The sequence below is a fragment of the Lepisosteus platostomus genome, chromosome 3, assembly GCF_059453375.1.
Source record: "Lepisosteus platostomus isolate fLepPlt1 chromosome 3, fLepPlt1.hap1, whole genome shotgun sequence".
Taxonomy (NCBI): Eukaryota; Metazoa; Chordata; class Actinopteri; order Semionotiformes; family Lepisosteidae; genus Lepisosteus; species Lepisosteus platostomus.
The window spans coordinates 185,552-325,234 of record NC_142613.1 but is presented as its reverse complement, the minus strand read 5'-3'; the positions used below and the strand labels follow the sequence as shown (position 1 = coordinate 325,234).

The 139,683-nt window shown below is 43.9% G+C and overlaps 9 protein-coding genes, 1 long non-coding RNA gene and 1 other non-coding gene across 32 annotated transcripts in view; 9 read left to right on the top strand and 2 right to left on the bottom strand.

Annotated features, from left to right (window-relative positions):
- usp21 (ubiquitin specific peptidase 21) overlaps window positions 1-3,182 on the bottom strand; it is a 9,079-nt gene extending 5,897 nt beyond the window's left edge. Inside the window, exons 1-5 of one of the 8 annotated variants that reach the window (XM_088623559.1) lie at window positions 2,696-3,182; window positions 2,078-2,595; window positions 1,018-1,077; window positions 652-769; window positions 28-139 (exon numbers count right to left, since the gene is read on the bottom strand). In XM_088623559.1, the coding sequence (XP_088479685.1) occupies window positions 28-139; window positions 652-769; window positions 1,018-1,077; window positions 2,078-2,209 (422 nt within the window). In that variant the 5' untranslated portion in view covers window positions 2,210-2,595; window positions 2,696-3,182. Of the gene's footprint in view, window positions 1-27; window positions 140-651; window positions 807-1,017; window positions 1,078-2,077 lie in introns of all 8 variants that reach the window. The other 7 variants (XM_088623558.1, XM_088623552.1, XM_088623555.1 and 4 more) reach the window with 7 other exon arrangements.
- Window positions 3,183-3,229: 47 nt separating this feature from the next.
- lrrc23 (leucine rich repeat containing 23) lies at window positions 3,230-9,258 on the top strand. Of its 2 annotated transcripts, none has more exons than XM_088623561.1 (8): window positions 3,230-3,322; window positions 4,901-5,095; window positions 5,942-6,051; window positions 6,356-6,618; window positions 7,296-7,426; window positions 7,736-7,872; window positions 8,180-8,384; window positions 8,856-9,258. In XM_088623561.1, exons 2-8 carry the CDS (start codon window positions 4,940-4,942, stop codon window positions 8,895-8,897), a joined length of 1,044 nt encoding a protein of 347 aa, XP_088479687.1. In that variant the 5' UTR covers window positions 3,230-3,322; window positions 4,901-4,939; the 3' UTR covers window positions 8,898-9,258. The 2 variants fall into 2 exon arrangements, with proteins under 2 accessions (XP_088479687.1, XP_088479688.1); XM_088623562.1 differs by having other exon boundaries at window positions 3,322-3,451.
- A 1,653-nt stretch (window positions 9,259-10,911) lies between these two features.
- Window positions 10,912-21,315, top strand: LOC148673891 (uncharacterized). Of its 2 annotated transcripts, none has more exons than XM_088623564.1 (5): window positions 10,912-11,059; window positions 17,059-17,097; window positions 18,401-18,694; window positions 19,448-19,573; window positions 20,094-21,315. In XM_088623564.1, exons 1-5 carry the CDS (start codon window positions 11,032-11,034, stop codon window positions 20,354-20,356), a joined length of 750 nt encoding a protein of 249 aa, XP_088479690.1. In that variant the 5' UTR covers window positions 10,912-11,031; the 3' UTR covers window positions 20,357-21,315. The 2 variants fall into 2 exon arrangements, with proteins under 2 accessions (XP_088479690.1, XP_088479689.1); XM_088623563.1 differs by lacking the exon at window positions 10,912-11,059 and adding an exon at window positions 12,178-13,824.
- Window positions 21,316-25,910: 4,595 nt separating this feature from the next.
- Window positions 25,911-28,397, top strand: LOC148673890 (uncharacterized). Its single transcript, XR_015932658.1, has 3 exons — window positions 25,911-26,124; window positions 27,617-27,655; window positions 28,330-28,397. It is a non-coding gene; the product is annotated as an uncharacterized LOC148673890 (long non-coding RNA).
- Window positions 28,398-34,795: 6,398 nt separating this feature from the next.
- Window positions 34,796-56,169, top strand: LOC148673889 (uncharacterized). 6 transcript variants are annotated; one of them, XM_088623549.1, is made up of 10 exons: window positions 34,805-35,051; window positions 36,539-36,589; window positions 45,387-45,422; window positions 47,094-47,408; window positions 48,708-49,016; window positions 52,526-52,831; window positions 54,040-54,330; window positions 54,555-54,866; window positions 55,087-55,215; window positions 55,311-56,169. In XM_088623549.1, exons 2-10 carry the CDS (start codon window positions 36,559-36,561, stop codon window positions 55,547-55,549), a joined length of 1,968 nt encoding a protein of 655 aa, XP_088479675.1. In that variant the 5' UTR covers window positions 34,805-35,051; window positions 36,539-36,558; the 3' UTR covers window positions 55,550-56,169. The 6 variants fall into 6 exon arrangements, with proteins under 6 accessions (XP_088479677.1, XP_088479675.1, XP_088479674.1 ...); XM_088623548.1 differs by having other exon boundaries at window positions 36,523-36,589; XM_088623545.1 differs by having other exon boundaries at window positions 34,806-35,051; window positions 36,433-36,589.
- A 4,470-nt stretch (window positions 56,170-60,639) lies between these two features.
- On the top strand, window positions 60,640-60,711 carry trnae-uuc (transfer RNA glutamic acid (anticodon UUC)). The gene has a single exon. It is a non-coding gene; the product is annotated as a tRNA-Glu (tRNA).
- A 999-nt stretch (window positions 60,712-61,710) lies between these two features.
- On the top strand, window positions 61,711-72,272 carry LOC148673887 (ceramide kinase). 2 transcript variants are annotated; one of them, XM_088623544.1, is made up of 13 exons: window positions 61,711-62,121; window positions 64,292-64,396; window positions 64,890-65,015; window positions 67,282-67,410; window positions 67,653-67,716; window positions 68,158-68,303; window positions 68,384-68,458; window positions 68,854-69,006; window positions 69,210-69,315; window positions 69,581-69,672; window positions 69,987-70,204; window positions 71,124-71,235; window positions 71,507-72,272. In XM_088623544.1, coding segments are annotated over exons 1-13 (1,440 nt in total). In that variant the 5' UTR covers window positions 61,711-62,009; the 3' UTR covers window positions 71,509-72,272. The 2 variants fall into 2 exon arrangements, with proteins under 2 accessions (XP_088479670.1, XP_088479669.1); XM_088623543.1 differs by having other exon boundaries at window positions 61,712-62,121; window positions 71,124-71,395.
- Window positions 72,273-73,239: 967 nt separating this feature from the next.
- Window positions 73,240-96,640, bottom strand: g6pd (glucose-6-phosphate dehydrogenase). 3 transcript variants are annotated; one of them, XM_088623538.1, is made up of 13 exons: window positions 96,506-96,640; window positions 95,153-95,283; window positions 90,258-90,295; window positions 89,885-89,993; window positions 85,176-85,393; window positions 84,316-84,474; window positions 84,065-84,190; window positions 83,864-83,957; window positions 83,567-83,753; window positions 83,173-83,408; window positions 82,851-82,927; window positions 79,510-79,602; window positions 73,240-76,573 (listed from the first exon to the last, which is right to left on the bottom strand). In XM_088623538.1, the coding sequence occupies exons 1-13, from the start codon at window positions 96,525-96,527 to the stop codon at window positions 76,483-76,485; spliced, it is 1,581 nt and encodes a 526-aa protein (XP_088479664.1). In that variant the 5' UTR covers window positions 96,528-96,640; the 3' UTR covers window positions 73,240-76,482. The 3 variants fall into 3 exon arrangements, with proteins under 3 accessions (XP_088479664.1, XP_088479665.1, XP_088479666.1); XM_088623539.1 differs by lacking the exon at window positions 96,506-96,640 and adding an exon at window positions 96,358-96,495; XM_088623540.1 differs by lacking the exon at window positions 96,506-96,640 and adding an exon at window positions 96,171-96,339.
- A 787-nt stretch (window positions 96,641-97,427) lies between these two features.
- ikbkg (inhibitor of nuclear factor kappa B kinase regulatory subunit gamma) lies at window positions 97,428-109,775 on the top strand. Of its 5 annotated transcripts, none has more exons than XM_088623535.1 (16): window positions 97,428-97,682; window positions 98,820-99,000; window positions 99,754-99,995; window positions 100,341-100,433; window positions 101,941-102,063; window positions 104,419-104,583; window positions 104,708-104,784; window positions 104,994-105,068; window positions 105,211-105,346; window positions 105,739-105,854; window positions 106,385-106,537; window positions 106,943-107,033; window positions 107,736-107,879; window positions 107,967-108,103; window positions 108,724-108,809; window positions 109,084-109,775. In XM_088623535.1, the coding sequence occupies exons 2-16, from the start codon at window positions 98,838-98,840 to the stop codon at window positions 109,242-109,244; spliced, it is 1,962 nt and encodes a 653-aa protein (XP_088479661.1). In that variant the 5' UTR covers window positions 97,428-97,682; window positions 98,820-98,837; the 3' UTR covers window positions 109,245-109,775. The 5 variants fall into 5 exon arrangements, with proteins under 5 accessions (XP_088479661.1, XP_088479658.1, XP_088479663.1 ...); XM_088623532.1 differs by having other exon boundaries at window positions 99,754-100,010; XM_088623534.1 differs by lacking the exon at window positions 97,428-97,682 and adding an exon at window positions 97,927-98,446 and having other exon boundaries at window positions 99,754-100,010.
- A 2,826-nt stretch (window positions 109,776-112,601) lies between these two features.
- ssr4 (signal sequence receptor, delta) lies at window positions 112,602-116,269 on the top strand. The gene is made up of 6 exons (XM_088623542.1): window positions 112,602-112,761; window positions 113,273-113,391; window positions 113,475-113,549; window positions 113,639-113,728; window positions 115,824-115,889; window positions 116,016-116,269. The coding sequence occupies exons 1-6, from the start codon at window positions 112,707-112,709 to the stop codon at window positions 116,118-116,120; spliced, it is 510 nt and encodes a 169-aa protein (XP_088479668.1). The 5' UTR covers window positions 112,602-112,706; the 3' UTR covers window positions 116,121-116,269.
- Window positions 116,270-118,729: 2,460 nt separating this feature from the next.
- sephs3 (selenophosphate synthetase 3) lies at window positions 118,730-127,403 on the top strand. The gene is made up of 8 exons (XM_088623541.1): window positions 118,730-119,177; window positions 121,828-121,931; window positions 122,026-122,133; window positions 122,966-123,120; window positions 123,292-123,382; window positions 123,744-123,843; window positions 124,060-124,272; window positions 124,604-127,403. Exons 1-8 carry the CDS (start codon window positions 118,892-118,894, stop codon window positions 124,837-124,839), a joined length of 1,293 nt encoding a protein of 430 aa, XP_088479667.1. The 5' UTR covers window positions 118,730-118,891; the 3' UTR covers window positions 124,840-127,403.
- Window positions 127,404-139,683: the final 12,280 nt, after the last annotated feature.

The following is a 139,683-nucleotide window of genomic DNA, read 5'->3' as shown; positions in this document are numbered from 1 at the left end:
GTGTGTGACATGTTCCTCACTGCTCACCTGTAGGTATTAAAATTAGGCACGGACTCCCTGAACAAGGTGTAGAATCTCCCAGGATGCACTGCAGTTGACCCTTCTGGTTTCCAGAGGTCAGAGAGCACTTGTGAGAAAGCTGCAGCAGACAGGGAGAGCAGATCAGCAGGATAACAGCAATGGTGACTCTGCTATCCACGCCAGCGTGTGACATCAGACCAGTGGTGATATCCCAAAGTGCATTGCTACAGGCTTTATCGTACATTTCTGTTCCACAGATGCAGCTGCTACTGGTGGCACATTCAAAAGAATTGTTTCTCCAAACATTCAAAAATGAAGTCTGTCATTCTTGAAAGACTAACTCTAGCACTTCATGATATTAAATAGTGATTCAGTATAAAAATACTATGAATTTATGCATAGAACTACATTTTGCAGTGAAATGTTAATATATTATAACCATAATCTGAAAGAGATCCATTTACCTATCTGTTTTCTAACAACTTCACCCATTTCAGACTCACAGGGGGGCAGAAAACGTAAACAATAATCTCTCATGATAATGTAAAAAGCCCTCGTCTAGTGTAGCATCTTGTGAATTTCGCCTGGCTCGAATACTGCTGGTCACAGCAGGGCCAGATGTCAAAGTACCGTTCATGAGCTCTGGGGGCTTGCGGGTGCCCATGTCCTGCAGGTACCGCTGTCTCAGGCAGTGATCCCTGAGGGGCAGCGTGTGGGACAGGCACTGCAGCACGGCGTTCAGGAAGCACTGCAGACACACAGAGAGCTGTGGTGAAGGCCTGACACTTGCGCAAGAGAGACAGAGGGACAGGTGGAATGAAGAACAGAAGGAATGAGGTAAATAAAAGAACAAAGATGGAATCACGCACCTGTGCCTCATAGAGTAACACAAAGTAGCTCTAATTAGACAACCAGGGCCTAAAACAACATTTGGTCTGTTGAGACCTGGTCCCAGGTCAGAAAACCCCAGAAAAACCACCAAGGAGATCTACCTACTGTATTCCCAACATTGTGGATTCCAACACGACCGCTGCCCAGCGTCAGACTGGCTTCCTGCTGCAGGAAGACAGACAGGAAGATGAATCACAGTTACCACCTCCACACCCACTGCCCCTCATCACACCTCCCACTGCCACACCCACTGCCCCTCATCACAGTGTAATAGATGAGTATCTGAGCTGGTTGTGGGTTTGGGTCCCCACTGCAGACACTGCTGTTATGCCATGAGAGAGGTACATTACCCCAGTTTCTCCAGTCTGCCAGGCTGTATGGGTTTGTCCTGCAGTGGGCCAGTGTCCTGTTCTGGCCAGGATTCATGTGTTTCCTGGTCTGTGTTTAACACCACGGGAAGCGGGATGAGCCGATGCAGCTCGGATACAGAAACGACCTCAGTCATTCTGAGCTTAACTGGATCAAAACCCAGTGGCCCCTGTGAGAGCCTGAAAGCTGGGATGCAGATTCCTGCTGCAGGCTGATGTGGAGGTACAGATCAGAGACTCTTCCTTAGCCACAGTCTTTTTTTTTTAGAGCCCTGATCTCATTACCTCGCAATAGATCTCAAACTAGAGGTCATGGAGACTCATCCCATTAGCACCTCAAGGGGAGGGATGTGCATGTGTGTGTCAGAGCGTGCTCGGGCACGTGCACCAGGAAGGACGCTCCAGGGACAGTGTGTCAGGTGCCAGCTCCCAGGGATGAGTAGTACCGCTGTTTCCACTGGGCTCTGACTGACTGCTGGTGAAGCGCTTGAGAGCAACCACCACCGATTCAACAGGGAGCCCAGATCAGAGCATGACTGACTATACTAGTTGACCACTAGAGCTGGCCAGAACACTGACTGAGCACCGGAGCTGACCACACTGATTGACTTCTGGAGATAACATCATAACACATCATTTTATTAGCCCTATACAATTTCTTGCATTAGGAATTCGTCTTTTCACATATCCCAGCTTGCTCTCCATGAGACATATAGACACACAGGCAGGGAGAGAAGCCTGGGAGATGACCACTTGACTGAACACCGGATCTGACAGTTACAAGGGCTGCTTCTTACCTCGTTATCAGCCACCAGGAGCAGCCCCATGAGAGAGCTGTAGAGAACGGACTGGGAGATGTCCGGCCCCTCCTGCTGCACGGCGCTCTGAGTGGCCAGCGAGCGGCACAGCGCCTGGCACGAGTCCTCCATGACAGCCGCGGCTCTTCGGGCGACTCGGGCGCAGGGGGCCCGTCCGACTGAGGTCCACGACCGGTTTCCACAGACCGAGTCGCTCCGGTCGAGCTCACTTCCAGGCGAATCGCTCTGTCCGGGACTGAACCTCCCGCAGCCGCTCAGGAGAGGAGATCCGGCGCGTCACTCTCACCGCCGCGGCGGTCTCCTGGACAGTCTGCAGACCCGGCCGGGGCGCCGGTCACTCCGTCGCAAAAGCTTTGCGTTTCTTCTGTTTGTTATGTTATAGGCTGTTTTAAAAACGCTTTTCAAAATAGCTGGCTTGATTTATGTGAGACGTAGGAGTGTTTGCTTCTTATTGCATTTAATGATTTAGTAAAAGAATAACTATAGAGTCGTTTTGACTGAAATAACAAATGAAATATTAAAGACTGTAGTAAGAAATAAAGTACCAGTATTTTTTTTAAATTGAAATATTGCGACAAAGAATTAGGCTCTACTAACCTTATCCGGAGATAGCAGAGATACGAAAATCTGAAGACGAATCCCGTTGGCAAGAGCTCTCTTGGTGTAAATTGGGAATGTCACTACATCTGCAGTTGGTTCTACACGGGATAACACTTGTGCTGTCATCTCTTGTCTTTCACTTGTGTGAATTTAGACGATTAATGTTAATCCCCTTTAATCTCTTCCAGCTCTCTCTCTCCTTTCTCTATATTTAGACACTCTCGCCCACAGTTAGCCCTTGCCGAATAGAGTAGGCATCCTGTATATATTACTGTAATATATATTTTATTACATCACTGGTTAGTTACTTTTCAAAATGCAGAGGGTTTAAAGCTTTTTAGCCGGGGTTTTAACGATTTACCGAAAAACACATCATATACTGTATATCTCTCCCGCCACCCAGAATAAAATCAGTGTAACTAAACTGCGTGGTTTGTTGAGTGAAGAGCGAGCGCTCAGGTAATCGCGCTCAGGTGAGTCCCGGCTGGCTCACTCTCACTCATAAGCCCCACCCCTCCGCGTCTCCTCCCATATCATTGGGCAGCAGGCACGCCAAGCCACGCCTCCTCGCCGGTGCGGTCTCCTTGACAACAGCTGTCAACTGTGTTACCCAGCAGCAGGACGGTAGGGAAATCTTTCCTTTTCCTTACAATGTGTCAATACGACAGTAAATAAGTGAGAAAATAATCTCAGCGGTTTCCCTTGAGCTCGGATGAATTCAGAGGTGGTGTCCGGGCAGAGCGTGTTGCAAACGTAAAAACTCGCACTGATTATTTCTCCAAGTAGTTGCGTTTCGTTTCGACAGTAACGCGTTAGTTGCTGCCGGAGTGGATGCGAGCCGGGTCGACTCTGGGCACTGGGCCGGGCTGAGCCGCCAGTACCCGCTCCCCTAGTGTTCTGTCTTGGGCTGAGGAGGACCGGTCTCCCTCAGGACCTGCGAGAGCCAGGGACAAGAGCCGAGTGGGATCAGGAAAAACACATTGTGATTATTTCATGAGGAATCTTCATGACACCCAGGAATCAGTCTGGTTTGCGGATGTTTATGGAGTAATTGTGGATTGAACCCGCTTGGCTGTGGGCTATCCCGCAGGCAGAGAGAGGAGTGCCCCAGCGCAGCACTGTGGAGGAGAGTGTGTGTGTGCGTGTGATATGTACTGTTTATACAGTATTTGAGTGCCGGTGGGAATGATTATGATTTAGAAAAGCTGGGACGAACGAGGCTTGGTTGTGCTCTTCTCTTCTGAGCTTCACTTTATTTTCTTTCCTGGGAATCTCACTGTGCCTACAGTATGTGAGCTGTACAGCAGCACTGCTGAGCGCGCAACAAGCTCGCACAACAACAATGTAAGACGCCTGATTCTCAGTGTGCAATCGACTAAGACACAAGTGCTTCGTGGGTTAAAGGCTTTGTGGGGAGCGAGGAAGTGGCGTCTTCGACCTGAAGGGTTTCCAGTGAGGAGCAGTGTCGACCGGAGCTGCAGACGAACAAGACGAAGTTCATTTGACTCTGAAAAGCAGAAAGAAAAAAACACTAATTTCAGTTGTCGAATCGTCTTTGGTTTCTCTATCTGTAGTCTGTGAAGCCGGCTTCTTACAATGTTACTGTGTGTCCATACAGCAGATCTGTCTTTATGTTTTGAAAGAAGAAAATAAAAAAACAACACACAAGTAGCTTTATATAAGGAGCTGAGACACAAATAAAGAAAATGAATGAAGTAAGACTAAAAAAGCTGTTACCTGAAACCCTCTAACAGGCCCTTGTTGAGGAATGCTGAGCCCACACCATTCAGTCTGCCCGATGACCACTCAAATACAACTGGGCTTAATCAGTGAACAAAGCAAGGTGGCCGTAGGGCTAAATCTAGAGTTTAATTATATTTTTTGTGGCTTTTAAACTAATCAATAACAGTTTATTGTATTGCCTCACACCTGAAGAAGGCTCCAAGGCCGAAACGTTGTGTTTTCTTTCTTCTCTTTTCAGAATGGAATAAACCTGTTACTTGTTCCTCTGAAAATCTTTATTATGATGGTAAATTTACCTGTGATTGAAATACGAATTTAATGTCCATCAACAAATGCAGAAATGCAAACAGATTAGCTGTCTGATAAGCTAGTGTACAGTGTATAGCTGCACTGTCCTGGTTTCTTGTTAGAAAGAAAGAGCTGGTCACATGTGTTCCATGAACGCTATCTGTTTTTAAGGTCCTTGTGCAGCTGAGGTGGACACAGAGACAGGAAGTGATGTCGGACCGAGAGGAAGAAGGGGTGGAGGACAAAGTGGAGGTGGCGGAGCCTGGGAACACAGCTTCCATCTTGGACTCGGAGGGAGAGGAGGGTGGCAGAGAGGAAGGGGAAGGACAAGGAGAGGAAGAGGCATTGCTTGAGAAGGAAGAAAAGGTGAAGCTATTGATTTGTCTGAATCTGAATGCTGCATTCCTGCACAGCTAGCCACTGTCATCAATCCCTTGTGTTCCAGACAACAGCCCAGGCCTACAGCCTACCTTTGAGCCAGTGTTGGCTCTGCTGTTTATAGTCACCAGTGAGACCAGCAGACAGCACGTCTGCTGCTGTTTCCCAGCAGGAGCTGAGTTAACTGGTGGATGTTAATCTGCCGGCCTGTGTTTCTGCTGTATTTCCTCTCTTGCAACTGATACCAGATTCTTTGTCCAGAGAGTCAGCAAACTGAGCTGGAGCCATTTTATGTCTTCTAAACTTCTAAATCGTAGCTGTTGTCACAAGGCAAATGTTGGGTAGAAGTTTTGATAGCAACAGCTGAGGCATAGCTGAGTGGAAATAACATACTGGTGCAGTGTTGGAGCAGTTTGAATTTACTGAATCAATTAGAAACAGGGACAGGAACCTCAGGCTACAAGGAATCAACCTCAACATTTACACCCAGATTCAAGAGTACAAGAGCAAAGAGCAAGTACAAGGGTAAAAAATACATGAATCTGTCTGCTGTGATACAAATGGCTGATCAGTTCAAGAAATGTCTGAATGCGATCCTTGGATCAATAAGTTACTAACTACAGAACTGGCCAGATGAGCCGAATAGCCTCCTCTTATTTGTGACCTTTCTTATGTTCTGACTTCATCATAACATTGTTTCTGAACACATAATTCTAAGCATAGTAATCATCGGCTTGCTGTGACACTGGTATAGCATGCGTGCAGCTGTCTTTTATCTGCAGAGCCTCTCCACACCTGCCTGAGCTGTAACAGAGCTGGTTCTCTCTCCCTCAGCTGGAAAGCTGCGCTCTGACATCAGAAATGATCTCCGAAGGCCTGTCCCTGCTGTGTCGCACTGGCAACGGACTGGCACACGCCTTCGTCCGGCTGGAACTCAAGGAACGGTGAGCATTCAGCAGCCTTTGACCACTCAAGCTTCTGGATCCCTTTGTACCACAGGCCCCAAAACTCATTTTTTGTGGCTGATTGCGCACATGTGCAACAAACACGTCACCGTTTCTTCAAAACAACTCTCCAAGACCCAATACATGTGGAAAAGTCATATCAGGAACCCAACTATATATCCTCAGAGACAGATCTCAGCACCCTGAGTGATGGGAAATGTAGTGTGTGAAGTGAAAGTGGACAGCAACAGTTATAACCATTAAGGATTTGGTGTTGACCTCTGTATTTCTCTCATCTGTCCAGGGGCTTAACAGACCTCAACATATTGTCCAGCTTTGTCCACCTGCGTTTCCTGGACATCTCCTCCAATTACCTGTCTGACCTCTCCCCTCTGGCCTCCCTCTCTCATCTGCTGTGGCTCAAAGCAGATGGAAACCTGCTGGATGGGTTCAAAGGTCAGCCCCTGGGCCAGCTGGAGTACTTGCAGTGGCTGAACTTAGCGTCCAATCGGATCAAAAACACGGAGGGGCTGGGAGGGCCCTCCTTGGAGACCCTCAACCTGACTGGTCAGTCTGACTGCTGTTTGCCACTGCACTTCTGAAACAGTGATTGCTGCTGACTCACAGTTTCATAGGCAGACGGAGCACCTTCACAAAGGGTCATCTCACACAAGAACTACAGCAAAAAAAACTACACACTATTGACAACAACCTCTGTTCTAGACATACTGACATTTTTATGAACTCTAGGATCATGACCTGAAAAACATTGCATTTTCTTATCATTGAACTTTGGACATTATTGCGCTTTCCCAAAGTATGTATAGATAAAATATACTAAACAAAACAAATATATATATATTAAACCAACTCCCACGCATGGCTCTTTGCAACAGGCTGAGGGATCTTTGACAGGTGCAGCAGGCTGTGTCATTCTTCACTGCCTGTCTTCAGAGCACAGGAAGAGTGGTGGAAGTTATGAGCCTTAGATTTTAGTGTGCAGGTCTGCTTCTCCAGAATGCTAATTGGTGCATCTGTATCACTTCCATTGTGTTTCTGGAGTCTCTTATTGGTGTCATTGTCTACAATACGCATTTTGTGTAATTCTCAAATGTTGTTTTTGATCATATACTTATATTGGTATATAACAATAATATTCCAGAAAAAAAAGGGAAAACAAAGAATGAGTGCCTACTTGCCTAGTGCAATGGCTGACTGTCTCCATTCATTTATTCCATTCCCAGGCAATGGGATTCAGTCAATATCTGGCCTGGACTATGGGCGCCTGGCGAACCTGGTAACCCTGGAGCTCAGAGGGAATCGCCTGGAAACCACAGACGGGATCTACCTGCCCAACCTGCGCAGACTGTACCTGGTGTGACTGCGGGTTGTTCTGCTGAGAATGTGAAGTGAAGTGCAGCTGTGTCTCATCGCAGCAGAGCACAGACACCACCTAGTGACAGGCCATAGGTGGCAGCTCTAGCAACATGCTTTCACATTTCCTGATTACATGCAAGACATCATAATTCACACGCAATACATCACTTTATTATCACAACGTTATTCCATAACACTCAATAAAATGCCTTCAGAATCTTCATCATGTAGCTCAGTGCTAAAATGCACTATGAAGAAGAGCAGCAGTGACAGCACAGTCTGTATTGACTTCTGCTTCCCTTCCCAGGCCCAGAACCTGATCAAGCGTCTTGAAGGGCTGGAGAGGCTGGAGAAACTCACCACTCTGCACCTGAGAGATAATCGCATTGAGTCCCTGGAGGGCTGCAGCGAGGGAATGAAGTCCCTGCAGTATCTCAATATGAGGTGGGGCCTTATCTCCAGCTCACTGGACCTCAGTGATGAGTATACCTGAACGCTGCTCGGGATCTCCTTGGAGTGCTTGCAAGACAGATTGTTTGATGGAAAAAAAAACAACCTTTATATCAAAAGTTTGGAACTCAAAGTCAAATTAATCATATTCCTGTTTTATTAGTCCCACAAAATACTTTTAAATAAATCAATTCCAACTGCTAGAGCTGAAAGCATATATATATTCATGTTCATCAATGCTGGTGTGGAAGGCGGCGGACTGCATTGAAGTGTCTCGGCGTCCCTCTTGTGTCTGTCCCAGGGGAAACCTGGTCTTCTCTCCGCGAGCCCTGCTGTCTCTGGCTCCAGTGGCGGGCAGCCTGCGGGCGCTGGTGCTCTCCGAGAACCCCCTGTCCGAGAGCGAGGACTACCGCATGAGCGTCCTGCTGCGGCTCCCCCTGCTGGAGAGGCTGGACAAGGACGCGGTGACTGCCGAGGAGAGGAGCGAGGTGGCCGAGAGACAGAGGGTAGGTCAGGCGTGGTGCTGTCACGCTCACGTCCCCCTGGGGCGCCGCTCTTCCTGTTTTCATTCAGACTCGCTTTCAGTCGGCTTAAAGAATGCGATAACCGCCCCACTGAAGCACTGCCCTCTCTGAGTCATGTAAAGGATCTGCATTTGATTCGCACCAACACTATGAAACCTTTGGTGTTGCAAAGTCAAGCCAGAGAACTTGGGATGAACAGTGCAACACAGAAGTGTTGGACAAGCTGCACAGCTGCGTTCTGTACGCTGTTACCCTGGGTTCTATATATGTTTCTAGCTTTATCTATCAAGTGTTGGGCTGGGAGGCGTAAGAGCTTCTGTGCCGGCAGCACATCTCTGGCAGGGGAATGGCGACCACAGCTGGGCAAGGAGTTTCCAGAGTTGCTCCACAGCGAGGGTAGCCCTCGAGCACACGTTTCCATTAGCGTGAGTGTCTGTTATTTGACTCTTTCAGGAATTTGGAGATGAAGAAGTCACGGAGCAAGAAGAGTATTAACTGCCGCGATCAGCCCACATGTTATAGTGTGGGCTAGGAGCAGCCAAGCAGACCAAGCAGACAGAGTGTAAGAAGAGGGAGCACCTCCTCTGACACAGCAACAATCTCTGCAGCTTTCACAAGCACTCGTTATCACCCAGCCTCTCTCTGAACATATCCTCTAATGTTTCATGTGGTTTCACAGACCATCTAACATTCAGTGTGATTTCACATCTAATGCATTGTTTTGCAAGTATTACAAAGAAGCAGCAGGCTACAGTCAGTAATGTGCATCACTCTGCTAAGTTCCACATCACATTTATCTTTTTATTGCTTTTGTTACTTTTCAAGAAAATGAATAAAGAAAAATATACATAAAAGAGGATGTAATCTGATATTGATTCTTGCTTTTATATTGCTTCTTGCTGTACTAAAAATTTTTTAAAAAATAAAAAATTGAAGGAAAGTGTCATGTGATGGAAGCAATCCTGCCAATATCTTCAGTCTAGTTTTTACTTTTGGCAGACTGGAGAACAGCGTACAGTACCTTATACCCAGGGTCCGTCAGACCTTGCGGCTTTAATGGAGCTGTGCTCCTCTGTTCCGGTGCTGGATTGACAGAGACTGGAAGGCATTGCAGACATTCGGATTGTGAAGGGATTGAAAACATTGACACCAAGGATTCAGGTGAAGGTGGGAGGAACCCTGGGTTAGCGTTAGTCATGAGCACTGAACCAGATACATGCAGGGCATACAGTTTATGATGTGCTTAGATTTTTTGAAGGCTTTTAATAAAGTCATTAGCAATTCTCGATCTGCAGGCACTAGGTATTTAGGGAAATACACGTGTTTGGACTCAGAACCAATTATTAAATAGAGAACAACATATATTAATAAGGGGTGAAAACTCAGATTGGGGTGACAGAATTAGTGGAGTATCACAAGGATCTGTATTATGACCACTGCTCTTCCCACTTAAGATCAGTGATCTAGATTCTGGTACAGGTATTTAACTCGTGAAGTTTGCAGATGATACCAAATTAGGAAGATTAGCGAACACTACAGAAGCAGATTTAGAATTCAAATTCAAAACAATTAAAATTCAAGAGTGGCCAAACACATCTCAGATGATGATTATTGTAGGCGATGGCAGGCTTTTTCATGGAGATAGTTAAAACATAAATTATGAGCTTACAAACAAGAGGAGAACATTTGGCCCTCTACAGCAGCTACAGTAAGTGATCCAAGGATGTCATCCAGCCACTTCCTGAAAGGCGCCAGTGTACTGGCCTCAGCAACATGGTTGGGCAGATTCCCTCTGCTCTCTTTCAGGGGTTCTTGTGGCAAAAGACTGTGATCTCCTCTGTTCCTCTTGTGTTTCCACATCTAGCCACACTGCTATTTGTAACAGCAGAGTCATTCAAAGAGAAGACATAACAGGATGTGCATGTCAACGCACAGAGGACAGCCAGCACTAGAGAGCTCCAGTCTGCAGTCTTTAGTCTGCAGCCACTGTCCCCAGCCCTCCTGCACAGCTCCCTCATGCACTGGCTAGATTGGTCTCTTCAAGCAATTCGAGTTTCAGCTTGATTCACTGTACATTGCGCTAAAGTGTGCACTTGTCTCTGAAGGCAAATATATTACTGCAATATTCCACGCATTTCAAATATATACATGCTACAAATTGGTTTGTGTCAAGGTGGTATAGTGTGCCACATTTGTTTTTTTTTTTCATTCTTTATTTTTCCAATAAAAAAAATCTTTTCCTAACAGAAACTCCTCTCTGTGGTTGGTTGGAGTTACAAAACATAGAAATATTTCTCTTTTCTTCAACAGAAGATATAATTTCCTTCCTGGTGTTTAGCCATTTTACAGCTGAAACTTCCCTTTTGTGTTTTATCTAATGTCTGATATTCTTCTCAGTATTCTGCCTCCTAAAGCCCTTATTTCTCAAGGAGAAAAAACGGGGGGGGAGGGGGTTATATTTGCTCGTGACTGAAACATTCTGAGCTTAAAAAAGAGGAACTTGACTTACTGACTCCTGTTGTCATCTGTCATTTCTGATCACCACATCAGTGCTGCAGCGGCAGAGGCTAGTCGAGTTGTGAAGCTATCTGGCAGAACAAGACTCTTTCCTGTCCCTGGAAGTATAGCCATGCTGTTTGCTGTCCTGCTCCTGATCGGTGAGGCTGGCTGTGCGTCTCTTCGATGTCGGCTGGTTCTTTCTTTTTGTTCTCTTCCTTTTAATATATTTTACTCCTGTTTCTCCCTGTCTTATTTTATTTTTCCCATTTTCTGCATCTCTTTATTCTTTATTTTTTCACAAGTCTATAAAGAAGAGCCTCTTGTCCTCTGTTTTAAATGCACTTCCATGAAGCCTCAACCTGTGCCATCTGGTTCATATTTCACCGATGGTTTTGTAGATGTTCATAGGATTGATGTTTGTCAATGTCTTTGAGGATTGTAAATACTAAAATCCCATCCCCTTACAGTCTTCTCTGTTCATAAAGACAAAAGGTTTGAGCATTTTTTGCCATGTTCATGATGTTTAACATGCCTGATTTTGAATTCTGTTTTAACTATATATTTTAATATGTCTGCCTTGATTATTGTCTAAGAGTAAATCTTTCTCATAGGTAGCCTCTTCTAGTTCAGAGGTTCAGATATTACATTTCTAGTTTATGTTTCAGATATCTGCATGTAGCCTTTTCTTTAAGTCATCTGCCAAGATATGCCAGTCCTGGATTTTGTATTAATATCTTTGAAGCTTCTATGGTTGCTAATCCAATTCATTTGACTCATTTACTTACTTCACCAGGATGTAGATCACAGGTCTTAAGTAGGAAGGGCAGTGGTCCTGGTGCAAAAGCCTGAGCAGCTCTGATGACATCACTCCCATGGGTCACTCTGTAGGAGTGCAAGCAGTCTCATAAGAGATCACTGCAGTTTTAGAAAGACCCCTGGAGAACTGAGCACAGAGGCATCACTGTTCTCCCTAACATGGCCAGTCTCCTGTGACAGGACAAAGGACATTTTTGGAAAGAATGTACAGTATGTTTTAGCACAGAAAGAATATTTCTGATGGTAGAAATGCAGACCTTGCCTGTCTAGTTGTCAAACATCTCCCATGACAGGTGTGTTGGCCTAAAGGAACCGTGTGCACCTGAATTCCTCAGCTCCCATGGATCTCTCAGAAGAGTTCATTTGGATCTGAGCTACTCGGAAGTAGAGTTGAGAGGAATGGGAGGTCCTACCTCACACTTCTGAACTTTTGCCAGTAATGTCACTGTTTTCCTGTCCTCATATTTCTGCCTTTATTGTGCTTTATCATGGTTTCCTGTGGTTCGTGTCATGCTCTGCTATAACTGCAATACTTTTCTGTGCCCCTGCTGATAGTCTTCAGCGACGGCAGTGTTTGAATTGATCTCAGCACAATGCCAAGTACAGGTCTGCAAGCTGAGACCCGCAATGGAGAATAACACATCGGAGTCTGTGCTTGGGCAGAAATAAATCCATTGGAATAGGATAGCAAGATGAAGTAGTTAGCTGTGACATTAATGATCTTGCTAGCGTTCTCACACTTCCATGAGAAACTACTTTTTCAGATATAAAGCCACAACCTCTTGATTAGTGGTTAAACAAGTCTTTGCCTGTTCTGCTTTTTGGAGAGAGAATTCTTTATTGGCTTTCAATGAAAGAATACAAAGATAAGAAATTTCTCATTTAGAGAGTTGGAATTGATTACAAAACTATAAAAGCCTGTTCTTGTAGCATGGAGCTTCTGAAGGGAAATCGTATGCGAGCTCTTGAAAGATCTATTTCTGTTTCTACAGTGCGATTGGAAACTGTTATCTGGCTGGGATTTTTTACATTGAGAGAACACCGTAAAAATGCAAACATCTTCTCTAGAAACAAGTAACAGGTTTATTCCATGCTGAAGAGAGAAGAAAGGAAACAATGTTTCGACTGTGGAGTCTTCTTCGGTGTGAAGGCTCAATGAAAGAAACACCGAAAAAGACTCCACAGCCGAAACGTTGTGTTTTCTTTCTTCTCTTTTCAGCATGGAATAAACCTTTTACTTGTTCCTTTGCAGCCTACACATACTGACGCAGCTCCCTACTTGAGCTAAATCTTTTCTAGGATCTTTCTGTTTGGATTTGGTAAGTAGGACTAAACTAAAGGATCATCTGTAAGATCCTGTGGATGGAGAAAGTTAGGTCTTGTTCTTTGACTAAAGCAACAGTTGTAATGGTCACAGTTAAGTTTCGGTTTAGATTTTCCTAAGATAAAAATGAGATATTTAAATCAGAGGATGTTGTGCCAAAACTGTACTTTGCACTAGTAAAATATAATTTAATTCAGGTAGTCACAATGATACAAAAAAATATATTGCGTCTCTGGAATCAATCAAAAGCCCCCAGACACACCCTTGGACTTAAAGAAATGTACTTCTCTGGCGGATTTAAAAAAACGGAATCTTTTAAGTCTTGCACAGAAAGGTTACAAGATATCCGATTCAAATTTTAGAAATCCTCAAAGACACCGACATCGTCAACAATAAAATGGACAGTGAATCGTGATCTGGCTGCATGTAAGTACACATTCCTCCAGCCCTGGGGTCCCTGCACTGGCTCTTGTCAGGTTTCGTGTCGACTTCAAAATCCTCCTGCTCACCTATAAGGCTCTGCATGGCTTGGCACCTCAGTCCCTGTCTGAGTTGCTATCGTCATACTCTCCACCTCTCAACCTTCGTGTAACGAACAGTTCTTTCCGGACCCTATGCGGACGACACAATCCGACGGAGTGGGGAAACACTGGGGAAACGTCATGCAGGAAAACGGGGCTGAAGACAAGGGGGCGTGTCCAAGGTGCGCTGGTGTACGGGGGAGGTGTGGCCGAGGCGAACAATCCGAGAGAGTAGTCCTTTGGGAATATCCAAAACACAAGGGTAAGTCCAAAACCAGAAGATCCATCAGAAGAAGGAATTAAAAACCACGAAGGCCGGGTCGGAACCGGCGGACGGGGAACAGGAACGGGAACAGAGGTTAAAACCTTAACGGGACCAGGCGCTTCCAGATCCCGAACTCGCACGATATGGAAATCAGATGCAGAGCCCGGATGAGCGTCAGCGCCTGGCTTTTAAGGGGGAACGGGAATAGGGATCAGGTGCAAACAATGGGAGGGAACGAGGAAGAGCTGGAGCTCCCTTAAGAGGAGGGGTTAGCGATCGTGACACTTCGCTCATCTGACTCTCTGTTCCCTGTTCCCCAAACCCATCTACACACTGTGGGTGACAGGGCCTCCTCCTGCTGCGCCCCTAAACTCTGGATATCAGAGAGTCACCTTCCCCCAGCTCCTTCAAATCCAGACTCAAAACCTTATTCTTCAGAAAGGCTTTTGTTAATAGGAAACTCTTATTTTTAATTGTAGTAACACTATCTCTTCTACTCATAATTTTTATTTATTTTCTTACCGTGAAACACTTTCAGAAGCTATTGGTATTTTATTATTATTGCTATAGCTATTGCTAAATGATTATTATTATCACTCAGAGGGGACAGGGCAGTGGGAGACTAGAACAAGCTACCTGTCCTTATTGTCTGTCACGTTCCACATCCCTCCTCTAGAGGGCGCTCCTACCCTTTTCTGTTATTAGGTTCTATTATTTCCCGGTGTGTCTTGTTTGTATTTCGGGTTTAAAAGCCCAGCGTCTCCGCAGTTCGTGGCTCAGCTTTGGAAGATGGACATCTGAAGGCCCGCCTGCCACCAGGCTTGGAGGAAGCCCAAGGGCACAGGCCTTCATCCCAGACGTCCTGACCTCTGAGCCCGGGGCTCGGAGCACCTGGTCCTGTCATGCATTTATCTCTCAGTGTTCCTGGTCTTGGTTGCCCTTCCCGGGGATTGTAATCGTCCTCGTCTCGGATGGATCTCCCGGCTCCTGGATAACGGAGTGTGCCCTGACTACCTCTATGGGACTTCCCTGGATTTGGTTGCCTTGGCGTTTCCCCCCCTAGCACCAGATCACTGCGTTCACTGCCCCCTGTCTGTCAGCCCGTCCTGACCCTGCTGTGTCTTGCCCTGATGTCCTTCTCCAGACTCTCCCATACGGTCTTATTACACACTTTGTGGGAGTCTGACCCGGCTCCCATGACATCATCGAAGTGCCCTGGCTTCTCTGAAACAGCTGGACGAGATCACTGAGCGTTTTTCTATTTACAATCACATGAGCTAAATGGGCTGAACGGTCTCCTCACATTTTCAAACTTTCTTACTTCTTATGAAACTGGATTTTTGTTATCTAGAAAACTCTCCTTTAGTATTGGAATGGATTGTCAGGGTACATTACGGAGGCAGAAATATATCTTTGCACTATAATAGAATTGCTAAGTGTACAGGTAGACAGTGTGTAACAACAGACTGAACATCCTGCCAATCCCGGGCCATATTTCTAAAGTGAAAAAAAGATATTTTCCAAATTTTTCACGCATTTTTCGAGACTCAAAAAGATAGGATTTCTGACTATGGCTGACATATGAATAGGGAAGCTGTGAAGATTCCTGTGCAGCTCCTGAGCTTTTTCAGCTGACATTTTCTATCCACCAGTAAAAGTTCTGTTCTGTCACAATGTACGGTAGCTTCAGGGAATTTGATGTCAGCCAGAGTTTGATGTCACGCAAACAAGAGATAAGTGATGGAGGGGGGAGACCAGTGAGGGGAGAAGTTTTAACATAAATCTATGCAGAGTATCATCTACAGTACATACAAGTGAAGCTGAAGACCATGCTTGCTTGCTAAGAGAAACCATATAAAAATACAAAGCAAAGGGCCCAAGACTGAACCCTGAAGCACACCGTGATTAACTGGGCCATGGGGGATTTATGAGGACCAAGGGAGACAAAATGTTGCCTGTCAATCAGATAAGAGCAGAAGCAGTTAAAGACAATACCGACAATAGACAAGAATGTTTGCAAGCATTTGAGAAAAATTGAACAATTTACTGTATAGAAGCCTTGCTAAGATCAGGGACCAAAAGAATACTTATATGCACAGAGTAAAGTGTAAAAACTAAATAATTCACAACCCTGACAAGAGTAGTCTCAGTGCTACAATTAGAGTAAAACTGAACTGGAATGGTTCAAACAGATCATTAACTATCATCTGAGACTGTAGTTGATGTGCAGTCACACTTTCTAAGATATTAGATAGATATGGTCAATAGAAAATGGTCTATAGTTCATAATTATTTCAGAATCCAAACCAAGTTTCTTTAATATAGGAGTGATTGATACAGTCCTGCTGTTGATGATGTTGACAGTTTAAGGGCAGATGTCAGGGAGGCACTCTTTCAGTAAAGAGGTAGGGATGGGATTTAAGCAACAAATGTTTTTTTTGCAGCTGTTAGTAGGTTTTGCAAGTTGACCTCAATTAACTAAACTAAATTCAGAAAATTCTGGTACAGAGGGAAATTCAATGGAATAGCCAGGGCTCAAACAGTTGTCCAAATTCTGTACAAAGTTGAGGCTTGATTCAGGTAATTATAGATCTATAGCATCAATCTTTGACTGAAAGAATTGCAAAAACTTTAGAGGTCAGAAGTAGAAGAAAGCAGAGTTGTAGTGAGCTTTTTAACAACAGAGAAGAGCACTGTATGATTTCCTAGTCCAGAGCTGATTGTATCTGATATACAGGAGGATCTGGCAGAAGTCAGAGCAGCTGTGTAGACCTGCAGGTGTTCATTAGAAGCCTGAGTGTGAACCACTGGGCCAGATGTTTTGCTTAAGTGCTCCAGATGCCATGCGGTTAGTTTCAAAGAGAAGTTCAGGTGTGAACCATGGAGAGGAAACTGAGCGAGTTTTAAGGGGTAGGAAGTTTATCCAAAGTAGGTTCAGAATTAGAGAAATCAGAGTGGTTTTAAAACAGATTGTGCAATGCACAATGGTACAAAGCTTCACAGCATGCATGCAGTAGACAATACATCATATGAAGAGGGTTGGCATAGTGTTGCAGACAGTGTAGAAGAATTTAGGTTGAGACAGACTGAAGCAGGCCCACTTTGCCATGTGTCCTGAAAACACAGATTGTACTGAGTGCTAACTGAACTGGTAAGAGCTGTATTCACTGTGTGTTTGTTTCCCAGACGCTTTAAAATGAATAAATTACATTTTGTTTCATTTTCACACAGGTGATCTCTGTGACATTTGGAAAGTACCTACAGTCCAGGGTAGAGTAATTTCTTAATTCTTACCTACTCTTTTTTTAAAATAAAAATGTGTTATCTACATGGCTATTTTGAAGTGATTTTAGGCAGAATTACTGGAAATAAAGATATATATTTCCTTGTCAGGTTAAAACACAGCCTTCACTCAGAAGCTAAAATGCAGAATGCTGAGTTTTTCCAATAGTGACTGAGGAGCAATGAATTGGCCACCTGTGGAACTACATGGTTAAGAAGAGTAATGAGACAAGCTTTGACATTGTGTGATACTGTAGTACACTACAGTCATTGATCACATCTTGTATGACACTGTGTGATACTGTAGGACACTGCAGTCATTGATCACGTCCTGTGTGACACTGTGTGATACTGTAGGGCACTGCAGTCATTGATCACGTCTTGTATGACACTGTGTGATACTGTAGGACACTGCAGTCATCGATCACGTCCTGTATGACACTGTGTGATACTGTAGGACACTGCAGTCATTGATCACGTCCTGTATGACACTGTGTGATACTGTAGGACACTGCAGTCATTGATCACGTCCTGTGTGACACTGTGTGATACTGTAGGACAATGCAGTCATTGATCACGTCCTGTGTGACACTGTGTGATACTGTAGGACACTGCAGTCATCGATCACGTCTTGTATGACACTGTGTGATACTGTAGGACACTGCAGTCATCGATCACGTCCTGTATGACACTGTGTGATACTGTAGGACACTGCAGTCATTAATCACGTCCTGTATGACACTGTGTGATACTGTAGGACACTGCAGTCATTGATCACGTCTTGTATGACACTGTGTGATACTGTATGGAACTGCAGTCATTGATCACGTCCTGTGTGACACTGTGTGATACTGTAGGACACTGCAGTCATTGATCACGTCCTGTGTGACACTGTGTGATACTGTAGGACAATGCAGTCATTGATCACGTCCTGTATGACACTGTGTGATACTGTAGGACACTGCAGTCATTGATCACGTCCTGTATGACACTGTGTGATACTGTAGGACACTGCAGTCATTGATCACGTCCTGTATGACACTGTGTGATACTGTAGGACACTGCAGTCATTGATCACGTCTTGTATGACACTGTGTGATACTGTATGGAACTGCAGTCATTGATCACATCCTGTGTGACACTGTGTGATACTGTAGGACACTGCAGTTATTGATCATGTCCTGTGTGATACTGTAGGACACTGCAATCATTGATCATGTGTCTGGCCTGCCGAGAGGTTTTCCAGGGGCTTGTGGACATACCGCATGTGGATTTGTGCTCTCTCTCCCAGCGGAGCTACAGAGGCCCAACATCTCCATCAGCGGTCCTGTGGGAAGGGTGACCTGGGGGCAGAACTTTTCCATCAGCTGCTCCGCGGTGCCCCAGCTCACAAACGGCACCTTCCGCCTCGTTCTGCCCGACGGAACCAGGACCACATCTCAGCCAGCTGTCAACCACACGGCCATCTTCCCCCGTCTTGCTACGCGTCTCTCAGACCAGGGGAGCTACAGCTGCCTCTACGAGGTTGTTAGCATTAATCGCACCTTTAACGAATCAAGCAGCCCGTTCAGTGTGATGATAAAAGGTAAGGAAACGATCTGAGGGGATCACAGGTTCCCCGGGGGGTCCTGTGGCAGTCGCTGCACTGCTGTGTAGCGTCTTGAGGAAGGTCTTCACAAGCACTGCCTGATGTTCCTGAAACAACTGCTGTCATTGTAATAATGTCTATACTTAAAAACTCTACTTCAGGATATGTTAATGTAATGACAATATGTGCAATTGAAAGTATTTATTGTAACTTGACATAGGAAGGACAATTATGTCAAATCTAGATTATCGCATGAAATATCTGTGAAGCAGATCCAGAACTAAGGAATACAGAGACCTTTTGGTCTCTCCTCTGAACAGCTGTTTCTGTTTCCTCTTATTCTAAATCTGTAACTAGTCTCCCACTGATGTTGATAATGTGATCATTTTGCTTCACAAGTGTGTGTTTATTTTGTGTTCTTTTGGCTAGAGATTACTTAATGGAGAAACTGGCAACATCTGCTCAGTTCAGGCCAGATCACACCAGACTATAAACACTAAAAACTGTTATACGTCAACAGTTTGCAGTGTTCTGATGTGTTCAGTGGACTGTGATATAATTACAGGGCAGTGTTCTGCTGTGTTCAGTGGATTGTGACACAATTACAGGACAGTGTTCTGCCGTGTTCAGTGAACTGTGATATAATGACAGAGCAGTGCTCAGGAACAGTATAGACACTCTAGAAGGAATTATTTTAGGTGGGTGAGGATCAACAAAACAGTGATGGGTTTCTGTGTGGTTTGATTGCAGAGTCAGTTCCTCTCATCACTGTTGTGTCAACAGCAGGGGGTGCTGTGTTACTCATCATCCTGTGCATCATCATCTTCATATCCTGTAAAAGGAAGAAGACCAGGGAGAGCCGCAGGAGCGAGCCAGGTGGGAAGCAGGCTGTACAGGGGGGGCCCGAAGGTGGGGCGTGAGCACCTGTAGAGCCGCACTGTGACAGTGATCATGAAAAGGGCTCTTACAGGGCCCCATCTGAGCCCACATTTAGAAGACATATCAGATGCTACTGCATCATTACTACTGTAGTTCATTACAGTACATCCTCTACAATTTAATGGAAGTCTGTCTGTTCTATACCCCTGGTAATCATTCAGAACAGCTGATTACTTATCTGGGTTAGGTTAGGGGATTGAGCTTGAGATGCAGTTGTTCTCTCCTCACTTCTGCTTTCTCTGTTGTAACTGATTGGCTTGTCCCGGTAGCATGAGGATGAAGCAGAGCTGCAGTAAATTAGAATTTGATCAGTATTTTATTGGATATGATCCCAGTGCGTGATCCCCCATGTGGGATCAACATAAACGGGTCAGAATTCCACAGGTTTCATTCTGCATCACGTTGCCCCCTGCCCTCTCTCTCTGCGGCCTTCATCACTGTGCCTGTCCTTCCACAGCCAAGATGACAGCGAGTGCCAGCCAGAGGCAAGACGACCCGGACTCCTGCGGGACTGGGCCAGACTACGAGAACCAGACGGCCGAGTACGACAGCGCCAGCTACGTCAACATGGAGTGTGCTGTTGAGAACGACAGCGACGCTGATTACATCAACACTGAGACCTTCGACCCGTCCCGGCCTGGGGCAGGAGACAGTGACAGCCAGCCCGATTACGAGAACTTCTCTCAGGCTGGTGCTGGGCAGGGCACAAGTAGAATGTGAGCAAATCCAGGACCTTCTTCTGTAAAGGGGAGGCTATTTTCACAGTGAGACATCCGAGTTCATCATCTTGTCCCATTGGCTGGTAGTGAAAGTGGGTTTATAGACAGGGGCCTCAGCATTTAGTTCTTGTTTGATCGCTATGGACAATAGCAGATGTCTGCGGCAGAAAGAAATATTTTTAAAAAACTGTAACAAGCCGTTGTTCTACTCCTTTAAAAACAACTAAGCACGACAGACTATGCACAGAACAAGCTAACTCTCTAATATCTCACTGAGCCAAGGGCGGAGAATTTCTGATCTCTCTGGATCCTTGTATAAGCTGTTACCTCCACACTGCTCAGTCAGGTTCACTGCAATCATAAACAAGGCTCTTAACGTTGTCTAAGCAAAACAGATATAGGTGACCTCAGTTAACGTGGCACTTTATGGCACACGAAGGCAAGGTATTCTGCTGTTACAATAACATACTGCTTTCATCACAGTTGTTTGTGAAGAAGGACATGATGCTCAAGCCAGATGCCCAGAATGTGGTAAAACAGGATGTACAGACAGTATGAAGTTTAGATCAGCAGTGCCTGGAATGGAATTTAATTTGGGTAACAACTAGAATAACCTTGATAACAGACCTGTATTAAAGTTGCTAACTAATGAAGGCATGTCGCTACCTAAAAAATAATACTGTTTCCAACTTTTGTGAAAGAGTATTGCACATACAGTACATGCTCGATTAGTGGCACTACTAAGGATGGACCCTCAAAGATCTCCACAACCTTTGAGATGAAAACCAGCTTCCTCATCACAGGCATTAGGAAGATCACGGAAGAAATGTACAGTATTTGCTCTCATGAGCACTATACAGTAATAATATGGTTATGTGGAAATCAGAATCACATTTTTCTCTTAGATTTTGAATTTCTGCCGTTTCTGAAAAAAGAATTATTAAAAAGGTTTGATTTAAAGATACTATTCCTGTGTTGTATCTGCAGCACAATGTGGTTGGTGCGTTTGGCTCTTAGCTGAAGGCATCCCAGAGGTCTATGTCCTGACCAACCAGAAAGCCCCAGACTGCTGCCAAGTATTCAGACCCTCTGTAACACCAACACAGACCAACAAGAGAGAGAAACCTTCCTTCTAAACTAAACAGAACATGACCTGCAGTTAATCTACTTCTCTGTAAACCCAGATGAATTGCAACCTATCTCCCTGTTCTAATAATGCATAAATAACTAACCAGGAGAAGCTGTTTTCATACAGGGATTCTTTAAACAGGAAATCAGAGCAGCAAACTCTCTTAACGAGGTTCAGACACGTAACTGGAGCCTGGTCTTCCTGGGTGATCTGGACGAGGACCTCTAGCCTTCTGCCTTCCTCCACTTTCCTCTCTCTTGTTTCTCCCATTTTCTGCTGTTTTATGCTGTGTCCCTGGACTGTTGATTGACACTTAATCACTTACCCAGAACTTCATGAACCAAGGCAAACCAGACGATTGCTTTGATCAGTGCACCTCACACCCTTCCCAGCACAACACACACTGTACCTGTACATCATACTTCCTTCCCTGCTTTGAAGCTCTGAGATCTTCCGAATGTTTACCCCAGCCAGGTGTTAACCACTGTATGTAGATACTTAAAGACACTTCAGTGGTCACTTACGATAGCTGTAACAGTATTGAAATGTAAAAAGGTTAAAAATAATCACTAAAGGTATCACTGCAATCTGAGTTTTCACCCCTTATCTATACCCCCAGCAGTTAGAAAATGGATGAAAGAGTGGATGGGGATGGGATGAGTGCCGTCAAGGTGTTGACTCATGGTGACCCTGTGGACAGTTTCCCACTCCCTATCAATAGTGTTTTCACAGAAAGGCACGAAGAAGATCGCCAGGCCTTTCTTCCACGCAGGTAGTGCTGGTGTTGTTGCTGTTGTCACAGAAAAGATAAGATTTTATCGTCCCCTGAGGGAAATTTTTTATGGACACCCAGCACTCCTGTACATTTAAATAGAATGTAACCAAAAAAAAGAAGAAAAGAAAAACATTGCACATCACTCTATTGCTCATGTACAGTATAACACATAACAACATGTAACATTTATAACACATCACAAAACATATCGCACTCAAGAGGGTTGAAAGAGTCAAAATTGTGTTTATCCTTGACATTTGCTTTGACAGCTTTAATGGATAGTGGAACACAGGAATGTCTGTATCTGTTTGACACACATTTAGGAACCCCGAAACATTTGCCAGAAGGAAGAAGTTGATATTCAGAGTTGAGGATGTGGGAATCATGTGATATCATTTTTCCTGCCTATTTGATCAGGGATTTTTCACAGGTTGTCTGCAGGGAGGGGTACTGTTTCACTCCCATGACCTTCAAATCCGTCTGGAAGAGGCGGTAATTTGCAATTTTAAATGAACTGATAGATGACCAAACAGCACTGTAATACCATATCTGATAATGCTCTCGATTACAGCACGGTAAAATAGTAGCATTATTTCCCGTCGAACCCCAAACACTCTTAGTCTTCGCAGGAAATATAAGCCCTGCTGAACTTTGGAGCAAACACTCTCAACACGAGTAGTCCAGCACAGTAGTCCAGCACAGGTTACTGTCTATTAGTACTTACACCTAAGTACTAATATGAATCAACGTGGGTGATAAATTCATTGTGGATTACTACATGCATGTGATCACCAACTGCTCTGGGATCAAAAACTATTTCTTTTGTTTTTTTAACATTCAGAATGTTGTTGTCACACACAAAAAGTGATCCTCTGCCACCAACACCACCCCATACTGCATGCTGCCCAGTATAGAAGAGAACCCACTACTGTGAGATTACGAGTCTCATGCTCTATGGAGAGAAACTCAATAATTGGGTTAGATAACACCTACCTTTTCTAAATTCATATTGACTATATCCTAGGACATTATTTCCATTTAAGGGATCCGCTAGTTAGTTCTAACAATTGTTCCTATTATCTTATATGTAAAAGAGGTGAATCATTTTGCTCTACAGTACAGTATGTATTCAATTTCATATTGTGTTTCAAATATGCTTCAAATGTAATACATTCTTCATAAGAAATGAAGAAACTAGGAGGATATTGTAATGATTCTGGAGTACGGTGTGTCTGTCGCTTCTTGGTGTGCAGTGAGCGAGGGAACAAATGATCGAGGCTCGCCGTGTACACAGGATACCACAGTGCTTTTGACCTCAACTCCTTGCTTGACAGATGGAGAGTAAGATGTGCTACTGTTACCCCAAACAAAACCATGGCAACGCTCGGCTGCCATGGCAACATCCTTTTGATTCCTATTATGTGCTTCATTTTCTGGAGCGGCTAAACACACTGATGCTACTTGGTGCTGCACGTGATGTGATGCCTGTCATGTCTGTCAGAGGTGTCTCGTGAAGGTTCCTCAGGCTCTGCTGTGAACCGCAATCACAACCACATCAGAGAGGTTTCAAACAAGAACCCATAAGACCCCTCCAGTTCTTTTGGCTGCTACTAGCTAATTGATCCATGAATCTCATCCAGCCATTTATTGAAAGAAGACAAGAGGTCTTAAACAGCATGGCCTGGTGCCTGGTTCCAGACTGTCACAAACCTTAATGTAAGAAAATATCTCCTTTTCCTGGTTTTTAAATACACTTCCATGCAGTTTTCAGTGGTGTCCTCTGCTTTGTGTTTAATTCAAAGTCAATGGTTCAGCACCTTTGATGATTTTGGATACTTCAAACAGGTCTTCATTTAGTCTTCTCTATTTTATGACCTACTGGTTTATTATTACCAGTTTCAGTTGTGTCACCCTTTCCACGGATGGGGAATCTCTGCCAGTTTTCCAATTATTTCGTATTGTCAGGGTGAGACGGCTGGAAGACTTTTGATAAAGGCTTAGGAATAACATCTGCTGTTCTCCCAAGCACAGCTGGTGCTGCACCACTCCAGCAGGAATAAGAGTGAGACAGCAGACCCGGGCTGTACTTCTCCACTCTCTCCTCAACCCGTTTAATTGCACTCTTGCTCCCTACAACCATGACTGTTGCTGGTCTCCTTGAGACTGTAACTAAAGCAAGTCACGAAGAAGAGGCTTTTAGCATCAAAACCCCTTCAGCTTTGGAGCTTTCGCAGTGTAATAAAAAGGCTTGGAAGGTCTTTCCCGATGTGAGTGCAGAAGTGTTACACTGAAAGTGCGCAGCAGGTCAGGGCAGAGCCTGCAGGGACACTCCAGAACCTCGCAGAGCCGGAGAAGAGCTCGCAGAGGGAAGACTCTGAGGGTAAGACTCAGGTGTTGTAAATATGAGTGTCCTGCTGAGTCTGTATGTCTGTCCTGGGACAGAAGACCATCTCTTGAGTAATCTCTTACTACACCACGCAGGCTGCAGGGATGGTACACACTGAAAAGGCATGGTGTCGCCCATGACAAACCAATGAAAGAAACTGTCTTTCAAGGAAGGTAGTGTCATGAGTGGTATAAAGACCTTTGCAGGTCGGGTAGCGAACATATCCAATAGAGAAAGATGAGTCGGCAGGCAGTGTCGAAATCCAGGAGGCTGAAGAGAGGGTTCGCAAAAGGTTTAGAGGGTGATGAGCTCAGGAAAACAGCAGACTGTTCAATACCAAGTAGTGAAGTGATGGTTGAGGAGGTTTAAATCGAAGGTATGGTGAGGAGCGAGAGACATGATAGGGTGATTCGATCGTGCGCTGTCGTTTTCGGGAATTGGCTCGGGCTGGTGTCTGACTGGCTAAGGTCGTAGGAATACGTCGGCGTTTGTCAGAATTAGGTGACTGATTATGTGTGAGTGTGACAGGTAGGATGAGATTCTGGGATCAGCTAGCTCTTGGGTGCAAATGGAGAAAACTGGACAAAAATGGCACCTCTCATTTGCTGCCTTATGGATGTTGTGTTCTTACCACAGCATGTTTTACACAGCAACAGGCCAAAACAGAAAAACAAACTGATACAATGAGATACTGGCAACTGCCACATCAATGCAGAGGAAGGGAGTGTGGTCAGACAGTGACAAGCACTTCACTAATTCAGGAGCAGTGCTTTCAATCTGAGCACAAATCTCAGTAACTGCCCAACTACTGTATATACTTGTTCAGAAATGGGTAATAATAACAAAAGTTCTGTAGTATTAAGAAAAAAACAATAAAATGCAATGAATGGAGAGTATTGCCTTTCCTATTTATATGATTTACTATGCTCTCAGACAAAAGAAATATCAAAAGTTTCATATGTGTGAAAAGGAAGTGGTGCTTCACCTGCAGTGCATGTCAGTGGCGTTGCCGTGCTGTGTGTGTGTCAGTGGTGTCGATGTGCTGTGTGTGTCAGTGGCGTTGCCGTGCTGTGTGTGTGTCAGTGGTGTCGATGTGCTGTGTGTGTCAGTGGTGTCAACGTGCTGTGTGTGTGTCAGTGGTGTTGCCATGCTGTGTGTGTGTCAGTGGTGTCGATGTGCTGTGTGTGTCAGTGGTGTCAACGTGCTGTGTGTGTGTGTCAGTGGTGTTGCCATGCTGTGTGTGTCAGTGGTGTCAACTTGCTGTGTGTGTGTCAGTGGTGTTGCCATGCTGTGTGTGTCAGTGGTGTTGCACTGCTCTGTGTGTCAGTGGAACAGCTCTGCTGTGTGTGTCAGTGGTATCGCCCTGCTCTGTGTATCAGTGCAGTGGTGCAGTTCTCTTGCCTGTGTCAGAGGTGAGGCAGTCTTTTGAAATTCCAGTCTGCACCAGGATGCTGAGGACTGTCTTTATTTTGTTGCTCTGTAAGTTCTGTTTTTTCAGCTAAAGCTCATTTGAATTCAGTTTTTCTTCAAGCTAATGAAATAGGAAGCTTACAAATCTGGACCAAAACCCAGTTATAAAGAAAAAAACAATACTGAATTCCAGAAAACTTGTCAGCATATTTAAAAAATGTTTGAAAAACAGGTGTTTTCAAATTTACTCCAAATCTGCTTTCCCGGATGAGAATTAGATTAGCATTATGAAATGTCTTCATAGCAAGTGCAGCTGTGTAAAACCATCTGAAGCTCTGTTGGGCTATTTAAAAGTTAAATGATGAACAAAACTAGGAAGTTAAGAGCACCTTACAATTGAAAAGAAAAAAAGAAAGAGCAGTTAATGTCGGATGTGTGTAGGACTTGCAGAATGATTAAGAATTTGTTGTCTGTGGCTCCTCTGACTGTGCTTTTATGGTCCTCTCAGTAGGAATGTTAAACAAGAAACAATTATATTCAGTTTTTAAGTACCCTGGCAGGCTGTGTGCTGTGTGGTGCTCACCTCTGTCAAGTGTGAAGTGTAGAATATGATTTGTACATGAGCTATATATCTATGCACTATATCTCATCAGCACCTAAGTGCATTTTTTATTCAAAGGTCCGTGCAGTCATTTTAAATTTCAGTTAATTTACGGCCAAAGTTTTTCTTCATCTAGACTGATTTTAAAGTCTTTTGTCTGATGACCCAGAGGACATGTGAATATGTGTTTTGGCAGTATAAGACTGAAATCAAATTCCAAGATGTTAAAGAATGTTGTCTGAAGGCTAAATGCAAATAAGACTGGACTGACAGTAGAGTCCTGAGGGACGTTAACAGTGTGAGAAAGAGATTTAACTAAAGAGAGAAAATGACATCAATCAGTGTTTTAAACCAAGACAAAACTGCAGCAGAAAGACCAACTCGCTGATAAGAATGAAAAAAAATACCTGAACTTGTCTGAAGGGTAGAGCTGGAATTTCCCTGAGTTTTATTAGATAATTTCCAACATCTGACCTGATGCTTCTCAAACTGGCTGAATTGTTTAACCTACAGAACTGCAATGACAGGTTTGTGACCAATGAGTGTCATGTAAAAATGAAATGACTTTTATAAATCAAGGAATCTGACTGCCTTGCTTGTTGTTTGCATTTAGATTAATTGTAAATTTAAAACCCTGCTGTTAATATGATATTTACACATTACAGACACCTCTGATATTTCTGTCTTTTTAAGTGTCTTACGTAAAGTGTGATTTGCCCACTTCTGAAGAAGGTCTTTGGGCTGGGATGTCAGACTTTTTTAAAAATGTGGAACAATATATTGAAATCTTTTAACCTCATTCTAGGACATTTTTTGCTCACTTTGTATCTTTGCTGCTGACTTTGCACAAGTTGGGTTTTCCAGTTGTTTATGCTGACTTCTCCATATCTGACATTGCTTCAATTAACAAATTAATTCATTGAGCAAATTGATTTTCTTTTTCTCCTTCTCTGCTTGCAGGCAAGTGTTTGGGAATTCTGAATGTGATCACGGTAGCAGGTAGGTACTTTTATTACACAACACAGAATCCTGCAGTGTGTGGGTCACCAAGTCTGAAGTGTCACAGGTCTCCTCTCTTGCTCTCTAAAAGCTGCAGGATTCAAATGCTGCTGTTATCAGATTTCAGTAGGTCTGAGGACGACTGCAGCTGCTCTTCACAGCCATGCTCAGACCTGTGTGGACACTGGTGCCCCATCAAGGGCTTTTCAAGGGGCACAGGGTGGAACAGCTCTGTTTGATAAGGAAAAGCATCATCACCTCCACCCTCCTGATCTCAGGGAAGGGGCTGTATGAGAGGGATGTCTCTGGGTCCCCAGTCCTCCAGCCAGTCTCAGAAATACAAGGGAGGAGTCCGTGTGGAGTCCAGCCTGAGTGCCTCAAGCGCCTTTCACACTGGCAGCTGCCCAGCCCACTGCTGCCCTCTACACTTTTAATATCATGTTACTTTCATCTTTTCTTTTTAATCAAAATTAGACAAAATATTATTTCCCAGTTATTTTTTCTGGCTCTTCCGGGAGCCGTCTACGGGCAGGGCAGCGGTCCTGTCCTGCTGGGTGGGGTCGGGTGCTCCGGGGACGAGGCTGTGCTCTCAGACTGTCCGTCTGCAGGCTGGGGGAGGCAGAGCTGCAGCCAGGGGCTGGACTCCTTTTCTGTGTTTTTTCTTATTTTAACAGGAGTTATTCAGAAGCCCAGCCTGTCCCTGCTGTCCCCTCACCCTGCCTTCAGTCCTGGAGAAGACGTCTCTTTCAGCTGCTTTCCAGGCTCCACACCAGCATTGGCTTTGACTTGTACAGGAGCAGTGCAGGGAGCCCCACTGTGACCCGGACACAGACCACAGTGGAGCTGAGGGTGTCTGACCTGGACTCCTCACACCAGGGCAGCTACAGCTGTCAGTACAGAGTCCAGGGAAGAGGGCAGACCTTCAGCTCTCCTCGCAGCGACTCCATAGACATCATAGTGGGTGAGTTGAGCAGGAGACTCTCTTTTGTGCTGACGTGTAGTTTTAAAACTGGAAACTTTCGTGGACCAGTCCCTTCTCTTCTCATGAGGATGACCTCATTCTAGGGTGTTGTGCTGCTTTTGCCAAAAATATGTATTGCAACATATAATGACCTTTCAGTTTAAAGATTAGAGGAAGCATGTTTTATAGTTTTAGTCATCATGGTATAATACTTTGTCAACATGCTTCAGAGTGTACTGCACAATCACAAGTCATTCTGAAACAAGTCCAGATAATGACAATATATACACTTGTGAGCTCATGTATAAAACTATTTCTTTTATATTGTTCTTAAATTCTGTTCTTTATCATAAATGTTGGAAAAAAGCAACTTTATAGGACATATTCAGCAGGGAATTATACCTAAAAAAGATAATACTTCCACCCACACTTCAATCCGTGGATGTTCTCCTCTGCAGATCCTCTTTGAATTCTGCTGAAAGCTTTCTCTACATTTCTGACTGATTTAAGTCATTCAAATTTAACTTGCACTCATCTTGCCAGAAGAGCATGTTGCATATTTTCCTCCAGCTGCCCAGACTGACAAAGGGCTTCTTTCTAAATGTATAACTCCTGAATCTCTTCTGCGCTGTTCTGCGGCAGTGGCTCCCAACCCTGGTCCTGGAGGAACACAATGTCTCTATAGCTATTGTGCGAACTGATAACTTTATTTAACTTGTTTCTTTGATCAGCCCTGTGTGTCAGAAATACCCAGGAACTGAGGGTACTGTCTCCCACACCTTCAGCACACAGGACTGTACACAGCCTCTCCTTAACTAGCTTGTCCATATTTCTGATTAAGGTGCTCTTACTACTTGATCGATTTGTGATGCTCAGAAACAGATGGCATGACAACACTATATCACATAACACCATAAGTAGTGTTTCTCTTTTTGCAGAGGTCCACTCTATTACATTTCATGTAACACATAACATAAATGAGAGCATTTCTGAAACTCAGAAGTAAGTACAGGTTTGATTTACATTACAAATCCCATTTGAACGCAAATTTACATACAGTACATGCCCCATAATGAACTCCTACAACCATCAAGAATACAGCGGGTGCAAAAACTGAAAGGCACACTGTTCCTCCAGGATAGAACCACTGTTCTATAGCATTGTGTTGTGACTCTTCTGGAAAGAGATGGATTTAAGTTTTAAAGTGTAAAATCTGAAGTTAAAAGCGTGTAGAAGAGTTTTCCCTTGATCACCCCAGGTGTAAAGATCTAGCTGCAACATTCACTCTCCCTTCAGCCTTGAGCTGCCCTCTTCATCTTCCACCCACAGGCACTCCTCCTGCATCCCTTGACCTTTGCCCTCTATTATAGTAACATCCAGCCTCTTATTCTGCTTATGAACTTCAGCCCAGAATCACCATCAGCGAACCCGATGGAGAGGTGACCCTAGGCAACAGCTTCACCATCACTTGCTCTGTTAAGGTGGTGCCTTTCACCTGCAGATCAATGGAATGGCTGTTCAGTCAGAGAGCACCTACAGTGGCTCCGTCACCTTCTCGGTTCCTGCTGCACAGTATTCCCACATGGGGAATTACACCTGCAGCTATGAGGCTGAAGTGTTCAATCGGACGTTTGTCTCACCTTCAAGTGCTTTGATGCCCCTAACTGTAAGAGAGGTAAGGAATCAGAATGGCTGAAAATGCTTTGTTGTGTTGTGCATGAAAAGAAAATTGTTCTGAGAATTTAAAGCATTTTCACTTTCCTTTTTAATTTCCAGTGATAGAGGAGGCTGCATTGGACTGTATTTTTACATTCATTGGGATCTTCACAAACTGCTCATGACATGAAATTATAATACTTTGCAATATGTAAGCAAACATTTTTGCAAATGAACAACAATTTTAGTAAGCCCTTATAATATTGAAGTGTTCCCTACTGAGAATGACATTCCATTTCTAATTCATGAGCGCATATGTTTTCTATCAAGCCCTCCAATCCTTTATTCATAGATAAACCTCCTAACACTGTTGATATGAATGTCAGTGCTTCAGAGCGATATCACCACCCACTGCTCTTAGCTTTCCACGGATTCTGTGGAGAAGAGCCTGAGGTTCAGAACGAGTTCCTGGGATCCACCATTAGGATTTCTCTTTCACTCTAGAGTCCCTGCTGAAGCCTATAGTCCTGGGGGTGATGTTAGTGGTGCTGTTGCTGTTGATCCTTTTCATCCTCTTCCTGCTGTGTAACAAAAAGAAGAGAAAGCAAGAGAAGGGAGCCACTGCAGCTTGTGAGTACCAGTCCTCCAGAATCTACGTGCTCCAGCATTGACCTGCTCTGAGTGACATCATCCCCTCCCCTTGGGATGAATCGGGATGAATCGAAACAGCCTCCCCTAGTTTGTAAGCTTTCTAATGTGCAGTGCAGTGACCTCAGATTGCTCCTGAGAGTCAGTGAGTCTCTCAGGGCCTGTGTGCTGCTATCCAGGAGTTCTTCTTCAGCATGTCCAACCTAAACTGCTACATTCATGTTTGTGCTTTCATGTTCAGTTTCTTGTTGTTTCTGCATGAGTCGCATCAATGTTCACTCTATGATGCTTTAGAGGTGCTCCAGACACCCATTATAAATGTATCCATTGCTCCATTTAGGAATTTAAGCAAGTTATTCTGCACACTGCCTGGCAGAACATTAAAACTATGGCCACAGTCAATATCAATGAGGGTCTCAAATTTATCCTAGTAGATGGAATAAGTGGACAGGCTCTACCTGATTAGTTAAATTTAAGTTTTTAATTCATTTTCGAAAAGTATAGTTTCTCCACTCAACTCAATTATTTCTGACAGTTATTTACAGCAGGAAAAACACTGCAAATATCAGCTCGTACAGTTGCAAACCATTTTAAAAAGATTCAGGTCAACAAGGCAGCAGGTCTAGATGGAATATGTGGCAGAACACTAAAGTATTGTGTGGAAGAACTGAGTGGAGTTTTAAAATTTAAATTGGTGCCTCTATGTAGTCTGTCAATGTAATAAAGTTTTTGTAAACTTTGCATACATCTTTTTAATATTTTGAATGTGCAAATGCAATAATAAAAAAAGGCAAAATGTATTATTATTTTTCTTAGTAATGTTATTAAAAGTTATTGTCACGATTGTAGTCCCTCCTCTTTAAGGGCGCTCTGGCTCTTTTCACTTTGGATAAAATTCTGTGCACCTGTCCCTTGTTCCAGCCTCCTTCCCATCTCCCTTAAAAGCCAGATACTCAGTCAGTTCCAGGCTCTGCATCTGATTCCCATATCATGCGAACCCGGGTCCTGATGCATCTGGCTCCGTCATGTTTTTAAGTCTCTGTTCCTGTTCCCCTTGCCGGTTCCGACCCGGTTCCTGTTTTTAATCCTTCGTCGTGGATGGATCACCTGGCCATGGACTTTTGCCCGTTTCTTGGATTCGCCTACGGATGTATTCTTTGGGTTGTTGGATCGGCCACACCTTCCCCATACACCTGCACACCATGGACACGCCCCCTGTCTCCAGTCCAGTCTCCTGCATGACTCTTTCCCCAGTGTTTCCTCACTACTTCGGATTGTATCGTCCACATAGGGTCTGGAAAGAACTCTTCCGTTACAGTTATTTTAAGCTATTCTGCAAACCCCATAATGTCTGGGTGTTTTTTATATCAGTCTTCTTCAGCACTTTCGTAGCCGGCTCCTCTGACTTGATTCTGTAAAGCACCTTTCAGGACAGTGAACCGTGACTGGTTGGATAGGAGATCTTAGATGTTTGTGTTTGACATGAGGGATTGTGTTAGTGTGTCTTGAAGTAAAGCTGGTCTCTGCTTTACAAACAGCACCTGTGGGCATTGGGAATAAGATGTTTCTCAGCCACACAAAGCCATGAAGCCGTGGCTCTGAGCATAGACCACAATCACACGGACCCACTGGTGCCATGCAGTGGGACAACAGCACCTCCTCCAGTCTCTGTCAGGTGTACAGAGAAAAATGACCAATGACCAATAAGGAATATGACCAATGAATTATAGTGTTGTCAAAGCAGATACAATTAACACATTTACATTACATACTGTACATATTGATAGACAGGCTCACTGTCTCTTCCTCAGGCTGGGACAGGAGATCAGATCAGAGCAGATCACTTTATTACCCATATACAATTTCTTGTATTAGGAATTTGTCTTTTCGCATACCACAACTTGCTTCCCATAAGACAGAAAGACAGGGAGAGAAGCTTGGTGTCAGAGTGCAGGGTCAGCCATTTATACAGTGGCCCTTGAGCAGTTGAGGTTAAGGGTCTTGCTCAGGGGCCCAATGGAGTAGGATTCCTCTGCCAGCCACGGGAGACGAACCGGCAACCTTCCACCCATAGGCACAGATCCACACACACTGTATTATTATTATTGAGAGACAGGCTCACTGTCTGTTCCTCAGGCTGGGACAGGAGATCACACACTGTATTATTATTATTGAGAGACAGGCTCACTGTCTGTTCCTCAGGCTGGGACAGGAGATCACACACTGTATTATTATTATTGAGAGACAGGCTCACTGTCTGTTCCTCAGGCTGGGACAGGAGATCACACACTGTATTATTATTATTGAGAGACAGGCTCACTGTCTGTTCCTCAGGCTGGGACAGGAGATCACACACTGTATTATTATTATTGAGAGACAGGCTCACTGTCTGTTCCTCAGGCTGGGACAGGAGATCACACACTGTATTATTATTATTGAGAGACAGGCTCACTGTCTGTTCCTCAGGCTGGGACAGGTGATCACACACTGTATTATTATTACTAAGAAACAGGCTCACTGTTCCTCGGGCTGGGACAGGAGATCACCCACTGGGTTGGGCTCCAGCTCTATTGAGTTTCTTTCCCCCATAGGATTGGAAGCTGTTCTGATTCTGGCAGATTTCTCACAGTGCACCAGAAGGCCTGGGACGCGAGGCGATGTGATGGGCTAGACAGGACACCAGGACATTGCAGGGCACACACGTGTGTAATCACTCACACACAAGGGCAGGCATTTAGAGATCCCAGTTTACCTGGTCAGCGTGTCTTTGAACATGAGAGGAAACAGGATTATCTAGACAAAACCTGCAGGGAGAACAACAGGAGGCACAGTCGAAGTGTGAGGCCACAGCACTCAATGGCACAAGGAAACATGTGAAAAACTCAATAAGTGGGCACAAGTGTAGATCCCAGTCTGCCTGATCTCCGTGGTCCTCCAGGAGCAGCCCCACACAGCTGGCGATCCTGCCTGTCTGTGGTGCCGAGTCTCTCTTCGGTTAAGGCCTGTAGGCAATGAGGAATCAGTGCTGCTGCTCCTTATTCCTCCCAGGATGCACCCTACTCCTGCCATACCCCTGCACGTTCATCCTGGCTGAGCCAGTGTCTACAGCAACTGCTTCTGCTTTTCACAGAGCACTGTGGCTCAGGATCCGACCCTGATGACCCAGCAGGGCATTGGGCCACAGCTGGTGCTGAGGAAGCAGCTCTGGGTATATGTAAATATTTTATGATATGTCTTTGTTGTAAATGTCTGTAACATGTCTGTAGATTTTATTTTATTTTGTTTTTGTTTTGTTTCATGTTAATTTAATTTTTATTTTCTTTGGCCACACTGATTGTACTCATCAGTCATGCCAATAAAGCACCTTATAAAGCAATTTAATTGAGTAGGCACAGGTAGATGTACAGAAAAAAAAGTGTATCCCAGCTACACATATACAGTACGTAAACATACATATAGGGAGACAGACTGTTCCGCAGGCTGGGACAGGAGATCACATAATGATCTGCCAGTTGAACTCAGTTCCCTCCTCCCTCTCCCAGTAGGATAGGGACCCGTTGTGATTCTGGAAGATTGGGGAATTCTGGGATTCGATTTCTGAATTTAGGGAAGAATGTTTCTCTAATCCCAGAAAATCTGTCACAGTACAGTAGGAAGTGCACCTCTGTCTCTATCTCTCCCCGCTGGCAGTGGGAGTACAGTTTGTCCTCTTTCACCCGACGCGATTCGAACGTCAGGCGCCAGACGACAGAGGGAAAGGTCGTCTTCCCGCCTCCATAACTAAAAAGCCAAATAGGAAAGGCTTTAAAGACATACACGGTCGTGTAACTGACAGTTTGAGGAAGCCTATAGTTTAAATTTCGCTTTGTTGCCGATAGGTTAAGCATTCGAAACTCAAACCCAAAATCATGTGACTGACTTTTCGCCCTGTTCCGTTGGTCAAACGCAAGGATCACATGTTAACTGGGATGTTTAGTTTTTAGTTCATGTCTGAATATTTGGCCAGGGCTTTGAAGAGAGGGCGCGCCAAAAAGTTTCGTTGCCGTCGTCTCCGCTTTAAAGGTGCCCTCCTCGTGGGCGAATTTCACCTCGAACGCTTGCCCAGCCTGTAATGAGGTTTTCTGGCTGCAGGTTAGAGAATCTGCTTCTGTTGTGTCTTTAATTGCTCGAATCCATGGCTGTATGATCATACGGCCCTGCAGGCTGTGTGGAGAACGGTGACACACTGTCGAACTACAGACCCATCAAGACGAGTGCCGTCCAGCCTTTTCCTGGAGGATTACGGTTTTTCTGGTTTTCTTTCCTCCTGAACTCTTAACTATCTACAGTGATTTTTTAATTAATTTGATAAGTTTAACCTTCATCCTCGGTCCTAAACTCTTGATGTTTTAAAGTAGCTTTCTAGTTCTCGTTTCTCCTTGTGTTCAATGAGACGGACTGAGCTGTCTATAACTAATAGAAACAGAAAACCTTTTATTATAATTTTTTAATTGCTTACATTTAAAAAATAAACAGAAATGTCTTATTTTGTTATTGTAGTAGTACACTGAAGTCGTAAGGATCAGTAAATACACACTGGGGTTACAGGATAGCAGTGCGAACACCCTGCAGCTACTGTTTGTATAGTGTTAATAGTGACGGAGATAAAGTCTCTGTACTACTAGCTAACAGCACTGCACCAAGAACTTTGTTTCAGTTTTCATTCTGGCTCATTAAAATTCGAGTTAGCCATTGCAAAGCCCTTTTGACATCTTTAAGACTGCATTTATTTCAGAAAGCCAGATCAGACCTTAGAATTTAAGCACAGGTGTTGTACAGTAAACGCACAAGGATTAAGTAGCAAATTGAATTCCTCTTCGCGCTTGGATTTGAGCAGGGAAGGAGGCAGAGCAGCTCTTCTGATTGAATTTTGTGTTGAACGAGGAAGCTCAGCGTCAGAATCCACCTGCTGTGATTCAGGGTCAGAGCTGCAGGTGCTGGTAGCAGCTTCAGCACCAGACTTGAAAGTGAAATATTTATCCTCTTCTGACTAATGAGGTTTTGTAAAAGTGAAACAAACAAAACAACCACTAAGCCTCTGACACTCTGTGAGTGTGAAGTGTTTTACTTTCATTCTAAAATGTGTCTCCGCTAATTAAACCATATCTTATGATACAATAAAAAAAATGAGCTTGAGGGAGATGAAAGCCCACATCCTGTGTGCTCAAAAGCAAGATCTAGAGGAAAACACTCACACACCTCCTGTGTGTCTGTTCGGAAATGTTTTGACAGATGTTTGATTTGACACGTGCTAAAAGTGGCTTCTCAGAGGAGATGAGATGCAAACTAACAGCAGAGATTAAAATAAAATTGAGTGTTTTTGGCTCTTCAATGAATGCTGTAGATTTTAAAATCGGGTTAATTCTACTTTCAGCTGTTGGATTTAGCTGAAGCAAAAAGTTTTTGCTTAAAACAGGAACATACAGATGTTTCAAAAATATGTGAAGGGGAAATCTTTTTTTTTTTCACACAGCTACAAATAGCCTGCACTATGGTGGTTAGAGAAGGAAACCGCGCTATCTTAAGTCTTCATCTTGGCTGTATTGTCTGAATGTGTCAGCAGGAGTTCTGTTCTGTAGGAGAACCCGACTGAAAGAAGATGCCAAGGACTCTCCTCACTCTGCTGCTCTGTAAGTTCTGTCTTTATTGATAATAAAATGTTTGTGTGCTCAGATTATTATAAGAAAATGTGGACAGACGGGCTCAATTAGAGATTTCTGCAACTCCGATAATGGTATTGATACATTTCACAGGGGGGTGGGACAGTGGTCAGCATGGCTGCCTCGCAGTGCTGGGACCCTGGGTTCAGTTTTGGACTTGGGGTGCTGTCCGTGTGGAGTTTGCATGTTCTTCCTGTGTTTGTGTGGGTTTCCTTCGGGTGCTCCTGATTCCTCCCACAGTCCAAAGACATTTCTGTAGGTTAATGGGTTTCTTTGAAAATTGGCCCAGTGTGAGTGTGCAAATGTCTACTGTATGTGTGCACAGCGGTGGACTTGCGTCCTGTCTAGGGTGTGCTCTGCCCAGCACCAGTTGCATGCCAGGATAGGACCCAGCTCCCCCCTGAACTGGAGTCACGGAAAGTTCAGTCTGTTAAAAGACACTTTTGAAAGGCAGATTAGGAAATCCAGCTGGAATTACAATAAATATATTTTATACAGTAATTATACATGTACAGTGCTCTTTGTGTCCCATTCCCTAAAACAGCATTTTCAACCCTACTGTGGCAGTACGAATGTCCCTGATTGCTCTTAATTAGTTGGATTGGAATAGTAATGAAATTTGTTTTTTAACTGACTTATCTGATTAAACAAAAATATACACTATTATTAATCTTTTGATTAACTGTTCCTCTTTAACTGGTTTCCATTTCTCAAACAGATGTTTCAAGAGACCTATAAAATTTCATAATTAACTTAATTCCCATTCACAGGCTGAATTGGAGCTGAAGAACTGTGAAAACCACAGACAGGTCAAACTAAGCAAAATGTTACAGCCATATAGAAATAAAAGTCAAACAACAGATTTTTCTGAATATCTGAATCAATCAAAGTGTTTATCAAAATTTTTATTAAAAAGTAAGTTGCTAGGTCAGAATGCATAGGCTGCAAAGGTCCAAATTAATAAATAAAATAAATGTATACATGCAAAAAATAATTTCATACTTTTCAAAAACAATTGGGCTTTAATATCTTGTACCCAGTGTTCTTGTCCTTTACAGCTTGCGGTCTCTTATCTTATTGTCACGCCCATTCTTGTTATATTTGTACTTCTTTTAATGCTCACAGCTCTGAGCTCTGCAAGAAAGCCCATTCCATTTCCTCACCTCTGCCAATTAAACCCTGAGCTTGAGGCACTTCTGTTCAAATCTGCCCCTTCTCTGTCTTCTAAAGTATCATTGTTTTCTTGATGAAAACAAATATTTTTACATTTGCAAGGCCATACATTTTCTACATGAAAAGTTGTATGTGAAATGTATTTATGTCCAAGGCAGAAGGCTGAAAAATCAACAGTGTGGTTTGGCACATCAGCAGGGCAGGAAGCACAGTTGACTTATCAAGATGCTCTGTGGGTGTGGGAGTTATTGTCACCAGTGTACCATGTAAGAGTTTAACATCAGTAACAGGCCTGTTGGCCAGGCACAGCTGCTGATGGGGACTGAATGGACTTAAGAAAGGTTACAAACAAGAGGAGGACATTCAAACCACCTAATATGTAGCTGATTGATCCCAGGATCTTTTTTTGAAAGAAGCCAAGATATTGGCTTCAACAACATGGCTAGGCAGCGTGGCCCAAACTCCTACGCCCCTTTGTGTAAATAAATGTCTCCTGTTTTTATTTCTACTGTATATGCTCTTCCTTGTAATTTCCACTTGCGTCCTTTCATTTATATTTCTTTTCACGTACCTGTCAGTTTAGGGCTGTGTCCCAGTAGGCAAACTTGTGATCTCGTGCCCTTCGTATGTGTGTTCCTGCTCGGGTCTGCATGGGCTCAGGGTGTCCCATGTCTGAATCGGTGTTTCCCAGGGGGCGCATGAGCCCTTCTCTGAAGTCCACATCAGAGTGGACTTCGCTAAAACGGATCACCCACGATCCTTTGCAGAATGGTGACGTGTCGTGTTCTAACCTATCAAAGCTGAGAGAAGTTGCCATTAAGAATAAAATATTCATGTTAGTAAAATTGAATTATTTTACAATTTTAAAACTCATTATTTTATGTACAAATAAAATTTCATTAGACTACTTTAGCTTGATATTGTATATATGCTAGGTAAGAAGTGTTGACATTAATCTTTTATTTCGTCATCCTATTTCAACGGATGAATATTCATTTACTTCCAGTGTATTTTGTACAAGGAAAGACAAATTATTTAATACTACAAAGCTTTGAGGTATTGCCTTTTTTATCTTATTTATTTTACTTTTCCCGTTTTGAATCAATCCTGTTTAACGTGAATGAACACTTTATGTTCCTCGTACTGGGACAATCCAGATGAAATGTATTTAATAGTACAAAACTTTGAATAAACAGAGTATGGTATTAACAAGTTTTTCTTAGTTTACTTGCACATTTTGAGTTGATACTTCTGCACATGAATGAACACTTAACCTCACTACTTTTGTGCTAAGACATTCAATTTAATCAAACTGTGAGCGAAGAATGACATTTTTTTGAAAAAAATTCTCTCCCAGTGTTCGCTTGGCCACTGGAAAAGAAGCTATGCAAAAACTGCACCAACAGAACGCGTTTCGACTGAGTCGTGTGACCAGCGAGTTACATCATGAGAGGATGTCATATTACCCCGTTGGTAACAGTGCTCCTCAAATTCCTGTGCACCTGAAGTCCACAATTGCACTGTGTCACAGAAGTGTGGACTTGGAGGAAAGGCTTAGGCACAGTATGACCCCCAGGATGTTCTTCTGCAGAGATTTGAGAGCAGGAAAATCTTTTCTGCCAGTCAGGTCTCCTCAGGTAGGACAACAATCAGGCGATAGTCTCCAGAGTCAAGACAGTTGGGACTATACTTCACAGGGTTTTTAACAAAGGTTCAGGAAGGAGGAGTAATCAGGAAATCAAGGTGTTGCTTATCCCAGCTCTTCTAACCTCTAATTCTCCATGAACCTATAAACACTGCAGTGAGCCTCTCTCTCTTAATCTGATCCGCCCCTCACCTGTGCAGCTGCCCCTGGGTCACTCCTCTCTCTGCAGGAGGTCCAGCCCCCTCCTCAGCTGCAGTCAGGGGTCTGGCCCTCAGACAGACACTTTCTTACACCCAACTCATCAGTAAGCACTCCTGAACACAGGGTAATGTTCTTCCTCGTGAATAATGTTTTTTTTAATTGTAGCTCCTTAAATGAAATCTTTCTATTTAAAAAAATTAATAAACTTTTTAAAGTGCTGATTAATTTTCATTACTTCTGCTAAGGCTAGGGAAATCTTCAGTCTTTTAAAAGACATGCATCTTAACCACAACACCCAGGATTGCGAAATGTGCTTATTTTCAACACAGACTTTCGGAAATTTAAAAACCTTTCCTGTTCCAGTATTTCAGGGTGATTATATATATATATTCTTATATCATCCTAATCATTAACAGTAAAGATAGATAGATACTTTATTGATCCCGTGAGGGAAATTGCAGTGCAACAGCAGCTTAACACAGACAACACAGCCACAGTGTAACAAAGTATATAATAATAGTACAATACATACAATACAATACAAGAGTTACTCACAGTCCGGACACACAAAGAGCAGACTAGAACAGAACAGTACACAGAAAATCGTATCACACGTATGAATATAAATATAGATGTAACCATAGATATAAATATAAATATAAATGTATTGCACAGGTCCCTGGCATATATTGCACAAAAGTGGCTGTAAACGGGAAAAAGAAAAAGAAAAAGAAAGAGAACAGATGTAGCAGTAGATGTGTAGATGCGTTCAGTCCAGAAACAGGTCACTGTCAATGTTGCCTCTGCCCAGACGCAAGGTGGATGCGTTGTACAGTCTTATGGCAGAAGGCAAGAATGACCTCCTGTAGCGCTCTCTATCGCACCGTGGATGAATCAAAGATGTATATGTCACGCCCGACATCCCTCCCTAGAGGACGCTCCACTGCTCCCATTATTGTTCGTGTGATTAAGCTCTCCAGGTGAACCCTTTTAGTGTTATTATTTAAAGACCAGCTCCTCCAGTCCTCGGGGCTCATCATTAGGGTAAGATGTTGCGAGGCCCGCCTAGCACAAGGAAACCCTACGTCCATCTCCTGAGGGCATAGGCCTCATCCCCGACACCTCCCGCTTCCTGAGCCCGGGGTCTGGAGGATCTCGCCCCGTCACCCTTGGACCTCCATGTTTCGTTTGTCCGTGTGCTCCCCCCTCCCGGGGATTTTATTTTTGTTGCGTCCCAGGATGGATTTCTAGTTGATGGACTCTCGGACTGTGCTTTGACCAGCGGGTCCAAATCCTTGGACCCGTTTGGATTTGGATGCCGTTTTGTCTTCCCCGTACACTGTCTCACGGACTGTCACTATTATTTTGTGCACTATTAAACCCCTGTGTGTTCCTTCTTACCACGCCTCCTGTTTTCTCCAGCTCTTACCGCATCGCATAGGGTCTACTACAAGATCTGACATGGATTTCAGTCCTTGTTCGTGACAGTATATTGTCCTAATTTTCTTCCACGGAGCACTAAAATCTATCCACAGAAATATTTTTCACGATGAACTTTAAAGCTGTAAAAAAACTTTAAATGAGGAAATATACTTCCTTTATCTTATTCTGGATGTAACAAGAAAGAGGAACATTCAGAGGTGCTACTGTACTTGTGAGTTGCAATTTCACATATTTGTACAGAAGGTTAACAAAGTATAATCTAATTTGTGAAACCCATTTTGTCAGTTAGTGATCTGAGCTGCGAGAACACCACGTTGCACAGCAGAGTGTCTGATGAGGAAATGCATGATTAAGGAAACAGGGAGATTATGTTTTCATTAATTCCTTACATTTATATAGCACTTTTCATCCCAAAGTGTTTTCACAAGGAAGGAGATCCACTTCGTCCTCCTCTGTAGTGTAGCTCTGCCTGGGACACACAGCAGCAATCCTGAACAAGCAGCACCACTGCCGACCAGGGGGAGGAGAGAGAAATTGATTCACTAGTTGAATTAAGACGAATCTTTAGGAAGTCTGGAGATTACTTTAGCTGGGACACTGAAGTTAACTCCCCTCCTCTTTTGAAAAGTGCCTTTAAAGACCAAGGAGTCTTTTAATGTCTCGTCCAGAGAGCAATATCTACAGCAGCATCTTCCATAAAGATGCAGTGACGTCTGCCCAGCGTTTCAAGAGGACCTTTGAGTACTAACAGACATTTGGCCAGACAACATAATTTTTGTTTAGAATCATTTTCACATTGATTTGGTGAACTTTCTTAATCACATTATTGTTTTAACAACAGAAGTTGTAAAAGTTAGTTGTGTGTACAATTAAATCACCACATGTGGACTACTAATTACCATATAGTTCTTTATTTGTCAATTCAGAACTACCTGTGTTTTTTTTATTTAACCCTATCCTCACACCCGATGAAGCTTACACAGCTGAAACGTTGTGTTTTCTTTCTTCTCTTTTCAGCATGGAATAAACCTATTACTTACTACTCATATAGCCTGTATATTTTTCGTGAATAGGCTACAGGCAGTTTTTATATTCGTCAAAATTTAAGTCGTACAACATTTGCCAATGTAATCATTCAATCATGAAGCAAGACTCTTCTGTTATTGAGGCTTACACAGAATGTAGCCGAAGGAACTGGCTTTTTTGATGACCATTTTCCTGTTCATCTGCTGCTAGTTGTGACCCAGTTGTGAAGCGGTGTGCTCCCTTCAGCTGCCTCCCTAAATTCTTTCTCTTTTTCTTGTTCTTCTTCTGCTCTCCTGTTTCTGTGACTTAACCATGTATACACAACAAAAGAATATGTATGTCAGCTGTTTATATCAAATACAAAAAGACTGGCTTGTCTACTCAGTTAACAAAATTTCTTAAGGAAATCTCAAATCTAGCTAAGTAGCCATGCAGACAATAACATGGCAAGTTCGTCGGTTTGCAAACTTAGAACAGGTGAATGAAAACAGTCTTTCTTAAACACAAAGAGCTCAATACGACACCCTTGTTGTGTTACTTTTGGACAGTCGTTCTGAAAAATCTGTGTTTCTTCTCACCGTTCAAAAATGTTAACACGACCTCCACATGTGGAGTAGCCTACTGTACGTTGCTTATCGCTGCTTTTTTCTCTGCTTTTTACAATGAACAGGAGGTGGGCACTTGTGCTCTGATGAGATCAACTAGGTCCAACATTTTCTTTCCTAACGGGAGATCCGTACTAAATACAGAAGCAAAAAAAAGAAATTGGTTGGACTTTATTTCTACAAGCAGAAATGGGCACTTGGGCCAATGAGGGCTTGAGCCACTGGAGCCAGCCCGCTCTGCACAATTGAGCTATAGTCACTATAAATGATTCAGTAGTTCTAATTAAGAGAAGAAGTGCGATCCAGTTTACTGGGTAGCACACCTGGCTGAACAAAACAACAGCCCATCTGTAAGACCTGGGCTGGAAGAAGCCCTAAAGAATTGCGAGAGACCTGGAACGCTGATGTGAACAAGGATACAATAAATCGTACATTTGCGGATGGTGTAGAATTATCTACAGTTAAACAAGATTAAGACCAGGATGATTTTAATTGGCTCTCTCCATCAAGTCTCAGATTCTAAAAGTCACCTTTGGTGATACAGAAATTTTACCCTCAAATTCTGTTAGACCTCGGGGTGATTTTTTACTCTTTCCTTTCTTTCAAATGACAGTACATGTCTGCAAAGTCTGCAGCACATCCCTCTTTGCAAAATATCCCATTTAAGACCAGTTCTTTCTCTTACTGATGCCAAGTGTGGCATTATGGGAGAAGTGTTCAGTGTGGAGAATGAACCCTCTCTTCAAATCTAGATAGTACCTCACCTAATCCAAAAATGTTTGTACCTGATTTTTATTTCAAGGCTTAGGACAGTTCTTAATTGCTGCTGCATTAGCCATAAGGGGGCGAACCCCCTCCTACTTTGTACCCCCAATATCTGATATGCACAAAAGCCATGCGACTTTTCATGGGATTAATTTTTAACTCAGCGTCCCCAAAACTGTCCATGACAGTCTGAGTCTGTCAATGTTTTAAATACAAGTCCCAGTCATCACTGGCGATGAGCACCTCGTCCAGGTAAGCAGAGGGCTCTGGAATTTCCCCGCAGCACCATACAGGCCAAATGGTGAAACTGTACAGTGGTACAGTTCTGTGGGATGAATAAAGGTGGTTTTCTCTTTAGACGTCTCTGCCTGACATCTAAAGATGTTTCTTTAGACTGGTATTTTCCAGTAACCTTTTCTCAGATCTGGGTTTTACTTTTCCCAGACTTTTTTCGAGCAGTTTGTCAACTCAGAGCTTTGAATACTCGTCGATTTTTAAGATTTCATTTAGTTTCCTAACATTATTACAAATTGCCACCTTGCACCCAGTTTAGATATTAGAACTATGGGGCTAGAACAAGGACTGGAACTCTCTTCTATAACTCCCAAATCTTTCATTTTCTGTACTTCCTGAATTATTTCAGTTTTCTTGCCACTCTATATGGCACCAGTTATTATTGTACGCCGAGTTCTGCCGAGTAGGAAACTAAACCTATTTGCATTTCTTTTAAGGAAAACACTTTATGTCTTGGTATTGCCAAGGACAAAATCTGTCTTCCATACTTTTAGGAGGTTAACATGGTAGATTTGATTTTTTCTTGTTTGTTGTTTATATTTTATAATTTATTGATCCCACTCGTTCACCACCTCATGTGACCCCTACCATTTGTGTTATAGTTTGCTCTCACTAGAAGGAAGCAAAACTAACACTTTATCCCCTCTGTTGAATTCTCCCTCCCTAGCTCTTGGATCATAAGAAGTCTTTTGAGTATACTGTGCTTTTTTTAGATGTTTGTGTACTGTAGGTTAAATCTTATTGATATGATCCAGCATATGTGTTACATATTCCAGGATATTTTTTTGTTTATCCAGAGTCTCCCAGACTCCCTGCTTGATGCCAAGGATTTCTACCAAAAAGTAATTCAAAAAAAGTTAAGCTTGTGGACGCCTGGGGCACTTTTCTGATTGCAAACATTAGAAATGGTAGGACAGGGTCCCAGTCTATCATCTCCTGACTAATTAACCAGTGGTCTGCTGGTGAAATACCGAGGTTTGTAAAAGATTGAAATGCAGAAAGGAAGCAATGTCCTGCATTAATTTAGACACAAGTGGTACATAAATGGGAAAAGAGTCATACTCATTCCTTGGAAATGGTTTTGCTGGCAGTATTTTTAAGGGAAACACCTCCGGATAGCGAGTAGTATAATCGACCATGACTGAAGTATGCCCATCTCCTCTGGCGGTCCTGTCCAGACCTACCAAATCCATGACAATTGTGTTCAAAAGGCAAGACAGGACTGGGAAATACCAAGTCAGTGTCCACCAGGCTAAAATCATGACTTCAATCTGAGGTGAATTTAGCTACCACAGTTGTGGAACTACTTGTATTATTACATTGTATTATTAGTACAATTACAATCACACTTCTTCTTCACTTGAATAACTATAATTTATAGCTATTCCCATTTCAGAGGCACTACAGCTTTTAACATTTACAGACTTCACCATGTTGCTATGGGTGCCATGTGCCAGTCGTGATCAGTTCAGGTTCCAGGACTTTCACAAGGCAAGCAAACAGAAGAAAAAAACCCAGGTTAGAAAGTATGAAGAAACAAGACCAGTTATACCTGTTGTCCAGTTCCTAGACCTGCAGACTTTGCTGATTTGCCTCTTCTGTTTCTTTCCTGCAGGTCAATGCCTCCTAATTCTCAACAAAAGCTTTACAAGTAGGTACCTTCACATTTTATCTTGTCTGTGTGATTTTATAAGTCATGTTTCTAGTTTAAAAATGTCTACTAACATAATTCTAGATCTTTGAACAGTTTTCTCTGTGTGCAAACTAGGCACTGTGAACTGGTTCATTCAGCAAGGAGTGGACACCACTTACCCAAAACCTGTGTTACACATTATGAGTTCATTTTATCCCTTTTGCAAACGTTATTATTTGTTTTATTGATAAAAACAAACTGCAATCTACCACCCCACACAGGGAGAGGGGCTGTATAACCTTTATAAAAGTAAGTTTTGAAATAAGATATACAATACGAGGACTGACTGACCTGCAAAGTTCAATGTGAGCTGGCCACAACAACACACAAAGCAGATTCTACCAGGGTCTCCCAGTGTTTAGCGCCTCTTTCTGGGAACAAATGGAACTGCAGAGTCCAAAGAGTGCAAAGACATGTAGGGTCACAGTGCCTTGGAAAAATATCCTTCCTATATTGCCTATAGTGCCCAGAACTATAGGTATAGTGTCCCATTTAGTGAAATTGCAAATATACTATTTGAAACCTGAATGTTCAAACTGAAAACGTCTTAAGGTAAGACTTATTACAGTTAATGTCGGCAAAAACTGAAGAGAAAATGAAATATAAGGACTGCATAAAAATTCTATTCTATTCTACACTAGCAAAGGCCACTCATAAAAAATATCTTGTTAAGATAATTTTGTGCACCTAATGGAGTTTATAGCAAAATCTAATGACACAGATTTTGACTACTTCTGTTCTCCTATGTGTCGCTTCAGAGCACATGCCACATGCTCTAACAACCAGCTAGAGAATTTCCTGCATCATTTCACCAACTTCCACCCATTCCTCAAGTATACAGTTAACATATTTTCCACTGCTCTTCTGTTTCTGGACATAAACCAATCCATTAACCATCCGTGACTCTCTGCCTCTCTATTACAAACCCATAGATTCACACAGCTATCTCCTATACAGATATTCCACCCAACACATACTAAAAATTATTTCCCTTTTTCACAGTTCCTCAGTGGGAACTTGGGCTTCCATATCCATGCCCTCAATATGCACTTTGTTTTCTTCAACAGAGGATACCCCGCCCAAAAACAGCCTCTGATCATCAGCCCAATTAGGAACTCCTGGCCTCACAACAGCATTCCACTGGTGCTTCCCTACCACCTTAACACCCTTTCTATCCCCAGGACCGTTAACGAAAACTTCCCCATCTTACAGGATGATCCATCCGATGGTACCCTCTTTTCTGACTGTCCCATCATCTCATATCGTGTTCCACATAGTCTGCATAACCTTCTTGTTCACAGCTCCCTTGACCACTCTCAGCAACAGACAACAACAGACACTTTTCCCTCTCACACAGCGCAATTTAATGTTTTAATTAAATTGTACAGAATACACAATAAAATTGTAATTTCTGTATTTTTACATTTCCTTTCATGTTTCACTGATGGGCCTGTACAACAATACGCAGCACCGGATTTTTTTATCTTTTCCATTATTTTCGGTTGCATGTGTTCTGTCACTACAGTTAGTTTCTTCCCATTGAATTACAGATTGTTTTTTATTCATTTTGTATACAGACTTTTGCATTGTGTCCTGTCAGAATGTTTTTTTGTAATTCTTGCCCGAAAGGTGCAGCCCAGGTCAGGCTGGTCAACGGTGTCGGCCGCTGCTCAGGGAGAGTGGAGGTCTATCACAGCGGCCAGTGGGGGACAGTGTGTGATGACAGCTGGGACACGAATGACGCTCAGGTGGTGTGCAGAGCGCTGGACTGTGGAACTGCTGTGTCTGCTCTTGGGAGCGCACACTTCGGCCAGGGGAGTGGAAAGATCTGGCTGGATGATGTGTCGTGCTCAGGCAATGAGTCCTCTCTGACACAGTGCACACACAGAGGATTTGGAACTCATAACTGTGGTCATGGTGAAGATGCTGGTGTTGTCTGCTCAGGTAGGAGAGTCACTTTCATCTTACATCTTTCAGAGAAAACATTCTTGACACAGGAGGGTTAAGGTGGTGGCATTTCCGAGTGCCTTCAGAAGCGCCTGCAGTTCCCTCTGTCAGCCTCACCACTGATATGAACTAATTCTTCAGGCTCAGTAATATAATTAATGCCAAATTAATGTAATTGCATTTTCAGAGAACATGAATGCAATAGGCTATGTGACTAATTATCAGTACTTGAGGGTCTTATTTTGAGCCCTTAACCTCTGTAATCATACTCGTCTCATTAATTCATTAGCCCATGTGATGTGATAAATCCTGTGTATTCAAAACCAAAATAATAGATAATAGAGGATATAATAGATCTGTATTTAAATATGTTCTATTTTCACTGATGTATAGTTTTTGCCAACTGTCCCGCGATGGACTGGCATCTCAGGATCTGCTCCCACCTTGTTCCCTGGGTTCCCTCTGGCCTCCTGAGGAACAAGCTGCTTTCTGATAACAGATGAAGGGATATTTAAACATTGAACTCAACTCTATTTGCAAGGTTTTACCTTTACAAGGCGCATACACCCATCTCACACCTGAAGAAGGCTCCACAGCCGAAACATTGTGTTTTCTATATTCTCTTTTCAGCATGGAATAACCCTATTACTTGTACACTTGGTATAAGTCTTACTATCAAGTCATTGTGAATGTATTCTGTGCAATGTTAAAGAGTTGGCAAAAATCCATGTACAGTACATGTTTCTGCAGTTTCACATCAAGAAGAACATACGCTTGGAAAGCTGTGTCATTTCTAGTGGCAACAAAAATGTTTAACCCAGGAATGCTCACTGACACTCTGCTCTACATCATGTATACAAAAGATAGAACATAGATTCTGCTCCTGTAGATGATTTTTTTCTAAAAATAGGAGTGTGACGATATTCTACTGTTGTTAAAGTCAATGCTACTTTGCAAGGGACAATATTAATGCATATATCATGTAATACATTAATATAGTAGGCAACATTGTTCACAGATTAACTGTTGCTTTTAAATGCAATAATTGCAATCATTTTCTCATGTAAATGCAATAAAATCTAATCTAAATTTGATTTATTTAAGATAATAAGCTTCTGCAGATAACACCATAAACTAATGAATTAAAGGTTGGTAGAGTATTTTTTGGAATAAAAAAAACTGACATCTGCTTCAGAAACATTTTCTACATTTCTGCCATATTTCACATTGACAAGGTTCATTTCCTAGTTGTACTCTTGAGAGTTTTAATTTAGTGTGTTTCTTTGGAATTTGAAGGAGCCCAGGTCAGGCTGGTCAACGGTGCCAGCTGCTCGGGGAGAGTTGAGGTCTATCACAGCGGTCAGTGGGGGACAGTGTGTGATGACAACTGGGACACGAATGACGCTCAGGTGGTTTGCAGAGCGCTGGGCTGCGGAATCGCTGTGTCTGCTCCTGGGAGCGCACACTTTGGCCAGGGGAGTGGAAAGATCTGGCTGGACGATGTGTCGTGCTCAGGCAATGAGTCCTCTCTGACACAGTGCACACACCCGGAATTTGGAACTCATAACTGTGGTCATGGTGAAGATGCTGGTGTTGTCTGCTCAGGTAAGGATGTCCCATTTTTCCTTACTGTTGCTGATATTGTGCATAAAATTAACAGGATCCTAGATAAGGCAGGAGACAACTCAGTTGTGAATAAAATCATAACCTAAAAAAAGAGTATCCCAAAACTGTTTGACAAATTAATTTGGAAACTATTATGAAAAGAACATTTCAAATGATTAAAAACGGGAAACTGTTAAAGAGAAGGAGGACAGCAAATTTCAAAAAAGGATACTAGAATGTTACTCTATGACTGCTGCCCAGTCCAGGGTGTATCCAGTCTTGCACCTGTTGCTTGCCAGGATGGATTCTGGCTCCCCTGTGACACTGGATTGGATAAAGCCAATAGAAAATGGATGCATTGATATTAGAATGGCCAAAACAATTATTGCAATTCAGGCTAAAATAACTAAGGATTTCACATGAATACAACAGCCAAAATAACTGTCCGGGATTCAGTAAAATACATCTGTGACACTGCAATGGACTGGTGTCCCATCCAGAGTGTATCCTGCCTTACGCCAATTGCATGCCTGGATAGACTCCTACTCCCCCACGACCCTCTATTGGTTAAAGCACTTAGAAGATGGATGGATACCTGGGACAGTGATGGGAAACTTTTAGACCCGTGGTTCTCAATCTAGGGAACGCAAAATGACCCTGGAAATGTTTTGTTTGCACTGGTTTTCATGTTTTCTATTTTAATAAAATCAGTTTATGCGTCAAATACGCAGAATACGTACAAACTACGATACAGCGCGCACTAAGACATTCTATAGGAATGCGTGCTACGAACGTAAGCGGTCAATTGTATTTAAAAAAGTTATTTCAAGCAAATAGGAAGGTAGGAGAATGTGCGTGATTTTGGAACACTGGCAATCTTGTGAGCACAGCAAAGCGTGATATATCACCGAAAAATAGTTCGGAACTGTTCTAGGTAAATTTGAGAAAAATACACCGAGCGTCTCTGCGTCACCGAGCGCATGAAATAAAAACTTCTTTTAACTTCTGAGACGGACTCCTGAAACGGAAACGGGGGAAAATGCAAGCTTGCGGATTGCTAAAGCAGGTAAACCCCACACGATTTGTGAAGATTTGTGTTTACCGTTGGCAAAAGAGCTGACACGTATTATGTGTGGAGAAAAAGCTGCTAAACAGCTCGACCCGTTGCCCCCCTCCGAAAGACACAGTCACTCAGAGAATTAGTGATATGTTGGATGATGTCAAAAGTACGCTGATTGAGCGCGTTAAAATAAGCAGATTATTTTCACTGCAATTAGATGAGTCTGTAGATGTCGTCGATTTGCCCAATTTGCTTGTTTACATTAGATATGAGTTTGAGGGCCCGTCCCATGAGGACTTTCTGCTCTGTAAGCCGCTACCAACAGGAACTACAGGAGAGCACATATTTCAGCTTCTGAATGAATTTATCGAAGAGAATGGCATCGACTGGAAAAAATGCGTCGGAGTTTGTGCAGACGGTGCTAGAGCGATGACAAGCTGACACAGTGGTGTAGCTGCACGAATTAGTGAGGTTGCTCTTTACCACTTCCTGAAGAAGACTCCACGCCTGAAACGTTGTGTTTTCTTTCTTCTCTTTTCAGCATGGAATAAACCTATTATTCCCGTATTTATATTGTTTTTTTATCCCTTATTCCAAAGGTGTACAGGCAAGTTTATTGGTTTCTAGAAAAATTGGTGCAAGTGTGTGTGTGTGTAAGTTAACAATGTAAGTTAAGTTTAAAGAGTATAACACACAGGCAAGGCCTCATTTAGAAGAGTGGGTACAAATTTGGACACCACGTTATAGAACAGATATTGCTGCTCTGGAATCAGTCCAGAGAAGAGCAACATGCTATAGTAATGTTCCACACTGACAGTCGGGAGGAACTTTTTCAAGACCCAGTCTTGAACAGACTAAAAAGGACCTGATATAAGTATTCAAAATTCTCAAAGGCATTGACACAGTCTACCCAGCAGACTTCAGAATGAACAGCGAAACACAAACCAGAGGACACAATTGAAAACTCTGGAAATGTATTTAAAATCATGATTAGGAACCACTTTATTATGGAAATAGTTCTAGGATATATATACTATATAGATTTCCCACAGATATATAGTAAGTAATGTGAATTTTAAATCAAGGGAGGTTATGTGAAAATTATAAACAGCAATGTACTGTACTAGTAACCCTGTCACGGATGTCGGAAGGGACGAACTGTGGAATGGCAGGAGAGTGAAAAGACCCCATGCGTAGCGGCGAGACGGGGGTTAGCCCGGGCTCAGCTGTTCAGGGAATGCCGTATAAAAACCTATGCCCTCAGTCCATGGACATCTGAACCTCAATGGTGAGCAAGAAGCAGAGCAAAAACAGGAAGTAAATAGGCTACACAACAAGACACACCAGAAAGACATGAATAATCACAGGGAACTAGGAACAGGACAGAAGCAGAGCGCCCTCTAGGTGTACTAGGCGTGACAAATTCCTTATTTAGAATATTGTGTAAAATTTTGATAAAATTCATGGCTGCTCTGTTGGTAGTTTAGGGCAGAGGAATCAGATATTTCCTCCATTGAGTGTTTTATACAAGGATGCAAGCAGCAGAGCCTTCTTACTCTTGAACAGAGAAATATATGATGGAACCTGATTCGAGATCTCCAAATGGTTACAGAACAAAAGTTTGAATGAAGGTCAAATTTTAATATTGCTTTTCATTTGTCACTTTATCAAAGCTTCCCTGCCGCACATGCTACTGTGTGCTTATTTTTTAGCACTCAGCGTTTCACTTCATCCGAAACAGACGTGCCTCACACTTGTTGCTTCATTGTGCTCATCCAGGATCAGAGTCGCTTTCTCACCTCTCCAGCCTAATCCCTCCACTGAAATGCGGCTCTGAACACTTGCCTCGCCTTTCCATTCCTTTTCTCTTTCTAATCTTACCTGCTCTGTTCTTCCTTGGTCCTGAGGTGTTTTGGGGATTCTTTTGGGGGATGAACTCTGACCCCAGCTGTCATTCCTCAGCAGGGCGAATTAAAGCCAGATCATTAAAGCACATATTCCTTTTTTTCTTGGCTCATTTCAGTATTTTAAAAATTTGACCTAAGACCTGAAATAGCCAAAGGCATGAACCAGAGAACAGAACTGGAAGCTTCACGTATTAAATCCACAGTGTATTTAAACTGAGAGCAGGGAGCTCTTCTTTACACAAAGGGTTGAGGGAACGTTGACTGAGATGTCAGGCATTGTCAAAGTCAGTGCCATGGCTTCTTTCAATTTATTTGTGTTTCTTTCACATGAAGATGGCAAACTTCTCCATAGAAACCTGTGATTTGTGCCAGATATGATATTTTCTAGATGTTATTACATTTTCTTTAATTTGAATACTTCAGCTTTGTCCGGCCTGTGTTGTTGTACATTACTGAGCTCCTTTTCCCAGGTTGTTTTTCCCACTTTGCATATGAAACAATTTTGCAAGAGTGGATGATTGTCTTTTTCTTCTTTTTCACAGGTCCTATTGACAAGCCCAGCCTGTCCCTGCTGTCCCCTCACCCTGCCTTCAGTCCTGGAGAAGACGTCTCTTTCAGCTGCTCTGCCCCCTCCAGGCTCCACACCAGCATTGGCTTTGACTTGTACAGGAGCAGTGCAGGGAGCCCCACTGTGACCCAGACAGCTGGGTCCCCACAGACCACAGTGGAGCTGAGGGTGTCTGACCTGGACTCCTCACACCAGGGCAGCTACAGCTGTCAGTACAGAGTCCAGGGAGGAGGGCAGACCTTCAGCTCTCCTCGCAGCGACTCCATAGACATCATAGTGGGTGAGTTGAGCAGGAGACTCTCTTTTGCGCTGACGTGTAGTTTTAAAACTGGAAACTTTCGTGGACCAGTCCCTTCTCTTCTCATGAGGATGACCTCATTCTAGGGTGTTGTGCTGCTTTTGCCAAAAGATGTATTGAAACACATAATGACCTTTCAGTTTAAAGATTAGAAGAAGCATGTTATGAGTGTTATGAGTAATGAGTGAGTGGGTTCCAATGTTTTTTTTTTGTTTAATTTTCTCTAAATACGATTACATGTCCAGCTTTACTAAAATATGTAATTCCAAATTTATTTATAAAAATATTGTTAAAATTATTTTTTACATTACAAAACCATAAGACATCACCAAATGGAACCCATGTCATGTCATTAGTTGACTAGGATGAGTATTCTTTGAGTGGTGGCAACCAATTGGCAAAACATCACTGAGGATTAGTGAACATTAGACTTTCTATAAAACAGCAGCTCCTGTACTGGTCTTCATTGTAGTGATGTCTGTCCTCCAGTCACTGTTATCTCACTGCAGATCTGCATCTGTAGTCATACAGTAAGTGTCAAACAGCTGGTATTTAATAGATTGCTGAGTTTATAATAAAACATGATAAAAATGTCTAGAAATTGTACAAAAGGGAAACAATATTTCTCTCATTATCTACTTTAATCATTAAAAAACTAGACATAAATAGCAGATTAAGCTAAATATGATTGTCAAAATCACAAGTATTTGACAATTGGTATTTGTCCAACTTTTGTAACAACATGTCATATAATTTACAGATTAACCATGGTTTGTGAGTTGGACTGCATTAATCTTGTAGTCTAGCCAGCAGCCATATCACTTTGCAGCTCACAACTGGCAGCCCACTGGAGCCTAGCAGGTGTGAGCCTGGTCAGTACCTGGATGGGAGACTCCTGGGAAAAACTAAGGTTGTTGCTGGAAGAGGTGTTAGTGGGGCCTGTAGGGGGCGCTCACCTTGTGGTCTGTGTGCGTCCTAATGCCTCATTACAGTGATGGGGGACACTATACTGTAAAAAGACACCGTCCTTTGGATGGGACGTAAAACTGAGTTCTTGACTTTCTGTGATCATTAAAAATCCCAGGGCGGAATAAACCTATTACTTGTTCCTTTGCAGACTACGCATGCTGACACAGCTACCCACCTGATCTACTTAATAATAAATATACCTATTGTACTTATTGTCCTAGTTGTCCTGCAGAAGCCACTCATCTCTCTCACTCCCCACACTGGAGAGGTTCCCTGGGGGAACAGTGTTCACATCACCTGCTCCATCCTCACGCCGCCTGCAGGTGGCACATTTCACCTGTGGCACTCCGGGGGGTCACCAAGCCAGCCTCAGAGAGCCAACCCTGCCACATTCACCTTTCCCGCAGTGGACTTTATTAACGAGGGGTCCTATAGTTGTCAGTATCGGACACAAGTGTCCAGTCGCAATTTCAACTCTCCAAACAGCGATCATGTACATTTATCTGTGATAGGTAAGGATAGTTAAGCTATCCTCATCAGCACTCACATCAGAGTCTTATTTGTATGCTATTGGTTATGTACAGTGCATGTGCTCTGTGTTTGAAAGATTTCCAGGTTCCGTCAGAATGTGAGTTAACTCTGAGTGGCCTTTTTTCCTCCAATGTAGCAGAAAGTTGATGATATACACTGTCATATATACGACCTACATATATATACAACCTCTGTTCTTTTCCAGTGACTCTGCAGCAGCCAAACATCTCCCTCAGTGCCCCTGCAGGGAAGGTGACCAGGGGACAAAACCTCACCATCACCTGCTCCACTGTGCCGCAGTACCCAGGTGGAATATTCCAGCTCAGGTTTATTGGGTCCAATGGATCAGTGATCCAGATGTCTTCACCAGCTGTCAATCACTCCGCTTCCTACTCCTTTCCTGCAGTGGAGTTTTCTCACCAAGGGAATTACAGCTGCCTGTATGAGACTCAGGTCTCCAGTCGCACATTCGCCTCCCCTGAGAGTGAACTTCTGCCCCTCACAGTGACAAGCAAAGGTAAGATAGCAGGATAGCAAGCAGTTTTGAAGGGGCTCAGAATGGCTCAGTCATTACAGTGCTCCACCCAGATGGCTGAGCTCTACGATTAAAAGTCTAATTCATTTTCTGGCCCCCAAATTGGACACACAACATTTTAAGTTTCCTACTAGTTGCAGTTTCAGCAACTGGACTGGTGCACATGAAATAGTGAGAGACGTTGTGCTGTTCTGTGTTCCAGAGTCCCTGATCCTCCCAGTAATCTCTGGGGTGACTGCAGCAGTGCTGCTCCTGGTGTTCCTGTTCATGGTCTTCCTGGTGTGTAAGAAAAAGAAGAGGAGCCAGGTCCAGAAGAGAGCCAGCAGGACAGGTGAGTTTCCACTTCTGTCTAGTGTCTCACAAATCTGGTTGCTGGTCTAGTCCTTCCATTTAGTATTGGGATCTTTCTTTGCTCCCATGTTGCAGCTGTGATGAACGCATACGTGTCGAGCACAGGCAAGACCACTGAAGATGAGGATTCGGAAAATGATTATGTGAACGCAGAGGTCTGTTTGGAGAAGCTTGATCATGAAGAGGCAGAGGAGGACAACAGGTCTGATTATGAGGAAGTGGAAGAGAAGGAGGAGAGCGAGCCCGATTATGAAAACGCCAGTCTCCCCAACAGAGAGACAGAGGAAGAAAACGAGTATGAGAACTTTGGCTGATAGTACTGCCCAGACTCTGGAATTCTGACCTTACAAATTGTTTGGAACTCGTCTGGATCTGTATTAAATCTAATGTCGCCCATCAATTGCAATTCACAGGCCTGTTACCTGAGGGTAGATTTCCATTGGTGAGAGGCAAGAGGCCATTGGCAAACAAGGTTACCATCAGTAACGGCTCTGGGGTTTGGGATGGACATGAGTGTCAGTGTGTTGATTCAATCCTGGCTGCAGAAGTGCTTCCCTTTCCCAGAGCAGCACCTCTCCTGCCTTCCATCCCAGCTCCCAGCTGCCTCACAACAGCCCTGAAATCCGAATCGCAGTGTGAGCCACAGCCTGGCAGATCTCACAGTCTCTAAGCTTTGTATGTTCAAAAGTGATTTATCAATATTTGTTTAATTCATGTCTTTGAAATAATTATAATTCTCAGGTACACATTTTAATTATTTAAATGAGAGTATGCTGAACTACAAAGAATTTTATATTTATGCATTAAATTTAAGGCAAAAAAAACATTTTTTAAAAACTTACCTAACTCAGGTATTTCAATCTTAAACCTGTTTTTTTAATTACATACTGTTGTTTAACTCCTTTATTATTTAATAAAGTATTTTGTATCACAATTTGATTCGTGACAGCCTTGCATGTATTATTTAATTTCGGCAGCTGGCCAGGTGCTGAGAGAGGCGTGAGGGAGAGGAGAGGAGCAGAGCGTGTCGGGGCAGCTCACCTGGCTCAGGGAGGCCTGACCACTCTGTGCTGCGAGGAATGAGCTGGGGAGCTGCTGCAGGGGTGTGGGTGGGGAGGCAGCTGGGGTTCGAGAGAGAGGCACCATGGGAAGACTCGAGTGTGGGACTTATAGGCCTGTGGAAGTGTGCGGGATTAGGAACTAGCCTTCCTGCTGAATTTCTGCTATAAACTCTAAATTGTTTTGTTAGAATACATGTGCCTTATGAGAGCTGAGTCTCCATGTCAAGAGCAGCCACGTGCAGAAATTTGATGGTGCTTTAAAATCTACTCTGTGTTGGAATTATTTTATTTTCTTTCTCTGCACATTCATGTTTCATACCACATGCTGTATATCCAGTTTTTCCCAGTTGCGAATGCACTGTGACCAAATGCAAACAGAGAGCGAACAAACACAATCAGTCAAATATTTTCACTCAGTTCTCCAATATAAAAAGGTGGCAGAAGTGCAGAAGTGGTCAGTACAGAAAACAATGGAGCAACAAAGAGCATGTAGAGCAAGAGGTAGGGGAAGAAATAGAGGAAGAGGAAGACAACACATTTCAAATTGAATAAGAGTCATTCTAATTGATCATGTGACCAACCATGGAATGAGTACGCGTGAAGCAGGACGAGAGTGAAGCCCAATCTGAGCCGGTTCACTGTAGCTGGAATCATCCGAACCCTTAGGACTGAGAACAGGTGAGTGGGTAAAAAGCAGGATATTTGGCTTTCATAGCAGCAAGAGGACAGCATGATTGAGTATTACTTAGTGTAGTTTGTATGCAGGATTCAGAGAAGCCCAGCGGCTGGTGGGCAAGACTGACTGCCCAACCCAGAACAAGAGACTGAAATGGTGAACATGGTGTTTGCAAATAATGCCCTAAGACACAAAGCAAACCAACGCCATATACTACAGGACAATGGAATGTTTCACAACATAGACCGTATATCCATATCCACCATTGATCATGTGCTGAAAAGGCACAGGATGTCTATGAAGCAAGTATATCGTGTGAAAGAGATGCGCTACTTATACGCGCAGTTAAGCTATGAATCGCCATACAGTAGTACAGTAGTGTGCACTTATCTTGCACAGAGGTGTAGGGGAGTAGTGTGACAGTATACAGTACTGTAAGAGAAATGCACAATATCCTCATCACTGTACCTATATGATTATGTCTTTATTCAGAGAATCTTGGAACTTTAAGCAAATGCTGCCTCAAATGAGTTTGTCTATGTTGATGAGGCAGGATTCAATCTGTCTACAACGTGACAACGGGGAAGAAACATCACAGGACAGAGAGCAATGGTGGAGGTCCCAGGCCAAAGGGGTGGAAACGTCACCCCAGTCACCAAGGGGTTGTCCATCGGCCTGCGACTCTTGGGCCTCACAACTCTACACATCTGCTGGCATTCCCTGATAAGCTGCATGACTGATTGTTCCACCTTAGGGCCCCAGACAACACTTACATGTATTTTGTCATTTGGGACAATGTAAGCTTCCACCACAGTGGTTGTCAGGGAATGGTTCACCAACCACCCTGAAATCCAGGTGGTGTTCCTTCCACCATATTCTCCATTCCTCAATCCAATTGAGGATTTTTTTCTGCATGGTGATGGAAGGTTTATGACCGTAAGTCTTATGAGCAAGTCAGTCTACTCAAGGGACTGGAAGAGACCTGTGATGTTCGTGCAGTTGCTTGCCAAGCATGGATTCTTCATGCTAGAAGATTTTTTCCAGCTGCTTGGCCAGAGAAAACATCAGCTGTGATGTAGATGAAAACCTGTGGCCAAATCCACAAGACAGACAGGACAGTTTCTGAAGGCAGCATTTTTTTTGCTTTCATACAGTAGTTGTGTTTGGCAGTTAACTGTGTTTTTCTTCATTTACAGAAAACATGTTGTGTATTTTACTGTAGTTTGTGTAAAAATGAAACATCTGAGCATTCATTACAGTGAGTTTTTTTCCAAATGGTTTTGTTCCATTTATTGCGTTCCTACAGGCATTTCCCCTTTTGATTAGAGAATTTACTTTGTTGACAAACTGTGTTTTATTGTTGCTTTGTGAGAGTTACACATATGACACAAGTGTGTGGCATTCAGACCTGATAGTGTGGTTTTGAGGGCTGTGTACAGGATGTTGTTTTTCAGCCATTATGTGTTTTTTTCCCTGCGTGTGTTAGTTTTTGCACCTGTGGTATTGTGTATTGGTGACAGTGTCAATGATTTTGTGATGTTGGTGAATAGTTCTGAGAATGATGTGTAAGCAGTTGAGAAAAACTGTAATAACAAACCATTACAAACTTGATTAAATGTGTTTTTTAAGACATTGTACTGTAATTTAAAAAATATTTTTAACATTAATTTTAATTTTTAAGATACAAGCACTTGAAGTGTCATAAACACAATAATAAAATAATGTACACTTGCAGAATGTAATCATACTTTTCTTTAGTCATCAACAATGAAGATCACTCTTCCCAGTGTCCATGTAAACATGATTATTACCTAAACCTACAATTCACATTCAGAATTCCCCTTGCTTTCTGTGTGGAATTTGTACAGTATGTTCTCCCTGTGAGTGTGTTTTTTCTGTGTATTTAGATTTAGTCCCACCTCCCAGAAAGATCATTATAAATTAGAAACTCTTCTTATTTGACATCTGTTTAAATAAAAGATTGGACAACTGTCCATCAAACTTTTAATACTACTACCTAGGCTACGACTTTTATTGTTTTCTACTGATGTAAAATCAACCACTCTTTGTTACAGCACAGACTGACTAAAACATACAATTTCCCTTCTTTGCATGTCATGAAATGATATGCATGATTTGTAAATCTATATTTAGTCATATCTGTGTTTATGTGTGGGATCAGTAAGGTATAAATCTAACTGCAGCTCAAAATAGCGAATGTCTCAACATGAAAATTGTACATATAAAGAATTGTAACATAAAAATGATTCTTGATCAAAAAAAGGTCAAAATTTAACCTTCAACTTAAAATGATTCCTCAGATTGATTTTAAACAAGTGGTATAAATTGTCTTGCTCTTCTGTTATTGCTGTTTGAAACTGAAACACTGATGAGAACCCATGTTGTTCTTTAATTGCCACAGCATGGACATCAAGTGCTGCTGTTCCAGGTTCTCTAGCCTGTTGCCTCCTTGAACACCTCTATCTGGTTTGTTTTCCAGTTCAATTCTGGCCATGGAGGCTGGGAGCTGTGCTTCCCCTGCTGAAATAATGACATTCGTCCTTTTCTTAAAAAACAATTCCATCTCTAAATCATATTTTATGTATATTAGCATGCAATTTATACCATGATATACTATAATAATTTGTATATTTTCTATACTTCTAAGACCCTCAATACATGCTGATATTTTCTGAACCTAAATTCTGCAAATTAGTATCTCAATGAAGTCACTGGTTTTGAAACTGTCACAAAAATATAAATACATAAATATATATATATACGTTGTTTATACAATGTATGCTAATACTGGATATGATGTGTCTTTTTACATTACAGCTCATTCAGAGACATGAACTTGTCTTCTTGCTCAGATCCTCTGATGACACAAAACCGATAGCGTCAAGAAATCTCTTTTCCCAAACCCTTTTAAGTCATCTGTGATATTTTTTATAATTCATTATTGATTCTTTATCCTTCTTCCCCTTGAATGGCTTGAACTTGTCTGAACCTGATTCCTACAATACTGTTGTCTGTTAAATCTTTGGGCACCCATCGCAGAAAGTAGCCTTGAGGGCTGTTCCCTGGTGGGGTGATACAGTACAATAACAGCCTGACCCAGCTTGTAAACAGTCCACCTGCTGGGAACACCTGAGAGTAGGGAGCTGCTGACTCGGAGGCTGGTGCTGCAGGCGTTTGCGTTAAATGGGAAAAGCTGTTGTTGAAAGGGATGTGATGTGAATGTTTGACTCTCTGCCTGTGTCTGAGAGGGACACGGGTGTGTGGACAGCACTATTAATAATAAACCGTTAAAGCTGTGGTGAGACGCAAAATAATATTCACCCAGCAAGTAAAAAGAGACGGTAGTTCTAGAATCAAATCCTTAAATTTTAAAATTAAAGTAAGAATGTGGCTCACACGGAAAACTGGAGCAAATTTCCATTTAAGAACTCGGCTGGAATAGGCACCCTTGCATTTTCACGGGAAAGCGATTGTAACTTGTCTTGGATAAACGCGTCTGCCAAATAAATAAATTAAAAATGGAATAAGACTTGAGAGAATCGAGCTGTCAATTCTGACAGTGACCACAAGGTGGAACATTCAACGCAGAGCCAAGTGACGTCATATTGCTCCGAGTATGGCACATCAGAACAAGAGCCACACGCCTTCCCATATGGTCTAGCGGTTAGGATTCCTGGTTTTCACCCAGGCGGCCCGGGTTCGACTCCCGGTATGGGAAAAAGTATCCTTTTACTTAAATAATCGGTTTTCTAAATATTAAGTATAAGTAGGGTTTACAGCAGTTTTTGTCACATGATAAAGTCATTACATAAGGAAATATAGACCGTTGTGCTTCTTCAGTTGCAAAGGATGCAATTCTCTTCCTTGGTTATTTTAAAGTTTTTAATGATTGAACTCAAATTCTTCTAACAGTTCTAAAAATTTTGAGCATATTATTTTACACATAAAAAATCTTATAGAGTTTTTATAATGGAACTTATGTAGGAGTGAAAAAAAAACTGAAACGAAAATATGTTATCAACAAAGTCATCTGCTCGATAAAGACCCTGGAGGAGTAGCTGAGTTGAGACCAGGACACACTGGCATAAACAGACAGGACACACTGGGGTCAGCAGGAACAAGGCTGGGCAGCGCTGCTCTGGAGGTTGAGCGACTGTATGGCCACACTGGATCATTCGCTTAACCAGGAGGAGTTAACAAGTTTACAATTCTAAACCCACTGGGTTTAACAAACATACCTCAAAAATGAACAAGTAAAGATTATTTCTACGGTGAAGAGCAGAAAGGTGAAACACGAGGTGTGAATCGCTAAAACCTATACATGATTGGAGAAGATTTGAATAGAAATTAGTATGTTGTTGAGAGAAGACGGAAGCCCTGATCCTAATTTAAAGATAATTTTGTTTCCGATTGTTCAGGAGATCCCCGTTAAACGAAGCAAACAGAAAAGTCAGTGAAATCGTTCACACAAGGGGCGAAAGGCGGAACTATTTTAATATAAAAATATTAGAGTACAAACAGCCACCGTGCAGAACAGCAGTCTGATCGTCAAGAAAAACAGAAGCTGGTTCGTGTCTCTGACCTACTTCTGACTCCAGGGCGGATAGTGTTTCGCTCTCCTGGGGCGGATGACGTCACCCACGGGGCAGCGCACCTCAGGAAACAGCAGGAAATTTAACTCGTGAGGGGGCGTCTTCTTAGGGCCGAGCCAATCAGAGAGCGGCATTCAAAACACAGGTGAGAGGCCGGCACGCAGGACAGAGGGGGACAGGTAGAGGGGACAGTCCACGGAAACAAATTGCAGGGTTCGTTTCAGACCAGAAATCTTGTTAATAACAAGTGGTCTGCCTGTCAGTTCAGCGCAGTACCGGCCACTCTGAGACTGGACAGCACTGGTCAAAGAGAAGAGGGAGACAATAAACATCCCAGCTTAGTGACCGGAGAGCAGCGCGCCTCCCCACGCCGCGTTGTCAGCTTTTTGATCCGATCAGACCCAGGCTGGGTGGTACCGAGGAAATGGATTGGGTGCAGTCGAGTCTGCGGGTGGGCAGGAAGAAGTACTCGGCCCTGCTGAGCTGGTCCTACTTCAGATGGACCGCGCTGGACCCCAGGAATCGCGAGGATCCGGGTAAGGGTTCGACCCGGCCGCGCGCTACGCCAGGCTGGTCTCTTCCTTTCCGGAGTCGCCGAGTGCAGCAGCACACGGTTTCCACGCAGATGTACGGCTAGATCTTGTATTATCATGGGATTGTTGTTTACTATTCAGCTTATCCAAATATACATGAATTGTCCACCGGTATGGATATTACTATAGCTTTATTGAAACTGACACAGATCTGATTACTTACGGCATCATTTGAACGAAAGAGAAGTGCCAGTTACCTGGTTAAAATTTCGTGATGGAATTGATGACATGAGAAGTCTTTAAGACAGCACGTTTTGTCATTGTTATGGTTTCCATTCTCTTGTTTAAATCGAAAGAAGTCTGGCACCAGTGACTGTCTTAAGTGTGCTAGAATACACTGAGCACTGTCCATGTAACCTAGAGAAACAGGCGACAGCAGGAGTCCTGCCACACGGGACTGTGTTGTAGTCCTTATTACTGTTTGAATTTATTTGGGGCTATATTAGCTGAAACTCACTAACGCTTGCACCCAGTCATAGAGCTGTGTTTCCTGGAGCTGTCTGAGTGCAGTTCTTTGCTCAAGGGAACAACAACAGTGCCCCACCCAGGATCTGAACCTGCTGCCCGAGAGCCTGCAGCTGGTCGGCTGGTTCCGGTCTGTGGCTTGTGAATGGGCTCTGCTTAGCCCACAGCACACCTCTGAGTTCAGAGCTGGGGCTGGGACAGCCTGGGCACAGCATGGCAGCTGGAACTGGCAGCAGAAACTGCATTTCTGTCGGCTCTGCACTGAGTAAAACAGACAAAGGCAAATACATGATGTGACCAAAAACAGAGAAAGAATTGTGTATATATGTTCAGGTGTGTAGCTGCGTCAGCATGTGTAGGCTGCAAAGGAACAAGTAATAGGTTTATTCCATGCTGAAAAAAAAAGAAGAAAGAAAACACAAAGTTTCGGCCGTGGAGCCTTCTTCAGGTGTGAGCTTAAAATACAAACCTATTGTACAAATAAATACAAACATATTGTGTATATATATGTTCACAATGGGAATTCTCATGCATGGATATGAAGGTAGCTGGAAAGAATAAACATCTTGATTTGCTTTGGACAAAACATTCTTTGATCAACCATTTCCTTCCATCTCTATGTGAAGTTATTGTCCAACAAAGGCAATGTTTCTGTTTCTCGTAGAGCTGTGTGTACAGTGTTGCTGAGGATGAAACATTTATAAGCTGAAGGGATGTGGACTTTGGGCTGTCCTGGTGTCTGTCTCTGTCCTCGCACAGGGCAGAGGTGGCTGCTGGTTGAAAAGCCGCAGATCTGCAGCCTTACCAGGCAGCTCTGCTGGAATGACAGGGATGTTGCTAGACAGAATGCACAAGGAGTTATCCTCCCCTCACCCGGGATCTTAGTCTGTCTGGTTCTGTCAGTTTCAGTGTCTCAGAATAGCAAGTGGAAATATTTGAAAAATGCCTCTCACGAACACAAGGCAGAAGCTGTGGGAGCTGGACTGCAGCACCCTGCTACCCGCACATTTCTGCTGACTCCTTCACCCTTGAGCTTTATCACGGGAGCCAAACCCTCACCTGACACAGGGGCTCCGGACTCCAGCGTGGCGCCTGTCACCTCAAGTTCTAAACAGCTCCTCACATGGGAGACATGTTGAACTGATCCACCTGGTGTTTAGCAGCACCATGATGTCCCTTCTTCAACTCCCTGAAAGAGCTGACAATTCAGAGAGACTCAGGAGACTGCTCTAGAGGAGATTGTCCTCTGTCTAGTCCAGTGCAGGTCTTTGGTAAAACAGTGGCTTAAGTGCAACTAAGTAATTCCAATAATCACCAACTAATTAAACATCTGCTCTGGTTGAACCCTGTTTCTGTAATGGTAGGCTCTGTGTTTAATCTGCTTTCACCTTAATGCTTAAAGGCCTGTCTGCAGCAGTTCCAGCAGCACTAGTGACTGCCCCTCTCCACTGAACACAGTCACACAGCAGTGTAATAATCCCTTTTTAGGTTTTTGTAATATTGTACTGATGTATAGACATATATGTTTTTGATATTTTCCTGCACAAAATTACTTTAAATTGGAAGGTAGGTTTACCACGAGCTGGTGGTGCTTCTAAAGATGGCTGAGGCACTGCTGGACACTGAGCTTCTCTGTGTATTGCTGCAGAAAAGGTGAAGGTTGTGCCAGTGATGGAGCTGATTGCAGTGGAAGAGGGGAAGACGCAGATTCTGCCCAACCGCAACAAAGAGGACTCTGTGAGAGACTTCACTGGTGAGTCCTCTTTGGCTCGAGGCCTTATATACTCTGTGGAGCAGCCCACTGTGGCCTGGAGCTGCAGCACCCCTGATTCTGGCGTTGAGCTCAGCGCCATCCAGTCTGTGACACAGGCAAGTCAGAAGTACTCAGACCCACACTGTGGTGGCACATTTGGTAAAATTACAAAATGATGTCTAATGTTTTACTTCAACCAAATATTTTATTCAAAATCTGAATGTTTAAATTGAAGACTTCTAGAAGAAAGATAAGTTACAGTAATTGAAATGTCAGTTGCACAAGTATTCAGACCAGTGAGCTCAATATTTGGTGGAAGTCATTTTGGCAGCAATTACAGCCATCATAGAGGAATGATCAAAGCAGTGGGGTCTTACCATGTCTTGTCCCGTGTCTGCGTGCGTGTGTCCACCCCTGGCCTGTGTCTGGGTGTGTGTCTGGCCCGTGTCTGCGTGCATGTGTCCACCCCTGGCCCGTGTCTGCGTGTGTCCAGTGTTTTACGTGCAGCGGAGCAGCAGGAGTCCTCGCTGGTCTGTGGGGCGGACTGTCTTCACGGCTCCCAGCCAGGACCTGCGGGACCAGTGGGTGAACGGGCTGAGGAGCAGAGTTCAGCAGCACAGTAAGTCATTGGAATATAAGCTCCAATATGAAAGAGATGAGACATTGAGCTCATCTAGCTTGTTTGGTAGTTAATGGCTAATTGATCCAGTTGATCCAAGTTCATCCAGCTGTTTCCTCAAGGAGGCTTCAAGTCACTGGTGCATGTCATGTTGCACTGTAATACTGTCTGATGTTTTCCACTGTTGTCTGTCTGTTAGTGTCATCAGTTCTGTGTGTTGGGAGACATTTCTCTGCAGTGGTCGTGTCAGCAAGGAGATATCTTTACTCTGCCTTGGCCATTTAATCAATCTAGCCCTTTTGGTTACTAGTTGCTAATTGTTCCAGGAATCTTGCCCAGCATTTTATTGAAAAAAGTAGGATATTAGCTTCAGCAACATTGCTGGGCAGCTTGTTCCAGACTCCTACAGACCTTTTTCTTAAAGGAGTTCCTCCTGTTCTTGATTTTAAATAATAATAATATAATAATAAACTTTTTTATATAGCGCCTTAAAAGGTGGCTTCTCACAGCGTAATGCAAATGTATTTTGCCATAGTTTCTACTTTTGACCTTGGACACATGTGGCTCCCTGAAATATTAAGAATTCAATACAAAATTCTCTTACTTGCCTTTAAAGCTTTGAATGGTCTCATGCCCCCTTACCACAATGAACTGCTCTCATGCTACAGTATGCTCCACTCCACCTTGTGTTCGCACTGTCACTGATTAAGTGAGGCAGTCTTTGGGTGAATGGATTTTATTCTGCTGTGTAGCAAGGCTGTGGAGCTACTGTCCTAAATGCAGTAGGAATTGTGACACCATCATTACTATTTTTAGACATTGTATTTTAGTATGGTCTGATGATGTATTCTTTTTATGGTATGATGTGAATACCATGCAATTGTATGTTGTACAATAATCGAGATGCTGATGCAGAAAGCATGTAGCAAAGATGCGGCGCTGTGCTGTGTACTGTGATGTGCAGCACTGCGCACTCGATTGCTCTGCCCTCTTATACGCACCAGTACAAAGGGGTCACTGCGCACACTCGATCGCTCTGCCCTCTGATACGCACCAGTACAAACGGGTCACTGCGCACACTCGATCGCTCTGCCCTCTGATACGCACCAGTACAAACGGGTCACTGCACACACTCGATCGCTCTGCCCTCTGATACGCACCAGTACAAACGGGTCACTGTGCACTCGATCGCTCTGCCCTCTGATACGCACCAGTACAAACGGGTCACTGCTGACACGTGAGAGACGACACTCCCCTAGCTGTTCCTGTGGTAGCAGGGCGAATGTCTTTGGGTGGTGCTGCTATTAAATGTTTTATTGACCTGAGGGCAATGAGAAGTTTAATAACAATGTTGACTCACACGATAGAGAGAGACAAAAGAAGGAGGGATACAGTGTGAACATCTGCCAGGATCCAAGAGCAGGATTGCTCAGCATGAGCAGTGCCAATGTACTCCTGACCCACAGGCTGACTTTGAACTCGATCTTATCTTAAACCTCGCGCTAACGCCAACCCACAAGGACCAGGCTGGCTGGAGTGAGAATACTGGATCTAGTTTTTACAAACTAAAATGGGTGTTCAGATATTAACTGGAAGAACCAAATTTGAGGAGATGCTCTGACAAAGACAGTAACTCCTAAGAAACAGACATCAACGAGGAGGTCCTCATGAGGCAATTTATTTTTACTTTCACCATATGTGAAATTAATTTCTGTATATAGAACAGTAAATAAGTATAGAAGACCCAGTGTTGTGTGTTTTTCAGAAACTGTCAGCCAATAGCTTGTTTTCTAATGCTGTTGGGAACCTACTCTATTTGCATTCTTCCCTTTCGAGAAATATTCAACTGTTTCCTTCTTGCTCTCTGCCAGTGCCTCCTGCCCCTCTCCTCCCAACTGCCTCTTGGAGAAGAGTCTACTCTGTCTGATGAATTAATCCCCCTCTCTCTCAGTGCAGTGTTCATGTACTGGAGTGTCCAGTCAGTGTGTCTGTATGAACCCCTCTCTCTCTCAGTGCAGTGTTCATGTACTGGAGTGTCCAGTCTGTGTGTCTGCATGAACCCCTCTCTCAGGGCAGTGTTAATGTACTGAAGTGTCCAGTCAGTGTGTCTGTATGAACCCCCCTCTCTCTCAGTGCAGTGTTCATGTACTGGAGTGTCCAGTCAGTGTGTCTGTATGAACCCCTCTCTCTCTCAGTGCAGTGTTAATGTACTGGAGTGTCCAGTCAGTGTGTCTGTATGAAACCCTCTTTCCTTCTCTTCTCTCAGGTGACACTCGTCCTCGCCGGCTGCTGGTGTTTATTAACCCCTTCGGGGGGCGGAGGTGTGGTCGGAAGATCTACCAGTCGCAGATCGTGCCCCTGTTTGAGCTGGCAGGCATCAGCACGCATGTGGTTGGTGAGAGAGGGAGGGACGGACTCTTGGACTTTCTTTATGGTCTGGATTGGAGGGACGGGAGGCTGGTGTGGGGAAGACAGGGGAGGCGGCAGAAAGAGGCTGGGAGAGAAGGGGCAGATGGAGAAGACAACGGAAATATTGAAAAAAACCAGAGCGATAGTTTACAAGACTCCTGCAAATTTCCCAGTTTCAGACTCTCTGTTCCAGAGGCTGGACACCTCTTACTTTCCTGTCTCTGCTAGAAACGGAGAGAGCAAACCAGGCCAGGGACCACATCCTGAAGAAGGACCTGGGTGGGTTTGACGGGTGAGTGAGGGAAGGACGGGGGTCTTCTCACAGGTTGACATTTTCTGTATTCTTTGCATTAACAGTCCATCCTTGTGTATTTCACTTTTCAAACCTAAATGAAAAAACAGTTATTCATTTCAATAATTCTTATTTTGTATTAATTAAGTACAGCCAAAAGGCTATGATGCAATTTAAACAGAAATAAAAAAATCCCACAGGACCACGTAATACAGTTCTGAAATGAGCCTTCTAACCCTAGGGTTAGAGCATTCCCTGCTTATTATTGGTCGATGTGATTTGTCAGAATTAATTAAGTCATCTCTTTTGATTCCATAGCTGACAGATTATCGTATGATATGACAACTGTGAACACACTTGCACTGTGCAACTTCATGTAAAAGCCTTTACATCCACACAGAAGTGTGTATCAGTGAATGACGCTTCGGTGTCTGTGTGCAGGCTGGTGTGTGTGGGCGGGGATGGAATGTTCAGTGAGCTGATGCATGGCCTGATTGGACGGACACAGCTGGAGGCGGGGATATCAGAGCATGACCCCGCAGTGACCCTGCAGCCCTGCAGTCTGAGGATAGGCATCATCCCTGCAGGTAGGCCTGGTCCCTGGGGCTCCAGCCTGTGCTGTTGCAGGCACCTGCATAACCCTGCTGTGTGTGTTTGCATCCCTCAGGGTCCACAGACTGCGTGTGCTTTGCCACAGTGGGAGTGAATGACCCCATCACCTCTGCCCTTCACATCATCATAGGTAACCCAGCAGGCCGCTCAGTCACACAGCTACTCTCAATAAAGTTTACTGTGGGATGTCATGCAATAATTGCTTACACTTATGTAGCGCGTTTCTGGACACTCCACACAAAGACTTTATAGCGCTTTACAGGTAATGGGGATTCCCTCCACCACCACCATCCAGCATCCACCTGCATAAGTTTATTAAAATATCGCACAGTTAAATAAGTCATGGCAAAAGAATGGTACATCCTTGGGAACACAAAGTTAATACATCGAATCAACAAGGTAAAACCCACCATACCCTTTCTGCCTCAAGGTATAATAAATCAGACTGTGTGCAGTGTGAAATCACATCACATTACAGCTTGCTCAATCACTGGCCAGTGACACCGACTGCTCCGTCTCTCCTAGGTGACGACCAGCCCCTGGATGTGTGCTCAGTGCATCATCGGAACCAGCTGGTCCGCTACTCTGTCTCGCTGGTGGGGTATGGTTTCTATGGTGATGTGCTGGAGGATAGTGACAGGCACCGCTGGATGGGACCAGTCAGATATGACTACTCGGGTCAGGGAACACTCTCTCTCTCTCTCTCCCTCTCCCAGGCTCTTTTCTTCTGTCCTGTCTTTTTCCTCCTCTGTCTCTCTTTTCTGGGCTGCCTCTGTCAGAGTCTGCTGATCTGTGTCTGTCATTGGCTTCCTCACCTGTGTCAGAGCAGTTTCTCTGCACATCGGAGAGTAGTGTGTTAACAAGCTCTTTCCTTCTTTCAGGTCTGATGATGTTCCTGAGTAATCGTTCCTATCGGGGAACTGTAGAGTACCTGTTAGCAGACAATCAGACTTCCAGCCCCCGAGACAAAACGCGCTGTCGCTCAGGGTAAAAACTGTTCTGTTCTTGTTAAAAACCCTTCTGCACTACATAAATGTCATGATGTACACAGAGTAAAAATTATTTGCACAAGGTAAATATACCTTTACACCAGCTAGGCATTAGGAAAAAAATACTTCTGTACAAGCTAATTAGTGCCTAGCCAGGGGGGTAACTTTCTTCTTGCCCCGAGCCCCTGTGCTGTGTCAGAACTCTCTCTTCAGTGAAGAATGCTTGTCTGTCCTGGAGTTGAGCAGTCTGTCTGTGCTTGCAGGTGTCTGGTGTGCTCCGAGAGTACAGAGCGGCTTTGCAGCCAGACAGATTCTTCTCTGGACACTCTCTCCCAGGACAGCTTCCAGTCTCCAGGTAAGAGCTACTGCTTCAGAGCCCTGAGCACTTCACAGCTGTGCAAAAGCCCTGCCTTGTTTCACCTGCTGCTTCAGTACCGACCGGTCTCTGTGTCTGTTCAGTGGTGGTGTCCAGCAGTGTAGAGGCACTTGTTTCCCCCTTTCTGTCCCCTCCTGTCTGCCACAGCCACAGGATTCAAAACAGGTGTATTGAAATGACAGGGAATCACGGTGCATATAGAGAAGTGCAATACACAATGTAGAGCTCAAGTCCGTATTTCCCTCTTGGTGCAGTGTTAGTGTACACTGCTCATTAATGGCCTCTCTCTGAAGCGAGTTCCAGTGATGGAGAGGGGCAGTGGCACACTGTGGAGGGCCGTTTCCGAGCAATCAACCTGACCTGCATGTCCAGCGCCTGTCCCAAGAGCCCTGACGGCCTGTCTCCTTCTGCCCACCTGGCCGATGGCACCGCTGACCTCATCCTGGTCAGGCAGTGTTCTCGCTGGTCCTTCCTGACACACCTGAGCCGGCACACCAACAACAAGGACCAGGTGAGAGAGGGAGCGGGAGCTAAAGGGTACAGACAGACACACGCACCTCTGGCCAGCTCACTTGGACAGACGCACAGTGTTCAGTGGTGAGGGGAATATGTGTATTAACCCCCCTCTCTCTGTGCAGTGTCAGTGTACAGTAGTGTGCAGGAGGAGTGTGTATTAACCCCTCTCTCTCAGTGCAGTGTCAGTGTACAGTAGTGTGCAGGAGGAGTGTGTATTAACCCCTCTCTCTCTCTCAGTGCAGTGTCAGTGTACAGTAGTGTGCAGGAGGAGTGTGTATTAACCCCCCTCTCTCTCTCAGTGCAGTGTCAGTGTACAGTAGTGTGCAGGAGGAGTGTGTGTATTAACCCCTCTCTCTCTCAGTGCAGTGTCAGTGTACAGTAGTGTGCAGGAGGAGTGTGTATTAACCCCTCTCTCTCTCTCAGTGCAGTGTCAGTGTACAGTAGTGTGCAGGAGGAGTGTGTATTAACCCCTCTCTCTCTCTCTCTCTCTCTCAGTGCAGTGTCAGTGTACAGTAGTGTGCAGGAGGAGTGTGTGTATTAACCCCTCTCTCTCTCAGTGCAGTGTCAGTGTACAGTAGTGTGCAGGAGTGTGTATTAACCCCTCTCTCTCTCGGTGCAGTGTCAGTGTACAGTAGTGTGCAGGAGGAGTGTGTGAATTAACCCCTTTCTCTCTCAGTGCAGTGTCAGTGTGCAGGAGGAGTGTGTGTATTAACCCCTCTCTCTCTCAGTGCAGTGTCAGTGTACAGTAGTGTGCAGGAGGAGTGTGTATTAACCCCTCTCTCTCTCTCGGTGCAGTGTCAGTGTACAGTAGTGTGCAGGAGGAGTGTGTTTATTAAACCCTCTCTCTCTGTAAGCAGCAGGACAGTGTCGGTGTGTAGTTGGTGTGTATTGACCCTTCTCTCTCTGTCTGGCAGTTTGATCTCCCCTTTGTCGATGTCTACCGAGTCAAGGCACTGAGGTTTTCTCCTCCCCATGAAGAGGAGGATGATGAAGATGATGAAGAACAGAGTCCCACAGCTGACGTGTGTAAGTACCAGCCAGTGGCAGAGAGAGACAGCGGCTCGGCGAAGAAGAGGCTGGAGAGAAGGAAGAAGCAGGTTCTGTGTGGGGTTTGTGGAGACGTTCGCTCTCGCTCCTGCTGGAACTGCGATGGAGAGGTGCTGCCACACACTGCTATACTGGCCAGGTGAGCTGTCTGTGGCAGGGCCCTCATCTGTGCGGGCTGGCCAGAGGTGTGTGTGCGCGTGTGCGCATGTGCGAGCGTGAGCTGACCAGAGCCGTGTGTCTGTGCTTCCAGAGTGCACTGCCAGCTAATCCGACTGTTTGCTCGTGGGATTGAGGGGCCGTTCAAGAAGGATGTGCGGCTGCTCTGTAGGTGACCTGCCCACCTGCTGCAGAGCTGCGAGAAAACGTTGCTTCTGGGGGACTGCTGCTGCCACAGGGGCTGTGCTGACACAGGGCTGCACCAGGAAAGGGCTGTTAGTGGGTTTGGGTCACCTGACACGCACTGAGAGCCTTGCCAGACTACGGCCAGACTGGAGGGGTTCACCTGTGCCGGAAGTTCACAGCTGTTGACACAGCTCAGTGCAGTGACACGAAAATGTGAAGGACTGTCTCCTGAGCCATTTCTCTCTCGTCAGTGGTTCAGTGGACTGTTATTTTTATGGCGCTCGGCAGAAGACCCTTTCTTTGTCTTTGTTTTACTTCCATTGCTATTCCTTCTTAAGAGAGGAAGATGATCAGGGGTTCATCAGAGTTTCAACGAGGGCAGGCCCAGACTGCAGACACTATGTAAACCTGCAGACGGGCTCTTTTCCTGAAGGAGATCAGCTCTGGCAGATCTGTGCCCCTCCGGGGGCCGGGGGGCCGGTCACATTCGGGCTGAGCTTCCATGTGCTTGTGATCCCCGTAAGACATTCCTCTCCGGGACTTTTTTTATATTGTTTTATAGATGTAGGTGTTGTCCATTTGTTTAATCAAATGTGTATGTGGCTTTGTAAAAATGTGTATTATAATTTGAAATCGCAATAAAATAGGAATTAAATTGTGCCTTTTGAAACAAATACATTCTATTCGTCTAGCCTTTTCTCTTCACGCTACGCTGTCACACACACGTGCTGGCCACTAGTGTAACTCTGCTGCAGACCGACTAGACAGGACATCCTGCATTCTGTAGGATATTCAAATACATGAAGCCAAATCTCACCCCGAGTTTTTTCTAACATGACCGTTTTAAATTCTCTGCAAAAAAAAAAATGAGTCATGAGCTAACAACTCCTTGAACACAATTAACATGAAGTAGATTAAACCTTCTTATTGTATTTTGTAAATTGGATACTAATGTTGACTTGCAACAGTCTGGACTGTGGCTCTCCAGGGGCACCCCTGGTGTATATGTCTGTTATTCCTACTATTTTAGGCATATATCTCTGTACTAGAAAGAATTAAATACACCACAGCTGCTATTGGTTCTAATAGTCACTTGAGACCATAAAATGGGTTAGGGTACAAGACCGTAACATCACTGTAAGAATGACTATAAGGTGGGCTCAAAGCAGAGGCTAAACAAGAGACTTCTTGTCAGACAGCAGCGTGAATCTATTTTCAGGAGCAGATGGTGACAAAAAAAGCTGGTGATTTGTCTGAAAGCGTTTAGGATACTTGGGTTACATCATGAGACCATGACCTAGCAGGAGGGGTGGGAGAGTGTGTTAATGGCTTCAAGGAACCCCAACTGTGAATTCACTTTGCCTGTGATGGACTGGGGTGTCAGATCAGGAGTGGCCTCTATCATCACGGTAGCCCAGGCAGGACCAGCCTCCTCCTCCTCAGTACGCTTCTTCCTGAGTGCTTGCTCATATAGATGCCATCATTTAATTCCTGGAGTGCTCACCTCACGGTCCTGCTTCTGCATATGGCTGAAGGGGGAAAACTCTTGCTGTGGTGCAGTTTTGAGTTTACGATTCACTAAATCCTGAGCAACCAGTCCATGGCTTCCTGGCTGAAGAAACACCACACACACAAAGCTGCTCCAGAGCTGAAGCTATTTATTAAGACTTTTTTTCAGAAAATCTATTCCTTTTCTAAAAAAAAAATACAAAATGCAAAAACAATTCTGTTACAAAACTGCAGGCTCCAGGCAGTGTGAGGTTTGTGGTGTGAATCAACACCAGCATAATTAAAATCACTGCTGGTTAACACCATTAATTAGCTCACAACGTAATTAAGAGCTCAGCAAACATGAAACCTAGAAACCTCCTGCAACCCTGGTGGCTCAGTCTTGCCACTGTATTTCAAGGTGTCCCCGGCTGTTAGAGGAAGAGGGAAGGAGACTTAAGAGCTGGCTCACTGAGCGATACAGCCTTTCAGTTGCACAAGATCAAGGCAATTCATTCACATGAGGGTAATGTATCAAATCCAGCAACGACAGGGCCATACCAGGATTGCAATCATCCCAAAACTTTAACTTGCTTCCACACAGCTTTCTTCCAGACACCCGTCCCTTAGGACAGGGTCTGGAAGTTCCAGTCAGCGTTTGGGCGACGTTGACGTTGTTTAGAAAAGCCGGCTACTTGGAGATGAGTTGGTTGTTTATCTTTCAGTTCAGTGAACTGAAACGCTGACTTCCAGCAGGGACACCTTCTTGCCACTACCCACAGAGCCCCAGCACTGCCTGGGCCATCAAACACCCCCAGAACAAGCAAATAAAGAAAAACAAATCTAAAAGTAGCAAAAATGTAGACCACCACCTGTGCGGTTCTTATTACATTATTTCATTGAAGCTTTAATAAAGAATTCTAATACACAAAAAAACTCTCAAAAACAGTAGGTAGCTTTGTATTGTTATGAAAATGCTAATATACTGCCAGAAACACAGCAGCAGCGAGAATGGAGAGGCTGCACAGAGTCTTACCCTATGAGCTACGAATATCCCTTCTCCTGATCATCAAGCAAGCCTTGCTCTTTAGCACATTGTCCATTGATTTCTTAAAGATTCGAACGTTTTATGGTACTTTATTCGAAATCCACTGTAGAGAATCATGGTGTAATAAGGAATATATCAGAGACGTTTGCTCTGTGCCTGAGGAAGTGGTTGAGTCACTGAGATTCCTCAAGAGCGCTTTATCAGCTGCTGGAAACCAGACAGACCAGTCAGACCAAGTACCTTCCTCCATTCCCACATAAAGGGAAATTCTCATATATTTCAACTACAAACACAATTGAAAAAAAAGATCCCAGTATTTTTATCTATAAAATATTTAAAATATTTGGTACCCACTTAATTTTTTAAAGAAATAATTAGTTGGATTTTTTTGCAGCCTCCAATTGGGAATTGCCAGTTGTTAATCGGCTGGACTTTATCTCTTTGCACCTGCGGAGGAGGAATGGTTTGAATGGGTAATCTCTGAGCTGCGAGGCCAAAACTGCAAGCACCTATGCTAAATATTGCATTGAAAACAAAAACGCAGCGTTTATAAAATGGACTCGCAGAGGTCATACTGACTCCCCTACCCCTGCCTGGGTCAGATGCCTGCATGGCCGGACGGAGCAGTGTGCTTGGCCTCACTGCTGCCACTACGCTGGAGAGAACCACTGAAACCCTGCTGGCCATCTCAGCTGACTGCTCCAGCGGAGCTTCTCAAACACTCACTCTGCTCCAGGACTTGGGGAGCCCCCAAGCAGGCTCCTGTGTAGAGCCCTTTCATAAGACAAAAATCAAGGACTCCTCAAGTCATTCTATGGGATAGCTTCTGGGATCCATAAGGATTTAGGGTCCTTTAATTCTGCAGGAATGCTGCATGTGACCTGCAGGACTCGGTGTCCTCCTGAGTTTGACAGCAAAAATCACACAGGTTTTAAAACTAAACTGACAATGTAATTCAGCACATGCGATTGATCATTTTCAGGTATATTTCATAAGTTTAAAGAGGAGTGTTTGGATGCACAGGAATGTATGTGTCCTGGCCTTGTGTACAGTATTATTGTCCATCCCGATATATCATATCAGTGTATATATTTGTACAACAATATAAATGCTGCTTACACTTGAAGTAAAAATACTGATAACAAAGTAAGACCCTGGTTAAGACGCTTTGGTCAGAATAAGCAAGATTCAAAGTTCAAAGCCCCAACCCCTATATTAAGACAGGTGATTCCTGAGCTCCAGGATCAATCAGCAGTACTTTCCAAACCTCAATCAATACTAAGCTTTTCAAATTCTAAGACTGACAGCACTGGCTGTGGGTTTATTGCTGTTTATTTTATTGAGGTTTATTACAAATATAAGTATAAATGCAGGTTTGTGTTTTAAAGCAATATTGGAGTTAATTTCCTCATCTGCCCTAGAGGAGCCGGTCAGCAGTGTCACAGCACAGTGCCACTGACCAGACACGTACAGTACTGCACCAACCAGTCACTGCATATAACAAATCATGGAAAAACATTTAAAAAATAAATATAGGGTATAGGGTAAATGCCCCAAACAAATTTAAATATTAGTGACTTTTTGTCACAGATTGCATTATTAAAAAAAACATTCAAGTTTTAAACCATTAAACTTAAAATAAAATGTCTTGAATATAAGGTTCTTTTCTACGTATATTGAACTACAGGCTTGAACAGCTGTAGGGGTGCTCTTGTATTCCTGAACAGAACTGTGCCAAGGTGCCCTGGCAGAAAACAGCACTACTGCTGTCTCAGGCAGGGCAAAGGGGGCACTGGGGCACTTTAAAACCATGCTTGGTGTCCAGTTTCACTGGGGCTAAACAGCACAAAGGAGGGCTCAGACCTCAATAGGAGTATTTAGGGAAGAGATGACCGAGATAAGAAGTTTTTCCATTAAATAAGCACAAATCTTGTGTGTAAGCGATTACACATGTGTTCATTCTCATGCACAGGCAGAGGGTGAGTCATAGTGTTTGGGCCAAAACTGATTTATTTGAATTATGAAGCTGTCAAATTTAAATGGCAGTAAATTGGAATGTGTCAAATGACACAAGACAAACTAGTTTTTACAAATTGAGCTTATCTGGTCGAATGCAAGCCAGTAAGTGGCACAAACAATACTGTTTAGTTAGCTTTGAACACACAGGTTTAACAGCAACTTAAATTTCTTTATTTTATATCAGATAGTTAAGGCACAGCGTCCTCTCCCACAGCCTGGTGTCTGTCCCTGAGCACGTTCACCTCTGTGGACCTGATCATCATGATGGTGAACCTGCTGTCGGGCCTGTAAACTGGAGCTCACCCCCCCATCCTGTGCCTCAGTGTCCCTCACAGTTTGTGGGGATTCACCCACTTGTACGTCCCCTCATACCGGAACCCCACCTTCTTCAGCAGCTCATCTGCCTCTGCTGGCCCCCGGCTGAGGAGAGAGAGGGACAGAGAGAGGTCAGGGGAAGAAGAGCTACCTCCTCTAAAACCTTCACTGTTGATGGGAATTGTACAGTGCAGACCTGACCCTAGAGAACTCTGAATACTTCCGAAAGACAATGAAAAACACAAACATCAGCATAATCCAGAGAAATACAGAGAAATACAGGGGGCTGCAGACTTAAGACAGGGTCTAACATCTGAAGAGAAACAGATCAAATGCAAAAGAATGAAGAAACAAAATAAGTATAGATAAGGGGAAAAAAGAACGGATGGAATAAAAATGAAAAAAAAAAAATAGACCAAGAATAAAAAATGGTAAAAGACAAAAAAGAAAGCCTATAAAAAGCCTGTATGTAATTTTTTTAAAATATGTTTGGGAATGGAAACTTGGAGTTTAGCTGTTTTGTATTTGAAATGCAAGTTTTGGGGAAACCACCCCCAGAAATAAGGGGGGGACCCCGTCACCAGGCTCCCCCAAGCCGAGTCTCCGACACCAGCTGACACTGAGCCTGGAAACACAGCAACCGACAGACAGCAGCCCCAGTCCGCACTACCGCTGCTCAGACACAAAGTTCCCCCCGACTCCCCCAGAAACCGCACTGTTGTTGCTACAGATCACACAGGCCACAGCTCACTGAGGCTCCTGAGAAAGAAACACTCTACCCTGGACTTCATAGAGTTCAAAGAAATTAGTTTGGCAAGGTTCACAGAGGCAGCTAAAAGATACAATACAAGGTATTGAAAATAGCAAAAGTAAGCGAGTCCAGGACGGCACTCAAACAGCAGAGGACTGAAATGAAAGACATGCAACAGTGCAACAAAGGCTGCAGATGTAGCTGAATTAAGAGAGGTGTTGGAGCTCACAGAGAGGACTATAAAGGTCCACAAAGAATAGCTGAGGAAACTCACCACCTCTCACAGTGGCACCAACAGACACCAAGGAGCCCTGAAGCTCAGGACACAGCATCACCCAAAAACAGAGCAACACTGACAGACACAAGCCTGCAGAGACACTCACTCTCCTGTGCTCTGACATCACCAGACCCCCCTTCCATCACACTACAAGCACCAGCTTACCCCCCTGCCCAATGCCCCCCTTCACACACCTCGAACCCTCACACCTCCCCTGCCTGCAGCACAGCGCCTCTCAGGCAGACAGATCGGCAAGCACAGAAACGTGTTTCTCCCTTGCTCCCTGCTCACTGAATCAAATTCCCAATTCATCCATTAACACAGGCTACCTCATTAATCAGATAAAGGGAAGTAGGTAAAGAGAGGAAAACAGTGAGTTCTGTACACAACCCCTCATTCGTGATTAGGCTAGTGCCACAAAGACATCTAAACATCTAAACATGTTCGGGAGAGATCCGGGGCTAAATTCCATACAGAATACTGCACATTTCCTTCAGGACAAGCGTCACACCCAAAGCCGGAACTTAGCAGCTTTGCGTTTCTTTTCTTCCCTTTTCAGCATGGAATAAACCTTTACTTGTTCCTTTGCAGTCTGCGCTTGCTGACGTAATCAGACTTGACCTACGTAATCTACTGTATATTGTTCTACTGTGACACTGCAAACAGCCCTGAGCTCCTGGCGCAGGAGGGGGGGCACTGCAGAGCCCTTCACAGAAGCCAGGGGGTTTGCTGTCCATATCTCCTGAACACCTGTTTGTGCGTCACTGGGCTCTGTGTCCTAGCAGCCCCTCTCCCTGTCGCTCCGTGTTCTGCTCCCCCCTCACATCGATCGGCAGGAGGTGACGGTCGAGAGGAAACGCAGGTGAATACCCAATTGTTAAAACATAGAGCACTTTGTTGATCTAACTTTCCTCCACTCAGGTAAGTCAGGTGCTGCACACTAACAATAGACACGCCAGTGTCGGATTTCAGACTCAGCTGAATTCCAGGAAACGATCTTTGTGGGAACAAAGGGAAACTAGGCTGGTTTACAGTACCTCAGCATTTCTTAAAAGGCAAATAACTATAATTATCTTTGCATTTAGCTGAAGTAATTGGATAACATCAAGCACCCGATAGTACATGCATATATTGTCTAACAAACCACATTTCAGTACTACTAAAGAGCAAATGTATTCAAGGAGGTAAGAGCAGTTACTCAGACCATGATTTAACAGTTCTTAGCCATTTAATACAAATGTTACAAGTAACACTGAAACAATCAATGTTATACTGCTGGCTTCAAGCCAGCTCAGAGCTCTGTGCCTCACTTGCCCTGATCTGCGGTGCAGTGGGTGGGACCTCTCCTCTGGTGACCTTTGAGGTAAAAATCCCCACTTAAATACAAGTGGATATTTTTATTAATAATGGGTTTTATTCATAAAAACTGTTATGAATTGGAGCAGATCATCCAGCCCATCTAGCTTGATTGATTATTAGCAAGAGAGAGATCTAAGGATGTGTTTTTTTCATTTCCTGAAGCCAAGGTATCAGCTTCAGCACCGAGAATGGACAAGAAAACAGAAACCCCAAGCCTCCGTGTAAAGAAGTGTCTCCTGTCCCACATGTGTTTAATACAGCACATCCCCCTTAGTTTCTCCTACTTCCCTCTGGGTCATGCACATGTAACACATTTGCTTACACTTTCAGAAATCACCCGAGAACCACAGGGTGAAACAGAAATACTGTATTTCTTATTCAGCAGAAAATATATTTCATATATTATCATAGTGAAGTCAACTTCTTGCATGCCCATTAATTAATTAATTTGTCCCAAACATGAAATCTGTTGCTGTGGAGAGAATGTGCTCCTGGCAGGTGTAAGAACACTGTGCAGTCACAACAGAGTCGAAATATTCAACCTGGGTCTCCCATCAGACCAGCACAGTACTGCAACAGCCAGTCACACTGAGACAGTGAGCTGCAAGGAGCGTATTCTCTCCACTGCTGCACTGCCCCACTCTCAGCACTGACCTGCCGTAGGTATAGGGGAGGGGCTGTATTTTCTCAGACTCGATCTTGTGCAGAAGCGGGGTGAAGATCCTCCAGGCCTCCCTCAGCTCGTCACTGCAGGGGAGATAACGAGACACTGTCAGGCACACACAGGACTGAAAGAGCAAGAAATAAAAGAAAAAAGACCGAGGTATGGGCAGTGGGTGTGTGAAAAGCTACAGACAACAGGAACTGGGGAGGTACGGACCAGAACTCCTGCATACAAGCTACACAGCGCTGGAAGCTCTTAAAAACTGTTTCCAATGACAGCCTTTGATACGTCCATATGAAGCCACTATAGAGCCGCCCACGACTGCAGAGTCAAACTGTGTGGTTTTACCACAGCATTTCTGCATCCATGTAATAACTATCAAACTTGCAGTGCCAGGGCCTGTATGATACACCAGGCAGAGCGGGATGAGAAGCTGCTGTGCTGGATGTGTGTGCTGGAGCAGCAGTCCGGTCGGTGCAAACACAGATGCTCTGTGAACACGAATCTGTCTGCCGCTGTGTGGGGAAGTAAAGACAGATGACTGGTGTGAAGAGAAAAGGAAACGACATGGAGATCCTTGAAATGAGCTGACCTGGATCAGCGCCGAGGTGACGCAGTGAAACACAGCTCTAACCGTGATGCACGTGGAGCTAAACGTAGCCTGTGGACTGTGCAAACCTCTATAACAGTAATCAGCAGGGTGGGGTTTAATAGGGAGAGCTGGAGATTAATCCATCAGAGCGCCAGTCTCACAGCAGAGGAAGAGAAGTGTGGCCGGAGGTGTCTGACTGGGGCTGCCTGCCATTCTTCACCAAAGCCAGAGCCTGAGACGGCCGAGGACCCTGGTCCTCTTGCACACACTAACCGCCTGCAGCTCAGTCACAGTGGGTATGAGTTCACAGTGATAAGAACAATCACAGTCTTTGTTACTTTCCTTTTCATATCCTCAACAAGCTCTTCAACAGATCCCCTTCTAGCTTTATTTTAACCTGCCATCCTGCTCCTTTTAGCATAATCAGTACAGTGACTCAGCCAGCAAGTTCATGCACAGGAGTGATTGTCTGTGAAATGAGAGCAGAGCTCCATCTGCTGGAGAGAGCCTGCACCTCACTCTTCGTTTGCTGGCCCACTCCTCTTGAAGAGATGGACACCAGAGTGTTGCTTTCCTTCAGGGAAGGCCCTGCTGAAGTTCTAAACTGATCTTTCTGAATTGTTATACGGGCACTTTAAAGCTTTTCCGATTTGATAACATTAGGATTTTCCCCTCTTTTTTGTAAATATTTCCCTAAATAGTGGTGGGAAGAGCAGTGGTGCAGCTTTGGTGAACTGTATTACATTGGTGAATCCAGCAGATGGCAGCAGAGTATAACAACAAAGGTGTTAGACAAAAGAGAAGCGGCCATTCACCTTATCCACCTCATTTCACTGAAGCCAGTCGCTCTGAGGATCTCATCCAGCCACTTTTTGGAAGAAGCCAAGGTTTTCGCTCCAACATCATTGCATCAGCACTGAGCAAACGTGTTCCAGACTCCCACAACCCTTTGTGTTCTCAGTGTTAAACGCACTTCCTCAGAGTTTACATTTATTCATTTGGCAGATGCTTATTCAAAGCAACTGACAATAAAATCTGCTCAAAATGTAAATACTGAAAGCATTAATCAATTAAAATGGTGAGGCAGTGACTACGGCAGACAATTTTGTGTTCACAAAACATCTGCATTTAGTGCAGTTTGGCATCGTTTCATCGTTGATTCAGGCTTAACATTTGACCCACATGTGCAGCACATTGTTAAAAAATCTTTCTTTCACCTCAGAAACATCACTAACTGTGGCTGAAAAGCTGATCAACACATTTGTGTTCTCTAAATTGACTACTGTAGTGCTCTACTCGCTGGGGTATCTAAATCTACTTTGAACAAACTCCAGTATGTCCAGAATTTGGCAGCCAGAACCCTGACCAGGTCTAGTGCAAGTGATCACATTACTCCTATCCTGGAGTCCTTGTACTGGCTTTCTGTCAAGTTTCATGTTGACTTCTGCATGGTTTGGCACCTCAATACCTGTCTGAACTATTATCACCTTACTCCCCATCTCACAACCTTCGCTCCTCTAATTCTAGTCTCTTGACTGTCCCCCAAGCCCATCTACATTGTATGGGTGACAGGGCCCTCTCCTTGTATGCCCCTAAGCTCTGGAACTCTCTCCCCAAGAATATCAGAGGGTCACCTTCTCTAAACTCCTTCAAATTCAGACTCAAAACCTTCTTCTTTAGAAGAGCCTTTACTTAACTGGTTCCATTCTTCACCCCCCTGCTCCTACTGTATTTTCTACCACCATCTACAGTCTCCTCTGCGTATTCTCACCGTGTTTATCTTGTGTATTTGTTATTGTTTATTTTTAAATTGTTGTTGTTGCTGTTGTCATTCTGTAAAGTGCTTTGAGAAGCCAACTTTAAAAGGCACTATATAAAATAAAGTTTATTACTACATTATCATCTGCAAACGTCACAAATTTACTCATCATATAGATTCTAATACAGATCTCTGTAGTGCTCTGCTAATTACATCACCTTTATTGGTGCATTCAACAATTCTTAATCTGCACAAAGACACTCTTTACACTAGTTTTGGCTCTTATCACACCCTTTTAACAACAGACATGATGTTCGCCATGTTTCTTTAAAACAGAACCAACTACTGTATATATTTCCTCGCCAGTTTATTAAACTCTATGGACTGCTGTGCTCTAGACTTTGATTCTGGTAAGAAATGTGAATGGCTCCCTGTAAAAGTTCTCACTGTAAATTCCAGTCACTGTGCTGCAGATGTCTCCATGTTGTATTGCCGATATCCTGTACTGGAAACTGCCAGAGCCAGGAACAGCCTCATAGCAATAAGCACGACAGCTCCACACAACTACTTCCCCCCACTTTCCCCTCCCCCACCACCCCTTACCTGGCGTCTCCCTCTCCCTCCATCACTCATCCTTCGGCCACCTAACTGCCTTCCCCAGATGCTGCCCAGTCCCACTGTGCTCCTGTCCCATAGCTCTTTACGACCGAACTCCAGGAAACAGGGGCTCGTCTTGAAAGGACAAATTCATCCAGACATTTTCAAAAACTGCATTTAAAAAAAAAACCCGAACAATACCGGGCCACTTTGAACAGGAACCTCACCCAGCAGACGATGAGCACAAGGCTGGATACACCCTGGATGGACAGCCAGTCAAATTAGAGACCCCAGCTAACCTAGACAGCTCAGCTTCGCACGACAGGAGGATGCTGAAGCAGCAAGAGAAAACCAGAGCAAATTCATGTCCAAGCTAAACTGACCTGCGGACAAAGTGCATCTGACTCCCGCAGAACACATCCAGGATGAGTCTCTCATAGGCGTCGGGCAGCTTCATGTCCTGCAGCACAGAGACAAGGCAGCTGAGCATCAGCAAAAGCCCCTCCTGCCCAAACAAACTGCCTGCATGGGGGCAGGTAGGGTTTGAGGGGCCAGGTGCTCGAGGTTAGTGCTGAATGTTAACATTACGCTTAGATTATGATTATTAGCCTTGTGGTCTCCTTTAAGTTAGAACATGATAAGCAGAAAGCATTCGTTCTGACACTGTCTATTACTCATCAAAATGACAACATCTGTCTCTCTGACCCTATAGCGGCTGCCATAGGTGAGGTCCAGCTCAGCCTCCTCTGGGTTGAAGAACATTCCAGGCTTTTTGGTCATCATCTTGGCGTAGACGGCTTCGTTGGGCTGCACTCGGATCACCAGCTCGTTGCGCTTGCAGTGTTTGCCAAAGATATCGCCCGGGACGTCGCAGAACTGCAGCCGCACCTCCGCCTTGCGCTCATTCAGGGCCTTCCCGCAGCGCAGCACGAACGGCACCCCTGCAGAGGAGGAGAGGGAACGCGGAGATGGGTGTAGAGGCACGCTGCACCGCGGCTTGAGAGGAGGGGGATGAGCTAGGAACAGACAAACACCGTGCAGCACGAAGGACACTGGAGGGCAGAGACACAGGCTGGCAGACAATCCGAAAGTCCCTCACCATCCCAGCGCTCATTCTGGACAAACAGCACAGCTGTGGCAAAGGTAGCTGTCCGGGACCCACGGGGTACGGTCTGGTCGTCTAGGTAACCAAGTTTTGCTTCCCCCTCGCCATTGGGATCACCCACATACTGGCCCAGAATAACATCATCCAGTGACACTGGCCGGACACACTTCAACACCTTCACCTGCAGGAGAGACAGGGCTCAGCACACACACTGCAGTGTGCGAACGTTGCAGAGAAACATGCTGTCTCTAAGGCTGCCACAGCTTCTTAAAGAGAGTCTCTGTAAGTCACCTTCTCATCTCTGACGTCATCCGAGCTCGTGGAGGCCGGCTTCTCCATGGCAACCAGGCTCAACATCTGCAACAGGTGATTCTGCATGACATCCCTGGGACAGAGAGAGCAGCTTCAGTCAATTCAGCAGTGAACCTCTGACGAAGACAAACTCTACAGACAATGGGAAAGAGGGGCACAAAGACTTGTGGTGCAACATACCGGATAATGCCGAACTCATCGAAGTATCCCCCTCTGCCTTGTGTCCCAAAGGGTTCCTTAAAGGTCAGAACCACACATGCCACACTGTCCCGGTTCCAGATTGGGCCAAAGATTCGGTTCCCAAACCTGTGGGAGAGACAGTGAACACAGTGAAGCAGTCAATCAGGTCACCAGATCTTGAGTGATGTACAGGATCAGGTGCTGATTTGTGTAGACATTTGTTTCGAGAGAGAGCTTCCCCAGGTCCTGACCTCAGCACCATGAGGTTCTGGACCATCTCCTTCCCCAAGTAGTGGTCAATGCGGTAGATCTGCTCCTCTGAGAACAGTGAGGACAGGTGCTTGGACAGCTGGTCCGAGCTCTCCAGGTCCTTCCCAAAAGGCTTCTCCACAATCACCCGATTCCAGCCCCTGGGAGACAAGGAGAGAGAAACATGAGTAAGGATAAAGAGAGGGAAGTGGTCAATACATACAAAGTCTTATTACTTTGGATGAATATTTGGTGCTCCAGAAACATAACCATTGGACCCCACTGTGGACCCCCACAGACACAATCTCCACTTTCAATTCATATACTTAAAACAAAATCTCTGAAAAAGTTTCTGAAAACACAGTGTGAGGAGACAGGCTGACCTGAGGACAATTCAAGACCCCAGTTCAAGAGAAACTCTGAGAAACTCTTCTCATACCGAGTAGACAAGTGTCTTTTGATTGTGAATCTTCTCTCCAATAACAGCATGACAATGCAAATCTATACACCTACGCAAAAAGCAGATTACAGCACTGCTCGTGCTGCCCCTGACGTCACCCCCTCTGAAATCTAGAGGGAAACTCGAGCAGCGTTTTGGCAGAGTTCAAGCAGGCAGAGGTGATTTTGCCCGTGGGAATTATCCTCTGCCCAGACAGTGGTGTTGTGGATGAATGTTGTGCAGGAATCGTGCTGCAGCAGCCAAATACAGATCAGAGTCACACAGTAACACTGATGAGATGGTGCAACACAGGACCAGTCACATGACTGGGAAAAGAGGAACAGGCCTCTGGCACTGAGAGCAATGAGGAACAGGGGCACAGCAGCGCCCCCCAGTGGCAGCAGAGCTGCAGGAAGTTCGTACTTGGTGCTCATGCAGGCACGGCGGATATTCCGGGTGACATCCTGGTACACGCTCGGGGGCAGCGCCAGGTAGAAGAGGCGATTGGCACAGGTCCCGTTGGGCAGCGAGGAGATGTGGGCATCGAGGCTGCGGAACGACGCCTCTTCGCCGTAGCGCCCAGAAAGGTAGGAGTTCCGCTGGAAGAACTGAGTTAGCTTTTCCTGCTCCGACTCCACTGCCTGGGAACACAGAGAGGCATACAGACCGTGAGCTGAGGGAATGCAGGGCTGGGAGGGTACGTTGTGCTGGTAATCAAAGGCTTCAGTCAATGAAAGACCGCACATTTTCATTTTTACTGCTGCTTGGTAAGGAAAAGAAGTCATACTGCAAGCAAATACTGAGACATCTCTCCTGCACACACAAAGCTTATGATACAGTTCATACAATTAAGTTGATTTTGAATTTGCACATTGTCACTGCCAGAGAAAACATTTTTTTTAATTTAAAGTAAAAAAGGGCGCTGGAAGTTCAAATTGTGAGTGACAAGGAGGATCACTGAATACCACAGTATTCACTGCAATGGCAGCTTACAGGCACAACAGGTGATACTGCAACTCACACATCGCCTGATGTTTACAGGATAATTGAACACCTTGGAAAAGGCACATTAGAACACGGACGTCTGAGTTCTGAGCAATAAAGATCAAGAAACTCCCCCGATCAAACACATCAGAAAGGGCAGCTCAGACCAGACGTCTCAAGGCAAGAGTTTGCCTCTTTTCAAACCTGTACAGTTAGGGTGGGCAGGTTAAAGTTTTCACATGAAATTTTCATGAGAAAGTAGCCAAGAAGGAAAACCAGAAGGGCTCACCAGGAAGGCCAAAGGAGGCTTTAATAAAGCAATTCTTACCTTTATGGCCATCAGGACATATTAAGAGTGTTTGCAGAAGAAAACAGAAGTGATAGGAAAACTGACTGTACATCATAAATGGCAGCCGATAAAATCACAGATCTAAAGATACCTGCATAGACAGCAAAATATGTAACAATACCAAATGTTTAGCAAGCTATGTTAGTTAAATGCTCTTAGTGATGATGATAATGATTTATTAATTGCATTTATTAATTAGCTGACTTTGCACATGCACATGCACAGAGGAGCTGTGTATCACTGCGCCACCCAGAGGTCAGAGCAGGCGTTACAATGGCAGGCAGCTCCACTTCAGGGACTTTCACTGGAGGCACAAACCAGCCTGCTGGAGTCAGGTTGAGCTAATGGAAACTTCACATTAGCTCTAATACAGACAATAACACTACCCTTTGACTTCCCCCCTATAGTCTACATAGGAAACTCTGAGCTAAATACTGCAACACCCTCACTACTGGATCAGAACCAGGAGGACAGAAAAAAACCATTTTGGAACAGTTCAATAAATTGTTTCTTGCAGTAGGGAGCAGAACAGAATTTTATTTAATTATTTATTGCAGAGTCACAAACTAGGTACCAAGGTTTAGTGCATTCTTGTGTGTTGGAGTTCTTCACTTTGTGCCCCAAGACTCTGATTTAGTAACGTGCCGTTTACATGTTGCATTGTAAACTTATTTTAGCTTTTTTAACTGCATCTTTTCATTGCAAGGCTCTTGGTCGCTTGCTGTCAGACTTTGTAACATACTTTCTTTTAATTCATGTGCAATGGGTATAATTTAAAACTGTCACTGTACAAGCTGTTTTGTTGAAACAGATTGCACCCTCAAACCAAGCTTTTCTATCACCTTCCACCAGGTGTAAAAATTATTTTTTACACATTTAATGAAATCAGAATTTGTTCAGTGCAGTAGTTTTAAGCTTAGTTTATTGTCTACCTGTTGAAACAAGAACTGTTTATCCTTATGAGATTAGAGGTTATATCTGGGCTTTGTCTTCACTAAATTGTCAATACGTTTATCAAGAATTGTATTCTGCGTATTTCTTGTTTCAGATTAATACCCCTGATTAAACCCTTTGCTATTGATTACATTCCTGGACAAATCGATATCTGCAAACATGACAAGTGGGCTTGTCAGCGACTTCTGTGAGAGAGAGAGAGTCAGGAAACAGACTTAATCCTGAAAGATGCAGATCAGTTGCTACCCAGCTCTAAATTGTTCTGCAGTTAGAACTGGTTTGATCATAACTTGGCGATGATTCTCAGGAAAGTACCTCTCTTGCTGTCCTCTAGTTGACCTGCTAGGTGCCACTAAATCTAAATTGCAACTGCACCAGAGAGAAACGAAGAAAATTTTCTAAACATTTCCATTGTTTATTCTTGTTCTCAGTCCCTCAGTAATGCCATCATGTTCATTTCTTCTCAGGAAGTACTTCAGGATTTGCATGCATGAGTGCTCATTAACACTTTTCATTGTCCATCCATTATCGAACTGCTTCATCCAATTCAGGGTCCGTGCAGGACAGACACACAGACATGCACACACACCTGGGACAGTCTTCCCAGAAGTAGTAGTAATAATAATAATAATAATAATAATAATAATAATAATAATAAACTTTATTTTATATAGCGCCTTTAAAGGTGGCTTCTCAAAGCACTTTACAGAATGACAACAACAATAAATAAATAAAAATGCACAAGATAAAACACAATTACAATATACAAAGGAGACCGTGGATGGTGGTACTAAGAAAAGCAGAGGGGTGAAGAATGGAACCAGTTCAGTAAAGGTTTTTCTAAAGAAGAAGGTTTTGAGTCTGGATTTGAAGGAGTTTAGAGAAGGCGACTCTCTGATATCCTTGGGCAGAGAGTTCCAGAGCTTGGGGGCATAATAGGAGAAGGTCCTGTCACCCATACAATGTAGACAGGCTTGGGGGACAGTAAGGAGACCAGAATTAGAGGAGCGAAGGTTGCGAGATGGGGAATAGGGCGATAAAAGTTCAGACAGGTACTGAGGTGCCAAGCCATGCAGAGCCTTGTAGGTGAGCATGAGGATTTTAAAGTCCACACCGAATTTGACAGGAAGCCAGTGCAAGGACTCCAGGATAGGAGTAATGTGATCATTTGCACTAGACCTGGTCAGGATTCTGTCTGCTGAATTTTGGACATACTGCAGTTTGTTCAAAGTAGACATAGATACCCCAGCGAGTAGAGCATTACAGTAGTCAATTCTAGAGAACACAAATGTGTTGATCAGCTTTTCAGCCACAGTTAGTGATAGCATAGGGTGTAGTCTAGCAATATTTCTGAGGTGAAAAAAATATGTTCTGACAATATGCTGCACATGTGGGTCGAATGTTAAGCCAGAATCGAATATAACCCCAAGGTTTTTCAATTTAGATTGAAGCTCAAGTACAGAACCATCTACATATAGGGTTACAGGACTGGCTTTATGAAGTCGATGGGGGGTGCCAATAAGCATGACTTCAGTCTTGTTGCAGTTAAGATGAAGGAAGTTTTGAGTCATCCAAAATGTCAGAGATGCAATTAGATAGAATAGAGACACCCACATCAGTGTCAGGTTTGGTATGGATGTATATTTGAGTATTGGCAGCATAGAAATGATAGCTGAGTCCATGTGATCTTAAAAGCTGACCAAGAGCAAGGGGCCCAGTATTGAGCCCTGAGGAACACCAGACTTAACAAACCATTTTCAGACCTGTACCCATTGAGAGAGACAAAGTGAGAGCGATCAGTGAGGTATGATTTGAACCATTTGAGAGCAGTGTCAGAAACTCCAAACACAGTCTCAAGACGAGAAAGTAAGATGTTATGGTCAACAGTGTCAAAAGCAGCACTGAGATCAAGAAGGATGAGTATAGAAAGAGAACCAGAATCAGCAGCTATTAGAAGATCGTTGGTGACTTTGACCAGGGCAGTTTCTGTGCTGTGAAGTTGACGGAAGCCAGATTGGAGGGGCTCGAAAAGGTTGTTTGTCATGAGGTGGTTATGTAACTGAAGTGTGACAGCACGTTCTAGAATTTTTGCAAGAAAGGGTAAGTTGGAGATGGGGCAAAAATTGTTAAGGTTGTCGAGAGCCATGTTAGGCTTTTTTGGCATGGGGGTAATGGCAGCAGTTTTGAGGACCGTTGGTACAGTGCCATTGCTCAAAGATTCATGTATAATATTGAGGACAATGGGACAGAGAGAAGAGAAAGGGGACTGAAATAAAGTGGTGGGAATGGGATCTAAAATAGATCTGGTGGGTTTCATAAGTGTAAGGAGGGAGGAGGTATGGAAATGATATGCGTAGTGGAGAGAATGTGATGCCGGATATTATCAATCTTAGAACTAAAGAAATCTAAGAATGTGTTGCAAAGTTGCGATAAGGCAGGCAATGTGGTGGGGCAGTTTGGCTTGAGCAGTCTGTAATTTAACTAATTTAACCTACTGTACCAGTATGTCTCCACTCAGCCTGAGTGCAGACACCAGCCCAGGTCTGGAACTGAACCCAGGGCCCCAGCACTGCGAGGCAGCAAAGTTGACCACTGAGCCTCATGCAGCCCTGTGGTAAATGATCTCTGTTCTTCCACATTAGGCTAAAGGCTGCCGTCACAGAATCTAGCAGGTGTACTTAACGCAGGACAAAGGCACTTGCCAATTGCAAAATAAATTACATATGTTTATTGAATGACACCAAGTAGAAAAAATTAGTCATATTTCCTTTCCTTTTCCCAGTCCTGATCCCCATCTCCCTTGTTCCCACGTTCTTTCCCACAGCCCTCCCCTGGTCTCTCTGACCTTGAGATACGGCCCGCTGTTTTTGAGGATGTCGTCCACAGTCAGGTTGGAACGAGCAAACCCCACGAAGCGAGTGTCTTCTGGGAGCAGACTGTCCCTGAACAGCCACCTGTGAGATACAGAGAGGTGAGAGGTGAGAGCACAGTGAGCACTGGGCCAGAGAGACAGCACACAGCCCTGCAATATCAAAACAATCTCCCTCGGATAGCGAGACAGTCCGAGATCTCCAAAACTTTCCAAAAAAAGGAATAAATATTTTTCATGCCCTGCTTGACCTGATGCCGAGTTGTATGTCTGTGCTCCTAACTCAGCTGTTGCTTCCTAACAGGGCTCAGTTTCATACTGCAGGAATATGCAAACAGATTGCACTCACCAAAGTGTGGGATATATCTTCTTTTTTGCCAGGTCTCCCTGTAATAGAAAACAAATGGATAAAAAAACAGATTGAGAACGGGTTCGTGGAGAGTCCTTTATATCAGCCACTGCTTTGCAAGCCCAGATAAACAAGATTGTGCACAAAACGTGTGTATAACAAATTACATCAGTTCAGCTCCTTTGTTCTTCTCTGCAGGTAACCATCTGTATTAGCACAGATGCAGCTACAGATTTATGCAACATTATATAAAAGTTTCTCACTCGTTCCCCTTACTCTACCTCCACTCACCAGTGAGCCCAGAACCACCACAACACAGCTGTGCCGACTGATGTAAGAATCCATCTCTCTCAGGGGCTTGCAGACTCCACACACACTATCCTGCTGCAGGGCCCGGGCAGCGGTACCCGGACACACACATGGACACAGGGATACACGCACACACGAGTTTGTCAGCTGCAAAACTGCTGTGCAAGGATTCCTCAACAAGCTCTATATCCACAGCACAGGGAGTGCTAATTCCAGCTGAGCAGCCTGACTGAATGAACACAAAGCTATGGTAACAGAAGGATGGAGAAGAGGGAGAAAATGAATTACCTAACTCTTCCAATAAACACAAATAAGCAAAAAACAATGTTCTTGACAATAAAATCTGTGTAGTTATGATGCTATTAAGTTAATCTCTTCTTTTTCTATTGGAAGTGACAAGTGTGATGTTAAACTGCTTTTGTTAATAAGATTACACTGCAGCTGGCCAGGACTCCACTGTGTGCACACACCAACCTCTCTTGACACGGAGACACAGACACCACAGGACTACACCTGCGCCATCGAGACGCTTATTCCCAATACATCCACTTGTGCTTCCAGTATGAATGCGCGTGGAGCCCCTGGTTCAGCCAGATATTGTTGTATTTCTTTACTCAATTACATTTTTTGTCATAATGCTTTTCTTTAAAACTGCACTTATTTGCACCAGTGAACTTCTCAGTATCCCAGTTCCTATGCATATTACCTATCAACTACAGGTTGAGGCAGGCAAACTCAAACCACCATACCCTGTCACTGATAGAGAAGCATTTTCAATTTATCCCCCACCATTCCACCCAACCTGACGAGATCCTCCCTCAATAATCTGCTGACATAATCACCTCCAATCACCCATCTCGGACAGCAGTGGAGTTTCTGGCACAGCGCAAGCAGCATATGCTGACATGATAACCATGAGACAGGTTGTGAAACATTGGGCAGCTCTGATTGAACGATCTGCAATACACACATCTGGCCAAAATCTCAGACTCCAGTATCACTGCATCTAGGAAAGAGTCTCATATAGAAATTGAAATCTCCACTTGTTTGGATTCAGTAGAATCGAGTTACATTTTTTAAAAGAATCACCTAATGGGATACTAAAGATCATAATGACTTTCATTGCCGTCCAAATATATTCATACCTGTGATGAAATGGCAACAAAAAACATCAAATATTTACATATTCGATAATGTTTTCTTCTTAAAAAAAGTCTAAAAATATTATACAGGAACCGTAATTTCATTGCACAGAGCAAAGTCATGTTGGTTGTAAATAAAGTTCCGCAAACACAAGGTTCACATTTACTTATGCTAAACCTCTGTAGGGAGCACGTTGTAAATCCTATTCTGGCAGGGATTACACTGTCTAGACGCCTCCTGTAATGTGCTGTGAGGTTCTGGCACTTCAGAGAGGACAATCTATGAACCTTCATCTGTACAGAGGCACTCCATCAAACCCTTTGGTTTCCAAGTAAACCAAAACCAATACACAACAGTGAAATGCATGTAATTCTGGAGGGTTGCATTTCTCTTCTAAAGAGCTCTATAATCTACATCAGATTCAAGTTAATTATGACAAATATGGCTTTGTGCACTGCTATTATGATTACAAAAATAATGCATAAGTAACTGATATATGATTTTATGTCCCTATTTCATTGTGTGTATGAATAAACATCCAGAATTACAGTACCCTGCAGATTTATCATCATTCTATTTAAAACAGGTCATTGATTATTTTTAGATTTAAAGTAACAGCCATATCCAGGAATGTAAGAAAATCATAGGATTCTGGCATAAAAGCATGACTGAATGCACAAGGTGCTGTATGTTATACACTGTAAAACACCTTCCCAGGTGGAGCCCTGTCTATAACAGGCAGCTTGGATAATATGGCCAAGAGAATATGAAACAAAGTAACACTTAGCTCAAAACAAAGCACGTATCAAGAGCAGTAAATGATATAGCCTGACTTTGATCATGCGGGGCCTGAAATGTACAGAAACCTGACAATTGTTCCACAAGGTTTATGGAAAACAAATCACATCCACAGTATTTTCAGGTGCAAAATAAAATAGAAGAGCTCAGCAGAAACATGCATCTGCCAAAGCTGCATTCGATTGACAAATATTCCTTATTTGAAGATGTTATCTGAATAAGGAAATGTGCAATATGCACTTTACTAGAAAAGCAGATGTTGAGTAAGAATCCTTTTGCAATAAACAAAGCTTGCTTCAACCTCCCCCTGTCTGAACAACTAGGAACAGCTCCCCCAGAGTTTCACAACACGCACTGCTTTACAGGGTGACACCACAACTCTTTATCTTCCAGCCATCTACTTTCTCACTGCTTCTTCCAGTTCAGGGTCACATGGGAGCTGGAGCCTATCCCTGCAGGCAATGGCGTACGACAGGGTCCCCTGGATGGGACCCCAGTCCACCGATAGGCAAGCACACTTTCACACCATGGCAAACTTCCCCGGAAGACCACTGATCATTATCCCACCAGTAGGTCTATATACCTGTACCTATATACCACGCAGCCAGCACCCCAGGTCTGGGATTGAACCCAGGGCCCCAGCGCTGCAAGGCAGCGATGCTGACCACTGCACCCCTGTGAATAATCTTAATGGTAAGTTTGGGGACCATATTATCCAGAATTGGAACTGAGGGAAACGTATGTCCCTTCAGCACCAGGAAGCTGAAAACACAGCGTGCAGTTGGGGGCTGCATCACCTCCAGTTTTATACAAAAGCAAATCAATCCTTCCAACTGCTTCCCTGGATCACATGTTGGCCTCCAGCCCTACTGCAAGTGCAGTGGCGAGAACCCAGAAACAGCATCTTGGTGAATACTTGTTTAGAAAATGTCAGGAATATTAGAAAATATTCAGAATGTTGTGTATTTTAAATATTGAAAGCAGCAATTTTCTGTCCAAGTCACATTTTGTACCACGCTACAGACAGAGTGCCCTGCGGTGTGCTCATGCAGAAGAATTGAGAGGCAGTAGCCCTCTCTGTGGAAAGAAAAAAGTCTTCAAGGCAAAGAAAAGCAAGTGATCCCGACAGTGCTCCATCACCGCTGGTCAGCAGCTCTGCTAGTAAACTGTAAACTGCCCCTTAGAAAATGGGTCCAAACCTGGACACTGCAGTTTAGCGATGTTCACCTGCCTGCAGTCAGTGGCCCTGTTGTGGGCACAGTCAGACGATGTCCCGGCCACAGGGCTGCTGGCCTGACTCTCTTATCATACAAAAAATATCTGAGTCTCTCGTCACACCCAGATCGGTCTTTACAAGAGAACTGTACACACTGGAGAAATCTCAGACTCCTGGAAATATTTCCAGTCCTGCGATTATACACTGTTGTATTTCAGAACGTGTGGAACACTGTGAACTTGATCTTTTTTCCTTGTGTACCTTTTAAAGCTGAATAAAAACTCATAAAAAGACATCTTTAGTTAAACACCAATAGTAACCCCCCCGTCCTCTAACCTTTCCACTTCCTCCCTCCCAGCTCCATTCCTGAAATACTCCCTCTCCCGGCCTGATCACCTGCAGCTCCGTTCGGAGGGAAAGTGCTGAGCAGCAGTGACTCTGCACAAACTGCTGTCACACCACACTCTTCCTTATACAAACAAGCAGCCTTTGTTAAAAAAGGTTACTGTGATTTCTTCAAACAACTGTGAAGCAACAGGATGACTTTGCTTGACTTCAGCTGGAACTACCCTTATTTGTACTGCCTGTCCAAGTTAAGTAACTTTACAGTTACTAGGAAAATTACATTATTTACTTGGCAAGCACAGGTATGTTGTCTCTTGACAGAATAAAAAATAAAAACATTGAAGAAGAGTTTCAGAAAATCAGATGTTTTTACTCTGAAATAACTTATGAAAATCCATACGGTAAGTCTGTAAAACGTCTAGATATTCCCAAATTAAACAGAGACTGAAGCTTCTCTTTCAGACAGTCCAAACAGCTGTATTAGCACATTCAGGCTGTATCCTGCCTTTGTTGCAGGACCAGTGAACGGCTGCACTTTCATCAGAGGCAGAGGGGAGGGCTGGGTACATCAGTGCCGTTCCCAGTACAAATCACCACAGGACAACAGCTACTTTTAAACCACAGTAATAGAAACTCTTTTTATTTTCCCAAGGATGGGAAATTACCCCAGTCAGGCTGAAAAACATAATGAAGAAACAATCACATGTTCCCTGAGGCAGCTTGATAATGAAAATGTTCATGCGTTCTGCTCACTGACTGTAATCAAACCCATCGCTTCCCTGTCCTGACTCCCTGCCTGCTCAGGTCAGAGAACTGCACTTCTCAGAAGCTACAGGGAGCTCACATTACCCCCCCCCCAGCTTGACAACAGGATCGTGGCAATATCTGAACAGAAACACTGCACAAATTAACAGAATAGAGAGCTGTGGACCTTGTGAGCCATTTGAAATCAAGGCAAATGATAGGATCACTGATAATCGATCACTAGACTGGCAGCACCAAGCACACCACACACCAGACACCCCAAACACTCATGGAGCTGATTCTCTTCATGCAGCGCAAACTGCAGAAAAGGGGTACTCACAGAAGCACCCATGATGATGAAAATGTGGGTGTCGGACTGGTGGAACTCCTCATCATCATACAGCTCCTTCCTCAGCTGACCGAAGACCTCTGATCGGCTCAGTGGGGTCTGCGGTGGAGAATTCATTCTCTCTGGAGACAAAGCAAGACAAGAGACTGGGGATTTCATTTCAGTAGAACTGCAAATGTCTTTTTGTTACTGGTTATTTACTGAATTGCTTGTTTACACGTTTCCCAGATCTGCTGACTAATACTGAGCTGTGTTCTCCAGGAGACAGGCTGCAGATCTCTGCACAAGGGATGGACAGAGCTCTCCTGAATGGAAGGAGACACAGCCTGGAACGTCCAGCGTCAGGAACAGGCAGGTCAGCCTCAGTATCGAGTGCAACAGCAGCCTCTTCATCACTGAAGTCCCTGAATGTAACATTCTAAATAAACCTGGTTGTCTAAACTCAGGGACAGATGGCAGCCGTCTACTATCTTACTTATTAACTGATACAGAAACTAATTTTGCATTTAATTTATTTACCACAAGGTAAAAGAATGTATTAATAAAACCCCATTAAATATTAAAACAAAAATTAATATTATTTTTTAGTAAAGATATTATATTTCTGTCAGTACTTACAAATGGACAAATACAGTAATTACTCAAACTATAGTATACTTATTTTGTCGAGGATGTTAATGCACTCTAACCCATAAACAGCACTCTGGAGTAACGAGCTTAACCCAGAGCAGGTTTTCACATCTGACCTATAGCGCCTGATTCAATTGCAAAAAGAGAAAAGGTGGGCATAACATGAAAAAACTACGTTATAGTGTACTCCATTCATAGTGTAACAGTACAAAATAAGCAAACTCCTGGAGTTTTCAACTCAGCCCGCGTGTGAGGGACTATGCCTGAACACCCTGGGATGCAGCCATCACCCAGGACTAATCCGCGATAATCGTGCTTACCAACAGAAGACTGATCTCACTTCAAAGCTACTATTAGCAAGACGCATTGGCCGCCTCACCTCGCTTTTTGCATAGCTGGGCTAGTCAGTGGCACAGTGACACTGCGCGCAGAGGGGCACTATCCGCCCACAGCCCCGCTGCACTGACCCCGACACCACCGCCAGCCCAGCGGAGCCCGGGGCAGCCGGGCGATGCTGGAGCATCTGAGCGACCGGCACCGGCGCCAACGCGCACCTCTGCACTTACTTGTGAAGAACAGCGAGTCTGCAAATCCCGGAGCAGGTTCGGATCGTGACACACTCCCAATTTCCCTTCTTGCTTACTTCCCTATAGTCACCCCGCATTTAAATGACTCGGTCGCCTTCTGGAAGGTTATTGGTTGAAAGAAACTCACCAGCACTCGGTCGGCTGCCCATCTCGGGAGTTTTCAATGACGTCACTGAAGCGCTCGATAACAGCGAGCTCGAGGCCAGCAGATTCAGGGTCTGCCTACGACCAATCAACGATCCGCCCTGCCCTGACAGACAGGTCACCCGAGCCAATCAGCGGCCCGTGCTCGCTTACCCTGCACTGACAGGCAGGGGCACAGACCAATACAATGGCGCAGCGCTCCGAGAGGCGGGACAGGCGCGGTGGCGGGTGACGCCGAGCGGAGGCGGTGTGGGAGGGAGCGCGGGGTTAAAGCAGCAGTTTTCACACATAAGCTGCAATTGCACTCTCACCGTAGGTCTTTGCATGTACCTCACACAAATTCGGTTCCTCTCAGACCCTCAGTTAATACTCTAACAGGCTCCGGATTATAAAACTGATAGAAGGGTCTCAGGATGCTGCCTTCAACGGGGTGGCTGGGCAGCCTGTTCCACTCCCCTGCAACCCTTCGAGTAAATGCATTCCCCCTGTTCCATCGACACGCAGTTTCCATTCGTTTCCTCTGGTCCGTGTTTCCTGTGGGATTCGTCCTTCGAGGTTCGGATACCTCCTCGGGTCCGCTCTCTACACTGCAGGAGTATTCATACTCTTATCTTTGTGTTAACCAAAAGTATAACAATGCGATTAAATATTATTTGTTGTCCTTTTTTAAATCAGGTATTAATCACATGCCAGTGTTATGACATCACACCGCTGCGAGTAAACGCGTGGGTTGTGTGAGGGGGAGAACAAACATTTACAAGAATAAATGGGCTGCATGTGTCGTATGTTATTCTAAGCAAACAGCACGGTAAATACAAACATGACATTTTAAACAAATTTGCGACTGCAGCCCCCCGCGAGAGCCGGTCCCTTCCCCTTTAAGAGCCTCGCGGCCAATGGGGCAGCTCGCGGAAGTGTAGGGCGCTGCGCGGGGCCGGGGATTTCCTGCGCGAGCTAGGAGCTGGGCCGGGGCGCCGGGACCGCGAGGACAGCGTGCAGCAAGCCGGGGCTGAGCGGCGCAGGCGCTGCAGAAAGCGAGTTCTGTTGCTCCATCTGCTGAAATTAGGCGACATGCGTTGAGCCCACGACTGTGCGACTTGTGAATCGGAGGCGGAAACGCGGACTGGACTCCCTTTAAATCTGCAGCTTATAGACCCGGGGTGAGTGTGGAGACCCGCCGGGGAGCAGGCTTACGGAGCCGAGCTGTGATACATCTCTCCAGGAGTATCTGCACAGCCCTGTCTCGGCCCTAAATCCGGGACAACTCTAACGCAGAGCTCCGCCCTGCCCTTCAGGGTATGGCAGGAGGGGTCTGAAGCGGTTCCGACCCGCAAAGCAGCTCCTCGGATCCTCAGATCTGAACGTCACTACCAGAGCAGAACAGAAGAATTAAAATTCTCACGACTTGCAGAGCTCGCTCTGCCGGACGTTGTATTAATGTGCAGGGACTCCGCCGACAGTGTTTACGGTTTCCCGAGGTCCAGCACGCTGGTTCAGATTGTTAATATCCCCAACCATAGTTCAAAATAAATACACCCGAGAAGTATCCTGGGTGTGTTTAGTTGTGAAGCGACGTGCGAGACCACGAAGGGTTAATATCGCCAGAGAAGTCGCCCGGCCGCGTCACCCCGGCCCCTCCCTCCATCGACTGCAGCGAAACTGAAAGCGGCTGTTCAGCCGGGGCAGATTCAGGAAGATAGGGCTCGGGCGAACGGGACCTTCCCGTGGATCGGAACCGGCCGGGGACGCGGCTGCTCCGCTGACACTGTAGCGGGCGGGTTCTGGTTCGGCTCCAGCGTCTGGACTCTGAGCAGGGGCTGGCACTGTGCTCGGTTCACACTGCATAGCCTACGACACAGCTTGATCGCATTGATTTCTGACTTTTTCTTCAAGGGTCTTTTTTAAACGTTCACGAGCGGTAAAGGTAAACACTGGACCCCTGGTTACTGTTCAGTTTTCATAATCTGGTTACCACGAGGGCTGTTTCTGTGGTCTGCTAAACCGTAATTTTAACAAGATCCCTTCTCTCGTGTGTGGTTTGATATTCTCTTAATGCATAATATTGAAAGGGTTTGGGTTCGTTTTAAAGATTAAAACTGCTTCTTGTGTGATGGGGAAGCAGAGTCGCTTTCAGAATCTCTTTAACTTGGGTGGGAGCCCACTTAATAACTGTTCAATAAAATACTCATTTTTGCAAGTCATGGTCTTGGTTAGTTTTAACAAACCAAGTCAGTGTCTTTGTACTTATCAACAGGAGAAGCGATTGACTAATGAACTCTGTGTTGCTGTTTGTTCAGTTACAGCGTGTGGAGACCATGGTCCAGCCCAAAGGCCTCATGGGTAACGAGCTGAAGTCAGACATGATTGGTGGAGACGGGTCGATGGGGCTGCGGGGTCAGGGGTCGACACAGATCCCCCCAGAGCTGGCGGGCAACGAGATCGTCCAGAGGCTGCTGGCAGAGAACCAGGACCTGCGAGGTACCAGCACTCTGCCCCCGATCTGTGACATTGATCAGGACCCCAGGATAAAATACATTAAACTTGCGAGTGCAAAGTCCTTCGACTGTCGGTTCTATCGATCATTGACTATGACTGAGTTGTCTGCGTACAGCTCTGTTACTACACTTACTGTCTTCCCGTGCTGTTCAGGTCTTTGGTTAAATTTCCGACTGCCCTGAACACCAATCACGTGACTCCTGCCCTGTGTGGCACTCAAGCCCACACAGCCTTGGAGTCTGGGCTAAACACAGTCCCCCTGAAACTCCCCCCTGCTCGTTGTTGAAGGAATCGCTCACTTCCTGTGTGGTGTAGAAAGGCAGCTCTGCTGCACTTCAGGGGTGAATGAAGTGGGTCCCCTCTTATATGTGAGGTGCTTTGGATTCCTGTGGAAAAGCACAATTAACACTATTATATTGGAAATAACAATAGGCTTCTCCTTCTTTGAAGCTCCAAAGCACATGTATATTAAAGTGTCAAGAACTTTAGTCCATCAGAGCTTGCACTGTTCCTGTGTAGAGTGTGACTCTTGTCAGTGTCGAGCTGAACTGTAACAGATCTCGGTGTAGTAGCCTCCACTGTTTTGGGTTTTGCGAATCTCTGGAAAATTAATAATTCTGTGTATACCAAAGGAGTTTTTTCTAAAATTAATTGAAAATCTTCCTTTAGTATGGTCTTCTCTTTTTACTCCTTTTCTGCTTGCTGAACTGGATTTTTCTTTCCTGTGCCGGTCAGATGCTATCAGGCAGAGTAACCAGGCGCTGAGGGATCGCTACGAGGAGATGCTGAGTTTCCGGCTGAAAAACCGCCAGGAGCGCCAGTTTCTGATGGAGAAGTTCAGAGAAGCCCGGGAGCTGGTGGAGCGGCTCAGCAGGGAGAACCATCTCCTGCAGGGGCAGCTGAACCGCCATCTGCTTCAGAACCAGAACCACACTCTGAGCCAGAACCCCAGCCCATCTCCCCAGAGCAGCCGCCAGGTACCCAGTCCTGAGGTGTGCAGATGTTTCAGCTGCAGATTAATATCTAAAATACTTTGTTGTGGTGATTAAAGTTAGAAACTGCTGGAGCTTCTTGGTTTCTTCATTAAATATAGATGGGTCTAATAGCTAGAGTAACAGGAAGTCTCTCCTTACCTGCAATTTAGGCTTTCGCCTATCTTGGTTACTCCCACGGTTGAGTGTTCATCAGGGTGCATCCTGGGGGGTCGCAGGCCTGGAGCAGCTGAGCTTGACATTCCTGCTCACTCCGTATATTTCCAGTTGCCGGTGTACTGTGTGCAGCCCTGCTCAGGAGCGTGATGGTGTCTGTGTTGTGTTTTGCAGGAGAGCCTGGACAGTAGCTCAGAGGAGGGGGTGCTGGAGGCCGGAGTGAAGGCAGCGAGGGAGAGGCAGCCAGAAAGCCCTCCTCAGAGCATGGTGAGATGCCTCCCGGCCGCTCCAGCGCCGACTAACCTGCACTGCACGAGCCGACGCTGTGCTGATACTGCACTCACACTGCCATTGCACTAACCACACTGAGACTGAGCCCCAGAGCTGATCACTGATTCACCGGGTTAGTGCTGTAACACGCACTGGACTAATACTGCTGAAGTATGAACAGACTCCCATTGAGCACAAGTTTTATTTTAGGTTGTATGAGTTGCAGTCTCTCACATAGAGCTGCCCCAGTTACTAGAAATTTTATTATAAAAGAAAAACATTTTCAAGAGTACAATAAGTTAAAGTCCTAAGTATATCAGTTTAAATAAATAATTTATAAGTACGGTTTGTGCTATAGAGTCTGCAGCTGACGAAACCTGAAATGAATGACTGAAAAGGGAGTTTATCAGTGATCGCTGTGTCGCTGCACTGACTCCCAGTCCGACTGGTGCAGCAGCCTCATCTCTATTCAGTGTTGCTGGACTGATGGTCAGCTGAGTGATTAAGAACCTGCCAGACCTCAGTTCCTTCAGTGATGCTGCAGCTGTAGAAAACTTTCATGTTTAAGAGTTTGTTTTTGGAATAAAGACTCCAGGAGGAGAGAATTGAAAAGGTTCCTCCCACCGGGAAAAGAGCTGGATTGTTATTCATTCTACCTGGAGTATTTTATGAAATATAGCATTGACTCCCCTCGGAGTCAGGGCAGCCCAGCCGGGCTCTAGAGCAGTCCTGGGGGCTGGTGTGTACAGCAGTGGTGTAACCAAGCACAGGATGTCTTTTCCTGTTGGCAGCTCTCTGACCAGCTGCCTGCATTAATATGGGGTTTGCTCGTGGTACAAAATCAAAGAAAAGGCCTTTGAATCTTTCATAATGAGTTGTAACATTGAGAATAATGAATGCAAACGAACAGAGGAGAGGAAATGAACTCTGCTTGGTGCTCCTGAGTGCTGTGTTTGCTCGCTGTTGTCTTCTTGATTCGGGGTGTCGGAATCAGTTCCTGAAGGAGCCCAAAGTCTCGGCTTTTGTCCTGCTGAGCCTCTTGGCTTAGTGAATGTGACAGGCTTGGTTAGTGGAGGAAAAAGGGCACTTCTGTCCTTGGCTGAAAAGGATTTGTAACATTCTGTCGTGAATCATTTTTATACAGTTTTATCCAGCAGAGCCAGATGTACTTCTTGGACCTTGTTGCCCAGATAGTATTCTAAATATCACTCAAGCAACACATGAAGATCTGAGGAGAAGAGGTTTATTGGTCCAACTTGAATTGACACCCATTCAGTTAAACCAAATACTAGTTCAGTTATTGTAATTCGGAGGTTTGAATTGAAATGAAAGCCCTAGATCCCCAGTGCCCTGGGAACTGAGTTTGACTCCCCCCATGAGCTAATCAGTCAGCAGGGGGCTGGTTGAGCCGTCACAGCCTCTCCTTTCTTTCTTGCTTGTGTGACTGCGAGCACTCCTGTTGAGCCAGAGGTCTGTGAGTAAGTCTGTGTGTGTGTGTACTCAGGCTCTTTCCAGTGCGTCCAGCTCAGTGTGCTCCCAGGGCACTGTCACTCAGAGCCTGTTCGACAGCCTCTCCTCCGAGCCCGAGCAGCCCGACTGTGGGGAGGCCGAGAGAGTGCGCAGCCAGGTGAGACACACGGGCACGGCAGGGAGGCCGAACCCTGCCAGACCCCTTCTCTTTCGAGGCATGGTCTCAAGATCAACCTGTTGTGTTTGGAAGAATGTGCCCTTTCTACAACAAAACAAAATCAAGATGATGTTTATTATGGTTCAATTAAAAGAGTTTCCTGAAAAGAGCTTGGCTTTTAGAGAAACAGTCACATGTGGCAAAACCTCACTTTAGAATCATTTACATACGAACAGCTGTAAATGAGAAGAGGCCATTCAGCCCCTGTTAGTGATGTTGGTGATCTGCATACAAAATACTTGCACTTGTCTACGTGAAGTATCACCTGGCAGATGGTTTTACAGTCTTACTTTGGTAACTTCTGTGGTAATATGATTAGTTTCCAACCCTATACCAGGATTCAGATTTCTGATTTGAATTGGGAAGAACAGTAGTCCTACTACAGGTCCTTCTGAGACTCCACTAACCAGCCCACTTTGAACATCCCCCTTATCTGTACACTGCTTTCTGTTTCACTTCATCTCAATCCAAACATGAGTTTCCTTGAATGCTTAGGGCCCCTAATTTGAGAATTCAACCTTAAGAGTGTGTTTATCGAAAAACATCATAAAATCTCAATACACCATATCATTGGCGCTGTGCATATTTATTGCTGCTGTTAATTATTAAGAAAATACCTTCCAAGTTGGTTAGGCAATATGTATCTTTTCTAAAAACTATTTTTACTGTGTATTATGATCCATATAGGATATTTTCTAACTAAATTCAAATTATTATGCCCTTAACTTTACAGAACAGAAGTCAGATATTTGGCTTGTAATTATTCTTTGCCACCCTTCAACCTTGTCACCCAACCCGATGTAGGCTGGGTTACTACAAGGACACTTTTACGGTGTGTGGTTACTGGTACTACAGTTATTGTTTTAAAGAATTTGTAAATACTATTAAAAAGAAACAAAATTATTAAGAATGTAATTTGCCTTCTACTCTTTTATTACACATCTGTGTTCTCTAACTGTACTTGTACATCTTGCTTGTATGTCTTCAGAACAACTACAGTATTCCAAAATTACATGTATCTACAGCATCTGGAAGACAAGTTAGACTCTGGCTGCACTGCAGTCCCAGCCACACCATGTATTGCCATGTGTTTCAGGCTTTCTAGTGTAAACTGAAAACTCCTGCAATTCTGCCTCGTTTTGAGTATATTTGAGGATATTTTCATGAGCAGTTGATGAGTTAATGTCATATATACTGTTTTTGCAATTGTGCATAATATAGGTTGTGCGATGACTGTAGCAGTAAAAATTGAACAGATCAAACTGCTGTGTAAGGCTGGGCTTATTTTGTATCCAGTCAATGTGGCGTCAAGATGAATAAGGCACTGTGCCTCTGAGATCGACATGGGTTTGAGTCTCTTTTGTAGTGTTAATATCCTTTGGCATATTTTTATACCAATGGTTGTGGGGGCGAGCTACCCAGCAATATTGTCAAAACCGATACCTTGGCATCTTTCAAGAAACATCTGGATCAGTGTTTATCAGATCAGTTTGTTTCTAACAACTAAATGGTCAAGTGGGGTTGAATGGCCTACTTTCATCTGTAACCTTACTTCTGTTCTTAAGGGCAAAGTACCCAACCCTACTCCCGAAGCAAAAAAGCCCACTGCCACTGGCATCTTAACAAGCCAGGTGCTGGGCTCCTGCTGCCTCAGGGTTATATTTACAAGTATTTTTGTTTTGCTGGAATGTAAACATGGTTTTCTGTTTATTCTTTGGTTTATAATTACAAAATGAGATGACTAGACTCCAGTTATCACCAATCCCAGAGCAAAACAGTTAGTTTGGGTAATAAGTCTAGACTTGTTGCTATACTCTTTTTCTGTGAAACTGTCTCTTAAGAGTTTACTGGAAAAACAGTGTAATGCAGCACAGCTGGGATTTGAGGCACCTCCTGTGAAATCTCCTGTGGCAGAGAGCATCCTAATGGATTAGAGATCCCGGATGTGTATGTTTTCAGTGGTTTAGCAGGGCTTGAAAGTTCTGCCCCTACCCAGTGTCCAGGCGTAGTGAGGACACCGTGTCCGGTGTCCGGAGGACGTGGTCCTGCCTGAGCAGGCATGATGGGACCACACTGGAAGATGTTTTTCTACCCGTGTCTGGTTGACTCTGTGTATCTTCAGGTTTTATGTACCATTTCCCAGTGGACAAAGATCTCACTAGAACTGTATGATTAAGGAAATAAAGTGAGCAGTGACCGAGAAGGACAGTGTGTTCATGTTCTGAGATGCAATTTAAGTTCTCAGTCTTCTGCATGTTTCTTTCCTTGGCCTCTCTGCCCTCTCCCCTTGTCCAGCCCAGTGAAGGAGCAAACGCATTCCTGAAGCTGCTGAAGGCTCACAAGGAGGAGCTGGAGGAGTCGCTGAGGGAGCTGAGGAGACGCAATCAGCTGTTGGAAAAGGAGAAGGAGGAGCTGTTAAGTGCCAATGTCCAGCTGCAGAGTGAACTGACCCAGATTAAGGTGCATTTGTACAGCAGTACTGTTACTGTCAAAGACAGCAGCCCTGTTTAAATGTTTCATTTAATAATTACTCAAGTTGACATAACCCCATTTGTGTTTCTCCTCATGTTGCTGTGCTATGCAGGACAGCAGGGAGCCTGAAGGGGGCAGTGAGGAACCCCAGGGCACAGTGACCCAGGAGAGACTGCAGAGGGCCAACAGGTATAGAGCACCGACTCTTTAGTCTCACTCGGATCTCTGTCGCCATAAACCTTGTTCTTTGGAAGGTGAAAGGGATTATAATTCTGTATTGTCAAAAAAAATAACTAACATGCAATGATATTGTTAATTAAAACTCCAAAAATATATGTCGGTATCATGTCACAAGAAAGGCTAACTGAGTTGTGCGAATGCTGTTGTCTGTGCCTCAGTGCTGATGAGACGGGCTCGGAGCTGCGCAGGAAGGTGGCCCAGCTGTCGGAGCAGATCAGCATCACAGACGCCAGGTAGGGTGCATGCGAAGGGGAGGGGTGTGCTGCTGGAAAGAGGGGGAAAGAAACAGTTTCGGCCGTGGAGCCTTCCTTGTGTGTGTTACAAATACTGTGAATGAGTACAGTGTGTGCCTTTGAATGCACTGTCTGCAAACAGGAAAGAGCAGTTGGAGACTGAGTTGCATGCTAAGATTGAGGCCTTGAAGATGGCAGAAGCCCGGCTGGAGCATTCGGAAACCTTGAGGAAACAGCGGGATAGGGATCTGCAGCTCGAGAGGGAGCAGAGCCTGCAGGTACAATGTGACACTTGTGCCTGTGATCACCCGACTCATGGCTGAGCCGGTCATCAGTCATCTAGCAAATGAAAAAAGTAAGGCTTTCAGAAATTGTGTAGCTTCTGTGGGCTAAACAGTTTGGGATTTAAAGATTTTAATAAAAGTGCAGTGGGATTCTCATTTCTTCATCTGGAGGACTCGATGCTCTTCTGGCATTTACCATAGCTGAGCACTAAGCAGTTCAATTAGACTGTGATGAGTTGTGATGGTGAAGTAGTGAATAATGGTTGCCAAGGAGATTCTTTCGGACCTGGAAGGATTCAAGTTGAAGTTTTGTGTCTTTGTGCTGTTCCATGTGTCTGTGTGTCTGCGAAACCTTGGTGACTGAGAGTCTGTGTGCTGTCTCCCAGCTCTCGAAGGACAGCGAGTCTGTGAAGGCCCAGGTCACGTCTCTGCTGGCAGAGCTACAGGAGAGCCAGAGCTGCCTGGAGAAGAGTGAGCGGGAGAAGGACATGATGGAAGACAAGTAAGTCTGCATGAATAATCTCTGCAGTTTCACTTCTTTATGACAGAGAAGTAGAGTAACTCACTGTTTCAGAGGGCATCTTCCCTTCAGTTAACATGTACATGTGATAGTAGCACTCCATTACTGTGTGGTGGAATCCAGACTGCAGAATTTATGATTGTTTTTATTTTATTTCAATGGCAGATGAACATTGTCGTGATTTCAGACAGTGTTTAGTGTGGTTGTATCTATGTAGAAACAGCACATCATCTGTCAGCTGTTTGTATGTGTGAAGACACAAGTGGAAACTTGTTAAGCGTGATTCAGTGCTGATACTAGAAAATGGTTTTGCACAGTGAGTTATTAATGCGGGGAATGGATTGCCAACCCACGTTGTGGAGGCTGATACGCTGGGATCTTTCAGAGTTCAGCTTGACGCGGTGATAGAATCACTCAGTGAACAGGAAGATGGAGAGCTGTGATGGGCTGAATGGCCTGTTTGCGTCGTAAGATTTTCTTATGTTCTTATGCGTGTGCATGTGCATGTCCAGGCTGCGCAGGACGAGCGAAGCGCTGCAGTCTTTGGAGAGGGAGACGGAGCAGATGAAGAAGCAGCACAGTGTGGCCACTGATCAGCTGAGGCTGCAGACACAGAGCCTGGAGTCAGCGCTGAAGACAGAGAGACACATCGTCACCGAGGAGAAGTGAGTCAGCTGTGCAGTAGAGAATGTAACAGTGCGTTTTGTAGCTCTACAGCAACATGTATCTGCCTTCTGGAGCTGTTTTCAAGCTAAATCTTTCAAGATGGTGCACGGTAAAAATACAAAGCAGTTATTTTGTGGTCATGTCAGTCCATTTTCAGTTTGTGTTAAAGGACTCAACGCTGATTATTTTGAATGCAGTTTTGAAAAGGTTTTGCAAGACTGCATGAGAACCACATAACCTTCACTGCGATGAACTTCACAGTCCAGTGCAGCACCACAGAAGAATGCAGCAAGCAGCCACATTGGTTTCATTACCTTCTGTCTTAGACTACTGTTATCCCTGCTGTCAAGTGCTTTGTATTTTCGTGTCAGTCGCTCTGTCTCCACTCTCCCCCTCTGTTGCAGGCGGAAGCTGGCTCAGCTGCAGCATGCCTACACCCAGCTCTTCCAGGACTATGACATGAGACTGAAGAACGAGACAGCTGCCAAGCAGCGGGTCTGTCAGCACTCTCGCCCATTTGTCTTGCTGCATGATTGCTGCCTGTTTTTTATTCGCTCAGTGCTGTCAGATTGAAATGTTGGAGCATTCTTGTACTGTAAAATTGTCCAGATTTCCCATAAATGCTCTGCATACTGGGTATAGTCCTTTAATTACTCAGTAGTATTTTTATGTTCCAGGTTGTCATGATGTGTATACATCCACATTTATTAAAGGTTATTAAATGATAAGGTATAACATACTCGATGGTAAGCCTTTGATGTGCAACATATCGCTTAAGAAACTTTTGTGGATGATGGATGTTGTCTGTATGTTAAGGTGGCTTGGTTTTGTTAGTTTTAATGTGTTCTGTATTTTTCTACAGCAACACAAAATCATTTTTATCGATCAAATCTCAATGAACAATCTTGCAGCACTGTAGCAAGAAAAAAATATAAAATGTAATTCCTCCCTGAATGATTTTGTTTCTTTGTTGACAAAATTAAGTTCCCTGTTTAGGAACAGCTGTGGTATAAGTATCAGCCCTTTGCATGAGCACCTGTGTTACCCCTTGCATGAAGCACAAGACGAAGTTGTTGGATTTGCCTGCTCTGTATTCTCCTCTGTGTCTTGATTGTGTTGTTCTGACGGCAGTGTAGTGCACTGCATTAGAGGAGGCTTAATCAGTCTGAAGGCTATAGTCTGCCTCTCTGTGTCCAGGGTGCTGAGCTGGAAGACCTTGCAGCTCAACTTCAGGAGGCAGAGAGAGCTCTGGCTATGAAGCAGGACCTCATCGACAAGCTGAAGGAGCAGGTGGAGCAGCAGAGGGGAGCTCTGGAGACCGTGCCTGTTCTTACTGCACAGGTAGACTCGCTCAGAGACTCAGACACTCACTGACATTGAGCTGCTGGCAGGCACACACCCGCATTGAGTGACTGTGCTGTGTCCCAGGCGGAGATCTACAAGGCAGATTTCCTGGCAGAGCGCGAGGCTCGGGAGAAGCTCCATGAGCAAAAGGAAGCTTTGCAAGAGCAACTTGCCCAGCTGCAGGTGGACAGAGAGCGGTTGCTGGCGGAGGGGACGGCCAGGTCAGTGCTGTCTTGCACCCCATGTCTGCAGTAAAAACCTCTCTTCCAGTTTCATCTTCCTCTATGTTGTACAGGAACACCTGAAATTGAACACCTAATCCGTTGATGTCTTCATTGCTTTTTACCTTAATCCTGCGGTAGTTCAGGTAGGCAGCTGCGTCAGCATGCGTAGGCTACAAAGGAACAAGTAAAGGTTTATTCCCTGCTGAAAAGAGAAGAAAAGAAATGCAATGTTCCAGCTGTGGAGCCTTCTTTGGGTGACCCTTCCACACCCAAGGAAAGCTCCACAGCAAAAACATTTTCTTCTCTTTTTAGCATGGAATAAACTTTTACTTGTTCCTTTAATCCAGCAGTGTTTGGTTTGGATTATTTTAACATTGATGTACTTTAGTGTATTGGAACACGTGTACTCTCTGCAAGGGGAATTTACAGTGATGTGCACATAACATAAGAGTGGTTGTTGTATTAGCTGTGCGGAGCTCAAAGCCACTTTTATCCTGGGAGAATGGTTCAGACAGCATACAGACTGTCTAACAGTTTAATATAATGCAGTACAGGCACTTGAAGTGAACATTAGCACCCTACTGATTACACTCACAGTACTTGTCTCCCTCTTGCAGGGCCCGAATGGAGGAGATGCAGCAGAGACATCTGGATTACCACCACCAGCTCCCCCAGCAGCGGCCACTGCTGCCCCCTCAGCCTGGTATATTCACAACATTTCCTTCTTGACGTGGATGCTTGGTTGACAGCAGTGCAGTGAACTGGATTGAGTTGAAAAGCAATATTTTATTGTGTAGAGTGCCTGTTGGTTAAGCAACTCAAAGTAGGCAATTCAAAGTGCCTCTGATAAAGGTTCTCGTCCTTTTCTTCGAGGCTCTGGTGTTCATATGCTTCACTTATGTCATGGTTCCTTATTATCTCTCCCTTTCTTTCTTTTTCTCTTCGTGCCCCTATCTCCTGCCCCCCTCTGTGCCCAGGTTTCCCCGGAGCCACAGTGCCGTTCAGTCCCGCGCAGGACCTCTCCCTGCGGAGGCGCAGCATGACGGACGAGCTCCCCGACTTCTGCTGCCCCAAATGTCAGTACCAGGCACCCGACATGGACACCCTGCAGATCCACGTCATGGACTGCATACAGTGAGAGATGGGGAGGAGGCCAAAGGATTTCCTGAGGAATATTTTTACAAATTTTGCGAGAAGATCACGGAGTATATTTGAGTGTAAATACTTATATAAACTAGCAGTTAAATTCATACACCCATTAACTTTAATCCTCTGTGTGAATTTAGTTGTAAGAGTTTTTCCATAGTGGAGTTGTGTACTAAAAACGAGGTCTGTACGTGTTGGCAAGACAGGATTCTGTTCGAGTCATTCGTCAGGTGTGACAGAGGTTAGAATTGAGAGGGTGTGAGAAAGCCTCAAGTCATGGACCATTTAAGAACTCTTTGTGCATAACATGTCCATGTGTTGAAATATGCAATATTGTGAAGACTGAATTTGTATTTCTCTTACTATTCTTCATAGAGAACGTTTCTTCCACTGTGTTGCCATGATTGTGTCCTTTTAGTTCTAAGTGTCACTTGTTCACTCATTCTTCTGTTGATTTTGAATCATGGGTGTTCCTTCTATTTTTATTGTTTGAATTATTGAAACAGAGATTTGCTACAATACAGTATATTTGTCTTGGCTTCTTTTTTGGTTTTTATTGAACCTAATCTATTGCGCTGTCTATATCACATGGTCACATTTACAGGGTGTGTTTGTGATTTTTTCAGTGTGGTAGCAGTTTATGAACACAGAGCAGAGTGTTTTTAGTTGGCTCGTGTCATAATTGCATCAACTATAAAACCTATCTGACTGGTGATCGTGTTCATCAAAGCCAGTCCAGTCCGGGTCACCTTGTGCAGCTGCCAGGCCCACTGATCACCTCGCAGTGTCTGCCGATACCCCAACCCCTTCCTGCAGCCTTCCAGAAATACCCCCAAAATACGCTTGTGGACACATTTATTTTTATTAATCTCTCCTTGATTTATGCGAGGAAATAAGTAATTTCTGTATGAGGTTGTCAACAAAAACTACCAAAAATGCAACACAGATCGAATCCTTTCCTTACATTTGTAACCCTGCTTATGTTCCCAAAAGAGTCACTTTGATTTCTGCCAAACTTCCCATGTTTCTGATTTCATGTGCTGCCTTCCTGTGTGCTCTACACACTTGAGCTCTAAGACAGGCCTGATGTTTGCAGAATGCTGAACACATTTATAGTAACCGAAATCTTATACATGTTGTTATGCATATACAGTTGTGAGAAAAAGTTTGTGAACTCTTGGGAATTATATGGATTTCTGCATGAATGACTCCTAAAATGTGATCTCATCTTCATCTAAGTCATAGTAATAAAGACAGTCTTATTTGACAACACGTACAACATTTTACATTGCTATAATCTTTATTGAACAAATGGTTTAAACAACCAAGGTCATTGATGGAACAAGTATGTGAACCCTTATGTTTAGTAACTAGTGGAACCTTCTTTATTGGCAGTAACCTCAACCAAATGCTTTCTGTAGCTACTGATCAGACCTGATCAGTTCATGTATATCTGTGGGATATCTTGCTTGAATGGCCTGTTTCAGATCACACCACAGCATTTCAATGGGATTGAAGTCAGGACTTGGCTGTTCGAAATATGAAATTTCTTCTGTTTGAGCCACTGTTAATTTACTTGTTGATTTACTCCTGTGTTTTGGATCATTGTTGCATGACACAACTTCTTTTGAGTTTTAGATCACAGACAGATGCCCTGACATTTTACTGTAGAATGTCCTGATACAACTTGGAATTCATTGGTCCCTCAATAATTGCAAGCCGTCCAGGCCCTGAGGCAGCAAAGCAGCCCCACCGTTATACTTCCTCCACCATGCTTCACAGCTGGGATGAGGTTTTGTTGTTGGTATTGCAGTGTTTTGTTTTCTCCAAACATAATGCTGTGTACATTTACCAAAACGTTCAACTTTTGTCTCATCTGGCCATAAAATATTGTTCCAGTAGTGTTGTGGAACATCCAATGAACTTAAGATGGGCAGCAATGTTTATTTAGGAGAGCAGTGGTTTCCTCTGTGTTAACCTCCCATGATCACCACTCCTGTTCAGTGTTTTTCTTATGGTAGACTCATGAACACAGATGTTATCAAGTGCAGGAAGTCCTCTTGATCGGGCCATATGGCACTTCAACAGATTTCTGTTGTGAAGGGCAGGTAAGCAAACTTGTGTGATCTTTTTATTCGTCAGCGAAGGTCAAACCCACACCTGACTCATTGATTGGAATACCTGACTCCAATTAACCCTCTTTTCAAGATGTCATTATCCTAGAGGTTTTTGAACTTTTTCCATCAATTGCCTTGATAATTTAAACCATTTGTTCAATAAAGATATGACAATGTAAAATGTTGTGTGTGTTGTTTGTTAAATTATCGGGACTTCGATGAAGATCAGGTCACATTTTAGGAGCCATTCATGCAGAAATCCAGATAATTCACAAATGTTTTCTCACAACTGTTTATATAAAAATAAAGAAGTTCGTATAACCTGCTCTTACCTGTAGACGTTCATCTTTGAATATTAGTCAAAATGTTGTTTAATGCAAACCTGTTAAATGAATATAAATTTGCCACTCAAGTAGAGATTTTGGAATGCTGCTTACCACTACTACAGGTAAGTTCTTTCAGGTTAAAACCATTTCAATAACACTGAGATGATGAGGTTTTTAGTGCCCGTCTCTTCTGGACCACAGCCAAGATTTGCTGGTCATTCTGAAACAGCAGCAGTAACCTTTTGTTGGATAAAGTAGTTAGAAAGTGGCTGGACAGGTGGATCCAGGGACTCTCCGAGAGTTGAGCTGGCTGTGCCTCTTGTCTCTAGTGTCAAACCTGGAAGGTAGGTGAAGGATAATACTGCAGTACAGCGTGAGGTGCAGTCTTAGACCTGCAGAGAGAAAATCCTTCAGGATTTATATGTATTTTTCTCATTGGCGCTAAAGATTTGTTCATCAAATTATTAAAAATTGGGAACTATACATGACCATTGTGTGAGGGTAAATTTGCACAGTCATTGACTGCTGACTGCAAGTGTAGCGAAGGTCAAGTCAATGCCAGAGTGCAGGGGCTCCTGCAGCTGGATCTCATCTGGTTGTCGTGTTTCATTGGTGCAGCTGGGACCTGCTGGTACAGGTGGGCGCACTGGAGCAGCAGGGCTGAGCACCTTACCAAGGGGCACAGCAGCAGTGCAGACGTGAGCCCGTGCAGTTTGGAGACAGTCTGCATGTTTTCCCCACGTCTCCCTCTTTGTTATCTGCTTTGGTTTTGTCCTGCAGTACAGAAGGATCCGAGCGCCTCCAGCAGGAGGGACGGAATTCCATAGTGTACCGCTAGAGGCCGCTCCTGTGTGCAGTCGAGTGGTGACGTGTTCTTAGGGACAGCGCGGCGGTCCGCCTGCATCCCAAAAGGCTGTGCGAGCGAGCGCTGAGCTGTCCTTCCTCTTTGAGGCTGAGCAGCTGCGAGAGGATTGCTGGACAGGGGACGGAGAGCTTCAGTAAACTGGAAAAATGAATCAAATCAGTGCGATTGTTTTAGCGGTATTGTGTTTTACTCTGTGTTCAGGTAAGTGTAATAGGATTAGCCAGTGTTGTGTCCGAGCTCGATATTACCTACTTGACACGATGTTCATGTTGCTGTTTGTGTGACCATTTTGAATGATTAAATCTAGAAGATGGGGGGTCGCCGTGGGCACTTTTGCAGGAGATATACTGTAGTAGTTTTAAAACATTCTCCAGTAAGCCGCGGTGATCGGCGAGGAAATTAATCCTCTGTTCTCGGATATGGAAACCAGCTGTTCCGTCTCGAAGGAACACATTCTTTTAAGTCTTTCTTTTACCAGTCTTTCTTTTTTTTATTTTTTAAATCTTTCGTAACGTTGAAGTTGTATCCGTGTTGCGTGTTGTGGTCACAATGGTGTCGATGGAGTGGTCTAAGTCTGCTTTGCTTTAGCAATCTGTTGCTTGCTCGGGATTTTCTGTGTGTGATGGTGACTGTGGATGTGGCTGTTAATCCTGGATGTCCGCATGCTTGTATTGTTTGTTGTCCTTATTTCAGAGACTGTTTGTGTTTTTAGGCGAGAGCTGCTTGGAGCCAGCGATCACCCCGGCGTACTACACCAGTTCTGACGCGGTGATCTCCTCCGAGTCCGTGTTCATTGTGGAGATCAGCTTGGTCTGTCGCAACGGAGCGCAGGTACTGCAGAGAGCGACTGTGCTGCTCAGAGTAGTCATATCTCCTCCTATTTTCTCTCCAACTTCAGCTCTTCTCTCTTTCAGAGTGTGGCATTGTATGCTGATGTCAATGGCAAGCAGTTTCCAGTCACCAGAGGCCAGGATGTTGGGCGTTATCAGGTTAGAAGTTTACCCACGACCCTCTCGTTCTCCCTGTGTCTTCAGAAATCCTTTTTTTGTTTGTAGTCTCTCACCATCCTGTGTTTCAGGTGTCATGGAGCATGCCCCACAAGCAGGCAAGCTCAGGGCGCTATGAGGTGAAGTTCTTTGATGAGGAATCGTACAGTGCACTCCGCAAGGTCAGAGACATTTCCTGTTTTATTTATTTGTAAGATGCAGTGATATAGTGATATATTAACCTACAAGGCTCTGCATGGCTTGGCACCTCAGTACCTGTCTGAACTATTATCACCCTACTCCCCACCTCGCAACCTCCGCTCTTCAAATTCTGCCCTCCTACTGTCCCCCAAGCCCGTCTACATTGTGTGGGTGACGGCCTTCTCCTGTTATGCCCCCAAGCTCTGGAACTCTTTGCCCAAGGATATCGGAGTCACCTTCTCTGAACTCCTTCAAATCCAGACTCAAAACCCTCTTCTTCAGAAAAGCCTTTACTTAACTGGTTCCATTCTTTACCCTTCTGCTTTTCTTAGTACCACCTTCCACGGTCTCCTCTATATATTGTAATTGTGTCTAATAATAATAATTGCTTACACTTATATAGCGCTTTTTCTGGACATTCCACTCAAAGCGCTTTACAGGTAATGGGGATCCCCTCCACCACCACCAATGTGCAGCATCCACCTGGATGATGCGACGGCAGCCATAGTGTGCCAGAACGCTCACCACACATCAGCTATCAGTGAGGAGGAGAGCAGAGTAATGTAGCCAATTCATAGATGAGGATTATTAGGAGGCCATGATTGGTGAGGGCCAATGGGAAATTTGGCCAGGACGCCGGGGTTACACCGTATAGTGTCCCCGTTGCTATACTGGGGCATTAGGACCCACATGGACCGCAGGGTAAGCGCCCCCTGATGGCCCCACTAACACCTCTTCCAGCAGCAACCCTAATCTTGGGTATTCTCCTTATTTATTGTTGTATTCTTCTTATTTATTGTTATTGTCATCCTGTATAGCGCTTTGAGAAGCCACCTTTAAAGGTGCTATATCAAATAAAGTTTATTATGATTATATAGTAGTGATTACAGATCTCATCAGACCTGCAGGGCATCCTCAGTAAAATTCTTGCTATAGAAGTTGAGAATCATCAGGGAACTGTGATCATAATACAGTACGATTTGATGCATAGTTCGAATGCACAGATAGCCCAAAACAATTTCAGGAGCAGGCTGTGACGTGTGAGCAGAGTGCTGGATACCTAGTAGAGAATGAAGGGCAATGCGTCACACTGCCTGCCTGAACTGCAGGGAAGCAGCAGCTCAGATGGTTTTATAAAATAAGGAAACGTGCTGGGGAAAAAAAAGAACAGGTTAATGATGAATTTTCAAGCACAGGTAAATGTGATATTGAGCTGAGAGGGAAACAAGCATATTGGAGTGGGAGCTGACATTTATTCAGTGTAATAAAAGCAAAAGAACAGTGGAGGATGGAGCGTCTTGGAGGTGATGTATAACATTTAGATGAAAGAGAGACTGCTGATATATTAAGAGAGTTTTTGCAATATTTGCACTCATAATATTATGTATATTGATTTTCAGAAGACTTGATAATATTTTATGAGGATCCAAAAGCATTAGGCATTCAAGGTAATCCATGCATTTCGACAGATAACTAGTAAATGAGTGGAAAACAGTACAGATTGGGGGTGAATGATGTACGGATCAGTAGAGCCTCACAGGGAACATAGAGAATTCAGCTGATCTAAATGCAGTATTGAGTTCAGGGAAAGCTAAGTTAAAATTCTACAATGGATAAGTAAGGCCTTAGTTTGAATATGGTGTACACGTTTGGTCAACATGTTACAAAAAGAACATTGCTGCTCTGGTATAAATTCAGAGAAAATAAACCAGATTCAATACTAGGGTAAAAGGAATGTCATACTGACAGGCTTTTAAGTTTTAAGTGGAAAAGACTGAAGCAAACTTATTTAAGTCTTCACAATCCTTTACATAGAGTTGTGGATTCTTGAACTAGCAGATCAGCCATGTGGTCAAAATGAACACCCTAAACTCTTGATGAGATCCCTGGATCACTTAGATGAAGCAACACATGGGCTCCTTTTCACTTGTGGTCTTCCTTACTCTTTTGTTTACACTGCAAGTCGGGTGTTGTGAGAATTGAATATTGCTCATTGGGCATCACAAATTCTTCATCAGTAATTTTCTCATATAGATCTACTGACCAGGCCCTTTCTTTCTCTACATCTGCATGCAGGCTCAGAGGAACAATGAGGATGTGGCCTCGATCAAGCCTCTTTTTACTGTCAACGTGGATCACCGGGTAGGTTTGGAGACTCCTGGTGGTGTGTTTGAGTATGCAGACCTTGTTCCTGCAAAAATTCTGCTGTGCACATTGGCCTTCATGTTGTCATATCTTTGCATTTAACATGAATTCTATCCTTCTCAGGGAGTGTGGAGTGGTCCTTGGGTGTCGACGGAGGTACTAGCTGCTGCAATTGGGATCATTGTATATTACCTGGCTTTCAGTGCAAAGAGCACTATACAGGCTTAAAGGTGGACAAGACCAAAGGACACAGTGATGGACTGATGCTGCTTTCCTGTTGAACATGCTGGGATCAAGTTTGGCTGGTCTGGGAAAAGGAAATATGATCTGAAGCTGGATGATTTAGCTACTCTGAATAAAATCTTTTTGTACAGAAACAGTCTTCTCCTCTCATTTCTACTCAGATCTATTAAATCAGAAAGTGTATAAACTGTTAAGAGGGATTTCTACAAAATATACCTGGTGTATAATTGTAGTTAACATGTTCTACTGATTCTGTCGGGGTTTAAATGTGGCTTAATTCTTTCAGGTGCACTTCGGCTCTGTTCAGGTGGATGTTATTTTGTACAGGGGGTTGGTAGGTGTGTGCTATATACACACCAGCCGTGTTCTTGTATCATTATTTCCAGATGTGTTAGATGGGTTGAATGGATTGATAGATTTTAACCATTTTTATGCCGTACTGTACTAAATGAGTATTTCATCCACATGTTCATCACAAGAAAACATGACTCGGGGAGCCAAAGGTGAAAGTCCTGAATGAAATAGTAGAGACAAACAAGGTATATGTGTTTTTCCAGGGCCCAATGGCATCCTGCTAATGTTATAAGACAAAATGGCTCTTAAATAGTCTCTGAAGATAGGGGTAGGACTACTGAATCAATAATTACTTGTAGTGTCCATCTAGAATAAGAGGGACAGAAGTGAAGTAATTATGGACCAGTAATTCTTCTTATAAAGCTCTTATTAAATTATTTTTATTTCTATAACCATGAAAATAATTAAGAGCTGAAATGGAATACCTCTTATATTAGGAAATAAGATCTTGGGGGATACTCAGCATAGTTTTAGATTTACTAGTCGACTAGAGTTCTTAAAACTGATAACGGTAATGACCACATCCATAGAGCATAGAATATGGTGTACTTCTGTTTTCAGAAGGATTTTTTTTTCTTATAAAGTTCCTCAAACACTTAATTTTCAAGTTATAATACGGAGTAAGCATTTGGGCAAACAGGTGGTTGGATTAAGGGCTGACTAATGGACATACACCAGTGCAGATAAAGGATGAAAGTGTAAGATGGGGTGATCTGATCAGTGGACTGTTCCTGTTCTTCATTCTGTGTTTGATCCAGTTTCTGGTACTGTTAGAAAATGGGTCATTTAAAGCCCATCACAAACTGGGATTACCAAATACTTCAGTAGAAGCAAATTTATCATTTATTAGTAATGTTAAAATACACTTCGAACTGTCTTTTAAATAAAATTAAGCAATATTTGCAAAGGTGGATGGTGGCATAAGGGTCCATGTGGTTGTGGTAAACAAGGGCAGTCTTGTGACAGAAATTATATACTGCAGCAAAATGCTTAATGTAGATTACAAGATGATTAAGGTAATCGTTACAGGTTAAATACTTGCATTAAAAGTCTCACAATTTACATTTATAGACATTTAAATGTGTTTATATATTAATTACATAAAATTACATTTATAGACATTTAAATGAGCATATATATTAATATTGCTTCTTGGAGGTTTATTATGGATACAGCAACATCTGAGTTTTGATCAAATGAAAGTGTTTGCTTGATGCCGATTATGGAGTTGTTTTAGCCAAACATAGAATTATGTTTATCCATTCCTAATATAATTATACATCTCTAATATAAAACAGTTTTTATGCATCATAAAACTGCTTTACAGAGAATCCAACAATAAGATATAACAAGAGTGAAAAAAAAACAATTTTTCAAATCACTCAACTTAGAATAAGTATATTTTTGCATTTAGTTCAGGTGGGGAGCCGCGTCAGCATGCGTAGGCTGCAAAGCAACAAGTAACAGGTTTATTCCCTGCTGATAAAAGAAGAAAGAAAACATAACGTTTCGCAGTGGAGCCTTCTTCAGGTGTGAGCAGAAATGTTTGCATTTAGACTAACACACATAAAAGACTCTTTAAAAAATAATTTAACGCTTTCGGAAATACAGATTTTCAATTTTTTTTACGTAATGTTTTCACTTTGTAGCCACATCTTGTCAGTCTGAGCCCAGCAGCGCGGGGTCTGACCAGTAGGGGGTTGAAGCTATAGGTCCTGTACAATGAGTCCACGCCAAAGCCCCCAATCTGCTGTGAGCGGGGCTGCTGGTGGAGAATTGCAACTGCAGAGTCTCGCAGGTGGAGTCGCACTGGATGGAGTGGCCCCCTACCGCATGCAGAGCACTTTATAAATATTATTATGATGATGATGCAGGACCTCGGTATACGAAGGAAAAGCGGTCGAGTGTGTTGTTTTTCATTAACTTGGAGTACATGATGTCTTTCAGACCGCGCACCTGCTGCTCCGGGTACTGCACGCACTTTGTCTCGAATTTCGGCTGAACTCGGTTCCTCTCCCTCGGCCCTTTCCGGAGAGCCGGCGGTCAGGTCCCACTTCTCAGTTCTACACAGGGGTATTATTAATACTGCTCGGACACTGAAACACTATTTACAGCAGTATAGTTAATAAAATAGGATATTATATAATGATATTTACATGTATATTCTACTATAGTCAAGTGCCTTAGATTAAATTAATTTGTTAACGATAGCATAACTATGAATTTACATGAACCCCCCGTGGCGATGATGGTACAGCCAGCAGGAGAGCGCTGTTTTAATTTCACTCAGTTCTTCCGTTTACCATCAAATAAGCCACCTTTGGTTATTGGAGACAAGTAGGCGGGGGTTAAAATACATCCCCGAGTTACTTGTTTTAACAGACGGTAACTGCGTTTCTCCGATGTCGGCCTCTTCTCCGCCGACTCCTCCAGCGGACTCCAGCCCCGGACTGGGGATGTTTCCGGGCGGCTACCGCCAGTTCGACCCCGAGGATCACGGCCTGGAACCCGGCTTCAGGCTCACGGCCTTCTCGGACCTGAAGGGATGAGGCTGCAAGGTCCCTCAGGAGGCCCTGCTCAAACTCCTGGAGGGACTGGAGCCGGACCGGCCGCCGGGCGGCGACGGGGAGGACAGCGCTGCCGCGGAGTACCAGCAGCTGGGGGCCGTACTGCAGGGCCCTCGCCTGGGTGAGACGCGGCTGCACAGGCCGGCTGTGGTGCCGTCCGCGCTGGTGACCAGTAGCACACCGACTCACTGCACATTATCTGATACATTTTCTGGTGATCGGTGCAAGATCAGTTTAAAGGATATTGGTAAAGATCATATAACTGTAGAAAAAAAACGGGGGTCAAAGTGCAAAACTGCAACGCGGCTTTGCTCCGTTATTCGGTGCTGTCAGCGACTGGGCGCCTCGCTGCTTTCAGGCGATGTGATCTCTGACTAACACGAATGCACGCCTTAGTGCTGCGTTCGAGCAACTTCGTGGTGAAACTGGGCGCTTGGCTTTCGAATCCGGTGAGCGTCTCGGGTATTCTGCAGACTTAGAAGTTGACTACGTTGATGAAGAAATGGATAGTAATTCCTGTTACATCCTTTTGTTCTATTCCAAATTTTAAAAGCTAAAGTATCTTCTTATAAACTGCACTGTTGAAGCAGAAAGATAAGTTCATGCAATGGGATGCATAATTTGCAGTTGATGGATTTATTAGGAATGTCTATACATTGTCCAGCAGTCACTTCCAGGGCTTGGACGTCCCTTTTCCCAACTCTGTCGTCTACACAGACGTGATGGCAGAGTGGGGTTTCTGGAACCCGGACCCTTTCCTGATCTCTTTCGGTTCTAATTGGCTTTTCTCCTGAGAGAACAGTGAAGTTGGTCAAAGTGGGGTTTTGATGCACTAATTTCTCTTACTCTGCCTCCCGGAGCTGGGAGACCCTGTGGTAGAGCTTCTGTGCTTCTGATATTAGACGGTCTGCTTTTGTGAACGATGTACAACACAGAGCTGGAGGTGTCCGTGAGAGAGGTATGTTACTCCATAGCTCTTTGAGCAGACAGACACTGTGGTTTTGCCCCAGCTACACTCTGACCTTCTCCAGATTCCAGTCTAGTTAATTGTCAACTCTTCAATTTTTTAGGATTAACACACTCTCCAGTAAGACTGCAGCTCACAGTGCTAACAGGAACTCACTTGAGGAATTTGCCATTTTATAATGACTTCCCTTTCCCGTGGGGGGGAAAAAAAAGAATACTAGTACAATTATCCTGATTTCATAGACTTAAAAGACTGGTATATAAATATTATTTTTAGGAATCTGTCGGCTGTCCCTCTGGGATGTTGTAACTTATGGAGATAGGAATGTCAGCAAACAGAGGAGGTCAGTCACCCTATCTAGTCTGTGTGATAGGTAGTAGTTTATTAATCCAGTGATCTCATCCAGCTTTTTCTTGAAGGAACCCCTGGGAATGAGCTCTGTCGAGATGGAAGGGCAGGTTGTTCCACACCCCTTCCACATCCCTTTGCTTAAAGAAATTTTATATGCACCTCCAAATAAGGGAAATCTGTTGAGCAGCGGAAAAGCAACAGCCTTTCTGTAACGGGGTGATCAAAATTGTACACAATATTCTAAATAAGGCCTTACTACTGCCTAATATAATTTTCACATCTCTAGATTTAAACAATACACTTCTAACTGTGTCTCCTAACATTTTGTTTGCTATTTTTATTGCTTCCCCACATTGTATTGAAGATGTGGCCAATATGTCAACACAAACATAATTTTCAGAAGTACACTCATTTATCTCAGTTTCCCATTTTACGTTTATAGTTCCGACTGCCGGTTTGCAAAGCCCTGCACTTGTCTACACACGTCTGACCGGTGTTTGGTCGGTCTTGAATTTGATCTGAATCTTTGAAGGTTTAACATTAATTTCCCTACGGGATTAATAAAGTATTATCTATCAATCTATTAAGTTTATTAACTGTGCCAGAAACTAAATCTTTGATATAAATTAGGAAGAGCAGTAGTCCTTGTACAAATCCCTGTGGTACTCCACTAAATGTGTTACCCCATCACAGCACTGAGTCAGGAGTGTCCAGTCTAGGTCCTGTAGGTCAGTATATGTGAAAGTTCCCCCATTATTCATCTCTTGTTGATCTAATTCAGTCCATCATTGGCTCATGTGGATCCGGTCTTATTGCTGAGGATTGAACATTTGATGCTTTAACGAGACCTAGGAAGCCTACAGATTTGCTGGTTCACTGGGACCAGGACTCATTTCCATATTTATATGGCTTAATTGCTGCACTGTGGTCACTACTGTCACACTATTGAAGGATTAGCAGAATCAAGACCTTTAGTGTGTGTATTTTAATCTATTAAAGATTTTTTAAAATACGGGTTCCTTAAAATGTAATTTGCTGCATTCATGCAGCTTTTCATCTTGAATGAGTGCTAAGAGCTTGTTTCTGTGTACCCTCCCCATTCTGCACCAGTTGCTCCTGTTGTACTGTTGAAGCAGAAAAGCTGTTCTAGAACAGGTAAAGGTTTATTCCACGCTGAAAGGACAAGAGATGCAACATTTTGGCTGTGGAGCCTTCTTCACACACCCAGATAAACCTTTACCTGTTCCTTCGCAGCATACGCATGCTGACGCAGCTCCAAAGCAGTTGTCCTGTTTTCAGTAAATTAATAGATAGCTTCTCAACCAATGCATCTAACGCAATGTAATATATATACAAGTGCCTATAGCTTGGAAACGTGGAGCAAATTATGCTTTACTGGAAGTCTTTCTTTTGTGTGGATAGTTTAATTCATTGGCTCAACTTGTTTTTTCAGGGATCGGGATGGACTGCTCGGTGACCCCATTGCGACATGGGGGGCTCTCGCTGGTGCAGACCACTGACTTCTTTTACCCCCTGGTGGAGGATCCCTACATGATGGTGAGGGATTCTTTCTGTCAGCCCCTCCCGTCTCGGTGGGGGGTGTCCTGTGGGTGGCTGGCTGCACTACACACTATGCTGTGTTGCTCCTCAGGGCCGGATCGCTTGTGCCAACGTGCTGAGTGACCTGTACGCCATGGGGATCACCGAGTGCGACAACATGCTGATGCTCCTGAGCGTTAGCCAGAGGATGAGTGAGAAGGTGAGTTCTCACTTCTAGAGCACAGAGACATCTGCGCCGAGCAGCCTGCTGTCTGAGCTGGACTCGGGGCTGGAGCAGGTGTCCCTGTGGTCACTGATCTCCCTGCTGCTGCCGTTGGGGAGCAGCAGCAGCAGCAGCAGCGCAGTGTCCCGCAAGTCAGAGGAGAGATGTTTCACTCTTCTTTTTAACCTTGTTGGAGCAAAAAATTGGTAAACAAACATTTTTTGTAGGAATATTGTCTTATGAATTGCACAAACAGAAAATAATCCTTTTGTTTTATTTTTATATTCACATAGTAGAAACTAAAAATGACACATTCAAAACAGTTTGCTATCTAGACATAGTCACTCATGTTATGACATCAGCCACTTGGCTGACTTTTTGGTGAAAATTTGGTGAACTGGACTGACTGGGCTGGTGTACTGGTGTATTAGGGATTTTACTGGTTTTACTGATTTCAAGCAGAATGGATGGGTCTGTATGTGCCAAATTGTTAAGTAAAATAATAGTTTAAACTAGTATGTGGTTTGAACAGATGGTGGATAATTTCAATAATTAACTTTTTAAAAATGAATGCAAGGTATATTGTCCAATAGTTATACTGAAAGATGTGGTAAATCCTTTTCAGTTATCTTCATCTGTGGGTGGTAGTGCACTAGACAGTGAGGCTAAACATGTGCAGGCGCTCACTGGAAATGTGAGGAGCTGTTGGTGAAAGGCGTGTATGTGTATAATGCTCCCTTGTCTTTGTGCTGCTGTCGGTGCACTGCGGGTGGTTATGCCTTTTCGCCAGTGTGTGGCAGTGTGTGCAGTGCTAAACTCTCTCTCTCAGGAGCGGGAGCGGGTCATGCCCCTGATGGTGCGAGGTTTCCGGGACGCGGCGGAGGAGGGAGGCACCTCCGTGACAGGGGGGCAGACGGTGATAAACCCCTGGATCATCATTGGGGGAGTGGCTACAGTGGTGTGTCAGCCCAACGACTTCATCATGTGAGAACCCTTTCAGTGTCCCACACAATTATTTGATGACATGCTTGTCAGTCGTATTTTCCTCTTTGCTGCTTTGTGTAATTAGAATCCCCCTTCTGTCCCTGCCTTGGCATAGTATTTGTGTGCATCAGGGTGTGGTGTGTGTGTGTGTTAATCTCCGACTCCCCTCAGGCCGGACAATGCTGTACCGGGAGATGTGCTGGTGCTGACCAAGCCCCTAGGGACTCAGGTGGCAGTGAATGCCCACCAGTGGCTGGACATGGTAAGGCTGGCTGCAGGCATCAGCTTGGAGTGTGTAGTACTTTTGGGTTTGTGTGTCATACAACAATGGTATCGTTTTTCACTTTTTGACATTCCTTAAAAATGTATAAATTAAAAGATGCAAAAACACTTCAACAATAAATGAAAATGTAAACAAGCCTGGGCCTAATATATTAAAGACTGTGATAAAAGACCACCTTTGTCCTCTGAGTCTGTAATGTCTGGAAGGCGGTGTAATTTCACCTTCAGAAATGAGGTTTTTTTGGCTCTGCAGAAAATTGAGAGCACTGCAGCAGATTTGCAGGAGAAGGCAGAATTCAATTATTCAATGGCATATGTCTTTCTTTTTTACTCTCTCTCAGCCGGACAAGTGGAATAAGATCAAGCTTGTGGTTTCAAAAGAAGAGGTGGAGATGGCATACCAGGAGGCCATGTTCAATATGGCTATGCTCAACAGGACAGGTCAGCTTGACTTTAGAATACTTGCAAACCTGAACTACTGTATTTTGATTTAACTCCAACAAGTGTATCACTAAAGCAAGCTTGCTGGTACGCTTTTCACACAAATATATCTTGGCCTGGCACTAGTGAGCAACTGTATAGTGATGCACTTATACAGCTGTAAACTGATGACTTGATGCCAATGTAGTAAAGCGGTTTATATCTCTGTCTCCTCAGCGGCAGGACTCATGCACACCTTCAACGCCCACGCGGCTACAGACATCACAGGGTTCGGTATCCTCGGTCACGCCCAGAACCTGGCCAGGCGCCAACACAATGAGGTGGCCTTTGTCATCCACAACCTGCCCATCATTGCCAAGATGGCTGCTGTCAGCAAGGCCTGTGGCGTCCTGTTCGGGTTATTGCAGGGCACATCTGCAGAGACCTCTGGTAAGACAGATGAAGCTGTACGTTGCTCCCAAAGTGCACTTTGCTGGTTATGCAGCACATTGTGTGTTGGTCTGTACTCACTACACACTGTTAAACTACTGTGCAGTATACCAATTGTTTGTACCACTGTGCCTTCCAGGGTCCTCAAGCATATTTAATTTTATTTGGCCAATTTTTATTAGCCAAGTTTCCTTACAATATAGCATTATTATTGCACCACAGCAGGCGAGCAGGATGAGTGTAGTAACTTACCTCTCTCAGGAATGTGTCTGATTATTAAGCCGTACCAGTGGATAGTGTGAGAATTATTGGTGGTCTCTTTCTTTTTAAGGGGGTCTGCTGATCTGTCTGCCTCGGGAACAAGCTGCACGGTTTTGTGCTGAAATCAAGTCTCCCCGCTACGGCGAGGGCCATCAGGCCTGGATCATTGGCATCGTGGAGAAGGGTAACCGTAGTGCCCGCATCATCGACAAGCCGCGCATCATCGAGGTGGCACCCAGGGGGGCAGCTTGTTCCCAGGACAGCAATACTAATCCCAGCCCTGAAATCCAGCCACCCCTGTCCTGAGAACAGCTCTGAAAACCTTCTCCCTCCCTCCTCCTCCCTTTCTTCGGCCTGCCTCTCTCCCCGTCACTCCTGCACTCATTACTGCTACCGCTGTGTCTTTTCCTTGCATCGCAAGAACACTGCAGCACCGCTGCCCTCTCTTCTCATTGACAGCCGATTGTGTCCTCGTGGCCTTACTGTGCAGCAGCCCTCTTCCGGACTGGCTTTCGAACCTGAGGCCTTTCCTTTTCTGAATGTGTACATGCACGTTAATGTTTCTTTTTTCTAGTTTGAGATGTAATAACGGATAATTCCCTTTTCAACTCCTATACGTCTGTGTGCTGTGCTTTTACGACTGTGCAGATTGTGGGTGACTACAGTGGTTTTTTTTTAAAAAGTGAATGAAGCTGTCATTGCCTCCCAGCTCTGTGAGCATTGAACAGGTGTACACTTATCTCCCTCTTTTTTTATGCCTGAAGGCTCAAGTGTCCACTCTGCTTCCCTATTCAGCCGTTAGGTTGAGAGCAACAGACCAAAAATATTTTTTTTTAACTGGTGGGAGGGAGGGTGAACTCAAGGCTTTCTCCCTAGTCATTGTGTCTTTCTGACCAAACCTTACTGCACTGTGCTGTGCTGGGGTTGGTGAAATCAGATTAATCTGTTGTTGACTAATTGGGAATTGGTCTAAATAAATAAAAACAAAACCATCATCCCACCTAATACTGGGTTCAGAATTGATTTTTAGCAGGTAGGTGGAAGTTTTGCTTTAATGTGGACTCAGACCAGGGTTCTTAAATTTGATAACATGGTAGACCTCTAATGACTTCTGAACTGTTAGTACTTCTTGACATACCTGAACATGTTGTTCGGGTATGTTATTTAGAATTAATGGATTTATTTACACCTGTTTAATGCTTTCATCTTTTGCTTATCTGTTAGAATCCTTTCAATTCTTTGTGATTCAGTTGTTTTCAAAAATAAGCATTCATTAAGGCAATTTTAAATAAGTTATAAAAGTCAATTCAAGAGATAAAACATATGTCCTTTTCTTGGAAGTTGCTTGACCACGTTGACCTTGACCTGAAAGTCTTTTCAGACAGCAAGCAAGCACTAGCGAAAGCGAAATTCTTTGTTACAATCTAGTGCTAAACAGATTGGTACTTGTTTATTGAAAATGTATGTTTTTCTAAGAGGTTGTAAAATTGATTGCTTCTACTCTAGAAATGTAAAGGCTATGACAGGGTAAGGGTACTTTCAGGAAGAGCAGTTCCATTTTGCCTCTTAATTGGCAGGAGCATGTTCAAAATGAACTTTTCAGTATGCAAACGGCTGGAAAATGATCAGATCATTAAATTGGATCCTGATAAGTTAATGGTAATTTATATTGATTGGCTCATGTGGTCCTGTTGAGTACATTACAATGATGAAATGCAAAATAGAATATATCTTAAATGTTTACAGGTTAGTATGTGTTTAAGTTGCTAAAGTCCAATCTGTAAAGCATGCTTCCAACAAGGACTGGAGATGACAACTAATTGGGTCCAAAGAGGCTTTCTGGCCAGGGCATGTCTGTTCAACATGCACAATGTAGCCTTTCGGCTTGGTCTAGGGGGAGAAATGTGGCAAGAGCTTTGAACCGAAAGGTTTGCCAATAAATGTTGCCCTTTAGAAAGTGAAACCTGTCTGTAGAGTTGCATAGTCAGAGTGCAGTGCTCACTGCAGGGCTGAGAAGAAGTAGCCTGTTGCCACACTGTGTACCCTCATCTATGCTTGCTGCAGGTATCTCCTTAACGGTTCTTGCATTTAAGTTAATTCAATAGTCAAATTAGCAAAGAAACAGTTTATACAATAATCCTGCATTGGGGTAGATGAGAGGTGGTATCCGAGTCTTGTTCAATCATGGTAAGTCACTGTGGTGCAGGATTGTTTGAAAAGTAGAGCTGTGTGTTCGTCAGGAATCCCACTGCTTAGTTTTCTGTTGGTTTATATTATGGTACAAGTGGCTTTACTATTTTACTAGTGATTGCTAAACACAATAATGCCATGGAGTGAGATTTCAGGCTAAGAATCATTTGAAGTGCTTTAGAATTTTTCTTCGGGGATTTGTTCAATTTGTAACCCTTGGTAGTTTGAATGAAGCTTTAATTCTTCCATATCAAGCACATTAAAAGAAGATTGTACATTTTTCAGATGTTTTTTGCTAGCCTGTATATCAAATTATTTGTAGCTGTGTTTGGGTGCTCCCTGTATACACCCGTGCTGTTCTGCTGTCCAGTAATATATATATATACAGGTGGCTCCCTACCCCCTTGTCTCAGATCGAGGCTTGAGCAGCTCTTTCTGAAACAGGTGGTTCGGCCCAGCTGAAACCAAGGCTGCTGATTGGCTGAGTCGAAGGTCAGCTGTCTTGCTCTTTGCCAATGAAGCCCTGCCTCCTAAACCCCATTGAGTGGGACAGGTAGAGCTGATATGCCAAACAAAGGGAAGGCACTGACTCACAGAGCCAATCCGCTACCTTCTTTCGCTTTTGTAATTCACCAAATCCATGATCTGAAAAAAATAAAATGTAGTTTCTTTAAGAAACAGTCATGACTCATTCATTTGTACTGAAACTGCTGGTTGTTTAATGTGTTTCTGACAATTGTATGCTGTGGCTCACCAGGTGTTAACATGACTCAAGACTTTATCCCTTGTAGTACCACTGGGCAGAATGCAGACTGTATAATTTTAGGTACTCAATCCCTTTTTTTCCATGTATGCGGAGTTCAGGTGTGCAGAAGAGCTAGCATAATTGAGAGAATTGATTTGGTTCTCACTTAATGATGCATTTACATGTATCTGGAACTCTGTTTGAGTACAGTAAACCCTCTGTTTAACGGACTTTGGATTTAATGGCTACATTTTGCTCAAGGTGAAATATATATCTTTGCATTCACATTTTTTTCCTAATTGTGTTATGTGATTTTTGTGATTTTTATGGGTACTGCTTTTCCCCTTTTTAGTCCATTGAACCTAGGGTGTACTGTACTTTGTTTTCAGTGATGAAATAGTGATGCTGCTGTTGCTTTCTTGCAACTACTCGAGTACACCCTGGCTGAGTAAGCTCCACTGATCCCCACCTGTTACAAGGACAAGTTGAAACTAGGCCCCAACAAGAAATTTGGTAAGAGGTGTGGCTGTTCAGTATCGTGAGGGATACATGAGAGCTCTTCCATTCTTTAGTTGGTCCTCTTGGAGTCGCTAGGGAGACCTCATGTACAGACAGCACTTGTCCTCATAATCCTCAAGACAGCAACTTCATATCCCAGGTGGGAAAGAAGTCGATACAGATGGTTGCCTCTAAATTTGAAATAACCTTTTTGAGGATGCATAACACCCTTATAATGTTGAGTTGCACATTATTTGTATTTGTGGTAAGGTTACCACAAAAACCCTGGGCCACCAGTGTAAGAAGAACAGGGTGTGACAGTGCTCTTTGCTGAGCAAATAATTACAGTATTCATAGTTACTAGTCCTATCTTAGTTTAAGTAGGAAAAAAGTTATTGAAGTGAGTCTGGGAGATGTTCTCTCTTCAAAACAAGTTCTTGACACTGAAGCAGCAGAGCAAGCTGGAACACTGGACTTTTCTGCTTTGTCTGCACCAGCACTCCCCTCACCAGACTAGTCATTCTTTGAGCCCTCTGAACATCCACATGAATTCTCCTATGAGAAGCCATTTTCATGAAAAATATTTTAAAATGTCTTTAACAGTAGTAAGGGTGGGTAGCAGCTTACAAAAATGCATTGTGCAGGTAATGCTAAAAGCACTGCAAGGCTTTCTGCATATAATGATTAATCAAGTTAAAGACAAAAGGAGCATAAACCTAATTTTATTATGCTGAAAAGAAAAGATGCAACATTTCGGCTGTGGAACCTTCTTCGGGTTCACTCACACCTGAAGACCTTCCTTGTGCCTGAAGAAGGCTCTTCAGCTGAAATGGTGGAATAAACTTTTTCTTGTTCCTTTGCACTCTACACATGCTGACAGAGCTCCCTATTTGAACCAATTTAATATTATTTGCCAAAAAGCAGAGACGTGAAAGTGTGCCCCTGAAGACTGATGTCTGTAGTGTATTTTAAGTGACCAAGGACAGCTAAAAGTTCACCTTTTGATTGAGATTTAGTGCAAAGGAAGCTGGTAAGAAACAAACGCTTAAGAAGTTGCCACCCTTAACAAAAAGCAAAAACTATAACCCACCATACTTGTTAGCTCCCCATTTGTTGAAGTTTGTGACGTTGAAAGTAAAGAGTTAGCACTGCATTCATTGGCAAGATACAGCTATAATACTGCGGTCCCTGAAGACTCGGATCCATGGCAAAGGGCAAGCTGAGCTCCAAGCACAGGATCATAGAGAAGCCTGCGGAGTCTTTGGGAAAGGCTCAGCTGTTTGCAGGCTATTTGGCATCGAAGAATTATTACTGAGCAGGAAAAAGGCTGCCTTAAAGGTGTGGAGAAGCTGTCCGGAACTAACAAAACAGCATGTGTCAGGTGAGCATCTCAGTACTGTGAAGCTAGCACTGAATGTTTAGCTCACTGTTAGAGCACTGGATAAGTGGAAAAACATCCTTAAATGGTGTCCTTTATTGTCTTACTGAGTTTGGGAGGGTCCCTCTCTATTAAAATTGATGGCCTTTGAGATATGCTTTCCGAGTGAGTTCTGTGCAAATGTACAGGTTGGTCTGGAAAACATCAGGATGCTGGCCGCTCCCAACCTGAGCGTAGCGATGGCACCGCCTTTTGTCAGGGAGTCACATGACTGCTGTCACCATTGTGGAAGGGCTGAGTGACATCACAACATGAAAAAAGAAGGCACTCTATGTTGGAAATGAAAGCACTACAGGCACTACTTTGAACGGCACAAGTGGAGCACTGACACATGATGGGCTTCATTGAGTTGTTTGTAGGAGGGCCATCTTCACAGAGCTAAGAAACATCGTAATGCAGTTGGAGTTTCACATTTGCAAAGAGGCACAAAAAGAGAGTTAAGAATGTTTCTCAGAATCTTGTGGGGGTGAAGGTTTTTTCCATACTGAAGGGTAGCCTCATGTCAAAGCAAAAACAAAACAGGGCTCATGTGAGGGGAGTAGATGGGGAGCCAACAGTGAAAAAAGGAAGGACTTCGGTGTGTTGAAAGTGTCTGGTTTTCAGGCTCTAGTCTTGCAGGCAAATACAAAATATTGAAATGTCTTTTCACTTTTTAGATTAGGCTTAGTGTTAAGCCTTTGAAGCTTCCGGTTTAACAGGCTGTTTTTTTAAGAAGGATTTTAAAACGGTCTCTCTGTTCTAGGCTTTCTTTTTGATGATGTTTGCCTCCTTCTCAGTAAAGCACACTATTGGTTCAGCAGATCTGTGGATATGACTTCATGTGATTCACGCTTGTGGCACATTGGGAATGTAGTCTTTGTTCACGTTTTCAAACTACAGTATATACCCTTAAGGGAAACATATGTGTTCTTGTAAAATGGGTCATTTGATTGCTGACTGCCATATGTTAAAGTGTGACTAACTGTGAAGAAGAGGGCAGGTAACCCCCACCCCGAAGCAAAGCTGTCTGTTCCATGTAACACAGGGGGATGTAACATCCTCATACTTGGTTACATTCAAAATGACTGAAAGAGGTTCAAGTAGGGAGCTGCGTTGCTAATGTTGGCTGTAATCTGTACAGAACCGTAATGTCCTTTCAGCTTTTGGTACCAATAAACAAGGCGAACCCCACGGACTATTGCTTGTTTGAACTAATACTTCTAGTTTGATAGGATTTACATGACAAGCACCTTGTTTAATTGGGGTAGCATTACCCATGTTATTATTTCTATATGAGCAATATTAACACAATATTGAGTCGGTGTGTCTGTGATAAAACAGAGCACCCTCCAGTAAATTTGTCTTTTTCCATTTCAAATAAGGCAAATAGTCAAATCAATCAGGATCTCTGATTTTAATAAGCAAGTGCTTTGGTATAAAACTTAAAATTATAGATTATTGAAGAAAACTTTCCATGCGCTTTTATCAATGGGTTTGATTGTTTCAGACTCATATCTTTTGGTTTTGGGGATCATTTCAAAACCTGATGACTGGAAGGCCTTAGAGACAGATTCTGCGACTGCTCAGTTGAAATCCCACCTAGGGTTAGGGTTAGCTTTCCCATTCTACATAGGCACTTGTTATGCTCAGCACTGGAGTTTGGGGCACAGCTTTTGGATGAGTGATAATTTGCTCCTATCTCCAACTATTTTTGGAGACTTTTGGCTGCTTGCATTGCATATTGCATAGTTCAGTTATTCAGTTATAGTAAAAAATGAGTCTAATCAAAAGTTGTAAGAAAATAAGTTCTAATGGGTAAACACTTTTAATTGTGTCAATTAAAGTTTGACTAGAAGAGTAATGGCAGTCAATCTGTCATGGTTCTTGTAACCCTATCCTAATACTAGCCAATAATATTAATAATAATTCCTTATACTTATATAGATCTTTTCTGGACACTATTTAAAGCGCTTTATAAGTATGAGGACTCTCCTCCACCACCACCAGATGATGTGCCAGTCCGCTCCCCACATACCAGTGGGGAGGAGAGAAGAGTGAAGAAGCCAGTTCATCTCCAAGGATTATCAGGAGGCCAATACCGGTAAAGGCCAATAAGAAATTTGGCCGGGATGCCGAGATAACACCCTTACTCTTCTGAGAAACTTTTTTTAAATAACCACAGAGAGTCAGGAACTCGGTTTTATGTCTCATCCAAAGGACGGCGTCTTTTTACAGTACAGTGTCCCCGTCACTGTACTGGGGCATTAGGACCCAGACTGGGAAACAATCAAGACCACTGATAGAAGCACTGGAATTTGAATTAAATTCAATAATGCTAGGTTACTCATTTGATCCGACCAACTCCATAGGCTCAAGAAACCACTCATCCTAAACCTGAATTGGTCCCCAAAATCCAACTGTGACATCCAGGCCCCCTGGAGTTTCGGAAAAAAAAGATTTCACCAAGAATCACGAAACCTGACTTGGGCAAGAAAATCCAAATCTGAGATTTAAAATTCTGTAAGTAGTGTGGAAATGCTGATCCTTACCTTACCTAGGGTGTCCACTGAGCATTTACGCAAACTCTATCTGAAGTTCTCTGGACATAGGATATTGAGATGTTCCCCAAACCAAAAGGAATGAGTGGGAAACAATCAAGACCACGGAAAGAAGCACTTGCATTTGAATGAGTTTCAAGCAAGCTTGGGTACTCGTGTGATCTGAGTGACTCAGTTTTGGAATACAACTGTCGCGTTGTGCACCGCGACATCCAGGCACCCCGGAGTTTCTGAAAAAAGATTTTCTGCGATTTTCACGAAACCACTTTTCTTCAATTTGAATTGGGCTAAAAATCCATCCCTGAAAATAAAAATTATCTGAGTAGTGTGGAAATGCTGATGCTTACCCTACCTGGGGTGTCCACTGAGCATTTACGCGAACTCTAGTTGAAGTTCTCTGGGCATGGGATTTTGACATGTTCCCCAAACCAAAAGGAATGAGTGGGAAACAATCAAGACACCAGATAGAAGCACTTGCATTTGAAAGAGTTTCAAGCATGCTTGGGTACTTATGTGATCTGAGTGACTCAGTTTTGGAATACAACTGTCGCGTGGTGCACCGCGACATCCAGGCACCCCGGAGGTTCTGAAAAAATATTTTCTGCGATTTTCACGAAACCACTTTTCTTCAATTTGAATTGGGCTAAAAATCCATCCCTGAAAATAAAAATTATCTGAGTAGTGTGGAAATGCTGATGCTTACCCTACCTGGGGTGTCCACTGAGCATTTACGCGAACTCTAGTTGAAGTTCTCTGGGCATGGGATTTTGACATGTTCCCCAAACCAAAAGGAATGAGTGGGAAACAATCAAGACACCAGATAGAAGCACTTGCATTTGAAAGAGTTTAAAGCATGCTTGGGTACTTATGTGATCTGAGTGACTCAGTTTTGGAATACAACTGTCGCGTGGTGCACCGCGACATCCAGGCACCCCGGAGGTTCTGAAAAAATATTTTCTGCGATTTTCACGAAACCACTTTTCTTCAACTTGAATTGGGCTAAAAATCCAATCCTGAAAATAAAAATTCTCTGAGTAGTGTGGAAATGCTTATCCTTACCCTACCTGGGGTGTCCACTGAGCATTTACGCGAACTCTAGTTGAAATTCTCTGGGCATGGGATTTTGATATGTTCCCCAAACCAAATGGAATGAGTGGGAAACAATCAAGACAACAGATAGAAGCACTTGCATTTGATTGAGTTTCAAGCATGCTTGGGTACTCGTGTGATCTGAGTGACTCAGTTTTGGAATACAACTGTCGCACGGTGCACCGCGACATCCAGGCACCCCGGAGTTTCTGAAAAAAATTTCTGCGATTTTCACGAAACCACTTTTCTTCAACTTGAATTGGGCTAAAAAATCCATCCCTGAAAATAAAAATTCTCAGAGTAGTGTGGAAATGCTGATCCTTACCCTACCTGGGGTGTCCACTGAGCATTTCTACGAACTCTATCTGAAGTTATCTGGGCATGGGATTTTCACATGTTCCTCAAACCAAATGGAATGAGTGGGAAACAATCAAGACCACGGAAAGAAGCACTTGCATTTGAATGAGTTTCAAGCAAGCTTGGGTACTCGTGTGATCTGAGTGACTCAGATTTGGAATACAACTGTCGCACGGTGCACCGCGACATCCAGGCACCCCGGAGTTTCTGAAAAAAAAATTTCTGCGATATTCACGAAACCACTTTTCTTCAACTTGAATTGGACTAAAAATCTATCCCTGAAAATAAAAATTCTCTGAGTAGTGTGGCAATGCTGATCCTTACCCTACCTGGGGTGTCCACTGAATATTTCCGCGAACTGTAGTTGAAGTTCTCTGTGCATGGGTGTTACGACCCCAAGTGTCTAGGGGAAAAGGGGTGTAACATTTAGGATAATTCTTTTGGAAGCAGGGGGGGTTTTGGTGAGGGACTAGGAAGCGTGATAAGGGTAAGGAACTGGAGTGGTGCCAAAGGAAAGAAAATAACAAACAAAAATGGAGCTGGCTAGGACAGTGAGGGAAAGCTAATCTGACTACAAAAGAAACCCCGAAACACACGGTCTTCGGCGTCTTCAACACCCTAGCTAACCTGCACTGACTACCCAAATCCATACAAGACAAACGGCACTCACCCGTACTAAACTAGTGTACTAATACAAAATCAATTAAGTGTGTGAGTGTACCCAACAACCTAAACTAACCTTATATACAAAAGTTCACACAAAAACACAAGTGAACCAGGAAGACAAATAAGGGAAAACAAGAGTAATAAATAGGAGCAGGATACAAAAAGAACACAAACGTTGAACATGTAACACTGGGGCAAGGTAATGACAAAACAAGGATGAACACACAAACAAACGAAAGTACAAAGAAACTAATGTAAAACCAACAAAACAACAAAGCCGAAGCTATACGAAAATACACACACACAAAGCAAAACAAACCAACAAACGAAGCCGAAGCAATAACAAGAAGCGAAGCGAAGTGAAAACCAAAACCGAACGGGACCGAAGTCAAACGAAAGGCCTCTTCTTTCTGAAAGCCTCCATGATATATAGTGAATAAGATGTGTTCTGATTGGCTGAGGGCTGTTTGATGATGACATCATATTGAAACAGTGGTGTGATGGTTGGCCAATGGGGAAGGGAGAACAATCAAGGGTCAACAGTGTGGACATAACAGAAAAAACACACACAGAACACACACTGGGACGTAACACCCCCACCCATAAAAACAAACATCTAATGTTTGGACAAAACCAATCAAACAATATGCTATACTCTACCCCCAGCCAGGTCATTTCCAAGAATAAAGCTTACCCCTTTAACGGGTAGCGAAGGACGTACCCCAACTCTAACAAATCCAGTAACTAAACCACATTGTAGATGTACACAGTGTAAAGGCACTTTCATAAAACCCATTTCGATGCCTTGAACTAATACACTTGAACCACAGAAAGACTTATCAGACAAGGGCAGTGCATCCACAACAATAAATGACTGGGCTGCTCCAGTATCTCTTAATATTTGAATTGTTTTCTGGTCTTCTGGTTTACCTGTTAGCGAAACGAATCCTTCCATAATAAATGGTTCATAACTAGGGTCAGGGAGACTGTTTTCACTAGACAAAGGAATAGCAGAGCGGGAAACAGTCTTAACAAACCTAGCACTCTTAGGATGTTGCTGTTGCTGCTGCTTACGTTTTAGTGCCAAACAATCTGCAATTATATGACCTCTCTTGTGACAATAAAAACATTCACGCTCCTCTTTAGGACGTGAGGAACTAGTTTTTACTTGGAGAGACTGAGACTGGGAACTTGGAGTAGAGAAAGTCTTCTCCACACGTGCAGACGTGAAAACGTTCTTGTGAGTGAGCACGAACTCATCTGCCAAAACAGCGGCTTGCGCTAAAGTAGTTACTTTTTGCTCATTCAAATACACAACAATGCGTTCAGGCAAACAGTTCTTAAATTCCTCTAAGAGCATTAACTCACGCAATGAGTTAAAGTCACTCACTTTACTGGCTACAACCCATTTATCAAAGAGAGTGCCCTTCTCTCTAGCAAATTCAACAAATGTCTGGTCTGACACTTTACGATGATTTCGGAAGCGTTGTCTATAAGCCTCAGGAACTAATTCGTAAGCCCGTAAGATAGCAGCTTTCACAGTATTGTAATTCAAACTTTCTTCTAAAGAAAGTGTAGAACAAACTTCCTGAGCTTTGCCCACTAATCTACACTGCAAAAGCAGAGACCAAACCTCCTTAGGCCAACGAAGTGATGTGGCAATTCGCTCGAATGCACCAAAGTATGAATCAACTTCCGTCTCCCTAAACAGAGGAACTAAAGCAATGTGCTTACTTACATCGAAGGTGGTAGAGAGTGGATCTTGCAAAGGAGACACACTAGAGGCCTCGGAGTGGGTCGGCTGCACAGCAGGAGCATTTTTTCGTGCTTCTAGCTCAAGCTGTCGGAGCTTAACCTCTTTCTCCGCCTCGATCTCCATCTTACGAATTGCAAGGCGCAAGTCAAATTCTGCCTGGCGTACTTGGGCTTTTTCCTGCGCCTCCATGTGCAAGCGGGCCAAACGAACTTTCAGGCGAGTATCGCTTTTTGACCCGGTGGAGACCGGAGAGAACGGTTCAAAGGGAGGCAAGGTGGCCTTGACCTCAGCCTCCGCTAAGTCTTCAGCCACCCCCTGCACCTCGTCCTGTTCTTCCACCACCATAGCAGGTTTAGCACCAGCCCCAGGAGAACCGGCATCCTTGCTCGCTGATGCAATGACCTCTAACTCCACTAAACTATCCACCACAGCTCTCTTGATGTCCCTTTTAAGAGCTTGCGTCGAAACCTGAATCTGGAAGTGATCAGCAATTTGGCGCAATTCATCCTTCCTACACTTATCCAGCTGCTCAAAGGAAGTTTCCTCCACAAACTTTCGCAAATCAAAAGTAGCCATAATTACAGTACCTTGCCAAAACACAATCCACAAATCAAAATCCTGCACCAGCACCAAAATTCTGTAACACAAAAAAAATCCTTAGGACGGGAATTTGATATCCCGGACGAGCCCCCAATAATGTTACGACCCCAAGTGTCTAGGGGAAAAGGGGTGTAACATTTAGGATAATTCTTTTGGAAGCAGGGGGGGGGGTTTGGTGAGGGCCTAGGAAGCGTGATAAGGGTAAGGAACTAGAGTGGTGCCAAAGGAAAGAAAATAACAAACAAAAATGGAGCTGGCTAGGACAGTGAGGGAAAGCTAATCTGACTACAAAAGAAACCCCGAAACACATGGTCTTCGGCGTCTTCAACACCCTAGCTAACCTGCACTGACTACCCAAAACCATACAAGACAAACGGCACTCACCCATACTAAACTAGTGTACTAATACAAAATCAACTGTGTGAGTGTACCCAACAACCTAAACTAACCTTATATACAAAAGTTCACACAAAAACACAAGTGAACCAGGAAGACAAATAAGGGAAAACAAGAGTAATAAATAGGAGCAGGGTACAAAAAGAACACAAACGTTGAACATGTAACACTGGGGCAAGGTAATGACAAAACAAGGATGAACACACAAACAAACGAAAGTACAAAGAAACTAATGTAAAACCAACAAAACAACAAAGCCGAAGCTATACGAAAATACACACACACAAAGCAAAACAAACCAACAAACGAAGCCGAAGCAATAACAAGAAGCGAAGCGAAGCGAAGCGAAAACCAAAACCGAACGGGACCAAAGTCAAACGAAAGGCCTCTTCTTTCTGAAAGCCTCCATGTTATATAGTGAATAAGATGTGTTCTGATTGGCTGAGGGCTGTTTGATGATGACATCATATTGAAAGAGTGGTGTGATGGTTGGCCAATGGGGAAGGGAGAACAATCAAGGGTCAACAGTGTGGACATAACAGAAAAAACACACCCAGAACACACACTGGGACGTAACAATGGGATTTTGAAATCTTCCCGAAACGAAAAGGAATGAGTGGGAAACAATCAAGACAACGATAGAAGCACTTGCATTTCAAAGAGTTTCAAGCATGCTTTGGTACTCGTGTGATCTGAGTGACTCAGTTTTGGAATACAACTGTCGCGTGGTGCATCGTGACATCCAGGCACCCTGGAGTTTCTGAAAAAAGATTTTCTGCGATATTCCCGAAACCACTTTTCTTCAACTTGAATTGGGCTAAAAATCCATCCCTGAAAATAAAAATTCTCTGAGAAGTGTGGAAATGCTGATCCTTACCCTACCTGGGGTGTCCACTGAGCAGTTCCGCGAACTCTAGTTGAAGTTCTCTGGGCATGGGATTTTGACATGTTCCCCAAACCAAAAGGAATGAGTGGGAAACAATCAAGACAACAGATAGAAGCACGTGCATTTGTATGAGTTTCAAGCATGCTTGGGTATCCGTGTGATCTGAGTGACTCAGTTTTGGAATACAACTGTCGCGTGGTGCACCGCGACCTCCAGGCACCCCGGAGTTTCTGAAAAAAAATTTTCTTCGATTTTCACTAAACCACTTTTCTTCAACTTGAATTGGGCTAAAAACCCATCCCTGAAAATAAAAATTCTCTGAGTAGTGTGGAAATGCTGATCCTTACCCTGCCTCGGTTGTCCACTGAGCATTTCCGCGAACTCTATCTGAAGTTCTCTGGGCATGGGATTTTGACATGTTCCCCAAACCAAAAGGAATGAGTGGGAAACAATCAAGGAAACAGATAGAAGCACTTTCATTTGAATGAGTTTCAAGCATGCTTGGGTACTCGTGTTATCTGAGTCACTCAGTTTTGGAATACAACTGTCACGTGGTGCACCGCGACATCCAGGCACCCCGGAGTTTCTGAAAAAAAATTTTCTGCGATTTTCACGAAACCAATTTTCTTCAACTTGAATTGGGCTAAAAATCCATCCCTCAAAATAAAAATTCTCTGAGTGGTGTGGAAATGCTGATCCTTACCCTACCTGGGGGGTCCACTGAGCATTTCCGCGAACTCTATTTGAAGTTCTCTGGGCATGGGATTTTGACATGTTCCCCAAACCAAAAGGAATGAGTGGAAAAAAATCAAGACAACAGATAGAAGCTCTTGCATTTGAATGAGTTTCAAGCATGCTTGGGTATTCGTGTGATCTGAGTGACTCAGTTTTTTAATACAACTGTCACGTGGTACACCGCGACATCCAGGCACCCCGGAGTTTCTAAAAAAAAAATTGTCTGCGATTTTCACAAAAACCACTTTTCTTCAACATGATTTGGGCTAAAAATCCATCCCTGAAAATAAAAATTCTCTGAGTAGTGTGGAAATGCTGATCCTTACCCTACCTGGGGTGTCCACTGAGCATTTCCGCGAACTCTAGTTGAAGTTCTCTGGGCATGGGATTTTGACATGTTCCCCAAACCAAAAGGAATGAGTGGGAAACAATCAAGGAAACAGATAGAAGCACTTGCATTTGAATGAGTTTCAAGGATGCCTTGGTACTCGTGTGATGTGAGTGACTCAGTTTTGGAATACAACTGTCGCGTGGTGCACCGCGACCTCCAGGCACCCCGGAGTTTCTGAAAAAAAATTGTCTGCGATTTTCACAAAAACCACTTTTCTTCAACTTGATTTGGGCTAAAAATCCATCCCTGAAAATAAAAATTCTCTGAGTAGTGTGGAAATGCTGATCCTTACCCTACCTGGGGTGTCCACTGAGCATTTCCGCGAACTCTAGTTGAAGTTCTCTGGGCATGGGATTTTGACATGTTCCCCAAACCAAAAGGAATGAGTGGGAAACAATTAAGAAAACCGATAGAAGCACTTGCATTTGAATGAGTTTCAAGGATGCCTTGGTACTCGTGTGATCTGAGTGACTCAGTTTTGGAATACAGCTGTCGCGTGGTGCACCTCAACCACCAGGCACCCCGGAGTTTCTGAAAAAAAATTTTCTGCGATTTTCACGAAACCACTTTTCTTCAACTTGATTTGGGCTAAAAATCCATCCCTGAAAATAAAAATTCTCTGAGTAGTGTTGAAATGCTGATCCTTACCCTGCCTCGGTTGTCCACTGAGTATTTCCGCGAACTCTATCTGAAGTTTTCTGGGCATGGGATTTTGACTTGTTACCCAAACCAAAAGGAATGAGTGGGAAACAATCAAGGAAACAGATAGATGCACTTGCATTTGAATGAGTTTCAAGGATGCCTTGGTACTTGTGTGATCTGAGTGACTCAGTTTTGGAATACAACTGTCGCGTGGGGCACCGCGA

Excerpts from the sequence above, each read along its gene's own strand:
- lrrc23 (XM_088623561.1), top strand. The coding sequence starts at position 4,940 with ATGTCGGACCGAGAGGAAGAAGGGGTGGAGGACAAAGTGGAGGTGGCG. Across the intron at positions 7,427-7,735 it reads ACCTGCGCAGACTGTACCTG|GCCCAGAACCTGATCAAGCG; the intron begins GTGTGACTGCGG and ends TTCCCTTCCCAG. Across the intron at positions 7,873-8,179 it reads CTGCAGTATCTCAATATGAG|GGGAAACCTGGTCTTCTCTC; the intron begins GTGGGGCCTTAT and ends TGTCTGTCCCAG.
- ikbkg (XM_088623532.1), top strand. The coding sequence starts at position 98,838 with ATGGTCCAGCCCAAAGGCCTCATGGGTAACGAGCTGAAGTCAGACATG. Across the intron at positions 100,434-101,940 it reads AAAGCCCTCCTCAGAGCATG|GCTCTTTCCAGTGCGTCCAG; the intron begins GTGAGATGCCTC and ends GTGTGTACTCAG. Across the intron at positions 102,064-104,418 it reads CCGAGAGAGTGCGCAGCCAG|CCCAGTGAAGGAGCAAACGC; the intron begins GTGAGACACACG and ends CCCCTTGTCCAG.
- LOC148673891 (XM_088623563.1), top strand. The coding sequence starts at position 13,656 with ATGCGGACGACACAATCCGACGGAGTGGGGAAACACTGGGGAAACGTC. Across the intron at positions 17,098-18,400 it reads GAAAGTACCTACAGTCCAGG|CGGAGCTACAGAGGCCCAAC; the intron begins GTAGAGTAATTT and ends TCTCTCTCCCAG. Across the intron at positions 19,574-20,093 it reads GAGCCGCAGGAGCGAGCCAG|CCAAGATGACAGCGAGTGCC; the intron begins GTGGGAAGCAGG and ends GTCCTTCCACAG.
- ssr4 (XM_088623542.1), top strand. The coding sequence starts at position 112,707 with ATGAATCAAATCAGTGCGATTGTTTTAGCGGTATTGTGTTTTACTCTG. Across the intron at positions 112,762-113,272 it reads GTGTTTTACTCTGTGTTCAG|GCGAGAGCTGCTTGGAGCCA; the intron begins GTAAGTGTAATA and ends TTGTGTTTTTAG. Across the intron at positions 113,729-115,823 it reads CGTACAGTGCACTCCGCAAG|GCTCAGAGGAACAATGAGGA; the intron begins GTCAGAGACATT and ends ATCTGCATGCAG.
- g6pd (XM_088623538.1), bottom strand. The coding sequence starts at position 96,527 with ATGGGCAGCCGACCGAGTGCTG. Across the intron at positions 90,296-95,152 it reads TCATCATCATGGGTGCTTCT|GGAGACCTGGCAAAAAAGAA; the intron begins GTGAGTACCCCT and ends TTTCTATTACAG. Across the intron at positions 83,754-83,863 it reads ATGACGTCAGAGATGAGAAG|GTGAAGGTGTTGAAGTGTGT; the intron begins GTGACTTACAGA and ends TCTCTCCTGCAG.
- LOC148673887 (XM_088623543.1), top strand. The coding sequence starts at position 62,010 with ATGGATTGGGTGCAGTCGAGTCTGCGGGTGGGCAGGAAGAAGTACTCG. Across the intron at positions 65,016-67,281 it reads GAGCAGAGTTCAGCAGCACA|GTGACACTCGTCCTCGCCGG; the intron begins GTAAGTCATTGG and ends CTCTTCTCTCAG. Across the intron at positions 69,673-69,986 it reads GGACAGCTTCCAGTCTCCAG|CGAGTTCCAGTGATGGAGAG; the intron begins GTAAGAGCTACT and ends CTCTCTCTGAAG.
- LOC148673889 (XM_088623549.1), top strand. The coding sequence starts at position 36,559 with ATGCCAAGGACTCTCCTCACTCTGCTGCTCT. Across the intron at positions 36,590-45,386 it reads TCTCCTCACTCTGCTGCTCT|GTCAATGCCTCCTAATTCTC; the intron begins GTAAGTTCTGTC and ends TCTTTCCTGCAG. Across the intron at positions 52,832-54,039 it reads CTCCATAGACATCATAGTGG|TTGTCCTGCAGAAGCCACTC; the intron begins GTGAGTTGAGCA and ends TTATTGTCCTAG.